Source organism: Epinephelus lanceolatus, chromosome 19, assembly GCF_041903045.1.
Source record: "Epinephelus lanceolatus isolate andai-2023 chromosome 19, ASM4190304v1, whole genome shotgun sequence".
Lineage (NCBI taxonomy): Eukaryota > Metazoa > Chordata > Actinopteri > Perciformes > Serranidae > Epinephelus > Epinephelus lanceolatus.
The window spans coordinates 8,825,074-8,969,252 of NC_135752.1; the positions used below are offsets into that span (position 1 = coordinate 8,825,074).

The 144,179-nt window shown below is 40.2% G+C and overlaps 3 protein-coding genes across 8 annotated transcripts; 2 read left to right on the forward strand and 1 right to left on the reverse strand.

The window, feature by feature from the left end:
* Positions 1-7,530: 7,530 nt before the first annotated feature.
* Positions 7,531-38,306, forward strand: zer1 (zyg-11 related, cell cycle regulator). Its single transcript, XM_033647699.2, has 16 exons — positions 7,531-7,665; positions 10,125-10,342; positions 10,461-10,611; positions 15,735-16,189; positions 20,191-20,364; positions 21,313-21,427; positions 21,645-21,791; positions 21,923-22,096; positions 25,129-25,344; positions 27,615-27,656; positions 27,828-27,947; positions 28,861-28,976; positions 30,263-30,451; positions 31,050-31,147; positions 31,490-31,592; positions 38,080-38,306. Exons 2-16 carry the CDS (start codon positions 10,176-10,178, stop codon positions 38,165-38,167), a joined length of 2,355 nt encoding a protein of 784 aa, XP_033503590.1. The 5' UTR covers positions 7,531-7,665; positions 10,125-10,175; the 3' UTR covers positions 38,168-38,306.
* A 13,955-nt stretch (positions 38,307-52,261) lies between these two features.
* LOC117269682 (endophilin-B2-like) lies at positions 52,262-90,839 on the forward strand. Of its 6 annotated transcripts, none has more exons than XM_078162394.1 (11): positions 52,262-52,534; positions 54,405-54,546; positions 56,434-56,562; positions 59,453-59,586; positions 61,611-61,703; positions 66,247-66,309; positions 77,774-77,797; positions 77,915-78,004; positions 79,744-79,844; positions 81,734-81,971; positions 90,255-90,839. In XM_078162394.1, the coding sequence occupies exons 1-11, from the start codon at positions 52,397-52,399 to the stop codon at positions 90,360-90,362; spliced, it is 1,260 nt and encodes a 419-aa protein (XP_078018520.1). In that variant the 5' UTR covers positions 52,262-52,396; the 3' UTR covers positions 90,363-90,839. The 6 variants fall into 6 exon arrangements, with proteins under 6 accessions (XP_078018520.1, XP_078018521.1, XP_033502796.1 ...); XM_033646904.2 differs by having other exon boundaries at positions 52,283-52,481; XM_078162395.1 differs by lacking the exon at positions 66,247-66,309.
* Positions 90,840-126,977: 36,138 nt separating this feature from the next.
* On the reverse strand, positions 126,978-133,901 carry LOC117269478 (uncharacterized). The gene is made up of 4 exons (XM_033646495.2): positions 130,683-133,901; positions 129,969-130,023; positions 129,645-129,686; positions 126,978-128,004 (listed from the first exon to the last, which is right to left on the reverse strand). Exons 1-4 carry the CDS (start codon positions 131,163-131,165, stop codon positions 127,595-127,597), a joined length of 990 nt encoding a protein of 329 aa, XP_033502386.2. The 5' UTR covers positions 131,166-133,901; the 3' UTR covers positions 126,978-127,594.
* Positions 133,902-144,179: the final 10,278 nt, after the last annotated feature.

Sequence of the window (144,179 nt, forward strand, 5' to 3'; positions counted from 1 at the left end):
TTACACACAGTGATTTGCAAAACTCTACACGCGTTATCACACTTTAGACACATAAGGATTGTGAGGTTACTTCCTTCTCATTACAAAGCCCCTGCTTGCCAACGACCACACTAATGAACGAATTGGATAATCACATCCACCTGGTGTGGAAGCACACAGGTGCTTACTGTAAACCAAGTGGACCACATGCAGTACATTGTCGTTTGGGACAATGTATCTTTCCATCGATCTGCTCTGGTCCACAATTGGTTCCATGAGCACCCTGAATTTGCAGTCTTATACCTTCCACCATACTCCCCATTCCTAAACCCAATAGAGGAATTTTTATTTGTCAACACTTTACAGTAGTAAGAAAAACTACTATTTTGTTCTGATTTTCATTGTTGATCTGTTACTGTAACTGTGTATGGTAAGAAATAAATATTTTCAGTCTGCAGCAGTCTGCAATCAGTGTTGTGTTTGTTTGTTGTATTTGTGTACTTTCTCTGTATACCTCAAAGTAATCATGAAGAATTTTGTGGGTTTGACAATATCTTTTTGTCATCTAAATTATCCCTTACATAAAAATGTCTGGCAAAAAAAGTCTAGCACTAGACCAGCTATTTCCTAAAATAGGGGTTTTTACAAATGTATTTTGTATTGATCACTGTAGTGTGTAACTGACTGCAATAGTGTCTGATCATTTGAAGACTGTGTTAGTGAGATGAAAACACAACAGCATTTTTATAAATATGTGTATATGTTTTGACTGAAGTGTGTCATTTTGCAAACAATCTAGGAGTTATGCAAACTGAGTGTGGTGTTTGGATAATTGTGTGAATATTTTGAAAAAAAGGAGCCCTGTTTTCAAAATTGCATGTAAACAGTTGAGAAAAACTGTAAATGTTGTCGATACAGGTAGAATCTTAATAAATGTGCAGGTATAGATAGGCCATATTCGATCAACTAAATGTTAATTAACTAATTGTGTGTTATTGTCACAGCTGCTACACTGCTGGACAGCATTACTGTTAGTGGATCCTCTGTGTGTTGGCCGTAGGTAGAAAGTGACATACCTCCTGACTACCACTAGGGGGCAGACAGGCTTTTAGTATTTAAATGAGGAGATTGTACAAGTAAGTACAGTTCAAGTCAAAAGTATTAGCTCCCTTTATGAAATCAAACAAAACCCTAACTTTCCTATGGAAATGACCATAACCAAAAGTGGTTATAGCTTAATTGCTTCCAAAAGAACAAAGACAAATCTCCACGAAGCTTGAATAAGGTATTTTACTGATGTGCTGAACTGAAATAAGAAAAACAAAAATGACAAGGCCAAAATTAGCAAAATCTAGTCACAAATGTCATAGGTATGATCAGTGTTGGGCAAGTTACTCTCAAAATGTGATATTTTACATATTACTAGTTACTATCATTTGAAAGTAATAAGTCACTTTACAATATTACTCTCTGTATAGAGTAATAAGTTTCCTATTACACCAAAATTACTGTCACCAAAATAAGCTCAGAAGAGCTAATGTTCATTTTAAATAGATGAGGGTCATGTTGTTTCACAGCAGGTAATCAAAGCACAGAAGCTCCAGTTTATTACAGGTCATTTCAAATGCAGTGCTGCACAGATCTGACCCATTCATGTGTTCACATACAGTGGTTACCACTTTGTATTAAAATCAACTGCTTATGTTAATGATAGCATAATGATATAGAACCATTAAATAGTCTAGACCTTTTAAAATAAATGAATAGCCTTGGACACAGGGAGGGTCAGGCAGAGGATCAAAGTCTGATAAATTATGAGATATGGATAAATATTTGTAGGCCTATGAAACACAATAAACAAATGTTAAGGGTTAGCACAACAAACAGAATAGTGTGCAAGTCAGTCTCTATGATAAGCGCAAATTGAAACACTAGAGTTAGAAGAACCACCTGCCGGTTCCTGGCATGCCAGTCAGCTACAGCAGCGCCGGAGAGAGAGTTACGCATAATAACAGGACTGTGTGCTCTCCAGTTGTATGTGATGTGAATGGAAACATATCCAAGATATACTTACATCACCCAGATGCACCAATCATGGGGGCAAGAAAAAAACAAACTGGAGGCCACCTCCTTATCTCTTATATGCTGTCAGGCAGCCTTAGGACATAAAAGCAAAGCGAGATATGTTGTTGGTATATTAATGGAAACACACTGATCATGATAATGCACATGATCATTGGCACCCTTCTGTAATGTAGCATATGATTACATGACAAGACACAGTAACCTTCAGGGGACATCTTTTCTGGTGGTGCACTGGTGGAAGTGGAGTGGTGTGGATCAGTGTGGATAAATGAAAAATAGAAATAATAAACAGTTTATTTCGGGTGCGTTACGTGATATTGTAAATGTTATAATATTACTCAAATCCTGTTGGTAACACGTTATATTACTTACTTTGTTACTGCAAAAAAGTAATGTATTACTGTAACACGTTACTCTTGTAACTGTGACATATTACTTTTGTTACTTTTGTAACGCATTACCCCAGCACTATGTGGTTGAGTGCACATTGAAAGCAGAGTTTGAAGATGACGAGGGGAAAAGAAGGGGGCAGGAGATACAGAAGGGATCATTGGTCCCCCGCGTTTTACACCCCTGGCCCACATTCGTTTTAAGTCACAGGATCACTGTATCCCAGTTTCAGTGGATCATTATTGTCTACTGATACAGGTCATATTAAATAAATCTGGCAGAGTTTAACTGTTCAGCCAAACTTACTTCACTCATATCATGTGTTCCATTGCACCACACACAGCTTTGGTGTCATGGCTGGTGTGATCCCATCACAAGATGGTCTCTAGTTAGTTGACTGATCCTAATTAAGTTGTGTTGTGTCTGAGGATCCTCAAGGCTTGTGGGTGTAGAGGAACTACACCCTGTTATTATTTTTTTCCCTGTTCACATAATCACATTGATTCTCAATGGCATAGGATGGTTACACTACGCATACTGTGTTTTTCCTGCTCAGAATATTTTAATAATATATAATAAAAATAATAATAAAAAATAATGAATAATTTTCTCACCCTGCCCTCCCTGAGCATGATGTAATATGTAACATATGTAAGATAAAAGGACACACAATATGTATGTGATATCAAACAGCTTGGAAGAATGTTGTCACGTACATATACTGTCATACATTAATATATACTTACAGTACTACATACTACTACACAAAGTACTGTGCTGCATCTCTCTCTCTCTCGCTCTCTCTCTTTTTCTCTCTCTTTATGTCTCATTTTGTCATATGGATTACTGCAAATTTATTATGTTGATCTGTTCTGTACGACATCTATTGCTCATCTGTCCGTTCTGGAAGAGGGATCCTTCCTCAGTTGCTCTTCCTGAGGTTTCTACCATTTTTTTTCCCTGTTAAAGGTTTTTTGGCGGAGTTTTCCGTGATTTGTGATATTGAGTTTTATAAATAAAACTGAATTGAATTAGAATCGAATTGAATAGGTCCTGTGATTTAACAGATGCTCCATATCGAGCCTTGGTTTGTTCTCTTGAGTTCCACCCACACTCCACAGACACGACTGGATTAACCTGCTATGGGGCCTGTGGCAAAAATGAGCTGCTGGGCCCCTATTAACCTAGCCTGACTTTGCCAAACCAAATCGCAAATGCAAATTACTGTCAGAGCTAATAAAACATGAGCTCGCCTCAGATTCATCTACGTCCCAGGCAACTATTAACCCTTTGTCCCTCCTAATCTCTGTGCAGGGTGTTGGCACAGGGACTCTATGATAAACAATGTACTGATAATTTACTGTTGAAATTTCTAATTTGTCCTGTGGTGGAGGGGCTAGAGGTGAGGTTGAGGATCAAGAGAGAGTTTATCACTTTTAGAACAGTCGGTTTCATTGCAATCTCTCAATTTATTTTGTGTACAAGTGGAAATTTCAGCAGGATGGCAGTGCCAGATCAAAGGCCAGCAGGTTACAGAGAATGTGTAACATTCATCTTTGTGGATCATGAATATTGCTACCAGATCTCAAGGAAATCTGGACAGTAGTTGTTGAGATATTATGCAGTGGACCAAGTGTCAGTCACTCTCTTCCCCCCCTCGACAGCTGCAGTGCATACCATGCTGCCTGAAGCACATAGTGATGAATACACATACCCTATGTATGATATGACTGCCTGATGATTCTCTCATTGCAGTGCAGTGAGTAAGAAATCTAATACCATGTGTGCATGCACAGCCATGAACAGTAGTTGGTTCTATGCCTCTCCACCAAAGACACCAAATAAGTGTTTGTTTGAAGGTTAAAGGCATCTAACTAACTAAATAAATAAATAAATGTTTGAAACAACTTTTTGTGTTTATTCCTGTGTAAACAGTGTGAAAGGAAAGCTCTGCAGAGGACAATGAAATGGTTGGATTAGGGAGGTGCTATGAGGCAAATGTGCTGCTGGGCCCATCCTGACATGGCCCAAAACAGGGCTGCAAGATCAGGACCTGCCTCAGTTGATATATAGCCTAATTTAGTGGAGAACATGTTTCTAACAAATTCAGAATTAACCCAATTTATACACTCTCCTGGGGTCCTGGGGGAGTTTTCCACCTGGAGCCTGAGACAGTAATTTTCATAATTTCAGAGATAAGTAGAGATCGAAAGAAGTGTAACAGAAAATAAATCATGTTGGAACAGTTTGGCACGCAATATATTTGCATAAAAGGGTAAACAGTAAGGAAGGTGGAGAACAACTAACCCACTTAAGTTTCTTCTGAATGTTTTTGGCACAGTGTTGCAGTGGTTAGCATTGTTGCCTTACAGCAAGAGGGTTCGAACCAGGGGTGGGGGATTCCATCTGTACGGTGTTTGCATGTTCTCCACATGTTAGCGTGGGTGTTCTACGGGTACTCCGGCTTCCTCCCACAGTCCAAAGACATGCAGGCTAGATTAATTGGTGTCTCTACATTGGCCGTAGGTGTAAACATGAGCAAGAATGGGTTTTTTTAATCTCTACAGTATTTGTCAGTTCTGTGACAGTCTGGTGATCTGTCCAGGGTGTAGCCCGCCCCTTTGTCAGCTGGGACAGGATCCAGCCCCCCCGTAACCCCTGACAGGATAACTGGTTACTGAAAATGAATCAATGAATGAATAAATATATTTTAATTAAGGTTACGCAAACAGATTTTTTTTTCAAAGGAACTAACTTTTTGTGTAGATGGATTTTGAAAAAACAAAACAAAACAATAACATCCATTTACTCAATACTGCCGTTAAGGGAACAGCCATTTTCTTTCTTTTTTTCCCCATAAAGGACAGAAATCAACAATCTTGTGGAGTGGTGCACAGAGAGCGTCCTTCTGCTCAGTGTCAGCAGAACCAAGAGGCTGATTGTTGATTTTAGAGTGAAACAAGGAGCACCATGCGAAATTTTAGGCATCCCAAGACATTTGAGCTCTCAGACTACTTTTACCAGGGTCTCAGACCTTAATTAGCTTGTTAGGGCTATAGCTTAATCACAGCCATTGTTAGGAAAGGCCATGTAATACAAATTTCAAAGCTTTATACATTTTCTGACTCCATTAATCAGCAGCCATGGGCTCCTATAAACAGCTGCCTAGCACTCTGAAAACTAAAATAACTGATGCCCACAAAGCAGGAGAAGACTGTAGGAAGATAGCAACGTCTTTTCAGGTAGCTGTTTCCTCAGTTTGTAATGTAATTAATAAATGGCAGTTAACAGGAACTGTGGAGGTCAAGTTGAGGTCTGGATGATCAAGAAAACTTTCTCAGAGAGTTGCTTGTAGGAGTGCTAGAAAGGCAGATCAAAACCTCCGTTTGACTGCAAAGACCTGCAGGAAGATCCAGCAGACTCTGGAGTGGTGGTGCACTGTTCTGCTGTGTAGCAATACTATGACCTTCATGAAAGAGTCATCAGAAGAAAACCTTTCCTTTGCCCTTATGGAAAAAAAAAATCAACGTCAGAAGTTTGCCAAGGAAAATCTAAACAAGCCTGATGCTTTTTGGAAACAAGTCCTGTGGACTGCTGAAGTTAAAACTGAACTTTTTGAATGCAATGAGCAAAGGTATGTTTGAAGAAAAAAGGGTGCAGAATCACATGAAAAGAACACCTGTCCAACGGATAAACACGGGGTGGATTGATCATGCTTTGGGCTTGTGTTGCAGCCAGTGGCACGGGAAACATTTCACAGGTAGAGGGAAGAATGGATTCAGTTAAATTCCAGCACATTCTGGAGGCAAATATCACACCATCTGTAAAAAAAGATGAAGAGGCTGGGTTCTGCAACAGGACAATAATTCAAAACACACCTCCAAATCCACAATGGACTACCTCAAGAGGTACAAGCTGAAGATTTTGCCATGGCCCTCATACTACCCTGACCTAAACATCATTAAAAATCTGTGGATAGACTTCAAAAGAGCAGTGCATGCAAGATGGCCAAAGAATCTCCAGAGCTAAAAGCCTTTTGCAGGAAGAATGGGTGAAAATTCCCCAAACAAGAACTGAAAGACTCTAAGCTGGTAACGAAAAGTATTTAAAAGCTGTGATACTTGTTAAAGGGGGCCACTTCTACGTAATGACCATGCAGGGTGGCTTAACTTTTGCTTTCAGCCCCTTACATTTTTTGTTATTTTGATATTGTAAAAGGTTGAAATTAAAAAGTAATCTTGCTTAAAATATTGAAGAAATGTGTCATCTTTAACTTCATCTACTAATTACTCAACTATTCACAGTAAACAAAAGTTTGACCGGAGTGGCCAGACTTCTGCATGCCACTATACGTATGATTTTAAAGGAAATTTTCTTTATTTTATTAGTAAAGATGTATTTGTATGAAGATTTCAAACATTTTTCCAATTCAGTTTATCAACAAATCTAGACTAATAGGGTACAGCAGCAGGGGTACTAATAACATCTTTTTAAAATAATGAACATATATTACTGTAATTATTTCTTTAGGTAGCCTAGTAGTCAGACAGATTTTACCTACTGCAGTTGCCTACTGGTCAAGTGTGGGTTAACAAGCTGATCACTCTGCTTCTTATAGGAGAATTCAAACTCCTTTAGGGTAACAGGAATGCCAAAAGTAATGAGGAATTCAAAGTAGCTCAATAACAGCCCAATAACACTTACTAATTTGCTTAATTATACTATTGTCCGTTTCTTTCCTCATGGTGTGGGTCCTCAATTCCACCTCATCACTCCACTATAAAAATGTTATGTTTTTGCTGTGATTTCTTATCTTTATACAAACATATGCTGTAAAATGACCATAACTTCACCATGAAGCTCATACAGTGCTTATTAATACAGCGATTACGACTAGTAATTACATCTACCAATAATTATATAGCCTACACATGCATCAAGTTAATAAAACAGGAATAAAAGATATTTACTGGTGACACAAAGACCAAAATAATAATTGGATGGACAAGTAATGGGATAAGAAGAAGAAGAGGAGGAGGAGGAACAGGAAGAGGAGATGGGGGAAAACGGGGAGGAGGAGAAGAAGTAGAAGGAGGAGGAGCTATCCGTTTGTTGACATCGGGTAAAAACGACTATCAGATGAGTGAAGACTGATGATAATAACTCAATTTCTCGCCGTCATCAAGACATACAGCCTTGGCGAAAGCTAAGGTAAACCAGTGCCTGGTGAGCCATCTGCTCACACACCGCTGACCGTTTGTAGCTTGCATTTCCACATAAAGCTGTAAGCTAGCGCTAGCCCCACTAGCGTTGTTAGCTTGCATCATAGCAGAGAAAGTCATCGTTAGACACAAGCTAATTGAGAGGTTAAATGCACTGGTGACACCGTATCGGCAAGTTTAGGCTTAACTTAGAATAACAAGTGTTGCTCTTTGGTGTTTTGGGATGTTGTGAGTGAAAAGGCTTATAGTTGTTTTCTGTGTGTTAGCAGCTACCTAGCGTTAGTGTTAAAGTAAAGAATTGTACAGTGTAGCTAGCTGGAAAGCTAGCTAACTTAGTATCAATCTACTGTGTCTGCCAGGATTCATTGCTATTACTAACTAGCACCGACAAAAAGACAGGGCAAGCTAGGTTACTAGCTTCAGCTTATCAGCAGGAGTCATTCAGCTTATTGTAGATAATATTAGATAATTTTGTTACTAACCGTAAGGTAAAAACAAGTTGTTACAAAGTAGCCAACATTAGTTGCTAACAATAGCCAGCCATGGGCATGACGATTAACTTTGCTAAGCATGAAAAGGTCCACAACGCCTGCAAAGAGATGGTCTAAAAATAAAAATGCGGGCTCAGGTTGTTGGGGAGCTAAGGCATTTTGACAGTAATATGTCAACCAGTTCATTTAGTACACACAGAAAATACTGTAAGAGTGTATAGAACATGAGATAATTGTAATGCCTTGGCAGTGTCTTTGATGTTTTGCCATTATTTTGGATTGAATGTCATTTACTTTGATTGCTAACTATGTCTGCAGTCAGTTTGTATTTTGTTTGTCACATGGTCCAAGGTAAAAGGGCACCACACTGAACATTTTATTTAAGAAAATGTATAGGAATCCAAAACAGTAATGTTCAGCTGCAATAAATGCCAAAAACAGTGGAAAAATGGAGGTCATAGTAGCTTATTTTTGCACTTAAAATCACAGTGACTTAGGACACAACTTTACTTTCTGGGTTTTGTATTCTCTAAAATATATTTTAAAATATAAAAGTCTTGACACGTAAACTTTGTAAAGGGCCAACCTTTCTGGAATAGCATACAAAATGAATGTCAGAGGTAAGCTCTGACAGAGTTGACAAAAAGCCATGTATTTATTAATTTCAAAGCTGTTGTAGTGAGGAGCCATTTTATGTTTCAAAGATGCTAAGAGCTCTCTTAATCAAAATACTAATTTTTAAACCATAATTCTTATTTAGTTTGGATTTAAAAGAACTACGGCATCAACCTGTTATGGTTGAGACACACCCTATGAACTCATCAAGAAATAGAAAGCTTACCAGTACTTGAGCAGCATTCCCACCTTTTTGGAAACCAGGAAGTGAGACAGAGTCCTTGTGATATGGCTAACTCCTTTTTTAAATCACGTACAATGCTCTAATGATCTGGCACCAGAGTACATAACTGAGCTTCTCACACTGTACCGTCCAAACAGGCCCCTCAGGTCTGCCGGTCTGGGTCTTCTAACTGTTCCAGAGTCCAGGTTAAAAACAAAGGGTGATTGAGCCTTTTCAGTTCTTGCCCCTTGGCTTTGGAGCAGCCTCCCACTGAGTATCAGATCAGCTGACTCTGTTCACGTCTTTAAATCTTGTTGCAGAACTTACATTTACAGATTGGCCCTTCCTGACAGTTGATAGACTGTGCGTGTGTATGTATTTGCAGCCACGTATATATATTTGCAGGCTTACAGTGATATATGTGATTATATGTTTATGTAGGTGTATGCATATGGTTATATTTTATTAATATCACTCTTGTTTTGTATTTTCTTCAACTTGGAAGTTTGAAAAGTGCTCTACAAAATTACAAAGTCTACAAGTTATTATTATTAATATTAATATTTTATACCTGATTAAATTATGTTTTTGTAGTTTTGTATCTGAAGGAGTTGACAAAAATGTACGACACATCTTTCAAGGGTCAACAGTTTTACAAAAAACATTTTAAAACAATGGTGATTATAACAGTACATTTTTACATCAATGTTATCAATTTGTAAAGTTAGTTTTACATTTTGAAGGCTTCTAACACCTTTTTGATGTGTTGGAAGTTGGAAATTCTCATTTGGGACAAGACTGTTTCTGGCAGAGGCCAAGTTTAATGTTTAAATAAACAAAACAAAAGCATATCAAAATATTTTAGAAATCACATATTTTAGTACATTTAAAAAGAATGGAAATTAGTGCATTGGTAAGTATTAATTTTAGGATTTTTTTTTTTTTTTTTGGCCCAGTTCTCAAGAATGGGAGGTTCACATTTGCGTCCATCACATTGGAAATATGAATTATCCAAGTCAGAATGTCAAGTGTAACTCTTTTGCTGTGTCCTGCTAGAAGCAGCCTCCTGCGAAAAGAAATTTCTCCAAATCCTTTTACTACTGTTCATTGTCTCCTAAGGTCCCCTGTACTGCCCTGTCTTTGATCTGAGCCAGAGAAAAAGAGGCTAACATGGCAGCCAAAGCAGGAGACAACCCAGACAGCCTCATGACTCTGGCAACGATCTTCTGCCTGAGGAACCTTAGGAAGACCATGTGCTACCAGGGATTCAGGAACAAGCTCTGTCTGCGCTCGGACATCTTCCTCCCCAGTGAAATCTGCGACAAGCTGGTCAACACGTAAGTAAATTTCTTAATTTTCATTCTGGCAAGATGCCCCATGTCTGTCAGAGTATTAGCAATACCATGCCTGAAAGGGGCTTTAGATTCAGTGTTGTATTATTTTTTTGTTTAACAGATACATGGAGTTGGTCCACACAGACAGTAACTTTGAACCAGAGGAGAGCTTCTTCCAACTATTCTCAGACCCTCGCAGCACCAGACTGACCAGAGTACAGCTTAGAGAGGACTTCATAGGTGACAGAGATCTGGAGGCCATAAAAAAACAGGTGGGATGTCAGAAATTAGACAGAGACCAGTTTTTCAGAGTAAGTCTGTGGAAAATGTCAACTAGGAAACTAAAATTAAAAGGACTATTGTTGTTTTTTTACAGTTTCAATCTTTTTGTAGTTTTCTCTCCCATCAGTGTATGATAACATTCTACTCATTTCCCACTGTAACTCTAGAGACAGTTACCAGTTGACAGTGTGTATGAAACAGCGTAGCACAAGCAACTTTATTATCTAAACCTTTTTATTTAAAAATGAGAACTAAGGAGAACCTTAAAGTTATTAACTTAAGTTATTAACTTAACTATCAGTTTTAAATGTAAATGTTAGATTTTGGAAAACCACTAACTTCCTCACTCAGTGTTGATCTACCTGACTTACTGTTGGTATGCACCATTTTAGAAAACAATTAATGGTTATAATGGACAGTTTAGGTTTGTCTTTGTGGCAGTAATTAAAGGGTCACTGAGGTATTTTTCAACCTGTACCCTATTTCCCCAGGTTTTTATGTCTATGACTTATGGAAACATCACTTTTTGAAACTGGTCCATTATTGAATAAGAGCACTGCAGCCAGTAGCTGTGAAACAGGCTGCAGTGTAACCAAGTGGGGTATTTGCACCACCGCCAGTGTATGTCCACTTTAAGTGTTTTTGCCACTGACAGGCTCAGACTGTTATTCTAAGTGGTTGAAAACATCATGGAAAGGATCCCTAAAGAGTGTATAGAGTCAGCATATTTTCACAAATAACTGGTGAATTAAGGGTTTTATTTTGACCAAACTAGAGTTGCTGATTGTTGAAAAAATGGAAAAACAAAACAAGATGGCTTTTGTAAAGGTACTGACACACCAAGCCGACGGTCGATTCTCGGTCAATGTTTGGGCGTTGGTGAGTGTGTGCCGCCCTCATTGGCCACTGGTCATTTTTAGCAGAAACATTTCCAAATGGTTATGTTATTGTTCACTGGCGCACAGTAAATATGCTCTGTTCTTTCAACATTGGATTGGGTTGTTAATGAGCTAACTGGCTCACTAACCTCAAGAGGGCCTTCTGATTCATTTTTTGAATGACGATTACAGACTGCTGCCATTTGCTGTTATTGTGAGGTATGTCCTCTCATGCAGGTGCAGAACATACCTGTTCATGTGTAAAATGTTCAACCAGATCTGGTTTTTGTGTTTTTAAATGATTATCCATGTTCACAAAACAGACCATTGAGTTCCTTGAGCAAGTTTTATTTAGCAGTTAGAATGACCCTGGTCACTGTTGTGAAAGAGGTATTACTTTTTGTAAATGCAGCATTCAATCTTGGCCCCTCCCCCCTGCACTGATCATATGTATACTGTTAGTTAGAGCACTGATGTAGGAATGCTACATGGAGTACCCCAGAAATAAGTCCTAAAACCTGGAAGTAAGTTAGCATTTATGCCTTCCCGGTTCCCTCGTCTCAAAGTCAAGTTTTTTTTTTAAAATGGGTTTTCGATTAGATGCCTGAATTAGGGTCTTTGGTTAACACAAGCTTAAGAGACTTTCATGTTTTGTTCTATGACATAAAATACGTCAGTAAAAACCCCGCTCAAGACCTTTGAAGCTTCTATGTGTCTTAAAAAAGTCGGTTGCTAAGAAGTGGCTAAATGAGACCACAGAATGTCTTTATGCCAAGCTGCGCTAAAAACAACTTTAGTCTTGTTATGGTGGTGATGTTATGTCATGGGACCGAAGCTTAATTTGTTCGTAGCCTAATGTTAGCTTTTTAATTCTGGCAATTGCATTTAGGCTTTCAAGTTTGTAGGTTTATTTTGGACGATGATCTAAAAGCCAATGGAAAAAGCCCATAGGCTTTTTGACGAGGGAACCAAAGCGATGCTAACTTCCTCATCAGCTTACAGAAAAACATCTGGGGCCTCATGTACAAAGGGTGCGTACGCACAAAAACGTGGCGTACGTCCTTTTCCACGGCAAAGTTCAGATGTATCAAGAGTGAAATGACCGTGGAAATGTGCGGTGCCTCACGCCAACTTCATGGCTGACGTACGCACGTTTCTACAGCTGTTGATCCTTTGGCGACACTTAGAGGTGATGCTGGGAAACTGTTATAATAAATAAATGTGAAAACAATTAGTCCTCAAGAGTGATGTGCACATCAGAGACACATGAACAATTAACACTGATGAACAATTAACACACCCACGTGTTTGCTATTAGATTAGTGGATATAAAAGCATGCGCAAAGTGGTGCCAAAAATACCGTTAACAACGTTTTAGCAGTATTTGCCGCATTGGTTCCCAAGGGCAATCCTCCTGGAACTGTGCGCAGAGCTGCGGCCGACCTTAGACCGTGATACAGCGAGGAGCCATGCGCTGCCTGTATCCATACAGGTGCTGACCACACCGGGACTCCTAGCAACACAGGCATTCCGGAGGGAGCTGGCCGACCGATCGGGACTGTGCCAGTCGACCCTGAGCCGAGTCATGCCAGCTGTGTGGGACGGAATTATCCGCATGTCAGCCAGGTATATCAAATTCCCATATGCAGCTGAACAGGCCAACATTAAAACGCAATTTGCAGCGAGAGCCGGTTTTCCTAATGTTACCGGAGCTTTCGACTGTACACACATTATAAAAGCGCCATCGCAGGATGAATTTGTTTTTGTCAACAGGAAGCATTTTCATTCGATCAATGTACAGATCATATGTGATGCACAAATGCAATTAACCAACATTGTGGCGAGGTGGCCTGGTTCAGTGCATGATTCATACATTCTGAGTAACAGCATGGTTGGGAACAGACTACAAGCTGGCACTGTGCGCGATGGGTGGCTTCTTGGTGAGTAAATAATTTATTCCTTTAGTTGTCCTAATATCAATCCCCATGATGCACACTGAATATGTGCGCCCCCAAATATTATCCTGCCTTCACAGCATCAGTACTAGTCAGTGGTTAAAGTTAGTGACTTGTTGTTTTTTAAACTACAGCTTCAGAGCTTTCGAACAAGCCCCTGATTGTCTCTGTGTGTAAAGTACTCATGTCAATAAACCGTGCGTAAAGTGCGACATTTCCTAATGAGCCTCCCCTTTTCCCCGGCGCACTTCTGCATTCATTTACAACAATAGACAATAGTGTGTGATTCGTCTAAGTGGTGTATAAAATTAACAAATATAAACTGCAAATCCAGTTCACATAATTAATTGTCTGCTTTCAACTGACCCCAGGCGACTCTCTGTTCAGACGGGTGAGCTCCTCCTCTCCTGTCCCCCCGCCTGTTTTGGCCACACTTTGGCGGTGGGCAGCCCTCCTCTGCTTCACGTCCACCTTAATGTCGGACCACTTCATTTTTAATTCTGCGTGTGTACGCTTTTCTGACCCCACTGCATTGACAGCCTCACACACACTCTCCCACTCACTCCTCTTGTGTTTTGTATTGATGCCGGAGGACAGCGTGCCAAAAAGTACATCTTTGCGCGTCTCCACTTAAATGAGTAGCGTTTCCAATTCGCATTCTGTGAAGATTTTCCTTTTTCCCCGTCTTATTCATTCTTTTGTTTTAGTTTTCTGATCGTGCAGAGAGGGGAATCTCAGGTGCAGGGTTCATTTAAATATGATTTGCATATTTAAATGGGGGCGTGGACAGGGAGGGGTCGGGTACTCCAACATGGGCGCTCAATTCCACGTTGATTGGGATGTACAAAGGAAATGTGCTTGGATTCATGTGTACGCACAGATTCATACATCTGGATATTTTTGTACGTACGACGTTTTCTGGATTCAAGCGTACACCATGTTTCAGTAGGAAATCCACGCAGGTCTTTGTACATGAGGCCCCAGCCCTGGAGCACTGTATTTGTTGTAATGGGAAAGCCGGTACTTAAGCAAACTAAGTAAGCTAACTAAGCTAACAGGCTAGCAGGCAAAATTTGTCTCCTGGGCCGTTTGCTTTGCATTTCTTGCATTTGTCAGCGCTACATCCACCATTTTTGTAGCCTCCTCTTAGATGCGTGCTGCTACTACCTGGTGGTTACTTTTCTATAAAGTCCTGACCTCACCTGTTGTTCCTGGCCAAGGGCTACAAACCGCTGAAAATAGAAAAAGAGTTTGTCTCACCACCTAGCGTTGAAAATCTAACATATGGGACACTATAAAAGTAAACTCTGGGCTTGACGATGTCACGTACAACATAACATAACTTTCATTAAACATCTCTGTAACGCTGCATGCAAGAGAAAGACTTACTGTTTTTAGCCCAGAAGCTAACTTAAGCCATTCTCGCTGCCCCTCGTCTCTGGAACTCCCTACCACCTCCCTCTGCCACCTCAGAGCCCGACAGATAGTGGATGCCTTTAAGAGAGGCTTAAAGGCTTTTCTTTTTTAAAGAAACTTTTGACTTGGCCTAGGACTTTTTGAATTTGTTTTTATAATGTTTTAATTGATCTACCTTTTTTACTGTGTGCTGTAGCACTTTGAGATTTTTTTTATAAATGAAAAGTGCTTTATAAATTAAGTTTATTATTATTATTGTGCCATTCTAACACAGGCACAGGTGTGATCGTATCTCTTTCAGAAGCTTTAGAATCCAGCCTTGAACTGCAGATTCTCTTCGAAGGCCAGATAAAATAAATCCATGGTGATAAAATCCAACACTGAGTGTCTTTTGTGATTATTTATCCGTTTTTCCGATTAAAAATGAAAGTTGGGAAATGTTTAACTTTGGGTAAAATGGTCACCAACCGTCCAATCACAGTGCAGAAGGGGCAGGACAAATACCACAAAGACCAGCAGTCAGAGAGGACAAGTGCTGAACAACAACAACTGCTGTTTCCAGCTGGAAAAAGAAACGCTTTGGTGGGCACACAGCCTTATTAAAATAACACCAAGGATTGTCTGACCAATGAGAATTTAGTTGGACAAGAGCATATAGACCATCCAATTGACCAACCAACCAGAAGTTTACAGCCCTAGTAATGTATCATAATAGTAATTTATTGTAAATTAACCTGTGGCTCCTACTCCTACAGTGTGTACAGCAATTTAGAGATGATAATCCAGTCATTAATGATTGTAGCATACATAGTGTGATTGAAATTTTGAAAAATTCACTAATAATTACTTTGTGTGTTCTTCCAGGACCTGATTGAGCTCCACCTCACTTACTGCAACAGTCTGACATCCCGGAGCTTGAAAACACTGACCTGCTTCCGTGAGACCTTGGTGTCTCTTTGTCTCTTCGGCTGCAGCCACATCTTCCACAGGAAGCGTGGCGCTCCTCTCGCCTGCAATGAAGACACCGAGGACGAGGAGGAGGAGAGCCCTGCTTCTAGGCAAGCATTAGAGACAGATTTTAACTTTCAGGGGTTCAACCGCCTCAGGTTGCTCAACTTAGGTGGCCTGCCTGACGGGTTGGATGCTGAGACCCTGCTCAAACCCCTGAAGTCACTCACCTCACTAGATCTGTCTAACGTACAATTGCTGGGAACAACTTTTCTCACGCAGTGGAAACACAGACTGGCATCTCTTGTTCTCTACAATGTGGACCTGTCAGAGGAGTTGGTCAATACAGTGGTGGAGATCGTTAATCTCAGGTAAGGTGGGCTTTTATGTACCAGTAGTCACTGTGCTCTTTTACGTCATTATCAGAAAGAATTCTGAAATTTGTCGTGTGTCCCAGGACATCAACTGTTTAATATCCCTAAATACAAAAATACAAAACATTTAACCAAACAACAAAACCATTTAACAAATGCTACAAATATTCCAACAAATGCTACAAACAGACATTAAAAAAAGGGAATGCAGTGCAACAAATTATTGATTACCTATTACATTCAGTGTTCAACCCAGGCTACTTAGAAGCCATACTCTTGATTAATAGGTTGACAGATTGAGGGACAAATGAGTACATCAGCCCGTTCAGTAGAGCCACTTAACATACATTGTAATTACATTTCTTGTGTGTATTGCCAGTTGATTGTGCCTGCTTCATACATGCTAGTGGCAGACCATGGCACACATTTTACCAACATGTAGGTTGTGGTAGAAATTTGCATGTGAAGTCAAGTTCTGTGTATCTTCACCTCATTCAACCAAGTTAAAATACAATTATCCACTGGACTAAAGTTGTAGAGATAAAAATGTTTATGGACTCATTAGAGATGCCTCGATGAGGATCTGCTATCCTTTTTAGGTGCTTTTAGGTGTTACAGCTCGACAAGGCCATTTAATTGGCCTTCTGTCCTTGCCCCAGTATACAAGCATGGGAGGGAAATCAATTTATTGACTGAAGTATGTCCGACTTTGCTGCGATAGGTGGAGATATGCCCCCTATCATCTTGTTATTATTGGACCTTTTTCCCCTTTGACCTATTACTTCACAGACCAAACAATCGACAAACAAGTTAGCTATGGTTAGCTGGCGGCAAACTGGTACTGCGGTGGACAACTTAAGAGCTCTGCACATTTTGTACGTGCTGTATGCTTTACTTTTTGTGCATGTTGTTACCAGCTTCTTCTTCTGTTACCCATTTAATGGTATTTGACTTGTGGGTCAAAGCCTGGGGGGGGGGGACTGTAAAGCATGTGCAGAGTGCCTGTTTGGGTCCATGTAGGAGTAATTTGATTCCCATTTACATTATCTGGGTGTGTTAGTCCGACTTTGAGAAATATGATTTAGTTCAGCTTTTTCTAATGTCATGTAAACGTATTGAGTGAAACTGCATTTGCCCTCATATGCTGAAGGACCACATTGAGGTTTAGCAGTGGACGAATAGAAGAAAAGCTGCAATGCTTAAAACTGTTGGTCATGCAATATGTATTTTATGGCATTCCAGTTCAGATATGCAAAATATGGAAGGATGGAATGGAAATTTATACATGTATTTGCTGCACCTAATGTGTCGCAGATAAAAAGAAAATGCTGAGTTACTTTCCTGGAGCTCTCCACCCAGCACCACAACATTAGCTGTTATATTATTATTTATCTGTTAATAGACATGATTAGGTCAAAGGAGTTGAAAAGTTTACAAAAATGTCATACAGTCTCTCTTTCAGTATGAATGTTCAGTTGTAGTTCCACAAATGTTTTTTTCTTCAACTTCAGCAGTAGAAGAAAAGTCAAAGCAGCCCAGCATCAGATCTTATTGAATGGCACTTAAGGCAAATCAGATGGTCAAAAGCTAGGTTCATTTGAATTTATTTATTTTATGGGGACATTGTAATTTAACATTCTTCCAGTACAGAGAATTAAAGTGATGTGCTGTACAGAAAGTTTTTAGCTTTTGCTAATTTTCAACTCTTGTCCCATGTTGGGCCGGCCCTTCTACTTTCTTTCCAGGGTTTTTTAAATGGAAACACCCACTCAGCTCTCAGCAAAAAGCAATGGTGTAGGTTAGAGTGGTGAGTGCTGATGAAAATAATAACTGAAAAGGTTAGTTTGGGTTTTTTGAAGTGGGGTTGTATGAGATACCTATCCATAGTCATTGTACTATTTTTACTTCTTTATCTTGCTGTCACACAGCCCTAGGAAACTGAAACCATTATATCGCTCTCCTCAAAGCCACCAGACTCGTTTGACAAAAACAGTAGTTTTACTGCACAGAACACACAATAACAGTGTTTGTTGTTATTGTGCGACTTTTGGATCCAAACTAATGTGGCGTCCACAGCAGTACGTTGCTTACCTTATGTGCCAATTAGGATCTAATTTTGAAGATCAATAACACACAATTTTCAAAGGAGGCTTGGCTCAGTCACAAAGAGGAACATCAAGTGGGCTGGGGGGGATTTTTATGTAGCAACATCATCATACAGAAACCTAAGTCACGTGGGGAAATGTGCCAAGAGGGGCTTGGGAAAATAGCATTTTGACACCAAAACATACATACTTTGACCAAAATTTGAATGTTTGGATTTGAGTATATAAGTACAAGAAAAGTACAGAAAAAGTCATCATATTACGAGAATAAAGTCGTAATTTAATGAGAAAAAAGTCATAATATTACGAGAATAAAGTCGTAGTTTTTAAGGAAATAATCAACAACAAACAGAATGAACCTGCTTGTGGCAGCTGCTCTTCGTCTCAGGTGTGTTGCCTCGACACACATTTGGAGGCAGGGCCGGAGTGGGACTCATTTTCAGCCCTGGAGTTTCATGCCTCAGACCGGCCCACTTTAGATCACGACCTATTTTAACCTTACATGTTAAGTCTACAATAGCGCACTGTTCTCTAAAGCCTTGTAATTTACTGTATTTTTCTAAAATATTTCCAATTCAGTGCAAGTAAGGGTTGCTTCACAATAGAAAATAGATTTATTTCAACATGAGTGCACATCTCCAACATTATTCTTAACAACACAACATCCTTTTCAACAATATCAGAATCTATATTCTGTTCAAATAAGTAGTGCCCACTCTGGACTTGTGGGCTCATGGCTGGTGCTTGGTGCTGGATCTTGCTTCTGAGGGGCTACAAGACAAAGTTTCCCAGTTATGTGGCGTCGCATCATAGAAGACAGGAGACAGCGCCAGTAGCTCAGTCTGTAGGGACTTGGGTTGGGAACTCGCCTGTTCGAGTCCCCGTCCGGACCAAATATGGAGCGTAGACTGGTAGCTGGAGAGGTGCCAGTTCACCTTCTGGGCACTGCCGAGGTGCCCTTGAGCAAGGCACTGAACCCCCAAAACTAGCATAAATCAGGAATAATGAATTTTTTTTCCACTGCATTGTGGTGTCAGTCTCATAGAATTTGACAACTGAAAAAAAACAACAAAGTGCTAAAAAGTGCATATAGTGTTCCCTTAGTGCCACTGTAACACATTATAGGCTGACTTAGAGTTGTGGTGGCATTCACTTGTTCTCCAAGATGAGATCAGAATGATGCAAATTGGATGGCGTTGTGCTGCCCGTGTACTTTACGTTTATGAGACAGTTATTACATATCACGTAGTCTTTATTGATTTTGTTTGTCCAGCTGTGTTGCAAAAGCCCAGACTTTTGACTTGGTTTTGTCAAACTCAAATTGGCATGGGAAACCATTTAGAGCACCTGTTTTAAAAAAAAAATTGATATTTGGCACCGGTGTATCAGTAACGAATCACAAGAGTAAGTAATAAGATATATTGTAGTGTCAATATTTTGTCCAACCACTAGCCATAATTGATATTTTTCCAATAATGTATGACATAAAAATGTGAAACAGGATACAAATATAATTCATGTCTCATGTCAGTTTTGTCAAAAAAAAAAAAGAAATCAGTTATTGCAGGTTTAATGAACATGCAATATCTAATGTAACCTAATTACATCATCCTTAACTAATGGACTAATGGGGATATTTTGCAGGCATGGGATGATTTTATTAGAAATGTAAAATTTCACTTTTGTTTTTATTGATTTACATCTTTTAATGATAGTGGATTAAAAGATTGGGTGTTTTCCAGTCTGTCCTAATATATTTGCTCCCATTGCAAAGACAATATCAGTTTTTATAACATTTGTAAAGGTATTCATTTTCCTGCCCCAATACAAAAGTTCCACTAATTATTTGAAAAGAATGTGTCAGTGTCATTGACGAAACTCTGCATTCCTCAGGCATCTTGACATCTCGCGGGAGAGCAGACGGACCTCTAAATCTAAGATGACTAGGAAAATCCTGACGGCCATCGTACAGCGTCTGGTCAACCTGGTGTCGCTGGACATCTCAGGCCACATTATGCAAGACAACTGCACAGTTCCACACTTTGAAGAAGCCATGGGACGGCCAAGGTGGTTAACCGACTCCAGAGTGTACCTAGGATGTAAAAAATGTCTGATTCAGAGTTTTTATGCCTCCGCGCTGGCAATAGTTGTGGCCGAAAGAATTATGTTTTCAGGTTGTTTGTCCATTCGTCCCATTCTTGTGAATGCAGTATTTCAAGAACACCTGGGGGGAATATATTCAAATTTTGCATAACTGTCCACATGGTCTCAGTGATGAACTGATTAGATTTTGGTGGTCAAAGGTCGGTCACTGTGAACACCTTTAGGGAATTTCTTCAACTATGGCAAAAACGCTTGGACTCAACGATGAATTGATAAGACTTTGGTGATCAGGGTCACTGTAACCTCGTCTGTCTTATGCTCATAAACGATATCTCAAGAACGCATTGAGAGAATTTCCTCAAATTTAGCACAAACTTGACATAGACTCAAGCAATGAACTGATTAAATTTTGGTGGTCAAAAGATAAAAGATCAAAGTCACTGTGATCTCATAATTCATGTTTTTGGCCAAAACTCAAGAATTCATATACTAATTATGACAAAATTTAACGAAAATGTCTAATGGGATGAAAGTATGAAGTGATGACAATATATATCCAAAAAGTCAAAGGTCAACATCACTGTGACATCATAACGTTCTGCAAATGTTCTGCAAAAACCATTATTTAACCAAAGGTCATTATTTAATGTCATATCTCAAGAACAGAGGGGGAGACATTTGGTCAGATGCTGAATTGGTAACACTAATCTTGTCCACCTTGAAACTGTGCTGATTATATAGACCTTCAGTGCTGTCGGGGTGTGAAGCATTCATGTTTTCACAGACATCGATGTAAACTGTGACTACAACTTCACTACATACAACTGCAAGGCAGTAATTCTAGTACTGTATGTTATCTAACCCCAGATGAGCAGTGAACTTCTGAACAAACCAGGTTTTTCTCTCTTTTAGCATTGAGCCATGCAAGAGCAGCATCTATCCTTTCCAGGAGTTGAAGAGGCCCCTGCAGTTCCTGGGCTTGTATGACACCACCCTCTGTAATGTGACACACATCCCTGCTTATAAGGTACCGGATATTGAAAGGGTCGGACACACATATCTATTTATGGTTGATAATAATTGGTTACAACTAAAGCGACAGTCCATTCTGACAAACTAGTTAAAGCATTCTGTGATTGAAATGAAAAAATTGTTTTTCAAAAAACAGTCACGTGTGAATATGAACAGGTTATTAACAGGTTTTGTTCTGTGATTTAATTCTGTGTGGTGCCGGCCTTTTTCAGGTGACGGGATCAAAGAACGAAGACCAGGTCCTGAATGCCATTGAGGCTTACACAGAGTTCCGCCCTGAGCTGGCCCACAGAGCCATCAATCAGCTGTTTGACATTGCAAGGATACAACACTGCAGCCAATTGCTACGAGCTTTGCAAGTATGATCAGTTTAAGTTGTTCTTATAGGAGGTGACACTAGTGACTTCCAATTAAATCTTGATGCCACAATTCCACATTTTATTCCTGTGCCACTCTCACATACCTCTCCTTTAAATGTCTGTCCTTTCAGCTTGTGATTGCAGCATTGAAGTGCCATAAATATGAAAAGAGCGTCCAGGTGACGGGCAGTGCCGCTCTCTTCTACCTGACCAACACAGAGTACCGCAGTGACCAGAGTGTGCGGTTGCGCAGAGAGGTCATTCAGGTGGTGCTAAATGGAATGGAGCAGTACCAGGAGGTCACTGTAAGTCTACTCTGTGGCCTAACCCCCATCTCTGATAAGCCAGGCTCTACTTGAAATTCATACCAATACCAAAGCCAATACAGACAGAATACTTATGCATTCAGTTATTTTGTGTTGAATGTATAGAAAAATTAGATCAATCTGTAGAATTTTTGTTTTTAAACTATTTCTGTTGAGCAGTATCAAACTATCTTAATTACATCCACAATTATTAAATGTCGTTCAAAAAGTGACAAAGTATAAACTCAGCCAAATAAAGACTCATAGGCCTTTTTTCATCTACATTATGTTAATAATAATAATGATAATAACATTAATAATACATTTTATTTGTATAGCGGTTTTCAAAACACTCAAAGACACTTTACAAAAAAACAAAATAAAAACAACACAGTTAAGAGCAAGAATGGGGATTGAATGCAAGCCTGAACAGGTGGGTTTTAAGCAAAGATTTGAAGGAGTTTAAGTCTGTACAGTTATGGATGTGTTGGGGGAGAGAGTTCCAGAGGGAGGGGACAGCAGTGGAGAAGGCTTTGTCCCCCCAGGTTTTGTGCTTGATCCTGGGGGGACAAAGCCTTCTCCACCATGCAGCAGTGGAGAAGGCTTTGTCCCCCCAGGTTTTGTGCTTGATCCTGTATGGTGGAGAGAAGAGATTTGCATCAGAGGAGCGGAGACTGTGGGAGGGGGTATGATGGTGCAACAAGTCAGTGAGGTAAGATGGGGCCTGGTTATGGAGGGCTTTGAAGTTGAGGAGAAGGACTTTGAACTGAATGCGTTGAGGAATTGGGAGCCAGTGGAGGTTCTGAAGGACGGGCCTGATATGGTCCTGGGAGCGGGACTGGGTGAAGAGACGGGCAGCAGAGTTCTGGATGTACTGCAGTTTATTGAGGACTTTAGAAGATGAACCATACAGAATGCTATTGCAGTAGTCGAGTCTGGATGTGATGAATACGTGAATCAGAGTTTCTGCAGTTAAGAAGGTGAGTGAGGGGCGGAGCCGAGCTATGTTTTTAGATGGAAGAAAGCGGTTTTGGTGATATGATTAACGTGTGGTTGAAATGAAAGGTTGCTGTTGAAAGTGACTCCGAGGTTGTGTAGAACATTAAGACTGAATATATGGATGGTTTTAGTAAGGGAACTGGGGTCGATTATGATCACGTCTGATTTGTCACAATTGAGTTGTAGAAAGTTAGTTCACATCCAGGATTTTATTACAGTGAGGCAAATGTCAAGTGTGGAGCAGATTGCTGTAGTGATGGATTTTGTGGCGATGTAGATCTGGACGTCGCATAGCAGTGGAAGTGGAGGCCGTATTGGTGGATGATGTTACCAAGCAGGAGGATGTGAAGGATGAAAAGGAGAGGACCAAGCACAGAACCCTGGGGGATGCCTTGATACAGAGGAGTGGTGGAGGAGGTGCAGTTATTGATATGGATGAATTGCTGTCTGTTGGAGAGATATGATCTGAACCAGGAGATAGCCGTGCCAGTGATGTTGTAACAGGTTAAGACGGGAGAGTAGGGTGGAGTGGTTGATTGTGTCAAACGCAGCAGTGACATCAAGCATGATGAGGATGTTGAGGTGTCCAGAGTCGGCGGAGAGGAGGAGGTCGTTGGTGACTTTGAGAAAAGCTGTTTCAGTGCTGTGTTGTGGCCGGAATCCGGATTGAAACGTCTCAAATAGGTCATTGGAGGTGAGGTGGGTTTTGAGGTGAGTGGCAACAACATGCTCCAGGATTTTTGATAGAAAGGGGAGCTTGGAGATAGGCCGGAAGTTGGTCATGATGTCGGGACTGAGTCCGGGTTTTTTGAAGATAGGGGTGACAGCGACGAGTTTCAGAGGATCTGGGACTAAGCCGGAGCTGAGGGAGGCATTGATGATTCTGGAGATGAGTGGGGAGATAGAAGGGAGACAGGACTTAACAAGTGAGGAAGGGATTGGGTCGTGAACTGATGTAGAGTTACTCATACCTGTATTGGCTTTTGTGAGGTCCAGAGGGGTCAGAGGGGTGAAGTGTGACAATGGCGGAACAGAGGTGGGGGGGAAGAACAGGTGGAGGGGTCGGGAAGGGAGGGGAGGTGGTCAGGTTGCTGTACATGGTGTTAATTTTGTTTGGAAGAATGACAAGAATGAATTGCACTTGTCAACTGTGAAGGATGTGGAGGTGTTGTTGATGGGTTTCAGAAGTTTGTTTATTGTGGAGAAAAGAGTTTTGGGGTTGTTGGAGCCAGAGTGGATGAGATGAGAGTAGTAGTTGGACTGGGCTGTGTTCAGGGTGTTCTTGTAGTGTAGCAGGTGGTCTGTGTAGACTTGAAGGTGAACTGGTGGCTAGTCTTCTTGTAGAGTCTTTCCAGCTGATGCTTTCGGGATTTCATGGCATGGAGCTCAGGGGTGTACCAGGGGGCGGAGTGAGTGAAGGAGACAGTTTTAGTTTTGATGGGGGCCAACTGAGTTAGGAAGGAGGAGAGGGTGGTGTTATAATAGAAGAGGGTGGTGTTATAATAGGACGAGGCTTTTGTTGTTCAGAGATTGTGTGTTGAATAGAGCCAGTTTCAGATGACGTTGCTTTAGGACGGTCTTAGAGGACTGAGGAATAATAATGGGTTGTAAATTCTGGGCATGTCTGTGAGCAAAGTGAGGCTTGATTGAGTAGGGTCATTCAGTGATGATAACAGGAATGTTTGTGGGAGGCAGAACATAATTGGTGGAAACATATTGTGAAGGCCTGGGAACTGTAGGATGTTTGGGATTTGACCTGGAGCTGGCTGATGAGGTTAGTGGCAGTTGCAGTTGGAGTCTGTAGGGGGAGAGGTTGTGGGAGCCAGTACTCGCAGAATGATCTGTAGAGGAAGAAGAGGAATGCACTGAGCAGGGGGTGGGGCATGTAAACAGTCACGGACGTGTGTTTTTTACGTGGTGTGTACAGTGTGCGCTATGTTGGCTGCTAGCATGTCGCTACCTAATTTGCTCGGGTGCAGTCTGTCATGCCTTTCTGTGTCTCCCTCTGTGTCCCCGTCCCTGCCCCACACCAGGTCCAGAGGAACTGCTGCTTGACTCTGTGTAACTTCAGTATTCCAGAGGAGCTGGAGTTCCAGTACAGTCGGGTCAACCAGCTGCTGCTGAAAATCCTGGAACCAGCCAGGCAGGATGAGTCTATCCAGAGAATTGCTGTGCACCTCTGCAATGCTTTGGTCTGTCAGGTGGACAACCATCACAAGGAAGCAGTGGGAAAGATGGGATTTGTCAAGGTAACATCAAGATGATCTTTACTCTCACTGAGTATTCCTGTAATTGTCCAATAAAAATGGGGCAGTTACAATAATTCTTGAGTACAAATTATCTTTCCACTGTTGTTATGAGCTATGATTTTCTGCTAAATGAGGTAAGATTTTATTTGTGCTACTGACATTGCCTTATACCTTTGGGGGAAAAAAAAAAACATGCCAAGTTCCACTTAATTTATTAAGCTTTTTAAATCTTTGTGAGGAAATTCATCCTCTGTATATGAGTTATACTAAGAGCTGTGGGCAGCCACAGAATAATTATTCTAAGTAATTTCACTTTGTTAGAGATCTTTTAGGCAGACAAAGGCAAGCCTCTAATAGTATACTAAGTTCACGGAGGTGGTGCAGTGGGCAGTGTATGTGTGTTTGGCTGTAGAGGACTTAAAAAAGACAAGAGGATACAGAATAAACTTACAATGCACTGTGTTGATCAGTCAACTCAATGCAAGCATACATACCAGTCATAATGCTATATATGATTGTACAAATTTACTGTTCACTTCAGAGACATCACAGTAGAGGATGCAACAGAGAATGCAACAGTGTAGACCCGTCACGAAAATTATGTTAGTGCCTTAATGTACGCTACATTGATGTAACCTTTAGGATACATCAATGTCATCAGGATATGTTTAGGATACATGTATGTTTGTTGACGTAATGCCAGGTTCAGACTACACGATATCAGCCTGATCAGAGCCCGACGCAGCTATTGTATGGTGCAGCTCGGATCGTGAAGGACAATCAATATCGTTTGCTTTAATCCATTGTTTTATTCGTGTAGTGTGTCACAGTAGACGACAACCGCTGCCAGGCTTTGATTGTGAAACATGCAGAAACTTGTTGTGGAGGATTCAGTGACTTGCATAGTTTGCATGCAGCACTTCAAATGTAGCTCCTGCCATCTGGTGGCACTTTTTTATGTTACTATAATGACAGTTCGGCTGGAACACGAAGGACCATAGTGACTGAAATAATTGTAATAATAATAAAAATAGGACAAGAATAATCTGATGACATCACAAACGTCGTGAAAGACGACCAGGGATGATTGGTCGTGGACCAATGTGTGGTCTGTCCTGTCTGTCGCCCAAGTCACGGCAAGATTTTATCACTCCACAACGGCCTGATCTGACATAGTGACTGTCACAAAGGACAAAAATGTCATGTAGTCTGAACGTGGCATAAGAATGTCCCTTTTTCACCCCGCTTACTTGCATGAGTCACAAGAAAAATAAAACAACTCTTCAAAGACAGCACAGCGTAGCTTACTGGAAGCATGCAGCTGCACTTTTGGAGTAGAAGAGACGCAGTCCTAATTGATAGTGTTAGCTTGCTAACCCCTGGCAAGAAGTCAAAAAGTTTGTCGTTTGTAGTTTTACCCTCCAACAACTTCATCCTCCACTCCATAATCCCACCAGCAAACTGTCCGGCTCCCAGGCCGTCTGTCCCCAGGAGCCAACTGCAGCACACTGGCTGGTTAAAAGTGGTAACTGCAGTGTTTCCAGAGCTTCACTAACCTTGTCTATTAGTCACAAGATGCATCACTTGCATCACTTTGTTTTTCATTGGCCAAATTTTGTCTTTTGTCTTTTTTGGCTACCCCTATAAAAGTACGATTGTATATATACTTTCTAATATATATTACTTAAAAAAATACATGTTAAATGTGTGTTTCATATTCAAATTCCAATGTTTGAGTATTCTTAAGAATTAAAAGTTTATTGCTCTTTGAAAGGCTGTACTTGCTTTATTATGCAACTGTATAGTTATTATATCAGTGGCATAAAATAGTTTCAAAACGACAATAGCCTCATTTATCAAAGTTATTTCTGTGACAATACAGCGTCCAGCAAAAGTAGTTATGGTGACAGGCCTACTACTGTTGTAACTTTCCTAAGTTGAACACACCTTTTATAGTCAAGTACAAACTAATGTGCAGTGCCTTTCAACTGGACTCATGATTTGTATTTCATCTTTTATTTTTTGATTACATATGGTCAAAACAACTACATACTTATATAAGCTTTCAAATCTCTTTTTTATCCATCACCTTCTTCTTTCTTGGTACTGTGTGGTGATTTTGGAAAATCTATTATCCTATAGCAACACACCCACACAGACACAGCCCATAATATTGTTTTGCCCTAGTGGCACCATTGGTGTGAAATTATCCTGACAGCTGTCAGCGGATTATATTTTTGTTTTCTTTGATTTTATTTCCTCCTCCACAGACAATGTTGAATTTAATACAGAAGAAGCTGCAGGACAGAATGGTGAGTCTCAGTTTTATTCCTTCTGAGTCTTTTGAGCTTGAAATGTTATAGACACACCTGACCCAGTAGAGTATTGTAACCAATATTCTTGCCTGCATCACACATATTTGTGTGTAACAATCAAATGTAGGGGATTCATGCCATAAAGATTGTGTGTTTGTTTCCCCTCAGTGTGACCAGGTGATGGAGTTTTCCTGGAGCGCTCTGTGGAACATTACTGATGAGACGCCCGACAATTGTCAGATGTTCCTCAACTGTCGGGGCATGAGTCTGTTTCTGGAGTGTCTACAGGTGAGTCAACACCCTCCAACACTGCATCTGTTGTGCCTTTTCTGAAACCATAAGAACCCACTAAAACCTCCTGCAGACAGTGAGATTTTAGCAATCTTATAAGTTTAATGCAAGCTACACTGTACGACATGGATCTAATAAGCCTGGGTACGACGTTAAGTTTGAGACTGCAGACTGTACAATTACAACACCTACTGAATCACAGGCTAAGACGTACGTCCATCAGTGTCAATACGCAAGAACAAAACATCATCAGCATGTGTCATCCATCTACGCTGCGTGATTCATGTTTGTTTTAATTTTTCTAAAACAAACATGAATCGCGCTCTTGCTATAGCGGCATTTCTGTGTAGAAAAAAGTCTTGAGAAGAATGTGGACAAAGTTGTGGCTGGGGAAAAGAGGCAAACTTGGCATGCAAATTTTACTACAAGAGCTCGAAATAAGTATTATTAGTGTCTACTAGCATTGAGCGTTGTTGCGCCAATCTGTGTGTCATTTCATGCTGCGTTTATGTTGGTTGGTTAGTATATGTAGGTTGTAACACTGAGATGGTCTCAAATTTCTGACACTGTCAGAATTTCATTCCAGGCTGTCTTTGATTGCAAGACCGTGATAATGACCATCCTTGAACCTCTCTCACTGTACGACACACTGTGTGTGTAGACGTTTAAGAGCCACGACCAAAGATATTGCCACGTTTCTTTCATGTTGGTCATCATTCGTCTGGGACAGCCCAAAATCGCATAGCGTACACTAGGCTTAAGCTGACTTAAGGATTTGTTGCTTACATCTTAGAAATATATACAAGTGTGTACCTTAGTTATCATGCTTTTGAACTATAGGGCAGTAGTCTCCTGATATTTCCAGTGTGTCTTGATATACCTCTCCTTTCATGATATGATCTTACTTCAGGAGTTTCCAGACAAGCAGGAGCTTCACCGCAACATGTTGGGACTTTTGGGAAATGTTGCTGAGGTCAAAGCACTGAGGCCACAGCTGCTCACCCCGCAGTTCATCACTGTATTCAGGTAAGAGAGCTGTTAAAAATCAGTAGAAAGTAAATGAATTACAAAATGCTTCTGGTCAACCTCTCCAGTTCATTAATTAAACAGCAACAACCTATTAGAAGTGTGCTTGCCAAGGTGTCAGAAATACAAGATATTCTAACTCAACATTGTGGTTGCCCTAATGCTGTTTTCATACAAAGAGAGATAAAGCTACAGCGTGACCAGCTACATTGTCCCTGGGTCAGCATTGGAGTGTTGCGCAGGCAGTTCATTTATGTCACCACGGGCTTGTGTGTAATTTGCAACAAAGAACCTCAACTGAGCGTCATCTAAAGTTTGTATATGGTCAAAAATGTATCTATGCTTTTGATCAAAATCTGATCCCCATTTGAACATAACATTTTGCCACTCCATCGCATCCCCTACTGCACCACAATACATAGAAAGCTAGCATAGCGTCAGCTAACTCAGCTAAATAACACAGCACCACAGCTAGAAACAAAAACGTATGATTGGTTGATGCTTCGCCGCATCATTGGAGCACAAAAAAACGTTAAGGCCAGCTCAGGTTTGCCTTGTACCATGTCATGCATGTCTGCAGTGCATGGCATCAGTTTGTAGCTTCATGTCACCGGCCTTCATTGAAAATTACTTGTAGCCTGTTGCTGTATCGCTTGTAGTGTGAACGCAACATTAGTGTAATATACAGTCACTGCTCAAACAAATGAAAGCTAGGGCAAAATATTTTAAAAGATATGTATTTTATTACTTTGCATGGAGACTTGAATGTACACAGTGAGACAAACTACTGTACATACCTGTAACTACTAATGCTGATGGTCCGATGTCCTGGGTTTGAAACAAAAGTCAGTTGAAGTTAGTAAACCCACAATGAAGATGAAAGATGAAATACCAAAGGATACACAGCATTACAATACTGTGCCATAGCAATAACACTATGACAACAGGCTGAAGAGTTTACATATGTAATAATTACATTTCACTGAAATTGTATTTTATATAATTTAATGTGACAAATTTATTGATTAATTGCACCGTGTCCTATCATTGGAGCACCCACACAGCCACACCATAGCCTCACCCACACACATAATAAGGTCTTACTACACTGAATGAGCCAAGACAAGGTACAGATAAACAACTAAAATTTTTGAACAACACAACTGAATAAAGGGTTTGTAGACAAAATTGAAATTTGTGTCTGAGGGTTATTATTTTCATACAGACTGCTCATCAGATACTTGCTGTTTTTCTCTGTTCCCCCCTCACTGTTGATGCTTTGACAGTAACCTGCTGGACAGTAAGGCAGATGGGATCGAGGTGTCGTACAATGCATGTGGCGTGCTCTCACACATCATGTTTGATGGGCCGGAGGTTTGGTTGATGGAAGAGCCGCGAAGAGACACGGTGATGGACAAGATGTGGGATGCTATCCAGAGCTGGGACGTCAGCTCACACCGCAACATTAACTACAGGTGATTATTACCTGTGTACTCTTTCCTTTATTAATGCCATATCAGCCATCTTTTCAGTTATTTAATGTATGTAAATCATATTTTATTATGTAATGTTAAAGAAAGAATGTCAGTATCATAAATGGATTGTTAAAAAAAAGTAGTTAAAACCAGGGGGAATATTTCAGACAGTGAACATTAAACATGTCATGAAATGCTGGTGTAAAGGAATTACAGAATAATGTAATGACATCACATCTGTATATTGACCAGTAATTATAACCTCTGCTAACCAACCTGTGGCTACTGTTGACAATACATCATGTTACACATACAGCAGTTAGTGCTTTATCAGCTGTTGTAATGTTTGTATGAATGCTGTGGAACCTCTGAAAATCATTGTTGGTCAGTAAAAAAAGACAGATGTCACAATGATGTCAGTATAGTTTGTAGACAAATAGATAACTTTATTTAGATTTAAAAATATAGACATGTATGTTAAATGTGCAACTGAGTAACAACATGTCATTGTATACAGAGTTGAAGCTGTGGTCTAGCAGCACTGCTGTCAGTGGGGTTTTTTCCTGTTTGAATTTTTAAATGGATTTTGGTGTCTCAGGTCATTTGAGCCCATCCTGCGCCTGCTGCCACAGAGCATCTCCCCTGTCAGTCAGCACTGGGCCACATGGGCTCTCTACAACCTGGTGACAGTTTACCGTGAGTATCTGCTCTGCTGCTACCATTTTAAATCAGCAGCAACATTTAGTGTTAACATCGTCAGAGATGCTCACCTAGACCAGAACAGTATACCTGTACATATTTCTGCACTGAATAAACTGTGATTTTGTAAATGCAATTTGGCATATTTAAAATATTACTTACTTTTCCTCTCTGTTCTAACATAAATATTAATAGGAATATTAAATATTCCTTTCACCAGGCTGCTTGTTCTTTTATTTAAGTACACACACTGCTGATCTATCTAAATTGTGCTGTATACAATAATGCACAGCAATAATTTTCACAAACTGTCTGTTTGCATTCATTCTCATTCTGCAGCAAGCAAGTATTGTCCCCTGCTGATAAAGGAAGGAGGGCTAAGTCTTTTAGAGAAAGTTCTGGAACTGGAAAGTTCACAGCCAGAAACCAAGGACATGGCCAGGTAGGACATTTGAAAGAATGTTTTTTAAGCTGATCTTAATGTGCTCATTAGTACTCTGTAGCTTGTCAGAAGGTTCTGTTTGTGAATGATTACAAGTCTTTGGCCCTAATAATTTTGTTGCCAATGACTGTGAGTCATTTACTGCAGCAATCTAGAAACACATATGGTCACCTTCCTGTGTTTCAGATCATTTAGTCTACACCAGGGAGAAAGGTTAAATCTGTTTTTTTTAGTACTGGTTAGGGGTGGGAATTGCCAGAGGACCCAACAAAAGCCTTTGTCTTCAGCAACACTGTATAGATGCAGATCTTTGCACATGAAGTAGGTGATGGACGGTGTTATTTTCTTAGCTCTCTCAGAGTTGGATGGTAGGTTTTTCAAGCTAAAGTGGGATTTATAGTTGTGCACAGACGCTACGCGCCCAGATGTTACGTGCATAGCCCACGCATGTCCCCTGCGCCGTTGTGAGCATTTTTACTTGTGCAGTGGTGTGTCTGTGTCACTCTGCAGTTACACCTCCAAAACGCTACTTGGCAGCGGAGGTTTCTGTGAAGTGCTGTAAAGTTTAGTTGATTCAGAACAAACCCAAAACACACATTAAATATGGCTTAATAGAGACAGTTTCAAACACAAGTACACAAATTGGCTTCACTATATTGCTTGTGTTAATCCGATCACATTTTCCCCACAAATGCAATATGCTAACTTTATTAGCACAAGTTTATGGCATTTTACATTGTATAAACTAGCCTAGCAGCTGGCGATCTTTTCCTCTTCTCATATAAAACCAGGGACAACAGCAACATTTATCAAAGGTATCGGCACACAATTTGGCTCCATTACAACTCCCAAGATTAACTGACAAAACAACTGTCATATTAAACACATTTTCCAAACAAACACAAAATGCTAATGTTATTAGCTCCAGCCTATAGCATTTTACATAAATTAGCCTAGTGACGAGCGGAGATTTCCTCTTATATAAAATCTGGATAAATCCTGAAGTATAAATCCCTGAAGGATGAATAACACACAAGGCTTAAAATGCTATTTTAGTGGAGGCTTTACTGTCTTCACAATTTATTGTTTCTTATCTGTGAAATAAAAGTAAATAAAAGCTTTGTTTCCACTGAGGGAAATGGTTTCAGCTTAAAGAAACAGACAGGACATCTGCGTCACCGCGACATATAGGTACATTTCTGGGGAGGTGCACGTCAGGCTGCGGCGTAGGTAACGGCGTAGGCCCTACATCGACATGGAGCCTATGCTGTAGCTACAGCGTCCATTCAATGCAGAAGTATAAATTCCCTATAAGTGTGTCTAGTGTTGGTCGATTTTTCGGCTGAGTGGGTTTAGTGTTAGCTTAGTCATGAGTGGCTAACACTGTCTCTGGATGGTGGTGTGTGAGGCGAGCCCTCATGTTCGTAGTATTCCCAGAGTATTTTATTCTTATATGACACTGCTTACAAATCGCATGAGTCATATCCAAGTCCTCCTTTCCTTCCATGTTAAAAAATCCAAAATAAGTCCAGAGTCTTATCCAGAGATAATTCCGACGGCATATCTCTGATTTCTTTGTCTGCTGCCTCCATCTTTGTTATGATGAACTTCCTGCCAAATGCTGCAGACTAAGACCTCTGCTGACCTCACCAGGATAAAAAGTATCAGCACCATCTAGTGGGCCAAAAAAGCAATTGATTTTATTATTGTAGTGCCAAAAGTATTTGCAAACATTAATAATGTATATGACAAAAAATCAATACTTAGTGTCTGTGTATCGATACAATGTCACCACGCAAAATATTGTGATACTATGCTGTATTGATTTTTTCCGTTACCCTTAGTTCTGGTGCTGTTTGTGCTCACACCAACTTCTAACAAACTAGCCAAGCCATTTAATCCTGAAGTCACGTTGACTGACATTTAACTCTTTCATTGGTCAGCTTTGTCGATGTCAGCACTACTTAGACCCGTGGAGAGTCCTACTGCACTTTACTAAACATGACGTGTTTATTTATCTTCTCTGGTGTCTACAAAGAATCCACCAGTAAAAGAGCTGATTATGAGAAATAATACTTAAAACTTGAACTGAACCTCATTGTTCATGAATAATGGTGGACCGTTAGAAATGGAATGAAAGAGAGGTATCTTGTGTAATATGACAGAGGGGCTACTTAAAATGGCATCATCTTTCAGTCATATATAAATAATTAAATACACAGAGCAGGACACCAACACCACACTGGCATGTTTCAACTAATTTTGTATTGTCAGAGAATATGTATATTCTCATTTGCTGACATGTAACCATGGTTACCAAATGATCATTAAAGCAACACAATGGAGTTTTTGAGCCCTCAAAATACATATCCACGATCCTTGTGATGGTACATCAGCTGACAATAGGTTGGATGACACCTCTATCATTGCTTAAGAGCGTCTGTTTCGCTTGCACTGGCACTGGTCATATCCCCCTCCTCTCTTTATAGTGTAGCCGAACCGAGGTGAACGAAGTTAGACATGGTTGTCATTAGGGCTGCAATGATTAGTTGACTAATCGATGACCAACTGACTATTAAAATAATCAGTGACTATTTTAGTAGTTGACTAATTGGTTTGAGTCATTTTTCATAGAAAAGTACTATAAAAGTACCCCAAAATACGCTTATTGCAGCTTCTTACGTTCAGATATTGGCAGCTTTACACACTCTCCCATGACGATGAATGAAAACCCTTTGGCGTGAGTATGAAAGAAGACATTAAATGACATAATTTTGAGGTTTGTGAGAGGCAGATCGCCTCTTGCATTTTTGAAAAGGACACGCCCTCCCGGAAATGTGCGCTCCCCCTTTTCTCATCTGCAAGGAAACAAACACACAGAGAGCTTGAAAATGGATGCCGAGAGATTTAACTCCGTTTTATCAAACGTGTGCTCAGTCCACAAGATTGTGGAAATGAAGGACTTACAGCGACTTGAGCCATTTTGTACCACTGCACGTGTTTCTAGTCGGACTGTGTTTACGAGCACAAGAGTTCAGCGAGCCACCAAAGGACCGCCCTGCGGATTTACTATTGGTTCTGCAACGTAGGGAGTTTTTTTTAACTCTGAAATTGTATCCGCCCATCTAAACACAAAATCAGGAAGAAAGTCATCAGTCTTTAGTTAAGCAAAGTGTCTAAAGACTGACTTGTGAGTCTAGCCTACATACAGACAGCTTTCATTTTAGTTTGTCTTTAACACTTTGCTGTTAGCACCACGAGCGCAATGTGCTTGTGTCGACCGCGATCGTAAATCATAATAGCGGTGAATGAGAGACTGCGGACAGAGCAGATTGAAATATGGCTTTCTACATGCTGATCACATCTATTGATAAAGTATTGGCTTGGCTGGCAGAGGTTTTATCGCACTTAGGCCTACTTACAGTAACAAGCGTAGTTGTCCTCAGCTAGAGTGATCTTGAAGTTATATTCGCTTCATCTGCACCGCGGCCTCTCTGCTGTTGTCTGACTTCACTCTGTTGAGTGTGTGTGTGTGTGTGTGCGTGCACGCTGTGAGGAGGTGGTCAGCCCTGACATGCAGAGAGCAACTCATTTCTGAGTGTCGAAAATGAATAAATAAATAAAGCAATCAGCCTACTCATGTATGTAGAAAATGCTATAAGGCTACTTTACCTGTTCTGAAGACATGATGATCACGCATTACATGGCCAGCTTCAGGAAGTTCACCAGTATCATTGGCTTGTCAACAAATGCATGTGCAGAAAGATTTTTGCGACAGTTCTAATGGACAATACCGTTTTTGGTCTGTAGGGGGACCCCGTGAGGTAAAAAACACCATCCTCCATTGTGTTGCTTTAATAATATACTGTATCTTGGAGGGGTGAGCGGAAAAAGTCGACACAGTACAGTATAACAGTATTTTGTGTGGCAATATTTTATCAATACACAAATGCCAAGTATCAATATTTTATTACAGAAATTATAAATGCTGCAAATACAAATTAAACTTTTGGTAGCCTACTAGAGTAATAAAATAAATAGCTTTTTCTGTTCACTAGATAAATGTTGCTGCAATTAAAATGATTAAAGTGAGATGAACAGAGACAAAAAGAGTTTTTCCTTTGCAGTTGAAAAAGGCTAATTGTAATTTATCACAAAGTGATTCAGATTCAGAATACTTTATTAATCCCTGGGGGGAATTAATAAAGTGTCTGTCTTGACAGTTCACAGTCAGTCTCGCATCTGTACGTATGCACAGATCTGCATTTATTTTGATAGGCTGTGTTGTACAGAGGTTATATCGCACATTCAGGCATATTAAGCTTCATGCAGCCTTCCTTTATGACAGGCTCATGACAGAATGACCTGACAACAGTGATTCCTGCATGCACACAGCGAGAGAGGAGAGGGAGAGAGAAACACTGTGTTGTTGCAAGAGGTGCCGCTGACTGAGTTTACTCTGAACAGGAAGTCACTAAAAGAATCTTAAAAGTCTGAGGCGATTCATAAAACATTCAGCGCACGTAGGCCTAACGACCCCACTGATTTCACACTACTGAAGTCGCCGTCTACACGATGGAGCTGGTAGCAATTTCACTTTAGCCATACTTGTTGTTGCTGTGCCTAACGATAATACATCTTTACATCAGCAGGTAGGAATATTGCTGTTAACATGATATTATTATTATTATTATTATTTTATGATATTAAAAATTATACTGTTGCAATTGTATTTTCTTGAAATATTTAAATATTGTCCAGTATTTTGTCCTACCATGAAGAATAATTGCTGCTAAAGTACCTTGAAATATCATGATATTGTTATAGGGCCATATCTCCTATACCAACCACAGATTAAAACTCACCTACTCAAGTGGTCTTGTGCCTGGGCCACACTGCCTGAGTGAGCAGTCCTAAACGGCTACTTCACTAAACTGCAGTGGCGCTGCTGCAGAGCTGCCTGCTGCTATGACCACTGTATTTCCACAGTTAAAATATGGTACTCCACTAATTTATAAAACTGTGCAAGCCACTACATTTTCAACAACAGGTTCCTATAAATATTTCACAATAAAGAAAGACTTATGTTAATATATGAAGGGACTCTGTTCACAGAAACATTGTAAGAGGCATTTTATATTGACATGGAGACAGAAAGTGTTGAGTTAGAAATAAATATTTATGTTGTTTCATGTTTGTTACAAATTAGACATCAAAACTGTAGTGAAAGGTGGTATGATGTTAATATTATTATAAAAAGACCAGTTTCACTGTCTGTTTTCACTGAAAGCGTGCACGTCATGGAAAAAATAAATGAGACTCCAAATCTCTAGGTGTTCTGTATATCGTTCACAATAATACCTGTACAATTTTTCATATGATATGAAAAATTCATTCAGTGATACTCTCAATATTACGACTTGCTGATATATTGACGTCATACTGTTAAATACAGCAACAGCAAGCATGGCTAAAATCGAAATTATTACAGACTCTGGTGGTTCCAAAAAGAGGAGCAGCTACAGTAGTGTGGAATAAATTGTGGCGTCCTAAATGTTTTAAGAACAGCCCCAGACTTCTCAGACTCTTTTAACAACTTACAGCTAAGAGGAAACTCATTCAGCAGCTCCTCTGGCAGCAGCACAATGTCTCTCCCTCTCCTCTCTCGCCGTGCGCATATGGTCGTCAGTCTCGTCAAGTGATTTTGTCATAAACCTTTGGTAACGTAAACCTTTGTGACGCTTGCAGCTCGACAAAAAAGTACATATATGTGAATGTGCGATAGTTATGGTAGCACAACAGCCTGTCACAGGTTACAGCGTAATGATTAGAGGAAAGTGAGAGCACAAAGGTGCAAAAAAAATCAACTCAGTCATTTAGGATTTTGCTAAAAGAAGGAAATCACCTGTTGATTTATATAAATCCCAGGGTACTTATTTTGTATTACATGTGTAATTTGTGGTAGATTTTCTTTTGTTGAACTATTAATATTGTATACAGAATCTGAATCTCACTCTGGTTTACTGTTGTTTACAAACTAAAGAAATGAGAGATCATTTTTGTTCGGTTTTTACTGAATATTTAAAGGCAAATTGTTATGTTGACAAGTAAAACTTTATCACTAATTTTGTTACAATTCTATGATGTTAAATTAATAATAACGTTTTTTTTACTACTTTGTCATATCGTCAAGAATATCATTATCACAAAAATACCCTTAAATAACTGATAATATTTTAGGGCCATATTACCCACCCCTACTTCTCATGCAGGCAGTGTGGCCCGCTTTCACTTCAGCATAAGCAAACTAAAACCGTTACAAACAGGTTAGGTGTGGAAGCACCCTAAACGGCATCTGTAGCTAAAAATTCCCATGTGGACTGCATCATCTAACTGTGAAATCATTTTAGTACAGATTTTACTGTCTAAGAAGCTCTAGAACAGCTTCTAACGTTTAGTTAACTTCTGAAATATTTTAATTTTTCAGCAAAGTAATGGAGCAGTGTGAAAACTTCAAAGAAGACCCCATGGAAACAAATCATGGACCGGAGGTAAACTATGGACAGAGAGGTTGACACCACAGGAGCCATGATTCTCAGCAAACATCAAACAAACCAACCTAAGGCCCCTCTTACTGTCATCACCACAAGGGTCACTTGTGTGCATTATTCCTATCATACTTATTATTTTGTAGAGCAGAAATGTGTCTCTGACCCTTTTCACAGCAGTTTGGACAAAACCTTAATATATGACACATAGGACTTAAGATGTGGTGCATGGTGTTTTGTTGTGAGGGTGCTTACCTTTGCTACACATAAGCATCTCTTCTGTTGGGTTGGGTTTATGGGGGTGGGTGACTGTTATCTCTCACTGTGTTTGTGTGCGTGTGTGTGTCAAAGATTTAACGAATGAACAAAACAGTTGGAGTGATGCTGAGTGGAAGGAAACAAAAGCCCTCCCCAGCTCACTATCAGTAACTGTGTAACATTGAACAAAAGGCTAAAGGCCGGGTAGTGTCCTGCACCGCCATCAAAGGTCTCAGCTCTCACACTGCTCTCACACAATCCCTCGTGCTTGTGGAGGCCACTGAGCTGTCGGCACAGTGAATATTAGCCATTAGGTGTGTAGGCTGCAGAGAAGCATCACAATGATGTTGACAGGAGGGAAGTCTTCCCACGATTTGTGGCACAATGATAGACTTCTTTGTTATATATGTAAATATTCTCTGTTTGTCTCATTCTTTTACTGTGTGTTTGTTTTATAATATAACTGTAAACACTCATGACTTTACTCTATATTTAAATTCCTTTAGTTTTGACTGACATAAGGTCAGTGCCAAGAAATTATATACAGAATACCCAATCATTCAAATGTAGTCTGTCAATCCTGGATTCTCTCTGCTTTAAAAGGATTATTTAGAGCCAGTTCAACCTCACTTCTGTTTTTAATGATCTGGCATTTTAACCTGATTCTGTTAAGTCTTCTTACTGGAAGCACTAGTGAGCTTCAACCATGAGGGAGGTCAAAACACCCAAAGTAAAAACGCTAAATGGCTCTACACTGTGGACATAACAGGCATCATGCACAAGAAATGTTCTTCCCAGTTTGGTGTAGAAAAACTGGACTAGCCTGTACAGAGCCCTGACCTCAACCCCACACAGCACCTTTGGGATGAACTGGAAGGATGAACCGAAAGATTTCGGTTTCTAGAAGTAGCTGCACAGCGGGGGTAAAATCATTACACTACATCAAGTCATCCCGTCCACTAGGTGAAGATGTCTGCGATGAGTACAGGCAGCGGCAAACCCAGGGTGAGCCTGAATGAGATGGAGGCAGCTGCCTGGAGGAAGAGAGGCTTTGCCTCTTCAGATACCAAGATAACTTTACCTTCTGCCGTCTGCTTACAACTGGTGAATTTACAGCTCACAGCAACTTAATACGATACAGTCTCTGGCTTTTGTTTGATACTTTGGGTTTGCAAAAATGTTACTCCATGTTTCCAGTTAGTCGTTAGCGTAGTTAGCACCATGGATGTATTAAGAGACCTGTATACAGTGATGAATGCAGGGCCCCATTAATTCCTATTAGAGTTGCTGGGACATGCATGAAGCCAGAATGGTTCAACTGCGGCATATAAAATTACCAGGAAGATCCGGGGATTATTGGCAGTACTTCCGCACTTTGCGGCCCATAAAGCAGGTACACCAGAGACTTAATGCAGCCAAGCACGACAGAGTGTGGCCGGGCAGTGTTCTGTTTACTTGAATGGGAATAAGAACTTTCAATCTTGCAGCTCTTATGGACTTTTCAAGGCTAGACTTGTTATTGAAGTAAATTAATCATTATCATCATCATCGTCATCTCCCGGGGCTGTGATGCTCAAAAATGTGTCCACAGATAAACAGACATCTCTTTCACCATGTAAGTCAATAGTACAAAGTCTTTTTGGGCTGCAGGGCATCACATGACGGACCCTGGAAATTGCAGTACCATCCAGAGGCTAATGCGTGCGTACCAAGGCTAATGTGCGTGTGCATAACTTGGCTTGTTTACTATATTACATGAATCTCGCCATCAGCCTGAACTTCCCATGGTTCCCTGTACAAAACTGTGGCATTTCAGTAAACTGTTGCTTGATAGTTTATGGGTGCCTTTGGAAATACTCACTCCTAGTGCCTTCCCGCACTCTGGCACAAACTAGACCATTCGTAAAGTCGGAGCACTGTCAGAATGTACTCTGTTCAGTATCACAACACTCTTGGAGCAGCAGAGCATAATCTGGGCACTCTGTTTTGGGAGACGGTGCAGCAGAGCACCTAGTAAAGGTGAACGCTTGATTAACTGAATCGTTAGTTAATTAGTGTAGAAATAGAGCATCCTGATTTTTCGAACAAAAGCATTTCAGTGTAGTGTGTCAGATTGGATTTACAAAAACACCGTATATATATATGTGTGTATGTGTATATATATATATATATATATATATATATATATATATATATATACACACATTGAAATTGAAAACAAACTGGAGGAGTTAGGAAGAAATAAGCCTCCCAGACTGGCGCCAGGTTTTAATAAGAGAGAAGTACTCTTTGAACATGACATCCACATGTGATAGTGTAGAACAGGTCAAAAACATGGTCACTGCTACTCAAACAACTTCCACCCTTCTGATTTCAGGCTTTCTGTCAGACATTATATATATATATATATATATGTGTGTGTGTATGTATATATATATATATGTGTGTATATATATATATATATATATATGTATGTATATATATATATATATATATATATATATATATATATATATATATATGTATGTATGTATATATATACATACATACATACATACATATATATATACATACATATATATATACAGTACAGGCCAAAAGTTTGGACACACCTTCTCATTCAATGTGTTTTCTTTATTTTCATGACTATTTACATTGTAGATTCTCACTGAAGGCATCAAAACTATGAATGAACACATGTGGAGTTATGTACTTAACAAAAAAAGGTGAAATAACTGAAAACATGTTTTATATTCTAGTTTCTTCAAAATAGCCACCCTTTGCTCTGATTACTGCTTTGCACACTCTTGGCATTCTCTCGATGAGCTTCAAGAGGTAGTCACCTGAAATGGTTTCCACTTCACAGGTGTGCCTTGTCAGGGTTAATTAGTGGAATTTCTTGCTTTATCAATGGGGTTGGGACCATCAGTTGTGTTGTGCAGAAGTCAGGTTAATACACAGCCGACAGCCCCATTGGACAACTGTTAAAATTCATATTATGGCAAGAACCAATCAGCTAACTAAAGAAAAACGAGTGTCCATCATTACTTTAAGAAATGAAGGTCAGTCAATCCGGAAAATTGCAAAAACTTTAAATGTGTCCCCAAGTGGAGTCGCAAAAACCATCAAGCGCTACAACGAAACTGGCACACATGAGGACCGACCCAGGAAAGGAAGACCAAGAGTCACCTCTGCTTCTGAGGATAAGTTCATCCGAGTCACCAGCCTCAGAAATCGCAAGTTAACAGCAGCTCAGATCAGAGACCAGATGAATGCCACACAGATTTCTAGCAGCAGACCCATCTCTAGAACAACTGTTAAGAGGAGACTGCGCGAATCAGGCCTTCATGGTCAAATAGCTGCTAGGAAACCACTGCTAAGGAGAGGCAACAAGCAGAAGAGATTTGTTTGGGCCAAGAAACACAAGGAATGGACATTAGACCAGTGGAAATCTGTGCTTTGGTCTGATGAGTCCAAATTTGAGATCTTTGGTTCCAACCGCCGTGTCTTTGTGAGACGCAGAAAAGGTGAACGGATGGATTCCACATGCCTGGTTCCCACTGTGAAGCATGGAGGAGGAGGTGTGATGGTGTGGGGGTGTTTTGCTGGTGACACTGTTGGGGATTTATTCAAAATTGAAGGCACACTGAACCAGCATGGTTACCACAGCATCCTGCAGCTAAATGCCATCCCATCCGGTTTGCGTTTAGTTGGACGATCATTTATTTTTCAACAGGACAATGACCCAAAACACACCTCCAGGCTGTGTAAGGGCTATTTGACCAAGAAGGAGAGTGATGGAGTGCTGCGGCAGATGACCTGGCCTCCACAGTCACCGGACCTGAACCCAATCGAGATGGTTTGGGGTGAGCTGGACCGCAGAGTGAAGGCAAAGGGGCCAACAAGTGCTAAACACCTCTGGGAACTCCTTCAAGACTATTGGAAAACCATTTCAGGTGACTACCTCTTGAAGCTCATCGAGAGAATGCCAAGAGTGTGCAAAACAGTAATCAGAGCAAAGGGTGGCTATTTTGAAGAAACTAGAATATAAAACATGTTTTCAGTTATTTCACCTTTTTTTGTTAAGTACATAACTCCACATGTGTTCATTCATAGTTTTGATGCCTTCAGTGAGAATCTACAATGTAAATAGTCATGAAAATAAAGAAAACGCATTGAATGAGAAGGTGTGTCCAAACTTTTGGCCTGTACTGTATATATATATGTATATCTATATATATATGTATATATGTATGTATGTATGTAAGTATATGTACATATATGTATATATATATATGTATATATATATATATATATATATATATATATATATATATATATTTATATATATATATATATACACATATATATATACATACATACACACACACACACATATATATATATATATATATATATATATATATATATATATATATATATACGTATATATATATATATATATATATATATATATATATATATATGTATATATATATATATATATATATATATATATATATATATATATATATATACATATATATATATACACACACATATATATATATAACGTCTGACAGAAAGCCTGAAATCAGAAGGGTGGAAGTTGTTTGAGTAGCAGTGACCATGTTTTTGACCTGTTCTACACTATCACATGTGGATGTCACGTTCAAAGAGTACTTCTCTCTTATTAAAACCTGGCGCCAGTCTGGGAGGCTTATTTCTTCCTAACTCCTCCAGTTTGTTTTCAATTTCAATTTGATGTTGACTCAAGTAACATCACGTAAGAACATTTGTCAGACTTAAGACAGAAAAGGCATTATACAACTTTTACATATTCAGTAGTACTCCCCAAGATCTGTAAGCACACTTTGATGTTTAAAGTCATTTGAGATTTCCCTCGCAGGTGTCCACAGGCCCAAAATACACACCTGCACAAACAGGACCTGTACATGCACTAAATGGAGAGATGGCAGAGTGAGGGGGGTGCCCATGAGTGGTTTGGGGGGGGGGGGTTGGTGCCTTGCTCAGGGGCACCTCTGCAGTGTCCAGGAGGTGAACTGTCACCTCTCCAGCTACCAGTCCACGCTCCATATTTGGTCTGGACGGGGACTTGAAATGGTGATCCCCCGATTCCCAACCCAAGTCCCTATGGACTGAGCTACTGCTGCCCAGAATTGTGATGAAGTAGACTTTTAAATGTTGTGGACATGTAACAGTATAGAGGTAGGGGTTAGGGTCCCCTAACCCTGGATTCTTGAAGCTGTTTCCAGTACTTTGGCCTCAAGCTCAACAGTGCTTCCAGTGGTCAAATATGATGCCAGATGATTAAAAAGGGTATTTAAAAGACGAGGCTGCAGGAAGCAATTATCATTTAACATCACCTGATGGCCCATCATTTTTACTAGTTGGTCAACATGCTGCTAAATAACTGCTTCACTTAAATCAATGCTTCTTCTAGTTTGAGCAGTCCTATGGTACTCTACTGGCATTAAACAGCAGACGAAGCAATAACTGATGGGAGAAAAATAACAGTGCATTGATGTGTATGTTCAGCGTTGAAACTGGGAGGATCTGTTCAGGCTCTGGCTCTCAGAAATCAGGAAGAATCACATAGAAAGAGGGTGATGGACCGCTTCACTGCTTTGACTGTGAACCCAGCAGAATCAAGTTTGATGCCCACCTCTATGGAACATTGAGGTTAAATTTCTACTGGAGCTATTACAGCTCTCACCATCACATTAATGACTGCACCTTTTTCTAAGCCCAAATCAAAGTGTGACTTTATTCACTTTATTTGCTGTTGGGACCTTAAAGGTATCCTGTGGAGTTTTACATTTATGTTTGCATTTGATGTTTCTCACCAAAACATATTGTGTCTATGCTTGAAGATTAACATGAATGCATTTTCTCATAGATATTTCAAAAGCAGATTAAAAAAAAGATATATTTTGCAACCTGCAAATGTGTGCTAGCTCAACTTGTTTGCCTTTTCTGGCAGTTTTCCTTGTTTCATGCCAACTGTCGATTGGTGGAATAGCATGAAACTATCTGCACTAAAATATATATAACTCTGCCCTTGTGCTGTTGTATGTGGGTCCCTTTATGTGAATTCAAACAAAACAGGGACCTGCTTATCAAAACGTTGCTCCACAGCATTGCTAGTGGTTTAAACTCCCCAGGATACATTTAGGATGAGCCTAACAAACAGGTTTCTTCACTGGCATTTCTTACAACATGGTAGAGGGTGACATGGGAGTGGATTTTCAGTCCCGTCCCATCCCACTCCCACAAAAATAATCCCATCCCGTCCTAATCCCATGAAAAAGGAAAAGAAATATCCTGTCCCAATCCCACAAGAATGACGCCCGTCATGTGGTCAGACAACACGTCATAAGAACCAGTTCTGAGAGGGAAAAATGTAGTTAAAGTATTGCAGTAGAAGTAGTGTTTGGTTCCTCTGACTGATATTATTATATATGGCATCATTAGATTATTAATACTGAAGCATCAGTGTTAGAGCAGCATGTTACTGTTGTAGCAGGTGTGCAGTTAAGTTGGTCATATTCGCTCTTTTTGTTGAGATGGTTTTAGAACAAACCCGGCACACTGGCTCGTCCAAATTACTGGGCTGCCCTCTGTCATTTGGTTTAAATCCAAAACACTCTCAGACTTCCATGTCTTTCTCTTACGCTCAACTCTGTTTTCTTCTCCGCCTCGTCTCCCCCTCACGAAGATCGCACTCTGTCTGTGTAGCCCATAGCCCCGCCTCCCCCACAGAGACAAAGACACTCGATGACAAGAGCTTTCCCTCCATTCATTATGTTAATGAACCAACTCACCTGGCTGCCAGACGATGCACGGAAGCGAACGCTCTTGTCGTCCAGTCTCTTTGGTGGAGAGAGACGAGGAAAACAAACATGCATGAATGTGGCAATTAATCCCTTTTAATTTACCGTGCAATTAACCGACTTAACGCATATCGCAACAGGCCTAATTATGATTCCCAGTCCCGCCCGCTCCCGTTGACTTTTTTTTCCCATCTCGTTCCAATCACATGAAGAATAGTGAAACTGATTCCCGTCCCGTGGGAATCTCGCAGGAATCGCGTGACCTGTGGGACTCCCGAAAAAATGTCAGCCTCTACAACATGGCACTGAAATCATTTAAATTAGAACGTTCTTCTGCAAACAGCATTCACAGTAAATGTACCACTTCAGGACATGTATTCTTGGCTGTCGAGGGCAGTGTCTTTAATTCAGAACTTAAAAAAAAAAAAAGTCTCAGCAGTAGCTCTCTGAACTGGGAGCAGTTGCTTTAAACTTTGAAAGGAGGTTATTTGTCATACATCTTCATTTTCATACCAGTCAAGCATAGCAAATACACAGAATTTTACTCAACTTAATATGTTATTTTAAAACTTTGACCATAAACTGGGCATTTTAGTTTATTTCAGAGGTAAAATAGTAAAATGTGTTCCATTGTTTACCAGATGTAATGCAACAAAGACTGCTGCTGTATGCTGTTAGTTGCTTTTATATCCTCAACAAGAGTTTTGTCATTTAGGGGACAGTTAAGTTCCCATAAATAGATTCACAATGAGATGCATCATAAAAGGCAGAGTTCTTAATTAAGACTCCTTACCTTATAGTATTGAATGGAAAAGTGAAATCATCATCATTCATCTACATATTACATACCATTTAAATTGAAAAATGGTAAATGATTTAATTATTTCAAAAGTAATTATTCAGTTTTTTAAAAAAAGCAGAAATTTAAAATGCACCCTCTACTTGAAGCTCACCCCTCTCTGCCCTAAGCCCCTCCCACCAGATGACCACAGGCATATGCACACGCTTCACAAAGTAACCCATTTCCCATACATTGATTTATTTCATCTTATTTCATTGTAGGGTTTTACACACTGCATCCACTCAGCCCCTATTTACGCCATTCTCTCTATATTTATCAGACCATGAAACAAGAATTAGCTGCGACCCCACACTCCCTCTGCCTTGCTCCCACCTGCTGTGGACTGCTTCCCTGGGAGGAGTGCAGGCAGCAGCTCGGGAGATGGAACTTTGGCCGGAGGCTGTAGCCATTCCAATTTGGCCAGCCGCCACCCCACCCCCAAAGGGGTCTGGTAGCCAGAGGCAGCATGGTGCCTAACCTGTGTAAAGGCAGCAACAGAAAGTTTGCTGATCCAGCGGGGAGTCTGGGCTGTGCATACTCCTAGACCTGGGGTTTGTGCTTGCTGGATTTGGATTTCTTCAGCTGCTGACAGGAGGTCTGTCTTCAGAGCTGCTGCCTGTGACGTACTGACATATGCAGTATACTTCAATTCAAGGTTGTAGCTAATTACAGCTAGCTAGCTACATAACAGGACTTTACACAGAGATCACGCTCTAGGGCCGCTACTAAGTCCTTTCTTTATGCCTCATTTGAATTTTTACGTAAAACCAGATGATGGTAGCATCATTCCACTCCTTTGTGTGATTTTTAAATAGCATGCCAGCACCACAGAACCAAAAGAGGCAGAACGGGCGCGACAAGTAATGCAGCAGCGTTGGCTCGCTGCATTGGCAGTGCTTTCTTAACAGTAACAGTGGTAACTAGAGCACTCGGAGAGCGCAGACCTCTGCCAAGCAGCTCAGATTTCCCGCCATTTTATGATTTTATCCACTTCGCTTCAACTGATCACCACCAAAATTTTATTATCTGTTCCTTGTCCCAGTATCAACCTTTCTTGAAAATTTCATCAAAATCCATCCAGAACTTTTCAAGTTATTTTGCAGACAAACGCCAGCGAAAACATAACCTCCTTGGCGGAGGTAATTACAATCATTTACCGTCTGTGATATGGTGGCTTATCTCGCCCTCTGCTCAGAGGGTAAGGAGCTCCTGGACCTCATTGTTGTCCCAGTTTACGGACATTTACAGCTGATATTGTTCTTCTTTCAATTAGCTGCTAACTGCTAACAGCTGCTTTTTTGACACACCTGTCCTGCCCATGGTCTGGTCCTGCTGGCTGTCCTGTTTACACAGGCACTGTTCCGGCACTGTCACTACCTCCTGTGGTGGCTTAACTAAAGGTGAGACAACTCTGTCCCCCATAGCGCAATTGTACCTTTCATACAGAGCGACGAGCCAGCATAACTGCAATATTCCCGCCTTGAACAGGCAGTGTAAAAGGGGCTATTCTTTCACCAAAAAGACATACATGCACATCTGCATGTAGAACTGCCAGTAGGAACACCCTCTCTCTGAAATGACCTGTTATTTCCCAAAGTCTCCCAGCACAGTCTAGATTTTCTGAAAACAGAGCCAAGAGAAGGTACAGAAGTCAAGTGTTCTTTCTGTCAACTTGAATAACAATATGTTTAAAGTTTAGTATAAGATTTTTACCCAGTGACACCAAATGAAATGGCCTATACCACCTTTAATTACCATTATTTTTGCAGAATTATGTTTCTGTTTTTAAAATTTGAACACCTATTTAATTGTTTAATTAGTGTTTTAGGTCTGTGCTACAGTATATTTCCACCTTGATTTGATTCTTCAAATATTGTTGCCATTTTAATTTAGTTTCACTTTAATAAATGACCTGAATCAGTTTGAATGATCAGTTTGAGAAGGGATTAAAGACTCAAGTCACCTTTGTGAACATAGTGCTAATGCTGACAATAGGATTTGACAGGTGGGTTGGAGCGTGAAGCTTTCATTTAACTGAATTTCATGAACTAGACTACTAAACCAGGGGTTGCCAGAAACAGAACATTCATGCCTGTGAAGGAACCGCATCACCACTCATATTGCATACCCAATGTGAAATGTTTTGGTATGGATGAACAAGGCCAGGCATATTGCAGAGTGGATTCTATTACAGTATGTAGCACACTGGCACCTCAGTGTGTTTTGCTCGAGCTGGTTGCCAGTATCAGCCTCTGTACAGTGTGTCATTCATAGATACAGTTAAGGACTATGTTCATGAGTGATGCCTAACTAATGTTTTTGTAAGCTATTTCATATCACTTGTGCTGGGTTTACCCAGTGACTTGGTTTCTTGGTTCTCATGTACAGTTTTTCTTTGTGTGATTTATGGGAATCTGATTGGTACAGCTCTATTTCTATCACTATTTCACAGTCATGGTGGAAATTAATGTTCAAGTAGGCAGTGGTGTGAGATGAAAAGCTTTATTTGAAACTTTCTTAATGTTTCTGTTTGGAATACACGTGTGGGTATGAAGAGAACTTAACATGCTTTCACACATGATCAGAACAAAATCTGTTGTGATTTTTTTAGTTCTTAAGAGGCTGTGTTTGATTAAATATCATAGTAGAGGTGTGATATTTGCTCTAGAGAAAGTAGATGATCAGTTGGACAACTTTAATTCTCACGCCTGGAGCTGAAAAAACCCATGGATGTCAGTGATGGCAGGTAGCTACTGTTGGGGGTTGACTGTTATTTATGAAGATGTATATGCTGAAAAAAAAAAAAAAAAAGTTAAAGTGAAATACTGCTTCAGGGGAACTGCTGTGTCACAAACTGTTTCAAATTCCATCTACTAATTTCGTATGTTTCTGAAGTCTGTCGACACCCTTCTTGATTTCTTTTGTAACTGCTGATAAGTGTAATCTAAAATGGAGTGAAGAATATTTGATCCAAACAGGATGGAATTCCAGTTTTTTCCTGCTCTGAATAGTACCAGACCATTAGTGTAAAGATATGAATAAGCAATAAAGATGGAGTGGTAAAACATGGGAATCCTGTCTTGTTTTTCTTTCTCTTTTCTTTACAAGTTATTAAATCATTATAACTAATGAGTGAGGCAGTGGTGAGCCTGGAATTCTCCACTATGATTAAAACAGTTCTCTGAGCACAAGAGAGTCATTTCCACAGGGAAAGAGAACATGTTAATGGAACTTTTTAAAGGCTCTTACATTTCAAGGTCTTGCACCGTATCCACTTTAGTAAGGCAAGACTTGCAGAGATCTACCTAAGTGTTGACGGGCTATGATTGCTGCAGTAACACCCCTGCAGACCTTGCTCACATGCTCTGTCTTTGTCCCAAACAAAAGAGCTTCTGGGCCCACGTTTTTGGAACCTTGTCTGAAATTTTAAAAAAGGATTTGCAGCCCTACACTTTTATAGCCCCATTTGGGATTCCACAGGACCTTACTACTCTGACTGCTGGACAATCCAATATAGTGGCATATGCCTCTCTATTAGCCTGTCGCATAGTTTTGCTTGAATGGAAGTACCCTAACCCTCCATCATCCTCTGTCTGGCTTAAAGACCCAGGGTTTCCTTTATGAAATACTGCACAGGATCCATACTAAAAATGTACGTACGGACAAAAAAATGGTGTCTGCCAAAAAATATTCAACAATTTCTACAATCAGGCTTTCACCTTGCCATCTGCGTAGACAATTTCCCGTCTGTTTCCAGTCTGTTTTTATGGATCACAACTTTTGCATGGGGAGTGGTGTACGCCTCTTTCAGGCCTCGATTTGTGCATACGTAATGTTTATAAATGAGACCCCTGGTATTTTTTCTCAAACTTGAGAAGACCAAATTCACTCTCAGAAGCTCTGAAGACCGTTTCTATAAAGACAGCAATCCTTGATAGTTCATTTTAACACTCCTTCCTGAATAGGAGAGGAGTATCATGTAATTGTACAATATTCCTATTTACTCCCACGCAGTCTTGTTTAAAAGACCCTCTCCCCCTTTTTCCCTTACTTTCTTTTATTTACTTATTCCCCTTTTTTCTGGTGTGCTTTATTTTTTATATGGAATCAATATTGTGTGTTGAACCTGTAGCTTCATGGTCTTTCAAGGTAGGGATGGGAGAAGATCAGTGGGAGGTGGACAGGATGTTTGTTAAAGAAAGAAAAACAGAGGGAGAAGTATTCTTTCAGTTATAATTCTGTATGATTTGCAGTTTTCCTTCAATAAAATACATCATTAAAAAAATCCCCTCTGCTGGGTTCCAGCTTCTTTTATTTGCTTGGTAAAGCATTAGGTGAGAAGCCAAAAATACCATTATTGTTTTGGTAGCAGGATAAAATTTGAGACCTATTGATAATCATACCACTACTGCTACTACAACTAAAAATGTATTAAATTATATAACACAAAACAACATGAAATGCAGACATTAAGCTAAAAAAACGAGAGCAAGCTGCAACCTTCACAGCTAACAAATAAAGTGCCAAAACTGCAGTTCCTCTAATGGCCACCTGAAGCTGACTCCAAAAGTGAGTCAATACCCATAGAGAGCCCTGGGAATGAATCCTACAACTCAGATATGAGTTAGAATATTATGACTCCTTCATCTCGAGGTCAGTGTTTTTTTTTTGTTTTTTTTTTGTTTTTGTTAATGGGTTTTTGGTTAGATGCCTGTAATAAGGTCTGTGGTTAACACAAACTTAAGAAACTTAATTTTTTTCTATGACATAAAATACGTCAGTGAATATCCCACTTGTGAACTTAAAAGCTTCTACGTGTCTGAAAAAAGGTGGTTGCTAATAACTGGCTATACGAGACTACAGAACGTCCTCACACTGAACCAAACACAAACTTAGTTTTGTTATGGTGATGATGCTGGTCATGCAACCGTATTGTTGTTTGTTTATAGCCTAACGTTAGCTTTTACTTCTGGCGATTCCATATAGGCTTCAAAAATCATAAAAGTGGCGTTCATTTGTAAAGATTTCCTTGTTGAACAATAGAGTAAGCTCCATAAACGTTTTATTTGCCACAGAGGAAAAATCCCATTGGGTTTTTGACAAGGGAACCGTAGTGACGCTAACTTCTGCGTCGGCCTTCAGACACAGAGAGACAGCGCGTCACGTTATACTCTGAAAACCACAAGATCAGTTCATCTTCTACTTCCTAGACTACTCACAGTAAAGGAAATTTTGACCAGGGGTGCCAAACTTTGCATGCAACTGTATCTGTCTGTGACAATGTGAAAAAGTCTGCAAGATTTCAAAATAAGACTTCTCCCTAAGCAAGACTTGTACACAAAACAGAACAGAATGAGCTACAGGTAGGGGAAAAGGCTTTCTCTCTCTGTAGGGTCCTTTCCATTATTTGTAAGACATATCATTTACCTTGTTACAATGCAATGTGGATGTCACTTAACCCACTCCATCTACCCATACACTATTGCAGACGAAGTAAAGCCCTCATGTTAACAGCACTCCCCGATGGCCAAGTACAGATATGGATACTGATAATTTAGTTGGTTGAACAGATACAGATACAGATAGTGGTGTACTCGTGCATCTCTACGCGACAGGTCAGAGCCAAGTCTGATACAAGGGGGCTTGGGGGTACCTGAGGTACAGGCATGTCCCACAGATACTCAGATTGGGATCTGGGGAATTTTGTGGCCAGGTCGACACCTTGAGTTCTTTGTCATATAGCTGAACAGTTTTTGTGGTGGGTCATGGTGCATCATCCTGCTGAGGGGGCCACTGCCATCAGGGAATCCCATTGCCATTACTCATATGACACTCGTACTTGTTAAAAGTACATTATCTGTACAAATCCTCCTAAAAAAATATTAAATTGATATTAATTAAATTAATAAACACTTAATCTGTGGTTATGTATGGGGGGTGTCTATATCTGCTTTGAATGGGATCAATAAACTGAAAGTAAAGTGCATCTGGATGATCCACCAACCTCAAAGTTTTCATTGGAACTACTTCACACGATGAGTACTGAGTTGAAATTGTTTTTACTTTGTGTGGACGTGTAACCTGAGGTCACGGTGGGGGTGCAGCAGCCTACATGCTGCAGGGTGACAACAGAGGGAGTCGTGACTTGCAGCCCGGTGCAGTGGTCTCTTTAAGCGCAGGGCGGAGAGCAGATTTCCGATCGTCAACGAAGCGGATTATAGCTTCAGTCCTGCGTCTGCTGCTACATCATCTCAGCTGATCCGGAGAATTCCCTCTGCAGGGAGACAAACAAGCCCTGCCTGTATGCTCAGCACAACACGGCACCATGGATTTCAACGTCAAAAAACTGGCTTCTGGTGCAGGAGTCTTCTTCACTCGGGCTGTGCAGGTAAACTGCAAATCATTTCCTGGACATTCGTGCAGCAGAGCGAGCAGCCTCCGGTAAAATGTAGATTGATTTACCATCAAACTGTTACTGCATCCTGCATGGATAAAAAATAGCTGTGGGCCGTTGTGCGCGATTTATTCAACACTCACAGATCAGATTATGGTGTTTTAAATGACAATGGTAAAGATGAACATCGACATACTGTGTATTCTGATGATCACGGCCAACGGTGTAAGCCGATAAAGGTTTGTCAAGCCTCGAGATCCATTATTGATGGCTGTGATCGAGTCACCCATGTGACATCAGCAGACTCCCTGCTCCCCTCCAAGACACCAACAGGAGTGAGCTTTATGGAACACGCAGCAGAGACGAGACATGAGCTCTTGATGTATAGTAATTATGTTATTCATGTATACCTGTTCCAATTGCTGCCAAATATTATGTATTTGATAAAACTTGACACCGAATCCCAGTCAAATAATTGGAAATCTAACCATTCCCTTTGTATTAAGAACTTCGCATAACCAGTAGAATCAAACCTACCTCCGCTCACAAATCAGTTGGGTTCACAAAAAAATTCGGCATCCACGTGATACACCAAGAAGAATCTCTATGAATTAATTATTAGTTTTTTGTCATTAGTTTCCCTTGGGCTCAAGACAGCACGTCCTTTCAAAATACATCGCCTGAGGTGGGAGTAAACGGTGTAATCGCATATAAACCCTAAAATTTCCCTTAAAGTATGTTATTTTTGTGGACAATTTGTATGCCGAATGCACCTAAACAACCCAACGACCAGTAAACGGCCTTTAATAGTGTTGTATCAAAAATGTATCTCTGCTGATATTCAAGAAAGCTTTAAATTTGGATATTTTAAAAGGGAATTCTTGGCATGGCGCATCTGTCAGCTTCCTTTGAGTAAACGTGGTACTGTTTTGACAGTTTTAAATTCATTGGACAGATCTGGCTGTTGATTTCCTCCCACTCTCTGCATTTGCTTATATAGCCTATATATCTTGTTGCCTTTAGAGAGCAACTTAACAGCAGTTAAATATCTTGGTTCTGCAGACCTCCACTAGTTTGACTTCTTAACTTGCTGCAGTGATAAAAGTGTACTCCAGGGTATGGCGTCAGTCCCAAGGATGTATAAAGAGAACTGGATACAGTGTCAGGGTTGGGGTCCAGTTTATTCCAATGAAAGTTGCCAAAGCCAAAAAAAGCCTGGGGTGTCTTCCAAATTGCATACTGTTTCTTTTTACTTTTAGTAGGTACCGCAGCTGTCCTGGCATGGAGTATGCACACAATTGGGGCATGCTTCATAACGCTATGCCCTGAACTCGATAGTAACATTACATGGGCTATACATTTCTCTGTCATTGTCATTTAATACATATGCCCTTTTGTTGTTGGATATATTTATGATTATTTTGTTTAATTAAACAGTTAATATTACTGTTATTACTAATCGACTGGTCATCAGTCACCTGAATGGGCTGTCATCCATCATTGCGACTTCTGACAGTTGATGTGAGGTATCTTTTGTTGAGCAGAGGATTGTGGGTCAGAATAGCCAGAACAGCATGCTGGCTTGCATACTGCAAAATCCAACTGGACGTAGAACATCCTGGTAACATATATATATATATATATATATATATATATGTGTGTGTGTGTGTGTGTATATGTGCATATGTATGTATATATATATATATATATATATATATATATATAATATATATATATATATATATATATATATAAATTGCTGCATGTTGCCAAAACATTAGCACAAATAAAGCTTATACATATCAACTAATACACTTAGATGCTTGAAGCTCAAGAATTAGTCTCTTCACTTGTTATTGTGTGTACATTCCTTGAAGTGATGTGATACACACTCAGCACCCTGATTTTGTCTCCCAGTTCACAGAGGAGAAGCTGGGCCAGGCTGAGAAGACAGAGCTGGATCCACACTTAGAGAACCTGATCACTCGGGCCGACTGCACCAAGAACTGGACTGAAAAGATCTTGAGACAAACTGAGGTGCTTCTACAGCCCAACCCAAGTGAGAGACGAGAAAAAGACATGTGACCTCCCAACTACATGTTACATCTCCTCATATGGAGTCCCAAAAGAAACAAATACCATTTATGGCTTTCTGATTAGTAAAAAGTGTAATTGAATAAGAAAAATAAAAAAATTGTAAAACACATTTTTTTTTTTAATTTAAATCGATTGTAAAAAAAAAAGAAAAAGAAAAAAAAGCATTTTCCATTTTCATTCAGGGACTCCATAAATATTGTTTGAAACATATGTTTCAAACAAGCAGGAGGCAAACCGTTTTGTCATTTTGAAATCTGTTGGAGAAATATCTGTATAACTTGTTTAAAGGCTGCCCTCTTTGAGCAGATTGAAATAACTTAGATGTCACAGTGTAATTGTGCAATTTTAGCTCAGCAACTCAATTTTTTCACTAAGCGATTTTTTATATCACACTTATAGATTTTCATACTCCTACATTAACCTGTAATAGACTTAGAGAGGATAGAATAGTAGAATGGACTTTGGTAGTAATGTCTAACTCTGTGTATTTTTTTAACCCTCCATGCTCCAGTTGACCACACTGGTAAGTCATTTCCCAGGGTACTGTGTAAGGAAAGATTGTGTGAACTCATTGCACTTGAGCCTCATCAACATGAAACAGTACAGATGATATACAGTGTAGCACATACAGACCTACAGTATGGCTACACGCTGTCATTTCTGTCTGAACATGATAGATTGTGTCACTTCACATGTTGAAATGAGAGTGAATACTGTTATGCACTAAGAGGAGAGCTAGTCTGCTGTACAGTGAATGGACCCACTATGTGTGGATATAAACAAGTGTTTAATTACTAATGACTTCCCAAGCAGAGGGACACCTGCAAGCACTTCTGATGGCGTGATAATTGTTAGAATGGCAGAGGTTTAAGTAATTGCTGTCAGCATGAACAAGATGTTTTTCCATGTTTACAACTTTTTTTTATGTTATAATAACAAGATTTTTTTTGTTAAAAACATAATGAACATCTTGTTTTAACAAGAAACTTGTCATTTATTTGCCTGATACTGATTTTTTTTTTTTTTTTTTTTTTTTTTTTGGTATGCCTCCTCACTGACGATAGCCGTTGCCAGGGTAGAAGACCTAGCATAGCCGTTTTTATAGCTTGCTTAAAAAAAAAATGTTATCACACCAATAAAATCTCCAGGTAGCTATTCCTAGCTATTTTACTTGTTCATCTAAGATGTAGGCAATAGAACATTTTCAATAAATTATAAACATATACATTTTTTTAAATAAAGTAATAATTCATGTTAATTCCAGAGGTCAATGGCAAGAAAAGAAAGGCAACAATAAATATCTTAATTGTGTTGTATTTCCATTATATGGTTATTTGAAGACGCTTAATAAAATGTTGAAATTAGTAATGTAACAGTAGGCCTATGCATTGTTCTCTAATTTTAGCTTGGTATTTTTCATCAAATTGTTTTGAGAGCCCTTCTGAGAGAGAAGGGCAAGAAAAAATAATGTTGAGATGCTAAATACTTTTTGTTTCATGTAAGAATCTCAGATGTGTTGTTGTATTTTCATTATGGTTATATTTAAAGACATCACTTATCTTATTTAATTTCTCTGTTTTTATATCAAAATATAATGGAGTCATCAATTCTGTGCTTGATGTTTCTTTACTTTTTCTTCTGTATATTGTAGTCAGGGGGGTTAATGTTTATAGAATTGTAATAAAAACTTAAGCATTGGGATGATTCAGTAAATTGTTCCAGGATGAAAATTTTCAGAAAGTGTCCCACTTTAACAATTCTCACCCTACTCTGAATCAAACAGGCACAACCATGTTTTCCACATTGTGTGTACACTTTCACAGTTGTCTCTTTATGACCTGTTATCCAGGTGCTCGAATAGAGGAGTTCATCTATGACAAGCTGGATAAGAAGCTCCCTTCCAGGACGACTAATGCAGAGCTGCTGGGACAGTACATGCTGGAAGCTGCCAATGAGTTTGGTTCAGGGACGCCATATGGTTAGTGGTGCTGTTACTGAAACTGATAATGTTACATCAGACAGTTTTGATCTCATGAAGTACTTTAGGGCTTGGGATGCTTTCCTGAAGCAGCTTTCTTTCTATTAGCAACAGTCATGAACTAGTTGATAGATCGGTCTGTGACCTAAAACTCACATACCAAAAAGCAGCTATGAACTGCAGGGTGAACATCAGTCTGTACATTAAAGTTCAGTGTTGCAGGACTGAATTCTTTAAAGGTAGAATCATAAAGATTTTTATTACACTGAACAAAAATATAAACGCAACACTTTTGTTTTTGCTCCCATTTTTCATGAGCTGAACTCAAAGATCTAAAACATTTTCTATATACACAAAAGACCATTTCTCACAAATATTGTTCACAAATCTGTCTAAATCTGTGTTAGTGAGCACTTCTCCTTTGGCGAGATAATCCATCCCACCTCACAGGTGTGGCATATCAAGATGCTGATTAGACAGCATGAATATTGCACAGGTGTGCCTTAGGCTGGCCACAATAAAAGGCCACTCTGAAATGTTCAGTTTTATCACACAGCACAATGCCACAGATGTCGCAAGTTTTGAGGGAGCGTGCAATTGGCATGCTGACTGCAGGAATGTCCACCAGAGCTGTTGCCCGTAAATTGAATGTTCATTTCTCTACCATAAGCCGTCTCCAAAGGCGTTTCAGACAGTTTGACAGTACATCCAACCGGCCTCACAACCGCAGACCACGTGTAACCACACCAGCCCAGGACCTCCACATCCAGCATGTTCACCTCCAAGATCGTCTGAGACCAGCCACCCAGACAGCTGCTGCAACAATCGGTTTGCATAACCAAAGAATTTCTGCACAAACTGTAAGAAACCATCTCAGGGAAGCTCATCTGCATGCTCGTCGTCCTCATCGGGGTCTCGACCTGACTGCAGTTCGTCGTCGTAGCCGATTTGAGTGGGCAAATGCTTACATCCGATGGCATCTGGCACATTGGAGAGGTGTTCTCTTCACAGATGAATCCCGGTTTTCACTGTCCAGGGCAGCGGTTTGCTGCTGTCAACGTTGTGGATTGAGTGGCCCATGGTGGCGGTGGGGTTATGGTATGTGCAGGCGTTTGTTATGGACAACGAACACAGGTGCATTTTATTGATAGCATTTTGAATGCACAGAGATACCGTGACGAGATCCTCAGGCCCATTGTTGTGCCATTCATCCACGACCATCACCTCATGTTGCAGCATGATAATGCACGGCCCCATGTTGCAAGGATCTGTACACAATTCCTGGAAGCTGAAAACATCCCAGTTCTTGCATGGCCAGCATACTCACCGGACATGTCACCCACTGAGCATGTTTGGGATGCTCTGGATCGGCGTATACGACAACGTGTTCCAGTTCCTGCCAATATCCAGCAACTTCGCACAGCCATTGAAGAGGAGTGGACCAGCATTCCACAGGCCACAATCAACAACTTGATCAACTCTATGCAAAGGAGATGTGTTGCACTGCGTGAGGCCAATGGTGGTCACACCAGATATTGACTGGTTTTCTGACCCCCCCAGACCCCACCAGTAAAGCAAAACTGCACATTTCAGAGTAGCCTTTTATTGTGGCCAGCCTAAGGCACACCTGTGCAATATTCATGCTGTTTAATCAGCATCTTGATATGCCACACCTGTGAGGTGGGATGGATTATCTTGCCAAAGGAGAAGTGCTCACTAACACAGATTTAGACAGATTTGTGAACAATATTTGTGAGAAATGGTCGTTGGTGTATATAGAAAATGTTTTAGATCTTTGAGTTCAGCTCATGAAAAATGGGAGCAAAAACAAAAGTGTTGTGTTTATATTTTTGTTCAGTGTATTTCATACCCCATTTTGATGCAGGGAAAACAATGGCGGTCGAGTTACTGAGCTCAAATACACCCCCACCCCCTCACACAAACACACACATACTCACATCTAGGTCTAAATGCTCACACACTGCTGCATAACTCATTGCACAAGGTCTAGTCTCCATGTTTTCCTGACACAGAAAATATCCAGGACTATGGAGTCCAAATAGGGACAAAAGATATGGAGCTGTATATGACTGTATCTGAATGTGTAAAGACATTTTGATCAAATAAATTCAAATGTTTATATATGTAGAAAAAAATGGAACAAATAGATTACATTTTGGCATCCGTAAAGATATCTGTAGCTGTGTGTGACATTTTGTGAACAGATAAAAAAGCTTTGCAATGCATAAACAAGATTTGCACAGAGGTTTAAGGCCATTGCACACATTTTTTGAGTTTTATTGCATCCGACAAAAACCTTTACAGAGATGTTATACAAAGACGCAGTGAAGAAAATATGGTATAACCTGCAGGACTCTGGACAAACTTTGGTCAACAAATTGATTCCCCTCCCGTGCTTGTGTACTGGGACTAGGACAGTAGTCCCATTTAATGGTCCAGTGGAGCTATAACCTTAGCTTGACTTAACTATGCATGTAAGCGTACTGACAGATATGCTGTTAGGTTTGTCTTAAAAAATGCTCAGCTTCCAGAATAGCATAAATGTGATTTTTTTTTTTTTTTTTTTTTTACTTTTCAAGCATGATGTCTGAATGTCTATAAAGCATGCTTGCAGTTGTCCAGCATATGAGTCCCCAATTTATCTGTAGCATTAGCCTTCTTAAGCATTAGTCTACAGTTAGCATTAGCAGTCCACTGACCCTCCCTCCTCCTCAGTTACACCATTTTTACCATAGCTTCACTTGTAATCTGAAGTTTCAGCTGTTACCAGTAGCCAGCTATTTCAGTTATTCTGGACAATCAAACTAGTCAATTTTTCAGTCCAATTTTACATATTATGTTATAAATGTGTGCATGTGTGTATTTTTAGGCAGTACCCTTATCACAGTGGGAGAGTACCAGAAAAGATTGGGGGGAGCTGAGCGCGAGCTCCTCCAAACCTCAGCTGCCACCTTCCTCACTCCGCTACGCAACTTCCTGGAAGGAGACTGGAGGACTATATCAGTAAGACTAACTGACTGACAGTTTTATTCTCTTAAGGGTTGTACACATGATGCATTTTTTGCATCCTCAACTTCATAGGTTTCAATGTGGACGTGCGGCAGGTATGCTCAAACACCAGGCTCACACGTTCCCAAGCGTCTGTTTTTCAGGACGCAACAGCGGCACCCTGATAAACAGAGTTCATCTTTTGGGGGCCATACAAATGCTGCGTCTTTAACTGCTGGAAAAATGAAAAATGGGGCGCCGTGCGCAACTATTGTGCCTACTTTGTGCCAGCTTTCAGGATGCAGAGACAGGTTGCGTCTTAAATTGCTAAGCAACCATAACAAGCAGAGCACAGTATCCTAGCCTATTTAACAGAAATCCTTAGTGCAGAGCTGATCTTCTTCAAGACACTGTTTTGGGCCTAAGATATTGTCCGTCACACAGTATGTATGTAGACATGTAGCCCTGCACTAAAATGATCAACTTCTTTATATTTACCACAGACTGGTATTTACGCAGAGCCCTTGAATAGATGTTCTATTCTATGGCTCTGTATTTCCGGACGAGGGGAAAGATATTTCTGGGCCGTGATTGGTTGTTTCCCATCACATGACATACAGTGCATGCTGCTGCATTTCAAAAGCTGAATGCTGTTTATCGCAGGACGCAGCTATTGTGCACTGAAAATAGGTGCTCGGGAACGCATGCGTGTTGCAACGGCATCACTCTGGCATTTGAGTGCACCTGCAATGCATCTACACTGAAAACAATGGATTTGAGGGTACAAAAAAGGCAGCATGTGCACAGCCCCTTGGAACACTTCTACTCACTACTACACTGGAAGTCCTCAGTGCTTAAACACATTCTGTTTGTATGAATACCCCCAAGTTGTAGGAGTAGTATATTGCCATGGACACATAGATGGACGTAACCACCATTGTGAAGCCTCATATTCAGCTTTCTTTTGTCGTCGCCATCTTGGATTTTTGGTGCCAGAAGTGATTAAAATTGAACAAAATGGTGGGGATAACGCTAACTGCTATCTTGGTTAGCATGGTGCATTTGCAGCTATGGTTAACTGTGATAATGCTAATTTTTGCTAGTAAAAACTAACAGGCTTAAAACTGTTAAAACAAAATGTACTTTCAAGAGAAACTGAACATCAGACTCATCAGAGGGTCTCTTAGTATGACCAAACACTGAACAAGACTTTTTTTAGATGACCAAAATGTTGCAAATAACTTGAATGAACTGAAAACACAATGAAATAGTGACAGCTACAGCTACACCTATACTCTTTTAATCTGGGGTTACCCCAGATAACCTCCGGCTGTGGCTCAGAGGTAGAGCGGGTAGTCCACCAATCGGAAGATCATTGGTTTGATCCCCAGCTCCTCCAGTCTGCATGCCAAAGCATCCTTGAGCAAGATACTGAAGCCTAAATTGCTCCTGATGGCTGTTCCATCGGTGTGTGAGTGACTTAAAAAAAAAACTGAGTAGCAGTTGTATGGTAGTCTCGGCCACCAGTGTATGAATGTGTGTGTGAATGGGTGAATGTGACTCGTTATGTAAAAAGCGCTTTTACCATTTACCGTGGTTACACTACCCAACTAATGTTTGTTAATTATGCATAAGTATAGGCCTTCATAACATGTACACATATTAGTTAAACCCCCTGCATACAATTGTCATAAATGTTGAAACCAAAACTGTTTTTTTGTACAAGGCTGTAAACGTTCATTTCATTTTAACATGGGGTTTATGGACATTGACTGAATCCAAGAGCATGGAATCAGAGGAACTGCAGTTTTTGGCAATTTTGCACTGGTTTTATTTTTCAGCCCCAGAGGTTGCCGCTTTATAGGCACTCATCAACACTTGTGCACTAAAACTGATTTTGCCAATTTCTATAGAATTTCTTCTTAAACAGAGCTGGTTGCTTCACTGTACTGTTAGCTGAATAAAAAACCTAGTGTTGCAGGGTTTGTTCTCTGCAGCAGATGCCTGGTTTCTGATTTGATGACTCCTGTCCTCTGCAGAAAGAGAGACGACTTCTGGAGAATCGACGGCTGGATCTTGACATCTGCAAAGCCCGCCTGAAAAAAGCCAAGCAGGCAGAAGCCAAAGCAGCGGTGAGTTCAAAACTTCACACTGTTACTGTTGTTTTTTGGCTGCTGTTCTTCTTCCTTTTCCTGTCTTCTGTAATATCACTTGAATCACAGTAAACATGAGACCCACAGCAACCAAACTGCAGAGAGTCAAAACTCTTTAGGCAACAGTGATCCCACTGAATCTGCAGGTGGTGGTACTATAACATCCACTTTTACTATTTAATCTATAACTTCTTAAAGTAGTAGTAATTTCTTTTGGCATCTAAGGGGCAGCGGGAAAAGCTGTGAACACAACACTGACATTTTATCTCCCAGCCCAGAAGAAAATATTAGCAGTGAATGTTTCTGCAAACACGTTACATTAGTGTGTTTCATATGTGTCATATCAACACTTATGCAGTTACATAATATATAAGCTGACTTTGTCATCTTAAGGTTCGAGGGGATGGTGGACGGTGTGTCACATAGGCAAGATGCCTGTCAAGCTGCAGACCACTGTTCAAGACCAACAAACAAAACAACTTGTGTTTGAACAAGTCATCGCTGTATTTCCAGCGGCATTTTAGCCACCATATGTGGGTGTTTAGCAGCAACCCATAGCTGTTTTTCGAATGGGGATTGTGCTCCACAAGCAGGTATTTTAAAACAAAACATGATTTTTTTCAAAACTATAATCAAGTGGGTTTGTGCGTAAACCAAACCACATGCATTGTTGAAAATTATAGTGTCAATACATCAGCTACATAATAACATGAAAATATAATGCATAGTGGCCAAAAAAGGATGAATCCAGCTTTAAAGATGACAAAGGATGATTGCAGTGAGACAAGCGGGCCTCACAGCTTGTACATTTTATGTTAAATAATTAACACAGTTGGTGTGTTGCATCTTGGGCCAGCTGTTCTCTACCATATCTGTACATAATAAGACTAAAAAAGTTCAAAGAAGGGCAGAACAGCAATATCACATATGATATGGAATAGCAAGAAGCAAACAACTCTGACATAGCTACTAACAGATGGATTTTTATGTCAGGTGATAAGGTCTTGGTTTCTTTAACTTTTGCAGTCATTTTGTTCCTCTTGTGTTACACTGAGTTGGTTGCTCCTTCAGATGGCATGGCTGCACTGACTACCTGCCCCTTAACATTTAATTTAAAAGCTTCTCAGATGCTCTGCTGGCTGCCATACATCAGTGATTCTACCTGCCGTGCCTCTTGCATCTATCTCCACCTCAGTAAGATAAGCTTTTTAATGCTGACTACAAGATGCTTTGTGTGAAGCCATCACAACTTGTTGCCACAGAAAAGTCATAGCAACACTCATTCATTAAAGTTTCATTGAAAGGCTGGTAGCATACTCTGCTGAAATTCCATTGGTCACAATGACACAATCAGCAAACATAAAAAAAAATCAAGCATGATTAAAACAAAAGAGACCAGGGGCCTTCATCAAGAAACTGGCTCTCTTTTGGTTAACTGGCTTCACTTAGCCAAACACTGTTGGTCCTGGATAACTGGTATCATGAAGCTGATAATCACCCGACTCTGGGGTTTCCACCTTTGTGTCTGAAAGAGGCAGAGTTGTTACATGACCACAACCATGACTGGAGTATCTAATATGACACACTGGGCAGTGATATCAGCAGGGATATTAGGTTACTGTAGCACACATAACATTCAGCAATGCAAAAGTTTATACAATATAATAAGAATAGGAAGATGAAGTATGGAATAAGTAGTATGGACTTTTTAAATTGGGTCTGCATTGTTTGACATCATGTTCATGGGTCAAAAATCAGTGTGAATCATATTACCCATAGAAGAAGAAAAGTCAGCATATTCTTGGCAAAACACCAAAGTTAAACAACATCTTTACTTACTGAAATACTAAGAGTTTGACCTTCAAAAACTCAACTATTGTGCCTCATCAATCTCTATCTATCTGTAATATGAATTCCTGGATATTAAATGTTTATCTGCAGTCTTCTGTAGTGGTCCCAGTAATATTTGTTCTTTGAAGCCCCTTTCCCACTTGACAAAAAAAACACACTAACATCCACTAACATCTTGTTTTGTCTTTAGTGGGAAAGGTTATAATCAGCATCTACTCCCGGGACAAATGACTCTGGGGTGGTCAAGAGTATTTTATCAACTCCAGCTCCAATATAAAAAAAAGAAGTAACCACTGCAACATTTTCACTGACTGCCATGCTGCTGTCCATGTTATGTGTAACCACCTTTTCCGGCATGTTCGTAACATTGAATATGACACATCAGTAAAACAACAGAAAAGCATACCTGCCAACACGACTCAGACAAAATAAGGCTTTCATCCAGGAGACCGCATCCAAAAGACACTTTTGGAAACCAAAAGTCAGTACTGTTTTAACTTAATGTTGTGTAAGGCACGTCCGTGCAACGTGTGAATCACTCACATGATGTATTTACTCCATGTTATGTGCTTATTTTAACCAAAAAACATGCTCCTTTTTATAAGTCTAACCAAATAGTTTTACTGCCTAAACCTAACTGCGACCGTTTGACAACCTTAACCACGTTTTACAAGTTTCACTCAGGAGACAGCCATGTGTCACATACAGCCATCAGAGGGTGCCTACAGCATCGGTAGCACACACTGAAGGTGCAAGAAAGTGTCGATATTTGACAACCTGGGATGAGAACCTGTTGAAAAACACTATAAGTGTACTGACATAGTATATCACAAGATATGGTTCAGCTACTGTATGTTTGAAATAAATAATTAAGGATTATCTGCGTCTCATAAAGCCTGCTGAGGACACATTGTTTCCTGTGGACATTCTTTTAAAGCTTAAAAACTCACCATTTGAAGTACAGTGCAACCAAGGCTTACACTTTGGTGCAGTATTTCAAGCCAGTCTGAGTCACACCCAGACTTCCTGTGTTTAAAAGTTTTTTGGATCCTTCTTTCATCTCATCTTTCTCTCTTACATCAATGCAGTGGTGTAAATTCATCACTCACTCACTAAGTCAAGGACAGATTTTTTTTTTACAGGGCTGGCCATGTCCAGCCAAAAATGAATACCAAAATTTGTCATCACTGACATATTTTGATCTAATCTTGTATACTTAACATGTTATGGAGCATTTGCATTTAGGTTAAAAGTGAGCCAGTTTGGGGCGACCTCTAGCTCACCTGGTAGAGTGTGCACCCCATATATGCTGAGTCTTCTGCAGTGGATGGATTTGATTTCCTTTCCTGTCTACCTTAGCAGCCCTATCAATAAAGGCAAAAAATGGCCAAAAATACTCCTAAAGCCAGCTTTGTATAATCACACAGTCTGAGCAAAGCCTAAAGATAGCTGAATAACATTACAATCAGGCTTGTGCTCAATGCAAGGTTGGGACGTTCAGAGCCAGCAGGAGGCGACAACTGGACAGTACTGAGCCTGGTTCACATTGATCACATGAGCCTGTGAGCTGTGTTCAGGAAAAAAAATAAATTGATAAAAAAATCTATATAAAAATCTCCCTCACCCCTACTTGGTGGGGGTGGTGTGTGTCTTCCTCAAGCTCGGGTCCTCTACCAGAGGCCTGGGAATTTAAGGGTTCTGTGCAGCATCTGTACATATATACACGTATATACACTGAACAAAAATATAAACACAACACTTTTGTTTTTGTTCCCATTTTTCAAAGATCTAAAACATTTTCTATACACACAAAATACTATTTCTCACAAATATTGTGTTAGTGAGCACTTCTCCTTTGTCGAGATAATCCATCCCACCTCACAGGTGTGGCATATCAAGATGCTGATTAGACAGCATGGATATTGTACAGGTGTGCCTTAGGCTGGCCACAATAAAAGGCCACTCTGAAATGTGTGCAGTTTTGCTTTATTGGGGGGATCTGGGGGGTCAGAAAACCAGTCAGTATCTGGTGTGACCACCATTTGCCTCACGCAGTGCAACACATCTCCTTCGCATAGAGTTGATCAGGTTGTTGATTGTGGCCTGTGGAATGTTGGTCAGATTTAGACAGATTTGTGAACAATATTGGTGAGAAATGGTGTTGTTTTGTTGTTTTAGATCTTTGAGTTTAGCTCATGAAAAATGGGAGCAAAAACAAAAGTGTTGCATTTATATATATATATATATACATATATATATATATATATATATATATATATGTGACCAAAATATAGAGAACCCTAAACAAGCTAATAAAAACTTAATCTAATGGTTACAACACCACAACAAAAGAGGGAGCAGATCCATCAACATAAGAATGTAATTTGACTCCCAACTATTTTTAGCTGTAACAGCAATCAATGAATTATTTACAGTCATAAATAATTTCAAGCACTCTGATATCACACACCACCACCACCACCACCAGCTATCTGCACTACACTTACTTCTGCTTTGGACTTGTTGTTAATGATCTGCACCTGTGCTGCTTCTGATCTGTTGTGCTTTCTGCTGGTATAATCCTGGCTAACTTTTATTGTTTTTCTGCTAATCAATTGTAACTGCATGACTGTGCCAATATGTGTTTCCTCCTCCCTGCTCTTGTTTTTAGGCTGCACCTGATTTTCAGGAGACAAGGCCTCGAAATTATGTTCTTTCTGCCAGTGCATCAGCGGTAAGAGTCCCGAGTAAAAGGAGTGGCACACATGCAGGGTCTATTTCACTGAGCAGGGGCTAGGCTAACACGTTAATAGTCATAGAGCACTGGGACACTTGGTGGAGCCTTAGCACAGACACCAATAGACCAACAAAATGTTAATGCCAGACTACATAGCTGTTCGGAAAAAAATAACAGAGAAATGAAAAGTTGGGTTTATGAGCAAAAAAAAATAAATGAATTAAAAGCTGCAAAACTCGGCACACTTTGCTGCTTCAGCCTCACTTGGTTTGAAGATTAGTTTTAATGTCAAATACATTTGTGGAAATATATTGTTAAATGTTTTAACATTTACAACTACAATACCAATACCGTAAACCTAGAAACCATTTACAGCAATACACCAGTTGCACTGTTAATGTTGCCCACCTCTGTTTTCTGTATAATTAAGCAATATGGTATGGCAGCTATTAAACAACACTGCAAGATGGACACATTATAAATTTTGAATGATTCATTGTTTGAAAGTAAATGCAAGTAAAGGGCTGCATTTCTAACACTTGAATGAGTTAGGCATGTCAGACTGTTGCATGACCTTTGCAACATAAATATGATACCTCTGATGAAAGCATGTTTGTGCATGTTTAACTTCTGTTATTGTTGTTTAAACCCCCTGAATGTTCTTACTTTCTTCTTTATTTGATATACAAACGCTGTGAGAAATGCTTTGTCTTTTCAATGTACGAGCTACATGTAAGAGCTACATATAGCACAAGAGCTCCACACTGGTATATAATGATGTGTCTCTGATAAACTCTGACAAGTTTACAGTTGCCCTGGTTATAAGAGAGCACAACCCCTGTTCCAAAAAAGATAAGACACTGTGTAAAATGTAAATAAAAGCAGAGTGCAATGATTTGCAATTCCTGTTCAAAGGATAACTTCAACATTTTTCAACATGGACCCTATTTTCCCACAAATTGGTCAAAAAGACTGGTGAACAGCAATTTTTTTTTAATTGGTCCAGTAGTGAGCGTGTTGGCAGCGGCCGGCGGCCATGCAACAGGCTATAACGGAAGCACGTGGGGCAACTAAACACTGTCACTGTATGTCCATTAAAAGTGGTTATTTTCACCACAGACAGGCTCAGATTGATATTATAAGTGTCTGAGGTGTCTCTTTACCTTTCACGTGATGCATTCTGTTTGTTATTGCCTCTTTAAGCAGAAGTCTCTTTCTGAAACATCACCAGATGTCACTTGTTGCAGGAACACAACAGTGGAAACATAAGTGAGATTTGGAGAGAGTATAATAACTCAAGTAGTTTTTGGAATTTGAATTGTCAATATTATGGATGATTATTATTTGAGGTTGAAAAATGCCAAAGTCATCCTTTAACCTATATTCAGTTGTATTGAATTAGATGCCTGCAATTGTTTAAAAACAGTTGGGGCAGGAGCAACAAATGACTGGAAAATAAAGAACACTTGTGATTGGCTGCAAGCAAAACTGTTCAAATAGTCTTTTTCTCTAGATTAGGGTGCAAAAAGGATCACATACAAGGATCATTTGACTGGAGATGTTTCAATACCACTTGGTACTGAGTTACTTTGGTCAATTCCTGAAAGATATTGAATATGGATACCCTATCTTAAGGTTTAAGTGGAATTTGAATGCTGTAGCTGAATAAGATTTTAGTTTAGTTTATTGACAAGAATTCAAATACAACAGTAGAAAAATACAGGCATATATGAGATTGTCAGGGATGACATGATAATGTGGTCCCTGATGTTCCAGACCTTCACTACACAGCAAGATGGAGACAGATAGATGGTGTGGCTGTTTGGTCATTTAATCTATAACAGTTTATCATATTTTATAAATTGGTCGTATTTTTATATGTTAAGACTTTATCTGAAGAGTATCTAGTGGCCAACTAGAAATGAAGTAGAAGTATAAAGTAGCAGAAAATGGGAATACCTTACTTGAATGAGGAATCATTAAACTGCTATAAAATGACCTGTAGTTGCATTTTTGGTGATTTGTAAAGGAAAAGGTAACCAGGTTCAGACTGAACCACAGTCTAATTGGAATTTAAATGGTATGATGATCACATTTGCCCTCCTGTATGTCAGACAGAGTTAAAATGTTTGAGGCTTGTTGACTTTCAGTGCGTGTTTCTTTGTGTTGGCTCTGTACCTGGACCAGCTGCAGAGTGGCTGGGAGAGCTGGGATGTGGCAACGGATCCCAGTGAATCAGAGCAGAGGAAGGTTGTGCACATTTACATTTGTTAGCAACAGGATAGGATTAGATTAGGGTTAGAACTTTGTTATTTTGTGCTGTCTGTTCATGCTCATTGTCAGTGGTCAGTCTCCAGTGATTTAGTTTGTGTTTTGTGGTAAAGACCCCTCCCCCACCCCCCCATAATTCTACCCGATTCATTTCACAGTTGCTTTGCCAATTTTCAAGTATGCAGGAAGGAAAAGGGTGATGAGGACAGACAGCATCATTAGTTGTTTTAAACCCTTTAATATCCAGCCAGTTTGACTAAAAAGTCCTGTTTATAAAAAGTTCATCGGCCAGTTTCTAACTTATTTAGGGGATAGTTCAGATTTTTTCAAGTGGGGTTGTCTGAGGTACTTATCCATTGTCAATCTATGACCTGCAGTAGATGTCAGTCGGCATGTCCCCAGTTTGAAAATGTGGGCTGGAGTCTGACCCAGAAGCTAAGCAATGTACTGATGTGGAGGGTCAGCAATAAAACACATTTTAAATACCTAAGAAAGTCCTACCTACAACAATCACTATCAATTTAAGTGTATGTTATATTAGTAGTATTTTTTTTTTTTTTTTAAAGATATGTTTTTGGGCATTTTCCCTTTAATGGATAGGACAGCCAAGTGTGTGTGTGTGTGTGGGGGGGGGGGGGGGGGGGGGGTGACATGCAGCAAAGGGCCACAGGCTGGACTTGAACCTGGGCCGCTGCAGCAACAGCCTTGTACATGGGGCGCCTGCTCTATCCACTAAGCCACCGACGCCCCATATTGATAGTATTGTTAACCACCTTACCTTTCTGTCAGACAGTGATTTCTGATGGGGCGCTGAAACTATTAAAGGGCCAGTGTGTAATATTTGGCATGGTTTATTGTCAATCTGAATCTGAATCTGAATATTCTCCCCATTAATATGTTTATACAAGTGTATGATCACTATAAAATAAAATTCGTTTGGTTTTCGTAGCCTTATAATTATGCTTTTACATATATATATATATATATATATATGTATATATATATATATATATATATCAAGGGCCTTGCTTTAGAGAGGTTGCCATCTTGGGCCACCATGTATGTACGGCAGACCGAGTGGACAGTCCAGCCAGCCAGAGAATAATAAATGAACCAACGAAGACAGTGGAAGGAAGGAAGAAGGAGGAGGAAACAGCAGAGAGTGTTAGTAGTTCGTCGATAGAGAGTAGTGAAAAGTTTTTTTAGTTATAAAGTTTGCGAATGGACCACACTTACCACGCAACAGGAGAGAATGAACCCGAACCGTCATCTGCGAGGAAAAGAAGACGCAACTTCACCCCTTGTGATGCACTCTCTGCAGCGCTTTTCCTCCTGATGATATATCTCCCAACGATGGTAGCACCGAATCCCATTCTGTGCATTCAGCCTCTTTTCTCACCCGCTCAGCATCAAACACATGGAGTTCCTCATCTGTATGCTCCGGCTCAAACAGGTATGGCTCTGGGTCGTGTCCGCTACAAGAAACTCTTCAAAATCGCGTTCAAAGTCGTCCATTGCAGCTACTATAGTCCGGAGATATTGCTAGGCTAAATAAACAGCTGAGCTCTGTTTACCGGCTACGCTGTCAGTCAGTGTGCGGGCTGGAGATTGGTGGAGCAGAGAGGGGAGGGGGGTCCCCACTCGGTATGGCAAACGAGTATGTGTGTAAAGTTATGAAGTGTGTCTGTTACGCTAGAAGAGTCAGAGTTTGGGATGGAGTGGAGTGTTACCGGAGTTTCTGGAGTGCTCAAATAAACTGGCCTTTTTCCCGAACACTCCTCTGGTCTCCTGCTCGTGAGGGATTCATTACAATATCGTAACATGGCTTAGATTTCTAAATAAACATTCACCTCATTACCCGACGGGAGGGGTGAGCGAGTGAGCCCTGCAATCTAGAATTTGACCACTGATGTCACTGTTTTCAAACCATTTTACACACTGGGCCTTTAATTCACTTTAATCAAAGCCAGACACCATTAAGAAAAACAGTGATTTAACATTGCTGAACATAGGAGCTGCCGGTCTATCACTGCCTCAAGCAGTTATTTTTTTGTGTTACTGTGTGACTTTGGTATTTAAAGTGGTTAGTTCAAATTCACCAAAGTCACACAATAACGTTAAACTAACTAACTGATCGAGGCAGCGGTAGACCAGCAGCTCCTGTGTCCAGTGAGCCAAAATGACTGTTTCTGTCAGTGGAGTCTGGTGACTCCTAAGAGAGCATAGATGTGAAACTGAAGCCGTTATCAGCTTTCCTGTTTGAATGGGCTGTCTGACGGAAAGATAAAACTGAAGCTGTGAAAATACTCTAAATATAGGAAACACTTTGGCTCCGATCACACAGAAAGCATTTGCGAAATGCAAGGCGCACTGCATTACCTCTTTTTTTAAAAAAAGTGAATGCCACTAGTAAAACAAAATACTTGCCGTGCATTTTTATTGTTGTTAGGCAACCAGCCCATCACCTCCTTACCCTAACCTTCCTGTATAATCAATCTACCGTTTATTTATTTCACAGTAATCAGTATCGAGTTCCTAAAATGGACAGGCAGAGGGTACTTGCTGTAGCTGTGGTTGAGGGCGAGAGGCTGTCAGCAAATAGTTTGTTGGGCACAGGGAAATGCTGATCTGTATGGGTACATCAGACCCTAAAAAAGAAGGTGGATCAGAGGGAGCACCACCAGTTGGTCCAGGAGCTTCACCTCCATGATGACTGTTTCAAGTACTGCACTTGTGTGCTTACTTGCTTGCTGTTTTCTATTGAGATCAGGATAATTGTGGTTTGTAAAGTCATATAGTTCTGGGTATTCAGCAGCCGCTACCACCAGTTTCTCCTCCATTGTTTACCAACTGCAAACTTGTTGTCGTGACCACCGCAGAAAGCCTGCCTCTAGAATCATCCGATTGGACAATAGGAAAAAATGTAGAGGAAGTGGGGCACTTTTCCGCTCTGACTTAAAGTTTTTTCAGCTTGAGGAGTTCAGAGCTCTTATGCAAAACCGTCAGGCACCCAGAGTGCAGAATCATGAGGCACGAAGCAATGAAAAAACAGCAAGCAAAAAGCTTAATTCTCATTAAAAACAATTACAAAAAAAAGTCATCTCCAGCTGTTAAATGCTTTCTGTGGGATCAGACCTTAATTAATGGAACTTTTTATAGGTGGCTAAAATATGTTTTATTGCTGACCCCTGCACAGCGGTACATCGCTTAGCTTCCATGTTGAACTCCAGCCTGCTTCTCCAAACTGGAGCCGTGACGACCGATATCTGCCATAGGTTATGCATTGACTATGGATAAATACCTCATACAACCACACTTCAAAAAATCCAAACTATCTGTTTAACATGTTGGAATATAACACACATCTGTACAATGTGTACCTGTTTTACATACAGCAGTTAGTATCATGATCAACTATCCCACTTTCCTACTGAATTCTTATGAGACCCACAGTATATGTAACCCAAATGATTCCAACCAAAACACACAGAAAGGAAAGAAATAAAGAAAAAAAAGCATACTAGGAAGAGATTAAAACAACATATAAAAAAGTTTATCTTATTTTTCACATGCAGTTTCTAAAATGCAAAGACTAATATTCTTGTGCATTTAATAAAATGGGGGTAATTACTCATGTTTAACACATGGGGGTGCAGTACACCAACCATTCCTCAGTCTGAAGGATGTAGCCCTCAGGCCGAGTGGAGTTGAGGGTGGGAGCCAACAGCAGCAGCTATCCGAGACAGACACGTCACTCAAGTATTTACAGTAGGCTCAAAATCAAATCAGGTTCTGTCTTCATTTGGCAGCTCTAATCACACACATTCTCTTTTGTGAAAGCACGATGATTTTATTTCAACAAAATTACAATGAACCAAATTTACCATTGTAGGCTAACCACTGTGGGCCTGGCTGAAGCCTGGTTTAAACATTCAGTGCATCCCTGACCTCAGGTGGCTGATCACATTCATTCAAAATGAAGAAGTCAATGGCAAGCTGTTTTAACTTTTAATGGAGCCACACTTCTGTCTGTCATTACATTTTAGATATCCATGAAAGCATAATCCCAGACGGATTATTAATATACTGTATATTAGGATATTGGATTGATTGTGTAATTTTTTTCCACATAAGAACCATATGGAGCCCCCAGAGGTCAGGAGAGTAACTACTGTCAGTACTGTAGCGTAATTACCAAGTGTTGTATTTCAGTTAAGGTTTGTACTGTAATTCTACAAAAAATAATAATTATTGTATTTAGACTGAACTTCTGCAAGCTTTTAACATTACTTTATGTATTTAAACATTAAACGCAATGCTGCAAGTTAAAGTTTGAGATGATTTTAATTTGTTTTATACAGTATTTTTGAGACTTTATTTTGTCTTCCAGTAGTAAGTAAAGTAAAACTATTTTATTATTTATTATTTTACAATCTTGAGCACGTTAACACTTAAGTGAAGCTGTTGGATTGTAATATTTCAGGAAAAATCTGTAAAATTACAGTGCCAGTCTTAGTGCCATCACTTTATTGAAGGTGTTTGATTGTTATAATTTAGTAAAAAAAAAAATAATAAAAATGTCTTTTTCAGCAAAACCTTTACTTTGATTTTATGCTGTTTGGCAGCTGCCGCTGCCAGTGATTTGACTAGTTTTTGAATGATTTTTTTTAGTTTATTCTCACTATTCAAAATAGTCATTAGAGATATCCAAATCACATTCTTATAAGTAGAAATTATATTTCACCCACAACTATGATTGTACTTGTCAAAACTACATTTAAGATGTCTTTCAATTTTTAAAAAGAGTAGGTGTTTTTTTTTAACATTGAATCGCTAGACTGACTATATTTTGCAGATATTCGTAATTCAATTCTTCCTGGTCAAAAATAACATTTAGGACATCCACAATAACATTCTCCCTTGGACAAATTGTGTCGCTTTTGCCATTCATGTATTGGACTTTCAATTTCAGGCATCCACAACGTCATTTTAGATATCCAGAATGAACTTTCTGAGTATCTGCAATAGAATTCTTAGATTATAATCTAAGATTATTTTTTGGGCTTTTTTGCCTTTAATGACAGGACAGTTAGAAGCATGAAAGGAGAGCAGGAGGGGACGACATGCTGCACCCCGCGGCCGCTGCAGCAAGGACATTTGCCTTTGTACACAGGGCTGTACCCACTGAACTACTGGGCACCCCTTCAACAGATTCCTTACTCAGAAAAACTCCCATTTCAGATATCTACAATCCAGTTGTCATTGTGGATATCTGAGATGTTTTTGTTTTTTGTATTTTTGTTGAGGAAGAACTGAATTACAGATATCTTAAGTATCCAGTCCAGTGATGCAATGTAAAACGGCTTGCCATTTTAGAAGACAGAGAAGTAGAGCTATAGCTGTGACTGTCACAGCCACAGCAGCACACACTGTAGCAATTACACTGCCACAGCGGCAAAAACCTCAAGTTTAGTGGTATGAGAAGGCATGATTCTGAATAAGTGGAATACATGTCCAACAGGGTTGTAATACTCAAGTGGCTTACTCAGTTTTGTTTTTGCACTGAAGCGCTTTGTGGTTGATTGCTAATGCCCAGCACTGCATTTCAGTGTGAAATATACCCTCTGCCCATGCTGCACTGCACATAAGATGCCGAGAGGAGTTAGACACATCACAAATTGAAACTGCTGTCTGAAGCTTATTTTGTGACCCTCCATTGTGGTAAAACACTGATCGCTGACTGGGCTACTTTATAATTCTGTTAGTGTAATGTACGCAGAGCTGCTTTGAGTTTAGTGGGGGTTTTTGAATTTCAGTGATAGAGTGCTGCCTTTGGTTGAAAAGTTCAGGAGTTTGTTTATGTTGACACTTCACTTCATTCTTCAGAGATTTATTATGCAAATCCAACTGAACATTTCACATAATATTATAGCATACCAGAGTGAAAGAAGGGTTGGTATGCAGATTAAATTTTAAGTGAAGTCAAACCTAATTTAATTGCTTTAGTAATTTTAATGTGGGCATATTGTGTCAGGATATCTGTAAGTAAAAGTCTGATAATGATTATACCTGCATATCTGTACAGAGATGACTAAAACTGAGATGTGGAGGTGTCAAGCCTGGATTATGTTAGAATTATACAAATATATGAAAAACCGTCCAGCCTGAGGCACCAAAATGGCCAGAGACAGCCCTGTTTCACCAGATACAATCAATTGAACTAGGAATTCTTAACTAGCAAAAGTGAAGTTGGACATGCCCTTAAAAAGCACTTGCTATTGATCATTTAAATAGCGCCCTATTTTTCTCTTACTGGGACAATTACTACCCAGAATCTAACCATCAGGCACAAACTTTGGATTAAAAAGTTGTTTAATGTAATTAATTCATATTCGGTGTATATTAATTTGGCAAGAGATAAACGGCGCATAATCTGGGTACAAAGTAAGGCACAAGGGGCAAAGGGGTTGTATTCAGTCCCTTAATTAATCATAGGTGTGTTTTGGGTGTAATATGAATTCAGCCAATCAGAGTGTCATCTCCCACTTCCTTAAAATGCCAGGTATGCCTGCACCTGTGATGTCACTGCAGCAAATATTGTTGGATATTTAAGCAGCAAAACAAAAAACTGTAGTTATGAATTTGACGGAGGAAACACAACTTAACTTTTAGCATGCTTTCACACCTGTAGTTGGGTTTATTTGGTCCACACCAGTGAGAAGACATGGTTCATTGTTGCATCTTAGTTTTGGTTCGGTTCCTGTTCACACTGACTTTTTGCAAAGGAACCATGAGGAGTAAACATGAAGTTCTACCAACTGACAGGTAACTGATTGGACAGTTTTGGCATTTGTCATCCTGCATCATCAGGACCCACATAAGAAAATCAAATTTTATTGACTGACAGAGGTTTATGCAGCAGCGATGTAATGCTTCTAATGCGTTTATATATATATATATATATATGTATATATACGTACAATCTTTGGTTTCACAAAGCGAAAAACAACCGATTGTAAGTATTATTAGGAGGCTATTATTAGACTGCAAATTCATCACGTTATGAACAATGACTAACACAGAGACATACTGAAAAGAAGGCATATTGTACTGTACTGATTTGGGCCTTGATACTATGGGATCACTGTCACACAATTTTTAATGGACTTAATGAACAGACAAAGTACACTGAGGGCCGAATTCACAAAAGGATTGCGTGGCTTTTGCGGCCGCTTAACCGGTAAAAATGGAGCCAACAGATACCGTCTATTCACAAAGCACGCGCAGAGGGTGAAATGCTCCACTAACTGCGCTGCCAAACAGATTGCGTCTCGGTGCTCCGGTGTTATTTGCACGTATTGAAATGAGGTAATATGCATATATTTGGCGCAAAAATTGCTAATTTCTATGCAAATGAGCCTCATTGATAAACAACGTCTAATTCACTAACACCAGCGCTAATAGCCACACGCAGTTTGAGTGAAGTAAATAACGTCTTTAGAAAGCTGGTGCAAACTGGGCGCTCCTCTGTGGAAGCCTCTCGCCCAGACTTTCCAGTGATCGTGGCAGCAGTGATCGTCTGTTAAATCAGTCTGTAAATAATATTTTGACATTATTATTATAGGTCATTATTACTTTAATGGCATCCGAATATATTGATGCGTTGAACAGGTGACAGTCTGCGGGCGTTCTCAAAACGCACTTCTGTCACGCACTTCAAAAGTAATTTTCAATCATTTATTTTACGAAACGGGGGAAACAAACGTGAACAAAAACGGTTCCATAATTCATATTAAATTCAAAAGATAACGAAAAAACAGCTACAAGTGAGAGGGAATAGTGATAAAGTGGTCAAACTTGGTCAAATCCACAGCCTCAACCCATCCGACACTGTTAGACTGACTCACCAGCAGACATCACTACATGAGGGTATACAGTATTCAGTACTTTGCCAAACAAAGTCTGCCATTGTTCTGCCACAGTGTTCTTGGCGCAAAGCCAGCATTTATACTTTGCCATGTGGCTAATTGCAATCAGGGGCAAATCAGGGGCAAACTGCACTCAGCTGCCAAACTTTGTGGGCGTGTTTGCGCTGGTATATCATTAGCGCGATATCCTCTGTGAATAGGACGTTAAGACGGAGCAAACTGTGGGTGCAAGTGAAGTGCAATTCAAGGTGCTATCAGCGGCCGCAGTTCATTCTTTGTGAATTCGGCCCTGAGTCGGATACAATGATAGCAGTTTTAACGGCTTTTTAATCAGGGAAAATACCAACACTAACGTGCATATGTGTTACCAGGGTTACATGTATGCATTAGCATAAATAGGTTATGGAATATGCGTGGCCTTTATCAGGATCAGTTATGAGTTCATGGACAAATTTCATGATCAGCAGATGGATTCATTATTGGTTAAGCTGTTTCTAAATTCACATATCTGCTGCCATAACATCCTGTGGTTGGTTTGTTTTCTGTCATACCACAAACGAATCACACCAGAGTCGGTTAGGAACCAGACAGAGACCTGCCTTTTTGAGCAGTTTTGGTTAGGTTGTTTGGTCCACACCAGGGTTCGATTGACGGCCACTAGCCCAAATGAACTGTACCAACTGCGCAAATAGACCTGAGTTCATTTTAACTGAACCAAATAAGCAGTGTAATAAGCAGAGTCTACTTGTGTTGTGAACCCACCCATGTCGGCCCATCATACTATCTGAATAATGAAGCCTTTATACAGTAGGAAAGTACTGCACCATTCTGACTTAAGACCAGGTTTTTGTTGGTCAGTGGTGCAGTCACTTTTTGCTGCTTAACAATAGCCCAACAATGCGCTTGACCACACTTTATTTTACGACCTACATGCCCATGAGTGCACAGATGGGTACAAGTACTTTGAAAATAAAAACGGTGTAGGTCTGAAACTAATAATGACAGTTGTGTTGCAGTGTGCACAGCTTTGCATTAGGTGTAAGATAGGGCCCTAGACCAACTAAACCCAGTTTCTGCAGAATATTCTGATTTACAGTAGATTCAACATCTGTTTACCCTGCTGGCTCCCTAATTGGTTTTAGATTGACTAGACTGAAGCTCAGACATAGCTCATAGATGTTTATACTGTCTACATCATTTGATATTTGAGTCAGTGAATGGTTCATGACTGCTTTTTTCTGTTTTCCTGCTGCTTCTCTCAGCTGCTGAGTGAGGAGGTGGACAAAGTAAGTACCTTCACTGGCAGATAAAGTGTGTGGTAATTTGTTCTTGTCTGCTTAATGTAGATGTGTTTGTACAGCCATTTTAATACTTCCTTCCTGTCCTTTCATTTCCACCTACAGGCAGAGCACGAGCTTCGTGTGGCTCAGACAGAGTTTGACCGACAGGCTGAGGTCACAAGGCTGCTGCTGGAAGGCATCAGCAGCACACATGTGAGTACATGATGTTGGCCACAGGGCTCCTTCTGGGAACCAGCAGTGATTAAACTCTGTTAGTCATCCTGTCTAGAGTAGCCAAGTAGAGGAAGCAACATAAATTGTGGTTTTGTGTTAATATTGCTCAGATTTCCAGGTGGTTCCATGGTGCACATTTCTTTCCGTCATATTTAACTTCTGACCATTACCATACGAGTAGCCGCCATGCTGGCCTTAGAGGATAGGGGCGAGATAAAGAGCTACTGTAGCTTTGCACTCCTGTGTCAGAGCATATACTGCGCAACAGAAGAGGAACAAGGACAAATACATCTTTTGAATGAACTGTGTCAACTTGTTAAGACCGTTTGCAGGCTGAAACAGTGGACAGTCCTAAGATCAAACTGCAAGGGGGAGTATATAAAACAGTGTAGAGAAAACAGAAAGCTGTTTGGAGAGCTGTTGTGGACAGGGTTGTGGATGACACAAGCATGTTCCTGGCTTGCTGGAGTGTTAGGATGTTAACTCAGCAGCTACAGTAGTTCATGAACTACACGTTAGTCATTAAGTCACCAAGGCTCTAAAACCACATATTTTGTGAAAAATGCTATGAATAAGATGCTACTTGGTAGGTATAGTATAGGCCAATTCCACTATTTTCAGACCATTTTGTTTTTCAATTTTGACAACTTTGAATCAGCATTTATACCATGTTGGCTTACAGATAACATCATTATACTGTTAGTAATAAAATATATAGGCTAGTATTATAATATAAGGCTGTAGTAATGAAAAATATTGTAGTATACACCTGCTAAGTCTACACCTGCTAAGACCTTTACATGTCAGTCTTTTACAGATTAAACAAACAGGATATAGCATGTTAGTTAATGAGCTTACTGTATCACCTGATCACAGGTAGATTGTTTACCTTTGGACAGAGCCACGCTAGTTGTTCCCCATTTCCAGTCTTGGCAATCCTGATCCTGACTTGCTGCACCCTGACCCCAGGAAAAATAATTAGAGGCCAACATCACCTTTGCATGCTCATTTTTTTTAAGCTAGAGCAAACCCAGCAAGCATTTTTTGGTTTAAAAAACGTCTAATAGCCGTTTACATGAAGACCTGACGTCTAGGCTAAATCACGGCTGAATTTGGGCTGTCAGTGAAAATTTGGTAGACATCTAACCATAGCCAAAGTGTAGACGTCATCAATTATACGGCTATGTAGAGACCATGTCCAAAAAATGGAGATAAACATATTTTAATTACTGTTGACTCTCCATATGTGATTGAATATCATACCGCACACCATCTGCAATGGCGAAAATTACATTTAATCAATTTCAAAATTAAATTGGCTAGATTTGGGTTACATGTAGCTAGACTAAATCGGAGCTAAATATAGCCAATACGTTTAAATCACGACTATTGCTTGCTGGGAAGGTTGTGGTATTTTGTGAATAGCTTGTTGGGAACGGGGCTAAATAGCACTTCAAAGTTAAGCTAAATTTTAGCAAGGGAACAACTGGCATGGTCATTTTGAGAGGGGTCCCATGAACTCTCACCTCAAGATTGAAAGAATGAATGAGAATGAAAATAGGCTATATTGGTACCCACAGTTCTCCCCTAAACTTGAGAGGGCTTGCTCCCAGTAAATGTTTTGTGCTGCACCCCTTTAAATTGAGCTGTATATATGTATATATGTTCTGCCAGGGGTTCCTCTCATATTATTTTCATCTTTTCCTTTCTCCCCTCAGCTCAACCACCTGCGTTGTTTGCAGGATTTTGCAGAGGCTCAGGCCACTTACTACGCCCAGTGTCATCACTACATGCAGGACCTTCAGAGGGAGCTCAACAAGTGAGGATTCACACTGTTGGTAGATTCATCTGTAAGGCAAAGATATATTAGATTAGGTTAACACTTTTGTAGCTCAGTCACTCAAAAAGTTTCAGTGTTTCCAGTTATTTTGCTAAGGTTACATTTTTCAACACTTGTCTTGCAGTGTTTAGTTTTATGGGAGGAGCTCAGAATTATTGTAGGGTGAGTAGAAGACAACACGCGCATCACTTGCTTTGTCTCCATGTGGTGCAGAGAGTCAATTTAAAAAAATCAATTAGTTCAATGCAGTGTTGATAAGTGTGTGAGGGGATTGACTTTTTTCTTTGAAATAATAGCTCAGAATTAACCACAAACTAAATGCAGTCTAGACAGTGTTGGCTTTGGCTCTCCTCCACCTAACACAGCAAGAAGTGCGTAATTCACTTGCATCATTTATACTTACTGAAATGCAAGAATGTTGTGAGCTACACCATGTGCTGCCTTGTTGTGTCAGATGAACTCACATACTGCAGATAGAAATACAAGGGCCCTATTTCCCAAAAACATCTTAAATCCAAGATGATCACAACACCTGTCATATTTAGTTTCCAACAGACACAAGAGATGTTCTAACATATCATAGTTTGACTACAGCTTTGGGTAAAAAAACTGCGATGTAACACATGAGTTACATCACACTGCTTCTAGTTATACAACCCATATTCAACAATTGAAGTGGTGACATTTTATTTCCAAAAGGTGAAAGGTCGACTTCACTGTTACATCTTAATGTTCTGCATAAAACACTTTTCTGGCCATTATTCAACGTCATATCTCAGGAACAGAAGGGGAGACATTTGGTCAGATGCTGAATTGTTGACACTAATCTTGGGTATATATAGATATTTTGTGCTATCGGGGGGAGATGGGTGTGAAACATCCATCTACGACAAGCTAAGGGCTGTCGTGTTTCCTTGCACTACTTCTTCTTGTCTTCCTCATTATAATAGTCTGTCAAGCAGGCTGCACCCCTCGGTGCTTGTGACCAGCAGTCCATGGCGATTTGATGTGCAGATGATGATCACCACTCTACACTGCATGTTCTTAATATGTCTCCCACTGTTGGAGGAGCAGAGGCAAACACTGCTAATCAAGTCGCCTTGCAGCTCCTCTCTCTCTCTCTCTCTCTTTCTCTTGTCCCCCCCCCCCCCCCCCCCCAATCTTTCTCCAGCTGTCCCTCTTGATTCAGTCCATTGAAGTCCATTTAAACTCCTGCCCTTTAAGCATGAGAACTGCCAGTTTCAAAAAGGTTGAATTGGGCCCAATCGTACTCAGGCAGATAATCAGAATTTCTAGGCTAGACGTAGGGTAGTAGGAGGCAGGAAAGGGGCCATTACCCCCTCCCACGTTATGCCTCTGGCCCACATTCATTTTAAGTCATGGAGTGCTGTGTTGCAGCTTGAGTGATTGCAAGATGGTCTCTAGTTCATCCTTAAATATTATAAATTGTAAGAAGCTGAAGTTCTGAAATAAGGAGCTGATGCAAAAAATGGTTGAATTGCTAACAAAGGAGAAGGTTACTTTTATAGTACCCATTATACCAACACATTTTCATTTATGTTTTTATAGTATGAGCAAATGATTACTCTAATAAACACCACAGAGTCAGGCTTCCAAATCTGTTTTCTTTTGTCCAGGGGGAAGCTGTTCAGAAAGCAGAACCACTTCAGCACCACCACCACCACCACCACCACCACAGCCAAATACAATCCTTTTCCCATTCTTTTGATGTGGAACACCATCAGTAAACGCATCTGGTTTTGACCAGTCTGTTTTTTTACAGGATAAGCGTAACAGCCTGAAATAAACAAGCTGGAAATCCACTTCATGAGCTTCACTCCTTTATTTGTCTTCCAATGTTTACGCAGATGTGCTAATGCCGTCAGCGCCCTGCACACGACTGCTGTCTGCCCCGACCCCGTCTCCTCTGCTTTCCTGTCTGGACCATCATCTCCTGGGGCTACAGTGTCCTCTTCGTCTAGCCAAAAGCCCAGCACGCTGGCTATGGAGCAGACACAGCTTCCTGTCACGGGCACCAGAAAGGCCAAGGTCCTGTATGACTATGATGCCCATGATGCCAGCGAGCTTTCCCTCTTGGCTGATGAGGTACAGTGGAATAGTCTTTGTCATCCCTCCAACATCTCTGTTACACAATATCTGACCTACTCATCAATAGGACACAGTTAGAAGACTTTTAGCTGTGAGATTTGTACAGTTATATTGGATGTTAAAAGTCTACATACACTTTGAACTTTACGCTCCTTACTGCCTTTAGGCTGAACAACACAGTCGCCAGAATAAAGTGCCTGCAATTGTGCATTTCTGCAAACCATGAAACATATTACATTTGCACATTTCATAAATCTTATATCAATGTGACGCAGTCGGGCTGGGCGATATGACATAAAAACGATAGAGCAAAATATGAAACGATAGACATTTTTCTTTCGTCACACGATACATATTGTCATATTGCACAGCCCTATGTCGAGCTGCAGACTGTAATTAGAGACCAACAAACAACAACATCTGTTCTCTCTGTTCATCATCCCGTAGCCTTTTAGTCAATAAATTTGGGTGATTTTTAGGGACCCATTGCTGTTTTTCCAGCAGGGATAATACCAGGAAAAGGAATTGTTTTTAACCGAGACAAAGCTGCTTTTTCAGCCAGGATTGTGTCCCCAAACTGGGTATTTTAAGCCAAAACATGATCTTTTCCAAACAATAACCAAGTGGTTTTTGTGCCTAAACATCCACTCTTTAACCACAGCATCGTTAATATGTAACATAGGTAACGTGCAAATGAAATGTATCAGTGGTTTGCAGAAATGCCATTATCAACATTTTTTTCTGCCAGTTGGGTTGAAAATAAAAACCTCCATCCATTTTCTACACCTGCTTTTCTTTGCAGGGTCACAGGCAGCTGGGATTTTTCCCAGCATGCACTCATTCAAGGTCCAGTGTGTAGAATTTATAAGGACATATTGGCAAAAACAAAATATAATCTAATAAGTATGTTTTCTTCAGTGTAAAAAATCACCTGAAAGTAAGAATTATTGTGTTTACCTGATGATGAACCATTTGCCACTACTTTCTGTGGCAGGCTCAACTGCTACTTATATCTCACAGCAGCTGCAGCTGTTTGGGGCAGCTGCTACTGACCTGCCACTGTTTGGGGGGTACTGTATGAACATAAAGGCTTCAGAAAACCATTAAGGAAAGATATTAGGAAGTTAGGTGGCGTAGTATGAAGAGTGACAAGGTCCAAAATGTGTTTACACTGTAAGTGGGTTTCGCCTGTCAGGTATAGCAGTATAATTTGGTTGGTGTTGGTTTTACAGTTAACTAACTCATATGCCAAACTTTATTGTTATTTTCTTCTTCTGTTGCCCAAGTAGTGGCTTTGCCCAAATAGGTGCATCCCTATAGAGCACAAGTACAACTACAAATAATTTCTGCACACTTACAAACTGTCATTTCTCCAGCAGTTTTTGACAGGTTTAAGGGGGGGGGGTTACAAGCACACACTTCCTGACCATCATTTGAAAAGCTCAGCATCTCTCTATTAATGCTCTCAAAAACATTGACACTAAAAGATAACTTATCTAGGATTTGTACACAGGTTCTTTGTAAACTCTGACTTATTGATCTCACTGTTAAGAAGCAGAAAAATAACTGAATTAAATGCTTTCTTTTATGCAACATCTTAGTCTGGAGGTTTAAACTTGTGTCCTCTCTTAGAGCTGGTGATTAAAACTAAGCAGTCACCTATCAGAGAAAACCGATCTGAGTTCAGACTGTTAACTTACAGCACAGCAAAACTAACAGATAACTGAGCCTCCTACCTGACTGTCAAACCACAATCAATTCAGAAACTGGCCCAAGACAGTCTGGATCTGAATGGAGTCCTACGGAGATCAGCTGTTTAGTCTGGCAGCCGGTGGCTGCTTGTTCCACTGCCATTCAGCGGCTAGCAAGCAGAGCTAACTGCTAACAGCCGCTGCTGCAACTGGACCAGGCGTTAGTGCGACCTCCCATAGGTCTGACTACCCATAACTCTGACTACCCACTAATCCAACCATGCAGGTCTACGGCGAGTTTTATCGTTTTAGTCCCATAATGTTGACCGCCCATTAATCCGACCATTTTAATGCCATTATTCCGACCATTGGATTTCATACCCAGTAGTCCGACCGCCCGTTAGTCCGACCACAGCACTTCCAACACGAAGCAGTTTGTGCATTTCTCCCTCACTGCGCCGGACTGTGAGGAAAGTTTATCTCATCGACGGGAAATCACATCCATTTGCTATATGTGACGTACATGCCCTGGTATTCCCCACACATAAAGACTTCTGTTTTCTGCTGATGTTGTTTTGTTATCTATGTACTGTGGTGGCAAAACTACTATTTAATGAACAGTTTAAAGAAAAAGCCGTCACACGTCGGCTGTCTTTCTTGATTTTTAATAAGCATTCATGAATGGAGACACTCACACATACAACCGCATGAACAGTCAGTCAGTGAATGCCTAGCAAGTCCTCTCGCCCTGCTATCTTTATAGCTCCCATAACACATGCACATCAACAGTCAAAATATGTGGCGCCTTGACATTCCTAAAACACAACATCTCTTCAGACTAACAAGGACAGTTGTTGTCCTCCCTGGCTCATAATCTTGGTGTCTGAGCCTCCGTGGCTTGTGACCTTGGTGTCTCTTGCTGCTGTCACAGTAGGGGTTAAATGAGCAACACATATCATTCGGCTAGAAGTTCAGTTTCATCAAAACGAGTAACACATTATAGGTTAAATATGTTTAAATACCCAAATTTTCCATCACAGTACACTGTCTTGGTTCGTCATGTCAGAGGTAGTGAGTTTTGGAGTATAGACATTTGTTTGTTTTTGCATCTTCAGCACCAAGGACAGCGCTCAAACTATGGTAGTTCTTGTCTGCTTTTGTCATGTGGTGAATTCTACTGTTGGCCTCCTTATGGGAAAAAATGTAATAGAATTTGCATTTGTTAGAACTTCTTAATGTTTTATTTGTGTGTAGCTTATAGCAGCCAGTCAGTAGCCTAGTGAGTGGCGATGTGCAATGCGCTATACAGCAGGAAAAAAAATACAATTATGTCACTCATTCATTCATTCAGTTGGCAGCCCCCGCTACTTAAAACATCTTCCCGTGTGTGGGGAATACCAGGATGTGTTATCCAAATAAGGGCATGTACATCATATATAGCAGATGATGTGATTCCCCGTCGATGAGATAAATGCAACTGTCCTCACAGTCCGCGCATAGAGACATTGCAGCTGTTTAGTGGTACCACTGCTCTGCATTTACTGAAAGGGGAAAGTTGCCTGGTCCCCCCTGAAATGTAACTTTACTGCGGTCGGATTTTTGGGAGGTCGGACTAATGGGATTCAAATACTATGTCGGACCTTTGGGTAGTTGGACGAATGGGTAGTTGACCCATTGGGTGGTCGGATTGACTCCACCCACCTGCTGCAACTAACAAACTCCACAAATCCATTCAGCAGCTTGACCTCTCCACTGATGGCAGGCCTGATTACAAGCATGGCCGGTGTTGGATAGTCCACCACTTTAGTCACGCCTCATCAACGAAAATGAATCACAGATTTCGTCTTGGTTTTTAATATTAAGATCTATTTTAAGCTCATTATCCTCTCATGTTCATCATGGAAATAAGATCGTTGACAAAAAAATTTTGTTATAGTTTTTGTCAACAAAATTAACACCGGGAGACACTTTTGCCATTTTGCTCTTTTGCATCAAAATAGGATTTTTTCAGAGTTTTCTTCTGGTGGCGGACTTGCTGCACCGTGTAAACACAGCCTTCCTCTTTTGTTCCTTTAGCCACCTTCTTGAAAAGGTCCACATTGTGATATTTGGGCATCTCCAAAAACCTGTAGATATCTAAGTCTAAGTCTTGGGCTTTTCTTTTGAGCATGCATCTCCACCCCAGCCTCCAAACTGTTTGTGAGTTGGTTTGTGTACAACATCTCTATGACAATGCACAGAGCTGACCATAAACAGGCAAGAGGCCGTGTTTTACAAACTGCTATAACAACCCCAGTTGAAATGCATATTACAAATGCGCTGTATACCTGTTCAAAGAATGCTATTAAAACTTGAATGATACCGGAAAATACTTAAAATTTGTAATATTTCGCTGGTTTGCCTCTGTCAGAAGCTTCTCTTTATAATGGCATTTGTTCATCATGCTTACTTATACTTTCTGAAGATGAACGATTGACAAATGATTAGACCCCCAGCTATGGATGCCTATCCTTCCAAGATGGCAGCATTTTTCCCAGAATGTAATTCCCATCTCCTTATTTATTCAGGTACCTGGCAAATAATACAAGAGGCACAGTAGGAGGGAAGCTGCATGGTTGGCAGTGAAGGGATGGACAATAAGTGGAGTTAATGACAATGAAATGTTAGAATTATCAGCTTTTGGAATGCTGCCTCCTGCAGGTACGCTCAAAAACTGTAGACATGAGAAACTGTGACCCTCAGGGTTCCTACGCAAATACGGAAAGTATGGAAAAGTATGGAAATAAATTTGATCAATTTCCAGGTATTAAAAAGTATGGAAAATGAAAAATAAAATATGGAAAAATATTTATGTTTCCAGACTATTACCACTGTTCTAAAATACTGTTTTCTAAAATAGAAAATTAGGTATTTCCAAAAATAATTTAATCAATCCGGATCATGTTTTATGCCGGGCCAGGCACAGTTTGTGTGAGAGCAAACTTCTCAGAAAACATACCGCCCCTTTTACCTGACTGACAAGTGGTATGTCCAGACCGCTACATGCTGCACTATGTAGAGGAGAAGAGAGAGCTCTGTCTTACCTCTTTATAAACTAAAGTCATATTATTTTGCGCGACGGACGCTTCATATAATATCGTAACAATATACTATTTATGGTGTTATGTCATCATGGCCTTTCTGTCTCTACATGGTCACGCGTTTACAGTTCTCCTCTGCTCTCTGTGTCGCGCGCGGCGGAGTTCCGCCACACACACAGGTGAGCACGCTTGAGCAGCTTGGGCCACATTTTCCTGACCAAACCTGACCCCGAGCCCGGTGCAGTTTGTCAGCTGACAAAGTTATTGTTATGGACACTGTGTAGATAACCATCAACAGGCTGCTGTTACGCACAGACAAACACGCTGCTTGCACAGCAGCACAGCACAGCACTCTTGGTGCTGAGCTTGTGTTGCATTCAGGCGTTGTCACGTAAATAACAACTTCCAGCACTTAAATAGGTCATAGCACAAAACAGCAGCATGTCAAGTGACTTTTTACTGTTATTATATTCAATACAATTTTATTTTCCTAAATCTTGAGACACCTCATATGTAAGCTAGACAGACGTTTCACCTGCTCATTACTGTGCACACATGTACTGTCTGTACTTAGTCCTAAAGAGCCCTTCTGGTGCCAGTAGATACACAGAAACATCCCAGCAGGCTGTGCTTTGCAAGCATACAAAAAAGTTTCACGCATGTGAAAATTATTTTTCATGCGTGTGCTTCACCTCCGCTGCTACAACTCCATCCTAGGGGAAACATTGCTGTGTGCGTTTTGTGCAACAGGTGGATGTGGTAGTCTACTGGTAGAGTAGAGAGAGAGCTAAATAGCATTGAAGTAGAGTAGAGCAGGGCAGAGAGATGGAAGCAAAATATATCAAACCTGGTGTTAATACAGCAGAACTGGAGAGAGGGGTGAAAAATAAATAGAGGTGGGCATGGCTCAAGTAGGGCGCAAAATTATAGACGGAGGATTGACAAAGATTGCCACTGCCCCCCCCCCCCCCCCCCCCCCCAGGTTTCAGGTTTCAGGCTCAGGAAAATTTTTCACTTTAAGCCCTGACACTGTCATTTTTGTGTAGGAATTAAGCTACAATACATGACGTATGTTGTTTTACTTAATAAATACAGTGTGAATAAAGATTACATAACATAAAAATAGCTGCAGTCTTTGTTATTTGATAGCCGCTTAAATTAAACAATTTTTATAGGGCAAGTAAAAACTGACTTCGGGCAAGTAGATCTTTGACCAACTTGAAGTGCAAGTGAAAAAAAAAAAAAAAAGTGTTGAACCCTACATCGCCAACATGGGGGAGAAGGCGATTCTGAGCCACATGAAAGGAAAAAACACCTACGTCTCATTACTGCATTGCGTGCACCCAGAGTCCCAACCTTTTTGCCTCAGCTCAGACATTGAACTTACCTGAGTTTTTATTTGCATGCCATTATGGTACTTGGCTACAATCGCCTATTAAAAATAATTAAATATGATGTGAAATATGATACACTGATATATTTACTAGATGTTGCATATTCTCTGAAAAAAAAAAACAAACGCCGAGAAGTCTGGAAATTAGGGTATGGAAAAGTATGGAATTTTGAAATTCCAAATGTGTAGGAACCCTGGACCCTTGTGGTAGAAAGATGAAAAGGAAGAAATGTGAATTTGATATCATTGTGTAAAATGAAGACAGGTATGACCTCTCCCATTTCATATATGAAGAGCGTACTTGTAAAAACGGATAAACATGAATAAACGAACAAATATGTCATTGACTGATAGTCCCTGGTGTGCACACATGAAGAACACGAGTTATCAGAATCAGAATCAGAATCAGCTTTATTTGCCAAGTACGTGTGTACATACAAGGAGTTTGACTCTGGTAGACTTGCTCTCAATGTACCAGAAATGACATAAGTACACACATTTAGGCAAGAACATACAGAATATACAATATACAAAAAATATACAACTATACATTAAATATAAAAAATATAAAAATATTTTTAAAAAATCATATTTTTAAAAATATATATTTAAAATATACAAGGATGCAGTGTTGTTTGACCTGCCACTCTGTGACCGTTTAGGAGTTCATCAGAGCGACAGCCTGGGGGAAGAAACTGTCTCAGGAGACTATGTACAAGCAGATGTCTTTGTTTTAAAAGAACTCCTCAGGTATATTCTATGATCATTAGATAATCTGATGAACTTTAGTCTGTGAAATAATGAACAGTTGGACAAATTAATTGTATGCTGCTGCCGTTTGAAATGCCCCAGTCGGGCAGAGTGCAGAGTGTCACTGTTATCCTATATGTTCCAATATATTATGTTTTATAATGTGTTTGTTTCATGGCTTTTAATTCTTTTTATCGCTGTGTGTTAAATGTGTTGTATGTCGTTGAAAAGTGCTGTGTCACAGAGTGTAAACAAATAACGTTTATAATCATTATTATTAATATTTATCTCATGTGTTCGTTGGCCAAAATTGCCCCTCAGTTACAATCAGGGAATCCCTTTTTTACATGTGATCAATCAGTTGATGGGTGGGTATAAAAAGCAGTGATCATAGTGCGTATAGACGCACAATGGCTTATTTGGCACTGCTAGAGGATGTGGTGGATGGGAGCGGATCTTCAGGGACCACCAAGATCTACTGGTCAACGATGATGAGTGGCTTATGAGCCAGTTCCAACTGCTGCGTGCAGTGCTGCTGGATCTCTGTGCTGCATTGGGCCCGGCGTTACCAAGAAGCACCCGCAGGATCCAAGCTGTGCCAGTGCTGGTCTACACAATGTGGCATAGCTGAAAAACGTGCCACTACCACTTGACATGGTTGCTGGCCCCGACCTCTATCCCCAGGCATTTGAGCCAAATGCTGCTGCTGCTGCTGCTGCACCAGCGTCTGGATGTGATGCATCATTATGAAACAAGACGTATTTTAAGAAATCATTTGAGTCAAGTCAATCAGATTGCTTGTCAAACAGTTATGGCAACTGTGTCCCTCATTTAGGGTGTTTATTTCAGACAGTCACTGAAACAGACAGATCCAAACATCCCTCGGTTTTCTGTCTAAATAAATCAGCGTAAATAGCCTTAACACCTTAATATTGGACGACTTCTTGAGTCACCAGACAACACTGTCTTTCTGTTATCTACCTCCCTCGCTCACCTGCGTCACATTTCAAGTTAATTGTGATTTATAAAGGGAAACAGGCGTGGGACATGCATGCGCACTATGTTATAAATCAGGATATTTTTGTGCCTAAGCACTTTCTGTGCTTTGTTCGTACGTCACCTGAAGTCACCTGTCCTGCGCACAGTTTTATAAATGAGGCCCCAGGTTTGTTTGCTTTGAAGATGAAGAGACCTCTGTGGATAATTTGTCTCTGATGAATTCTGACGGAATTCAGCTGGTTGCAACCTGCAATCGTCACCACTAGTTGCCAGTAAACCCCCCCTTAATCCTACACACTGGCACCCTAAATAGCATCATTTTGGTATATGTCTGAAAATGTTCTCCTTTGTTTGTTTGTTTCTCCAGCTCATTACAGTATACACCGTACCAGGAATGGACCCTGACTGGTTGATTGGAGAACGGGGCAATGAAAAGGGCAAAGTCCCTGTCACCTACCTTGAACTGCTGAGCTAATGGACCAAACAACAGGACACACACACACACACACACACACACACACGCACACACACGTATTTTCTACACTTACTGTATGTGTGGCTATAAACACTTATGCAAACCTGGTGTTATGCAAGTCTGTTGGAAAAGTTTTCATAAGTACAGATGAGTTATTGGAGGAAATTGCAACAAAAGCTTGTTATGTGGCCACTTGGGTCATTACAGACTTCCTCTTATTCCAGTGATGTGTACGTGTATGCGAGTGTAATGAGACCACAGTTAAAGCTACATTCCCTGTTTTTGTTAGTTTAGGTGTCTTCGTGTTAAATCTGTGTTTTTACCACAAAGCATTCGCAAGGCATTCAAGACTAAGATAGGTTTGCAACTAATGATTCTTTTCACTGTCAATTAATCTGCAAATTATTTTCTGAATTAATCAATTACTAAGATACAAAGTAAGTTACAAAGTGTGACAAATGTCGATCACTGTTTTCCAAAGCCCAAAGATGACATCCACAAATATTTTGTTTTGCCCACAACCCAAAGATATTTAGTTTACTGTCATAGGAGAGAGAAAAAACACAGAAAAAAACACATTTAAAAAGCTGGAATCAGATAATTTTGACTTTTTTTCCTCAAAAATATTACTTTAACTGATCAATCAATTATCAAATTAGTTGGCAATTAATTCAGTAGTTGCAACTAATCGTATCATTGTCGCAGTGCTCGACCTTGCATGATGCATTTAAGGATGATTCTGATTTACTACAACTTGGGTCTTTTTTTCTGTAGTTTAGGTTTAGTTTAGTTTAGGCCATCATTTGTATCAGGATCATGTTGTACCCACAAAAGTATCTGCTGGGAATTGGAACACGATGATATGGCTACAGCAGAGTTTGACGGGCCAGGAAACAGAAGCTGTCAGAAAAATAGACGATTATAAACTAGCCAAATTAGGCCAGATGATTTAAGCCTCTTTCTAGAGAGCTGAAGTAAAACTGAAACTCAATTAAAGTCATTAATTGTCATAAAGTTGCTGCCTTGACACACAAGTCCACTTTCAGCTCCACAACCCCCAAAGCTGTGTTAATGCTCTGACCTTGTTTTCTGTTTTTTTCTTTTTTTTTCTTTAGAAATGTTCTCACAAATTCCTGTGAGGTGTTACACCCTAAACACATGAAAATTCCATCAATGATTAAAACATGTGTGCAAAGGTTGTTCATGAAATATGATACCGGTTGGCCCCATGGGGGCGCTATAAGTAAGGCTAAAAAAAAAAAAAAAATTTTTAAGGGAAACACCCCTCACACTGTAAGTGTGACTGACCTGAAATCTGACACACAATTGTAGCTCAATGTGCTGTACGAAAAACACACAAGAACCATGATGGGACCATCGGTAACATTTTCTGCCATTTTTAATTATTTAAAAAAAAAAAAAATTGCATCTTGTCCTAAACCATAGATCCTATTCATACCAATCTTTCTGTGGCTCATCATTGGACCAAGCTTATCAAAAGTTATCAAAAGCTTGTTGATATCTCATTGTGTTTTGATGATATTGACCAATGAACCTTAGAGGGGTCATGGCTCAGTACATAACTCATCAATGTTTCAGCCAGTCATCACAAAACTTGCAAGCAATGTCTTAGGAGGTACCAGGAACATATCCTGAAGGTTTCATTTAAATTGACTACTAAGGGGCACAACAAATGCAAAAAATGGGTGTGGGATTACACAAATCAGAATAAATCATAAATTGATAGTCCAGTCAGCTTGCAGGGTATGTTAAAGCTTTCAACTAAAAGGAATGGATTTGAGGGTTTTACTTTGTACTGTCAACCTCATTGAGCTGAAACATACATGGTAAAATTTACAACAACAACCAATGTTTGCTGATATATTTGCTGATATGATGGCTCAATGTTCCGTCTTTTCCTGCTACCGTGGCCAGCTGAGCACCATTTCACACATTCTTTGAAGGCCGACCATTTCATTGGCCAACTAAAATGAAAAAAATTGCCCGCAAAAGACAACCTGGGGTGTACACATCGAATATATATTTTCGTCCAGTCATCCAACTCTAAAACGTACGGATTGTAAATCTTGGAAGTTTCTTGTTTGAATTTTCAGATTCAGAGTCCTAACCTCACCATTTTCCCACTATCACAACACTTGCTGTTAGTTTGTGAAATAACAACAGTATACAGTGTTTGTGAGTGATCATGCTGAGTCATGCTGAGTTTTTTTCAAGGAGAACTTGATAAATAGTCTGGTGCGATACTAACTGTTTGGTTTCAAGTTTAAATGAGGATTTCTAAAATGTTTGTGGAGAAACATGATAGAAATGTACATCCTGTATGAGGAACTACACTGCTACTCAATTTATTATCAAGTAAAACCACTAAGTGGTTTAAAAGAATGCTTACAAAGTGACATGTGCCTAAAGAAGTCATGCAGCAACACTAAAAATAGATCACAGAGGGGCAGTGCAGACGGAGGCCATATGACACCTTGTGAAACTTCCTTGCAGTAAATGTTGCAAGAAAGTTTAAAATAATTTGAAACAGAACAGTGTGTGGTAACTTTGTGGAGGAAATGAAAATCGTGAATCACTTACTCTTACCATCCAACACAAACATTAAATTATTACCATGGAGAAGTTCTCCAGATGTGTCGGTCTTGTTTACTCATTTTTATCTTTGTGATCATGTCATGTGCTTAGTTTGAAGCTCCGACACACTCATTTGACTTGCAGCCAGCCAGCTTCCTGACAGAGGAGATCCTCTCCACTCACAAAGTATGCAGGGTGAAATCAGGCAGAGTGGGTTATGAGGCCAAAAGGGCAAAGTAAAGTCAGCCCATCCACCGGTTTCTGAAAAGAATTTCCACTAAAGTAGACCCAGTCATCATGTAATTTGTGTAACTTCCTTGCAATAATTGTGGCAACAGTGAGTGCAAAACATTTGGAAATAGAGTGATCCAGTTTGTTGTGACCTGTGATGAGCTAATAGAGCTGATGATATTCAGGAAAAAAGGTCACATCCATCAGACAAAGTAATGACTCATCACTTTGTGAGAAAGTGGAGTGTTGTATGACTAATGTTTCATTATGTGTAATTAACTAGTGATGATGTAAAGTCTGGATGATTTATCTCACCAGTGACAGTGTAGTAAGTGTGAGTCATAACTGCAAGTAATGTTGTAGGGCGTCCAAAGGGAATCCTAAGTGTGATTTCACATCCTGACATGCTAATAGTAGAAGCTTGAGTATACAGTAGTTAAGTGTATCTGGCATGGATATCCCTGTTACCAGGGGATAATGCTGAATGTTTTTGTGACCCACCCAGACCTTTCTTCGAGAGGCATCTGTACCTCTTATCATTTTAAATAGAACTGTCAGAATGCTATTAAATTTGCTACATTGATGCTTCTCTCTAGGGCCACCCTCAGGACAAAATTTTTACTTTCAGCTTTACGACTGATTAGGCTGTAACAACGGAAAAATTGTCAATATGTTGTTTGCTCTATTTGTAATTATGTGTGATGAAAATTTCAGCAGTGCTTAAGACATTTGGTTTTGTTTATATAGCCCAGTTGCCAGAAGGAGATGTTGGCATAGTAGGTTTCTGCAAACCCTTAATACTTTAGATTTGTATGTTTCATACATATCATGTCAATGTTTCGGAAGTTACATTATTTATAAATATATTCAGGCTGTAAATTGATTAATATATTTAATCGCAATTAATCGCATGAGTGTCAAGTGTATCGCACATTTTTTTTCTGTTCAAAATGTACCATGAAAGGATATTTTTCAAGTTTTTCATACTCTTATCAACATGGGAGTGGACAAATATGCTTGCTTTATGCACATGTACATTTCTTATTATTGCAACAATCCAAAACAATGATAAATACTCTTCAGAATATTCTCCAGGATAACTTACTGGTACTGCATGCTCAAAAAATATGCTGAAAGCATATTATGGCAAACTCAAGCCCAACAAACAACAACAGATGGACATATTGACCTGAATGTAGCATTACTCAGTAATACTAACACAATATAGTGTCCAACTTTACACTTGTAAAGTTTAACCAAATATCCCATTTTTGACGCAGTTCGATGTAATCTGGTGGGAACTCAGGTCACACCGACAGTAAATGCAAATAAGTTTGGTATTGTTATAGAACCATCTGGCAGGGCTTTACAGTTGAACTTGCCATTCAAAAGACCCCTTGCTTTATCCATTTCTCCTCATGGAGGTTTGTTTCTGCTCGCCATCCACAATGTTACTGCTGCATTGCTTCTTGAGTTCCCAAACTACAGGGTGGGCCAAGGGTCATTATAACAGAATGTGTTGATCGCGCATCAAAAACATTTGTGGGATTAAAAGGAATTTGTGTTAACTTGTTATTAACACATTGACTTTGCCCTTTGACAGCCAGTGAACTGATCAGATTTTGGTGGTCATAGCCTAGGTCAAGGTTACTGTGATCTTGAATCTATATATCTCAAGAATACCTTGAGGGAATTTCTTTAAATTTGGCAAAAACGTCCACTTGGATTCAACAATGAACTGATTACATTTTGATGGTCATAGGTAAAATGTCAAGGCCGGTTTGACCTTGGTCTCAAGGCCACTTTCTGAAGGTCTTAGACTCGTCTGCATATTTACTCAATATTGTCTCATCTCAGATAAACTTTGGAGTTTATTTCAAAACCAGTCAAGACCACAGCTGCGGGCCCTGTGCCATAAAGGATTGTGAATAAAGATGGTGAAGTTGATAAAGCTTCTTAACCTTGCTAACTCTGCGAGGATGCCAACCCTCTCGCTCCCTCCTCTGTTAAATGGTATCTCCCAGGTGCACTACATCATCAAACCATGCCATTTTTAGTATTGCTGGATTCAGGAAGGTCTCGACTTTTAAAAAATAACCTTGTTTTTCTTTTATTTCTTATGTATTTCGCACAAGACCAGCCTTAACACACATAGTCCAAAATCGCAGTGACAAGTCGTGTCATGCTGTTTTTCAATGGGAAAAGTTACAGGATTACACGCAACCTTATGAGTGGCTGTTAGCATTGACTTAGCTCTTTTATAAAAGATAAGAGTCTCACTCCTACCGCTATTTTTGGCTGAGATACGACATCTAGAAAGTAGGATCATAACTTTGTTCATTGATAGTTTGCCTACAGTCCCATACTGTCATTTACCTCCACAGATGAAGCCACTGACAGTTATTTATCCAGATTTTTTTTAAATTTTTTTTTAGGCGGACCAAAATCTTCAATTTTTTTTACTTACTCTGTCTCGTTATCACCTAGAGTGTGTCTGACACTTTCACAAGAAACTTAAGGGAGTTTTCTTACTGACAAGACCTTATGCATGCATGTAGTCAGAGCAGTTCAAAAGCTACAATCATTTTAATTTGGGTATGTCATTTCAGGCGTTTTTGCTACAAAATAGGGGTGGAGTGCAAGAGGTTGCCTCTTACAGACTGTGAGATTTTAGCAATCATATAAGTTAAGTGCAGCTACACTGTGCAACATGGATCCAATAAACTTGGGTACAACATCAAGTTTGATGTATGCAGACTATACGATGACAGTGCCTACTGAATGGCAAGCTACGACGTACGATGCAATAGCTTCCCATGCTGAGTGCAAGGATGCTGCAGGAGTTATTACTTCTCCAGCTGTGAAGCACAACATAGAGGGTCATATTATCAAATAACCTAAAGGTTTGTGGACGCTATATACCGCGGTGTCTGTGTGTGTGTTCGCTAGCTGCAAGGTTGCTCACCTGGCAGCTGTAACTCTGCCGCTATTTTCCTCCATGCATTCTCCTTTACGTGATCATAGTAAGAGCTGGAGGACACATCATACAGACAAGGCTTCTGCTGCCACAACTCTGCAAGGTTTTCCTCTTTGCTGGAATCCCACACATTTATTTTAGCGCGTTTTTGCCCTCACGGCAAGCTGCAATCAGTCTGTTTGTTTGGGTTTATCACCAGTATGTCATTTCATGCTGCATTTCTTTTGGTTGGTCAGTAGATGTAGGTGGTAACAGCAGTCACACAGTGAGATGGTCATCCCAAATTTCTGACACTGTCAGAATTTTATCCCAGGCTTTCTTTGATTACAAGACCGTGACAGGGACCATCCTTGAACCATTTCTTGCCACGATCAAAGATATCGCCATGTTTCTTTTACGATGGTCATCTTTCATCTGGGACAGCCCAAAAATCACACAGTGTATACCGGGATTTAGTTTTTGTATTTGTTTGCTCATAGTAAACAGAGGAAAATTGCCGCACATAAAATTCATCTCTTTAATGTGTTTTGCTTATTTTATCATGCCATTTCTCTTGGTACACTAATATATACACACATATATAGAGTATGGCGATAAAAGAGGTAAATAAAGAGGAATCTTCATTTATTTTCTGTAGGTGATTTTATGATCTTTCACATCAGTTTGAGGAATGCATATTGTTTGAATGTTCCATTATATCGTAAATCTGTCATGCAGTGTGGGACCTCAACAGGTCTGGTCTTGGTCTTGTCTCGGTCTCAATGCACTCTGGTTTTGGTTATGGTTGTGTCTTGTCATTCTTTAATTCATTCTTTCATTTATTTTGCATTACCGCTTATCCTGTTAGGGGTCATGGGGGGGCTGGAGCCTATCCCAGATGACATTGAGCGAGAGGCGGGGTACACCCTGAACAGGTCACCACATTATCACAGGGCTGACACATAGAGACAGACAACCAGTCAAGCTCACATTCACACCTACATCTAATTTAGAGTCACAAATTAACCTAACCTGCATGTCTTTGGACTGTGGGATGAAGCTGGAGTACCCTGAGACAACCTCCACTGAACGTGCAAACTCCGCACAGAAGGGGTCCTACAGCCTGGGTTCGAACCAGCAACCCAACAATGCTAACCACTGCAACATCGTGCTGCCACATTAACCATTGCATTGTTGAAATGTGAAGTTTCAATGCATCTGCTACACATTAATGTACAAGTGAAATGCTGCCATGGTTTGCAGAAATGTACAATGTTAACATTTTTATTCTGGGGATTATGTTGGTTTATAATTTATTGGATGTTTGAGAGTTTTTCTTGACCTTGTTTATACATCTTACTTCATGGCCTAATATCAGTCTCTTCCCAGAGCTTTTTACTGAATTTCACAGTTTTCATCAGCTGATAGTTTTCAAACAGAACTGAGCAAAATCCATCTACTTATGTAGAGGGCAGTTTAAGGCTCCAGAAAAAGCTTGTCAGTGGGCTTAAGAGTGACTGCACAATTGAATATTCTCACAAGGCTACCTAACCAGGACTGAAGAACACATTGTTTGAAGCATGCAAAATGTCAGAAGTGTATATGTGTGTGTGTGTGTGTGTGTGTAATTGAATTCAGGATTTTTAACCACAGTTGTATTTATCCGCTACGTTTCCTGTTGCTTTTACGGTTCTTAATTTAGGTTGTTGTTACATTCCTGGGGGGAGTTATAAAATGTTCAGACATCTTATTGTCGTCACATTTTTGTTATTCTCCAACCAACAGCCAGTGGTTTGATGTGCAATAAACATGCATGTGTGTTACAGTAATATGGTTGTCTGGTTCTTGAATATCCACAAACACAGCACAGATGAGTGTTTGATCGACGTTGAAGAAGTGGTTGGGAGGAAATTGGATAGTGTCTAGTTTCATGAATGACATATTATGCCATCATAGAGTCATAAATTCTTGCTGTGACTTGGCAGAGAGATAAAGCAGGCAACACATTGAACCCAGCCAGTCGCAGTTTGCATTTTCATATCTTCTGTGATGTTAACTCACAGAACACTCAAATGTTTATGTATATAATCAGGGGTTTTTTTATGAAAGAAGTGAAGCTGAAGCTATTCATTGTCTGTCTACAGTTAAGTGAGGCTTTTTCTTCCCCAGACAGTAGAGAGAGAGTGGTTGTGTGGGTAAGTATATAAACTGCATGTGTGCAGAGGCTGAAGCCATACCCACTCACGTGATTAATTTGGTATAAGTGTTTCCAACCCAAAGGTGAGAGTCAGATGGTTACAGGTTCACCAGAATCATTTCTCTTTTCCTTTGCCATACTGACCTTGACCTCAATTTGACCCAAGCAAAAACCTCCAGAAAATGATTGTTGTGTTTAGATTGTTACCCAAGTTTATGTGCCAGGTGCAATATATCTTTTTGTTGACAACCTAAATACTCCTTTTAAGGGACACTTCAAGTCTTTCCAACTGTCCCCATAAACCTGCCTCCCCTCTAGGTTTGTCATCTCAAGTATATCCTTTTTGATTGATGGTGTTATGAAGACCTCAAATACTGGTTTTATGTGTTGGCCATAGCTGACAGCTTATCTGGTTGGACATAGAACCTGTCATTCAAGGGGGTAGAGGGGCCACAATAATGTTTCCAGGTGTCCAGGTTGAGAGGTTCAGAGAGAACAGAATCTGCTGGTGGGTGTGAGACAACAGCAGGGTCAGGAAATTCTGGAACCCTGCCTGTGAGTTTTTGGTGACGTGTGCGCACTCTCCGCCAGTCAGCCAAACTGCCACTACACTGGCTGCGCGCCGCCTGTGTTGACAGTAGACCTGGTTTCAGCTGGCGAGCTTTTAGTGCACCTTCGGCGAAGCCTTTTGGCACAAAACTGTCACTGCGCCAAGCTGGATCTGTCAACACCTCCCCCTGCTGCGCCGCCACACCCATCTCTGCACACCTCAGTCTGCCAAACTACCAAACTGAGTGTGCCTCAGGTTGCGCTGCTCGAAACTAGCTCTGTGCGGGGATCACCACCCTGCGCGAAACTAGAGGTCTCTGTGTCACAGCTAAAGCTTCTAACATTAATGTTACTTAGCAAGAACTTAACTTTTTCTTAAACTTTAACTCACAGTGGGCTGCTTGGTCATCGCTAAAATAATAATAAAAAACTGTCATTCACTCACCTCGTCTGTCAGCTAGCAGTATTGTCGTCTTCCTATGAACTGAATTCAAGTTTTCCGTGTTCTGCCGATACATCAGATAACTTCCTGCGTGTCGTTTCAAAATGAAAGCTGTCCGGTGTGTTAATATGTTTACCATGCTGTCTGGGGCTTCTTCTATTTTTTTCTCTTTGAAATTTTTACCGAGGTCCGGACCTCGGTGACCTTCTTCTATTTTTTTCTCTTTGAAATTTTTACCGAGGTCCGGACCTCGGTGACCTTCTTCTATTTTTTTCTCTTTGAAATTTTTACCGAGGTCCGGACCTCGGTGACCTCGATGTGTGCATGTCTGTCTGTCTGTCTGTCTGTCTGTCCAGGGAGAGTGGTCCCTCTTGTTGCTCTTCCTGAGGTTTCATCCATTTTTACTCACTGTTAAAGGGTTTTGGGGGATTTTTTCCTTCTCTGAATTGAGGTTCTAAGTCCAGATGGTGTCATATGCTGTAGAGATTGTAAAGTCACAAGAGGCAAATTTGTGGTTTGTGACATTGGGCTGTATCATGCTGTCACAGATTCTCACATGGTTGCCTGTGCTGTTTTGTCTCACACACAAAAAAACATGCACATAGCCTCCAGGAAGTGGGTATTCTGTTTGTTGCTATCCTGGCAGATATAATACCCCGAATTTGGCTGAAATAGGAACCTCTGAAACCATAGTGCCCTTGATGTGGGAAGAAAAAGGGGAAGGTGCAAGAACGCAGCAATCACACAAATTGCTAATGCAGCAACATGGATGATCCATCACCAGCTTACCATTCTTGTGGTGGAGCAGACAGCTGAGCTGGAGGCACCAGAGCTTAGCCTTAACCCAGTTTTCTGCAGTGACAGGAGAGTGGCTTGCTCCCGTACCAATATTGTGCCCCTTAGCCCAAGTTGGTTTGTCTGTGTGAACACGAACTGGACCAGATCTAAAAGGCAACCTTTTTTAATATTGCTTTTGAGTCCGGTGGCCTCAAGAGCTCAACACACTGCAAATTAAGGAAATACATGGAGAGAGACACAAAAGAAAAATGCACTTTTTCCAAGGGATACTAAAAATTGATACACATAGCTGGAACATGTTGACTATGCATTCCAGTATCCATGCTACCATACTACCATAATGCCAGAGAAAGACTTGGTATGTTCTAATACATTGATACATTTCTATGTATCCTATGTCAAATGCAATATGCCAGAAATACCAGGATGCCCTACAACATCCAGCCTCATTCACTTTGCAAGCCAGCATGCTTTTCTGGCTATTCTGACCAACAATCCTCTGGGCAGCAGAAGATACATCACATCGACTGAACCGCAGACATCTGACAGCTCAATGACAGCTGATAGAAGCCACAATAATGGATGATAGTTACATCATCATCATCAAGTGACTGATGACCATTCATATAAATGATAGGAATAATAGGAATTTAAGCTAACAAAATACTCATCAAGATAACCAACAACCAAAAGGACATAATGACAATAACACTGACCTCTAGCAAGCTTGGCAAATGGCGTTTCGTTTTATCTCCAAGGCAACATTAGGTGATAACATTAAGATGTGCTGCATTCCAAATAGCATACTTTTTCTTTTTACTTTGAATTTCGTGCTATGGACTGCAACAGGTATATGAGCAAGAGGGGTAAGGTTCAAGGCACAGTGTTATGATATGTCCCAATTGTATGCATACTCCATGCAACAGGATATACTAAGTAAGGGCAGCTGCAATACATACTGAAAGTACATGCAGGGTTGTTGCTGCCATGGTTTATGGTTTATGAAATCATTGAAGTCAGCTATCCATCATTGGTGTTTGAAATCATCTATAGCGTAAGGTTTTTTGGCTCATTTTAACATTATGATCACATGATTCAGATATTATTGCTGATATATGCTGTGGTCCTACTGTTAGCTTTTGCTTATTGCTATGTATCACTTTTTAGTGTCTCCTGGAAACAGTTTCCGTTAAGCTTCTTCTTATTTTCAACAGTTTTTGAATGTTGTGCATGTGTTGTCAAATTGGTGAGGATGTTTATCATTTGCTTGTGTTGTGTTTATTTGTATGAGTTTTCTCAATTTGCAGTGCATTGAGCTCTCACTACTGTGAAAGCGTGTCACTATATATATATATATATAATAATATATACTTTCAACATATTGTACCAATATAGCCTGTAATATTAATTACATTATTACTTTAATTACTGCTGTTGTAAGCTACTGTCATTACCATCTGTCCTGCATCTCTCTCTGTCTCTGTCTCTCTCTCTGTCCCCCTTTCTATCTCATTGTGTAATATGGATTACTGTTAATTTATTATGTTGATCTGTTCTGTATGACATCTATTGCACGTCTGTCCGTCCTGGAAGAGGGATCCCTCCTCAGTTGCTCTTCCTGAGGTTTCTACCATTTTTTCCCCCGTTAAAGGTTTTTTTGGGGAGTTTTTCCTTATCCGCTGCGAGGGTCCTAAGGACAGAGGGATGTCATATGCTGTAAAGCCCTGTGAGGCAAATTGGGATTTGTGATATTGGGCTTTATAAATAAAACTGATTGATTAATTGATTGATTGATTGATTGATTGATTGATTGATTGATCACTATATCAGCACAATGCTTGCACATTTTCTCTATGGCAATAAGGCTTTGCCAGTCATGGATACTAGTCAAGTCTCTCTCCAAAGTTGTTGAATACTGGTGCTTGGTCAGTGACTCCCGGTGTCAGACACCAACAAAAAAAAAGCTGTCCTTTCACGTTGGTATGAAACATGGTCAGTCGCTGTTATTGTTTAATGGCACCTGGTTGTGTCTGGGGATATGTGGTGGGACAACAATGAAAGTTAAGGCGGCAGAAGTCCAAGTAGGGTGGGACAGAGGGGTGGTGGATGGATCCAACAACCACCAACTTTCACCCGGGAGGCCAGTGTTTGCTTCCTGTATGATTGTAAAGCCAAACCCTTAACCAGCCATGTGTGTCTGTTGCTTAAACCCAGCCACATGTGTGTAACGCAAAATATAACCATGTGCCTTTGTTGTTAAAGGAAAAAAGTTTCAATTCACAGTGTTGTACCAGCGTAGCGCGTTTATTTTGAAAGAGGCTGTATGCATACTGAACATTTCCTGTGAAACATAAATATATTTGAAAACAGGCAATGCATGTAACAGGGTGGAGTTGATGCCGCATCCCAGAGTATCAACAACCAATGCACCCAGGGTACCTTGCACGTCATATCTTGACGTGGAAAGTCCATGACCAAACGTCGGTATGTGATGAGGCTGAAGTGAGAATGTGTTGGGCAGCAGCACCAAGAAAGTAACAAGTGGAAAGGGAATGCAGGAGAGTTCAAAGGAAAGTGCGTGCAATCGATTTGCCAAGGGCCGGTCCCAAACTACCATTTCCACTCTGTTTCCACGCTCATGTGGAGGGTCTGCTGCAGTCAGCGGTGTCTCAAACCAACTAGTGAAAGTGAGTTATAAAACCATCCAACAGCGAGCCTGCATCGATGTCGACTTGACCATGTGCAACGCCGTATTGTGTTTGTCTTGGAAGACGCTCTGTACAATTAAAATTCTGTACTACTACTTAGACAGGGGTGCCCTGATATTACTTGACGATACTGGAAATAAGGGGTGTCCCTCAGTGTAATTTCAAGTTAAAATAAAGCCTGAATTAATGAATATCTGCCCTACACCTCAAAGCAATATGAAGTTCAAAATATGTATAAAACTACAGCCTAGAGGCTTTTCAAATACAAAGTTGTCATAGACAGAAATTTCACAGATACCTTTTTAAAGTTATTTTTATAGAATAGAATATAATAATATAAAAACAATAAATATTGTGCAAGCAATAAAGCAAAATGTGTAAAGTGAACAGTAAATTCCTTCTGTTAATATATAACAATGAATGCAAAAATAAATGTTTTAATAAAACTCAATCTCTTATGTCTTAGTACAGCACCCCCTTCAGTTAATATATAACAAAGCATGAAAAAATTAAACTTTTAAAATAAAAATTCAAAGTTCAAGTAGTTTTCTATAATGGTATTACTTTTCAGTTCATTGTGCTCCTTCTAGTTTTCTGGTGTTATTTTTCAGTTCATTGTGCTCTTGTTTGCTATTGTTACTATTCAGCAGTGTTGGGAATGTTACTTCAAAAAAGTAATTATAGTTACTCGTTACTTTCCCCAAAAAGTAACTGAGTTAGTAACTGGGTTACTGCACTATAAAAGTAATGAATTACTTGGAAAAGTAACTATAGCGTTATTTTTTTGTAAAATGCTCAAATATGTCAAATTGCTTGGATTACCCCCCCCCCCCCTCAATGGAACTGTATCTAATGAAACTCAACATTGAATATGTTAAATGAATTAAACTGACACTTGATGGAATAACTAATTATTATGAAACACTGTAGCCTACACTAATCTATTCTACACTGCATTGTTGTGTGGGACAACGTAACAGACACAGGCAAATTCAGTATTATACAGTGGAACACCAGAACACAATAGATGGTTTAGAACTTGTGACATTTATTGCACAGGCCACAACTGGCCAAAAATGTCTAAAATAAAGCTATACTTCTCAAGCAATGTACAAATAAAAATAATAATAATAATAATAGGCTAATAATAATAATAATCTTTGAAGTGCAAATTAAAAATATCAAACTGTCGCTCAACTTCACAAAAGGTAGACATACTGTAGCCTACTTCAAGTACTTTCTTCATCACAAAAGTAAACAGTTTAACCATATGACTTGCTCTCAATAAACCAATGAAAAATGTAATGCATAAATAAATAAATAGCCTGATGAAAATATACAGTCCTGCATTAATTTAAATTTGAAAAGTCTGACTAACTGACTGTCACCTGTGTGTATGTGTAGAAGGTGAGGGGCGGAGGGAGCGGAGCGGTGGAAACATCCTGCAGTCATACCATCATGCATTTAAATAACTTATTAGACAGATATATAGAGAAAGGCAATGTTTAGAGAACAAGCCCAAATAAGCAACCCCCCGTTAGAAACAAGACAAAAAAAACGCAACCCACGACTACCAATATTTGTAAGCGACTTTACAAAAAAAAAAACAAGCCCACAGTCGAGGCTAATAAGACAACAACCTGACAACCCTGCTTGTGTGCTTGTGAATACCCACCCTACTCTGCCTCTGATTGGTTTATGATGAAATTTTACTCTCCCTAAACCAATCATCATCACTTATGCAGTTGTCTCTCCCTCCCTTCCCTCTCCCCTGCCCTCACCAAAGAAAAAAAAAACTTTAGAGCTCCGCTGAGAAGGAGCTTGCTTGGATGAAAGCTGCTGCAGTGAACTCAAGTAAAGCCGAGTAACGGCGCATTTTATTGTGAGTAACGGTAACGGTGTTATAACGGGAGAGACAGTGAATTTTTGGTTACTCATTACTGAAAAAAGTAGCGCTGTTAGTAACGCTGTTTATTTATAACGTCGTTATTTCCATCAGTTCACTGTGCTCCTTGTATCTTTCTATTGTTACTTTTCAGTTCACTGTGCTCCTTGTATCTTTCTCATCATGCCCACACAGGCCTCAGTTTGAGTGGCCGTTTTCCGTCTGGTCGTAGTGCTCGACATGTCTTAGTTTATTAGCGCGTAACATTGTTTTTAGACGGTAAAAAGTGCAGGGGACCAACCTGCCTCCTGAAAAAGTGCAGGGGACATGTCCCCTGTGCCCCCTCCCCCAAATTACGTCCATGGCTGTGAGGGTCCAAAGACAGAGGGATGTCGTAGCCCTCTGAGGCAAATTGTGATTTGTGGGATTGGGCTTTATAAATAAAACTGAAACTTGGAAACTGAATTCAAAACAATACTGTAGCAGAGTCGTAATTTATATACTGTACTAACATACATATAAAAAAAACAATGTTAATTCTGTTCTTATTTTGTTTCATTTTTTCTTAAAAAACACCCCCAAAGAATTAATTAGAGTACTTTTAAAGTACAGGATCAATAAGCAGTATCGGTAAGAGTAGTAGTATTGTTAAAATCTTAACAATACCCATCTCTCTTCCGCCTGTGTGGATATTAGAGTGTTTAGTTGTGCTGAGATGAAATATAAAGCACCTTCTGGTTCAGAATTCATCTCTTTGCCTTATCCTAGCAATGGAGACATCTATGCTCTCTACAATGTATTTTTATAGTTCAGTGATATTAAAAAAGTAAAATGTGTACCCAATGATTTTATGTTCATATGACAGAATTAAATGCTCAAACCACAACAACATAAAAGTGATGTTAAACTGAAAATTTCTGCCAGGCAAGGCTGATGTGACACATTTATTTTGTGTCTGGTGTACTAAAAACTTTTACGTTACTGTATTATACTAAAAAAGTTTTGAGTGCAAGCTGTTCCAAAAAAACATGGTAAGCTGAGTGAACGAATTGGGGTTTACAGCAGGGGCGATTGCTCTGAGACAACAAGGGAGGCTGAACTTTTCACAGAAGAGATGGTCAAATATGCACTATTGAATTTACATTAAAATAAGAATTTACATTGCATTAAAGGGATAGTGCACCCAAAAATAAAAATTCAGCCATTATCTACTCACCCATATGCCGACGGAGGCCCTGGTGAAGTTTTAGAGTCCTCACATCCCTTGCGGAGATCGGCAGGGTTGAGCAGCTAGCACATCTAATGGCTGACAGCGCCCCAGACTAACGTCCAAGAACACAAAATTGAAACCACAAAATATCTCCAACATGCTCATCCGTAGTGATCCAATTGTCCTGAAAAAGTTGTTTCAAAAAACGTCATTTTAACTCTGTTTTTAGCCTCACTGTAGCCTGTAGCTCTGACTGCTTCTCTGTGCTCCGCGCTCACGTGTGCGCGCTCAGGATGATCAGTGATGCACGGTCTCTGAGGAGCAGCAGTCTCATCAGTACTGATGTCCAGATTCTCAAGTGCAGGCATCGCCAATTCCCAGTCTGAGCAGCAAAGACTTTCCTCATCCGTTGGCATTGCTTTGCATTTGAAACAACTACACCACCAGGTTTCCAGTGCTTGACTCCGGTATTCTGCGGCTGGCTGAGGCTCATGAGCTGCAGCGGCTGCTTCGTCCAGTAGCTTGAGTTCCGCGTCTGCATACAGTATTCTGGAAAACTGAAAAACTCCCAGTTTAGGGGTATCAGTCTATGGATCTAGTTATCATGCATGCTAGCTCCCTGCATGGCCTACTGGTGCTCTGAGCAGAGGTAATTATGACAAAAAGCAGTAATAAATACGCTGAGTCTAACGAAGGCACAGTGGCGTCTGTTTGCACTATTAAAGACTGTACAGTATCAATCAATCAATCAATTTTATTTATAAAGCCCAATATCACAAATCACAATTTGCCTCACAGGGCTTTACAGCATACGTCATCCCTCTGTCCTTAGGACCCTCGCAGCAGATAAGGAAAAGGAAAAAAACCCTTTAACGGGGAAAAAAATGGTAGAAACCTCAGGAAGAGCAAGTGAGGAGGGATTCCTCTTCCAGGACGGACAGACGTGCAATAGATGTCGTACAGAACAGATCAGCATAATAAATTAACAGTAATCCATATGACACAATGAGACAGAAAGAGTGCCAGAGAGAGAGAGAGATGCAGGACAGACGGTAATGACAGTAGCCTACAACAACATTAATGAAAGTAATGATATTATAGTTATAATTCTGGCTGTTGTGGAACAATATGTTGAAAGTATATATTAATATCTGATAGTATACAAATGTGACAATAATCATATGTGTATAATAACAGTAGAAGTATGACTAATGATAACAGCAGCAGCAGGAGGCATCAGACAGGACCATGGCAGCAGCACAACCACACATGTCACACTATCCAGGCACCGCTGCGATATGAGTTAACCTGCGAGACAGTGGTTAGTGACATGCAGTAACAGGACATGAGAGAGAGGGAGAGAGAGAGAGAGAGAGAGAGAGAGAGAGAGAGAGAGAGAGAGAAGGAGAGAAGGTGCCCGGTGTATTATCGGAGGTCCCCCGGCAGACTAGGCCTAAGTCAGCTTAACTAGGGGCTGGTACAAGGCAAGCCTGAGCCAGTCCTAACTATAAGCTTTATCAAAAAAGTAAGTCTTAAGTCTAGTCTTAAATGTGGAGATGGTGTTTGCCTCCCAGACCGCAACAGGAAGATGATTCCACAAGAGAGGAGCCTGATAGCTGAAGGCTCTGGCTCCTGATTTACTTTTGGAGACTTTAGGGACCACGAGTAACCCTGCATTCCCAGAGCGCAGTGTTCTGGTGGGATAGTCTGGCACTATGAGCTCTCTAAGATATGATGGAGCCTGACCATTTAAAGCTTTGTACGTTAGATTTTAAATTCAATTCTGGATTTTACAGGGAGCCAGTGCAGAGTAGCTAAAACAGGAGAAATGTGATCTCGTTTCTTAGTTCCTGTTAGTACATGTGCCGCTGTGTTCTGAATCAGCTGGAGAGTTTTTAAAGACTTATTAGAGCTACCTGATAATAGGGAATTACATTTATCCAGCCTAGAGGTAACAAAAGCGTGGACCAATTTTTCTGCCTCTTTTTGGGACAGGATAGGCCTAATTTTCGCAATATTACGCAGATGAAAAAACGCAGTCCGTGATGTTTGTTTTAAATGGGAGTTAAAAGACAAATCTTGGTCAAGTATTACTCTGAGGTTTTTTATGGTAGTGCTAAAAGCTAGAGCAATGCCATCCACAGAAACTATGTCATCAGATAAAGAGTCTCTGAGGTGTTTGGGGCCAAGAACAATGACTTCAGTTTTGTCTGAATTTAACATGAGGAAATTGGTGCTCATCCAGGTTTTATGTCTTTAAGGTATTTTTTAAGTTTAGTTAATAGATCAGTTTCTTCTGGCTTTATCGATAAATACAATGTTGTATCATCCGCATAGCAATGGAAATTTACAGAGTGATTTTATAATGATGTTACCTAAGGGAAGCATATATAAAGTGAACAGAATTGGTCCGAGCACAGAACCTTGTGGAACTCCAAAACAAACTTTAGTACGTAGAGATGATTCATCATTAACATGAACAAACTGAAAACAATCAGATAAATAAGATTTGAACCAGCTTAGTGCAGAACCTTTTAGGCCAATTAAATGCAGCACCAGATGTCCTCATCATCCACTGTGGCGGCAGTGACATGGGGAAGGTCAGCAGTATCAAGCTGGTCAGCATGATGAAGGAGGACCTGCACCAGCTTCACTTCCAGCATCCTGGCATTAAGATAATATTTTCTTCATTGGCCCAAGGGTGCAGGTGGGAGGCTGGTGGCAATCCAGCAAAGATTGATAAGGCCAGGATATTTGTTAACAGTGTTATGGCTACATTTGTTCATAGTTTAAATGGTGCCATAATTGAGCACTCTCACATCAGACATGACAGTCCTGGGCTATTTTTGAAAGATGGAGTTAATTTCACACCTAGGGGAAATTACATATATTTTTAAGTGAATTAGTTAATTATCTTAAAGACCACCTCCAAACGCAGTGAACTGCTTACAGTTGTCAGTGTCACTGCTTTTGAATTTGGCCTTTAGGACACATTTTGTTAGGCCTGAACATAGCCCAGGCTGTCATGGCTAATGTTGAGTTTTTTATATTCATCTATAACTTGTTTCTATTTATATTTGCACTCCTGTCTTTATTACTGACTGAATGTTGTATTTCACAATCAAATCTGACTGTCAATTGAAAGGACAAACAAATCATACACTACAGATAAAACACAAAGCATTAATGTTTCTTCTATTACAGAAGAAATAATGTCAGCTGGGGGCCAGCAGGGGGAACTACTAAGCAGGGCACATAACTCCTTGAGATCAGGTGGAGAGATCCACTTCCTGTCAGGAGAAATCCAGGAAGAGGAAGTATTTAAGTGTGGGAGTGGCCTATTGGAATCCATTTTGTTTGAGGCCATGCGGCAAGGTGAGTGTGCTTGCTGATCCTGTAAGTCCAGTTAGCTCCTTTAACTTTAGCTTATATTGTAGTTATGCTATGTAGTGTGTGAAATAGAGTATGGTGAATGTGACAGGAAAGCTAGTATCAGCATTGCTTCTGCCTGGAGCTCGCATGTATGGAGCCTGGGTTTGGTTGAAGATGGCAGTGCTGTTTGGGCTGAGAAAGCCATGTGTAAGTAAGAAGGAAATCCAGGAAGAGGAAGGTTATTTAAGTGTGGGAGTGGCCTATTTGAATCCATTTTGTTTGAGACCATGCTGCAAAGTGAGTGTGTTTGCTGATCCTGTGAGTTCATTTATCTCCTTTAACTTTAGCTTACATTGTAGTTATGCTATGTAGCGTGTGAAATAGAGTATGGTGAATGTGCTAGTAAAGGTAGTATCAGCATTGCTTCTGCCTGGAGCTCGCATAAACGGAGCCTGGGCTTGGTTGAAGTTGGCAGTGCTGTTTGGGCTGAGATCACTGTCCAGCCTCCTGGAGGTGTCATTGTTGTGAGGGCTCGTCCTGGGGAGGTAGACTGTACAGCCTAACCCGGCGGGGGAGTGTGATAGCCTAACAAGGCTTCCTTCCCTGGGTCTACCTCCTCTGTGGTAGTATAGGTAAGGTAAAGGAGGTTGTTCGGTTAGTGTGGGGAGCAGTGAGACCTGGCATTAGGGGAGTGTCTCTGGGACGCCAGAGATCACTGTCTAGCCTCCTGGAGGTGTCGTGGGACTAACTAGACGAAACACCGGTGAAAGGAGGTTCCCACCCGATGACCCCAAAGACATGTTAGTTATCACTGCTCACGGGTCTGTATAGTTAAGCCTTGCCATAATAGCTTATCGTAGGGCTTAGGAGGATTATTCACTGAGTGCTGATCCCTTTTTTTTTTTTTATTAGAGGACAAACTTCTTGTGTTTGTTTGAATTAACATTGTCACTGACAAATAATTAAGCAGTCCATTTCTGTGTGGGCCTAATTATTTTAACTTTGTACTTCAAGATAACTAAGCACCTTACACCAGCAGCAGAGCCTGAGAAGATTTTGGAGAGTACCCTTTGTTTGCTGCTCTGTTAGAAGTCTAGTTTTAACACAGAATAATGTGACTGGATAAAAGGGCTCAAAGTGAAAAACAAAGAATTAGCTGGACACAATAGTTCTGAAGCCCCAAAGGAGGTATCACCAACTCTGAGAGGGTCTTCCTCAGGCAAAGGTATTGTGATGTTTTTATAGTGAGGCAAATAGAAACATAATCAGCCAATTGTGTGTTACGTTTTTTTTTAGCCTCACTATATAAGCCTCAATACCGAGCAATACCCACAAACCTTCTCATATGTCACAACGTCACATATAAATAATACCTCCTACGGGGCTTAAAACTATTCAGTGTGCAGATAATTCCTTGTTTTTCACAAAAGGAGTATAGATTCTCAGTGAATTTTCTTCAATTGTCTTAAAGAAATGTCCAAACAAAACCAGCACATGACATCAGCTTTTCATTTATTTACATTCTGCTAAGATAAATGCAAACTTGGGTAAATGTTAAGACATAAATGAAAACATTAAAATGCCATTAATAACTATTTTGTTAAAGGTTTAAAACACCACTATATTTCCAATCATCACAGGAAACTGATGAATGACAGCTTTCAAAAAATTTGCTTTAACTCTAAAGTAAATTTTGTCTGATCCATTTTATATAACAAAAATTATAACCATTACAATAACAGTTTAACAAAATAAAGTCAAATCTTGCATTCATGAAAACATCCATATATTAAAAGGTTACAAAAAGTACACATGAAATAAATGAAAAGATTTGTAACAGTAATTCTAAAACCTATGGATTAGGGCCCAGTGTCATAATTTGCAAAATCTTAATTTCTTGTGAAACAGTCTCTTTACTGTGGAGTAAATATTACATTGGCCTAGGCGTTTAACTAACTTTCCTCAAGTATCCTACATGAGAGAAAGATGACAGGTTAAAAACACAGGTAGAAAACATTTACTACAGCCTGTCTTGGTTAAAAGCCCACTCACCACCAAAATGATCTTATTGCTGAGTGGCTGTCATTCATAAAATAGTTTTTTATTTAGGTTCTGTAGATATTCGACTTTATATTTGAGTGTGATTTTAAATTTAACAGTGTACTACCAAGATAACTGGAATATGAATGTACAGTATGCAATTCATCCACATTAAAATAATTGTTGCTATCAAAAGGAAACTGAACTGTTATCAAAGTTCACTGCCACTGTGTAATCATGCTATGTTTGGCTGTCTCATTTTGAGAATATTTTTTCCTTTGGTTCTTCACAGACTGTATGTGGGGAAAAAAAGTAGTAATTCTTACTATGATAAAGGGTCTTTGCATAAAATGCACTAAAATGTTAAAGTCGGTAAATACGTCATGTTCCTTGAGTGATAAAATCTTCATTTGGCCTTTTGCATCAGGGGAACACTAATCTGCACTGGTGTGTCAGTAATTTCACCTTATCAGTAATAGTACAGAGCAAGCTGTGCCCTAATCGAGTACTTAGTAATGTATGACAATTAGTAATTTATGTAATGAATTTAAATGTATTATGGTTAATAATTCATAATTTTAAACTAATAAGTTTCGTGACTCTTTGTGAGGTACTGTATGAAAAAAGGTGTCTTTATCCTGGAATCAGTGCTGAAGTGATGACTCTCAAAGTGTTCACTGCACAGACGGGAAGTCTTGTTTGGAGTCCAGTTCTGTCTCCTCGTGTTGAGTGTCCAGTGGTCCAGTCTGTCTGGGTCACCTAGACGAAAACTTTACACAGACAAATAGATATTAAAAGTAATATAGTCAGGTCCATAATTATTTGGACAATGATACAGTTGTCATCATTTTGGCTCTGTACACCACCACAATGGGTTTTTAATGAAACAATGAATACCTGCTTAAAGTGCAGACTCTCAGCTTTCATTTAAGACTTTTTTCAAAAATGTAGTATGAACCGTGAAGGAATTACAACCATTTCTTCACACAGTCCCCCAACTTTAAGGGCTCATAAGTATTTGGACAAATTAACATAATCATCAATTAATACTTGGTTGCAAATCCTTTGCAGTCAATGACTGCCTGAAGTGTTGGACACATAGGCATCACCAGATGCTGGGCTTCTTCCCTGGTGATGCTCTGCTAGCCCTTTACTGCAGCCGTCTGCACTTCCTGCTTGTGTTTTGGGTGTTTTGCCCTCAGTTTTGGCTTCAGCAAGAGAAACGCATGCTCAATTGGATTCAGATCAGATGATATAACTTGACCATCACAGAACATTCCTTTTCTTTGTCTTAAAAATGTTTTTGGTTGCTTTTGCAATATGCTTCAGGTCATTGTCCAACTGCACTGTGAAGCATCTTCTAATGAGTTTTGAAGCATTTGGTTGAATCTGAGCAGATAATGGTGCCCCAAACACTTCAGCTTTCATCCTGCTGCTCTTGTCAGCAAGAGAAGACTTCACTAGAATAAATACAGAGGGTTTATCACAAGATGCAAACCATTGGTTAGCCTTGAAAATGGAAGGCCATATTAGAGTTTGTCAAAAACCATCTAAAAAGCCTGTACAGTTGTGGAACAGCATATTATGGACAGATAAAACAAAGATCAACTACCAGAATGATGGGAAGAGAAGAGAAGGAAGAAGGGAAGGAACTGCTCATGATCCAAAGCACACCACCTCATCAGTGAAGCATGGTGGAGGTACTGTTATGTCATGGCCATGTATGGCTGCCAGTGGAACTGGTTCTCTTGTATTTATTGATGATGTGACTGCTGACAAGAGCAGCAGGATGAAAGCTGAAGTGTTTGGGGCTACATTTTCTGCTCAGATTCAACCAAATGCTTCAAAACTCATTGGATGATGCTTCACAGTGCAGTTGGATATTGACCTGAAGCATACTGCAAAAGCAACCAAAGACATTTTTAAGACAAAGAAAAGGAATGTTCTGCGATGGTCAAGTCATATCATCTGACCTGAATCCAATTGAGCATGCGTTTCTCTTGCTGAAGCCAAAACTGAGGGCAAAACACCCAAAACACAAGCAGGAAGTGCAGATGGCTACAGTAAAGGGCTGGCAGAGCATCACCAGGGAAGAAGCCCAGCATCTGGTGATGTCTATGTGTCCAACACTTCAGGCAGTCATTGACTGCAAAGGATTTGCAACCAAGTATTAAAACTGACTGTTTAATTGATGATTATGTTAATTTGTCCAAATACTTATGAGCCCTTAAAGTTGGGGGACTGTGTGAAGAAATGGTTTTAATTCCTACACGGTTCATAATACATTTTTGAAAAAAGCCTTAAATGAAAGTTGAGAGTCTGCACTTTAAGCAGGTATTCATTGTTTCATTTAAAACCCACTGTGGTGGTGTACAGAGCCAAAATGATGACAACTGTATCATTGTCCAAATAATTATGGACCTGACTGTATATGTGTTAGGTTACCTACTTCACAGACTCCTTTACATGTCAACAATACAACTTAAATTACTTCAATGTTCAACAGATCATAATCAATTTATTTGAGCAAAAAAAGGTGGTGGCCATCACAGATCGCATTATCTATTGTTGTGTAGCTACAGGCCTATATCCTACACTTATTTTCTTAATATTTTTCATGTGACAGTCAAATGTCACATTAGTTTTTTTTAAATTACATTACACACCTTATTGTAATTTCACACAGTTCACCACTTTTTAATTTACCTACACAAGTATAGCCTTAATGTTACATTAACGTTACACTGCTCATATGACAAATTTAACGTTAACATTGCATAACGTCATCTAACTAACGTGGTGGACCTTTATTTTCAAACCTCACACAGACACATTTGTTCAAAATATTATCTCCCTAAATGCCTAAATCCTAACACTTCTCTTTTAGGTTCTGACTTCAATGCATCCCGGATTGGCATCTTGCTCGAAGGCTAACCGTTAGCTGGCTAGTTAGCTAGTTAATGAGCTAAGCTTGGGTTTTTATTGTATTGTCTGTTGCTCTGTAACTTGATGTGGATGTTGCTGCTGTGATACAGGTCGCAATTAAAAATGAGACCTCTGGTCTCAACGTGATTTTACATGTCCTAAATAAAGGCTTAATAATAATAACAATAAGCTGACAAGCTAGGTGTCGACCGCAGACACCGATACCTGCTAATTAGTGCTAAAATATAAACATAAATAAAATAATACTAGAAATTCCAAATTTCACTTACCGAAAAACCTGGAGCACAGACTTCTTGGACAGTCTGTTGGTACAATTAATCGAACTGCAAGCCATATTACTCCAATATTTGCCTGAAAAAAGGCAAAAACACGGCTGAGAGGACAGGTTCAATGGCCTGAACATGGACGCGAATTAGCTGAGATGACGGCAAGCAGATGGCCGAGTCTGAGCTCAGCTCCGCACAGCGGAGCCAGCAGCTAGTGAGCCACCCGTGATGGTGCCACCTGTCACTCAAAGTGGCCATGCCCTTAATTATGCGCAATTTTAAACCTTAATAACATTTAAACAGAGGAGATTTAAACAAAAAAAAAAAATGTGTACAATGGATTCATCCACCTCATCTGCTTCCACTTCACTGGCAACATCACCGAAACCACCCTGCTGCACCGCTACCGAGGTAAATGACATGTTCATATCCACAGACAATAAACTTACCGGTCTGGACGCCAGAGTGGCTTGGATCAAAGTGCTTCACAAAGAGTTTCAACACCTCCTCCACAGTCTGGAATACAACAACAAATTGGCACACTCACACAAGAAATAAACTCCATCACTCCGTTTCAACCATGTCCGCCCAGCTTTCCTCTGTCACTACCCAATTTGCCTCTGTCACTGCCAAAAACCAAAACATGAAAGAAACCATTCTGGATTTACAGTCATGCAGCATAAGAGACAACTTGATCTTCACCGGCATCCACGAACCACCGACAGACGAGTCAAGAACTTCATGATCAAACAGCTAAAACTTCCCACTGAAACTGTCAACAACATTCCATTCCATTCCACCACATTCCATTCTTGTAAAAAAACACACCAACCCGACCCCGGCCCATCATCGTCAAATTCGAATACTACAAACATAAAGAACTGGTCTAGTGACAAGGCAGACAACTGAAAGGAACGGACTATGGACTCAATGATCAGTACCCACCAGAAATCAACCACAGACGCAAACAGCTCTTCCTCCATCCGCAAGCAAATGATGAAAGAAGGTAAGAGAGCAGTCATATCAGCGGACAAACTATACATTGATGGACAACTTCTTCTCCTACATTTCAAACGTCTCCGATTGCCCAGTTCTAATAGGTGGCGATTTTAATACAATTCTCTACCCATCACTCGACCGATCTACTAAGACAAGCAATAAACGTAACTGGCAATCTACTGAAACAATAAAACAGTTCATGAGAGATTTTGGTCTTGGCGATAGTTGGCAGTTACAACATCCAGCCACCAGAAAATATACCTTTTTCTCACCAGTTCATCATTCTTACTCCCGTATTGATTTTTTTCTGACCAGTAACTCAATCATATCAGACATTTCTAATTCCAAAATTCACCCCATAATCGTCTGTGATCATGCTCCAGTTACAATCACATGGAATCCTAATAATCAACATAAACACGTTCCTAGATGGTGCTTTAACACATCTCTTCAGACCTAGATTTTGACAGTTACTCAAAAGGGAGTGGGCATCCTTCTTAGAAATAAATGATGAAGTCATCACATACACTTATTTGGGAAACAGGTAAAGCAGTTTTAAGAGGCAAAATCATTTCATTCTCCATTCATAAAAAGAAGAAAGGAACAAGAGATCAGAATCAAAAAATCAAGGAACTAGAAACTATGGCCTCTACTTTCCCGGCGCGGCGCAGGGTGGCAAACCCCGTGCAGAGCTACTTTTGAGCAGCGCAACCCGAGGCGCACTCAATTTGGTAGTTTGGCAAACCGAGGTGCGCTGAGATGGGTGTGGCGGCGCAGCAGGGGGAGGTGTTGACAGATCCAGCTTGGCGCAGTGACAGTTTCGTGCCAAAAGGCTTCACCAAAGGTGCGCTAAAAGTTCGCCAGCTGAAACCACGTCTACTGTCAGCGCAGGCAGAGGGCAGCCGGTGTAAGTGTAAGTTTGGCTGACCGGTGGACAGTGCGCACACGTCACCAAAACCTGACAGGCAGGTTTCCAGAATATCAGGCACATTAACGATGCAATAAATACCCAAAACACTATTCAATGCAACTATCTGCAATCAGCACATAAATGCATCTCTATATCGACTGTCCCGTCACATCTGATGTCAGATCAAACGGGATTGGCATCGTTTGGCACGTTTGGCACGTGTAATGGAAATCCAACCTGATTTGATTAACACAGCTGCAAACTGACGAGTTCACATCCCTCTCAGCCAACCACAAACAGCCACAGCATCAGATAGGGAGTATATATTCAGCATCTCTCATCTTAGAAAAGTCAAAAGAAAAGAAACAGAGTGAGACTGCGAAATAGAAAGAGAGAGCGTGCGCGCACGAGAGAAACGCAACATTGATTTACAATTGTGGTGACCTACTCCCAGGCTACCTTTGCATCATCAGCCCGTGGAGGTCTGCTCGCAGTTCTGTATATTTGGACACTGCGAGCTTGGACCTCCCGGACCAAAACATCAATTTCCTCCTGGGAGAAGTTTGGCCGTCTGACGCTGCTGCTCTCTTCTGCCATGGCGAATTGAGTAAACTCTCATTATGCCTTCGCGCGGCGCGTTTAAGGGCGAGGAGAGGGGCTCATTTGATTGGTGTGATGTGTGTAAAACCCACTCCACGCCTTCTCTCCTCCCTCTTTCCGACTTGTGCAGGTAGGAGGGACGGAGGTGGGAAAGAGGAGTAGCTGCACCAGCGCGCATGGTGTGCAAAATCTGCCTGGCCACACCCAGTTGGCGAAGCGCAGGTGTGCAGCGCCTCCGCCTCGCCCGGTCGGCGAAACTAGAGGCCATTGAATGCAAATAATCCAACAGAAGAAATTCAAAATGAATTAAGAAAACATCAACTACAACTAAATGAAATCATTAACAAAAGAACTCAATTCTTAATTCATAGACTTAGACAAGAACATTTTCATCATAACAACAAATCTGGTAAATATTTGGCAAATCAAATCAAATGAAATACAGAAAAAACAACAATTCCCACCATTAAGGACTTAGCAGGGAAGCTCACCAACTCACTGCAGGAAATAAATAATATATTCTGGATTTTTTATGCTTAATTGCACTCATCTGAAAAGATCCAAGACAGGAAGACATTGATTCATTTTTTCAGAACATTAACCTTCCAAAACCCAATACAGAAGAAGTCAAGATGCTCAACTCACCAATTACAGAAAAAGAACTCTCCACCGCCCTCAATCTCATGACAAACAACAAAGCGCCAGGCCCTGATGACTTCCCTGCTGAGTTCTACAAACACTTCTGGACCATTCTAGCCCCATTATTCATCAGAGCGATAACTGAAATAAAACAAAACTCAAATTTTCCAGTACACATGAACACAGCCTTAATCTCACTCCTACCAAAACCAAACAAAGATCATACCTTGCCATCAAATTACCGCCCCATCTCTTTAATCGATGTGGATATAAAAATCATTAGTAAAGCTTTCGTTCATAGAATAGAAAAAGTCGCACCATATAATTCACCCAGATCAGATCCTTCATTAAAGGTAGGCAGGCATCCAATAAAACACGTTGATTGTTCAATTTAATTCATTACTCATCATTACAACAGGAAGACACCATCATAGCCACCTTAGATGCAGAAAAAGCTTTTGACAGGGTAAATTGGAAATTATATTCAATATATCACATAAATTTGGCTTTGGGGAATCATTTATTCACTGGATTAAGATTCTGTACACTTCACCTTCAGCCACCATCATCACTAATGGTCTAATATCACAAAGCTTCACACTACACAGGGGGACTAGGCAAGGATGCCCACTCTCTCCCTCTTTTTTACCCTTTTCATTGAGCTCCTAGCAATAGCCATTCATCAGAATCCCCATATTCATGGAATTAAAACACCCAAAGCAAAGCATAAGATTAGTTTCTATGCGGATGATATTTTACGCTTTTTTCAATCTCCTAAATCATCTCTGCAAGAAACAGTAAACCTCATTGAATCATTCTCCAAGGTCTCTGACTACTCAATAATAATAAAATAAAATATTAACCCATAATCATCCATCCTTCCATTACACAGCACCAGATGGGATGCGGCAGCCCATACATCACTAATTCCTCTATGCACAGGTCACATCACATATTTAGGCATCAACATTTCCTCCAGGTTGTCAGAGCTGATTGGACTCAATTTCACTCCACTACTCAAAACAATAGATGACGACATCCACCCCTGGATGAATCTACCATTATCCATTCTGGGCAGAATAGGAATCATTAAAATGACAATACTTCCCAAAATAAATTATCTATTTTCAATGAACCCAATGCATCCCACTCTCGCCTGATTTAACTCTCTAGACACAATAATCACTTAATTTTATTGAAAAAATAAAACATCAAGGATTAAATTGACCACACTCCAAAAACCCAAATACAGGGCAGATTAGATGCACCACACTTCTACGTTTACTCTCTGGCAAATCAGCTGCAGTGCAGATACAAATGGACTCACCCCAATCACTCTGATCACACCTGGCTAGACATAGAACAGATAATCTGTAAAGACATCCAGATTTCAGACACTCCATTTCTCAGTCAATCAATCAAACGCCATCCAAGTTTCAATGCATTAACAATAGCTTCAGCTCTGACAGCCTGGTGGAAATTTCATAAAATCACAAACTCCACTCTCTCACCATCCAACTTCACCCCCATTTGGAATAACCCGGATCTCATAAGCAATAACAAAACCACTCAACTTCCGCACTTGGGCAGAAAAGGGCATCACACATCTTAAGCACATATTTCATAACAGCACCCTGGTGTCATTCCCCCACTCAGTCCAGGAGTACGGCATCGGGAGTAACCATTTTCTGGAATACTTACAACTCAAATCATCTGTTCAATCGAAAATCATCATCAGAACCACACACCTTTTCCTTCACCCTGCAACTTCACAATTAATTAATACCCCCCCCCCCAAAAAAAAACCTCATATCATATAAAATAATATCAAAATCTGACAAAACCCTATTCTTACTGTCAAAAAAGTGGAGACAAGACCTCTCCATTACTCCTGATGCACACTTCTGGACCCAAATTTGTATGAATGTTTATTACATGACTAAAAATGCCAACCTACAACTCATACAATATAAGATACTCCACATAACTCACTACACCAGACAAAAAATGTTGAAAATGGGATTCACATCTGAAATATGTCCACACTGCACTCAAAACTGTCCTGACAATTACATTCACGCCACTTGGCACTGCATTCCCATCAAACACTTTTGTAAAGAAGTCATTGGGTCACTATCTCACTTTATGGGCTGCTGCATCGAACTATCCCCCTCACTCTGCCATCTAGGAGACTTATCAACATTCGCAACAGATAAAACTAACCACAGACTTCCTCGTGGCCCTAACTATCGCCAAGAAAACTATCCTCATGAACTGGAAATCAAGAAACACCATACATCTAGCTCACTGGAAGAACTTACTCATTGACTACAGCTCCATGGAATATAAATCCTCCCCTTTCAGTAGTACAACAGAACCCCAATCCTCCTGGTCCAATCTCACTGATTTCGTAACATCTTAAGTTCCATCCGACCGATTTCTCTTGTCTGAGAGCCAGTCAACCATATCCGTGCATAATCCACCCATCATCATGATGATCATCAATATTCTTGGAATATCTTCTTCATAGAAAACACACGCTCACACACACACAGTTATTTTTCAGTTTTTTTTCTGTTATTATTATTATTAGATAATCATTAGGGAATGGGAAGAGAGAGGATGAGGGATAACAAAAATACAGGTTGTTATTATTATTATTATTATTATTATTATTATTATTATTATCATTGTGATTATTATTATTATTATTATTATTATACACAAGCTCTGCCTGATGGGCAGGGTTGGACAGACCGCGGGCCTGTGGTCCCCCCTTACCCTCGTGGCCTCTCCTCTCCCCCGACTCTCTGCTGTGGGTAGTTGGGTAGTTGCTGTGTATATATAGGGCCAGGAGGTGTGCCACATGCAATCTGGAGTGGCTGTGGGTGGGGGAGATGGCCGGGGGTGGTTCTGGGTGTAGGCAATCACGGGCTGATGCCCTGCTGATCGGTGGGAACCTGAGGCATCTTGTTAATTTGACATCTTACAAATTGGCGCAACTTTATTCATTAATCCCCTCTCATCATCATCATTATTATTATTATTATTGTTATTGTTGTTAACTAATATCACCATTCTGGTCACTATTATTATTATTGTTGTTATTGTTATTGTTGTTATCACTAATACCACCACTGTTGTCACGATTATTATTATTATTATTATTATTATTATTATCTCCATTATTATTGTAATAATGCGATTACTTCCTGCACTCTTAAATAACACACACACACACACACAGTCACAGTCACAAATTTTTACACCTTGTATGTATACTGTTGTATGTCCACTATATGTTGTTTGTCTTGTCATATTTCACAATAAATTAAAAAAATTAAAATAAAATAAATGAGTAAAAGAACTTTAAAATCAATTCTAAAAGAAACAGGCAACCAGTGCAATGATGCAAGCTGAGGACTAATGTGATCTCTTTTTTTTGTATTTGTTAAAATCCTGGCTGCAGCGTTCTGAATAACTTGTAGTTTCTTCAAAGACTTTAGGGAGACCAGTAAGAAGGAAGCTGCAGTAGTCCAAACGGCTAGTGATAAAAGCATGTATAAGCATTTCAGCATTCAGCGTTCTGAGTTAAATAAGGTCTCATTTTGGCAAGGTGAAAAAATTATGTTTTTGCAACTCTGTTAAAATGGCTAATAGAATTAAGATCAGACTCTAAAATAAAAAAAAAAAATGTTGCAGAGCGGATAATTTCTTTTTTGAATGGTGATGGTCTTTTTCAGAAATTTCAGTCAGGTTTTAGGGCAGGTCACAGCACAGAAACCGCTCTCCTTAGGGTTTTAAATGATCTTCTCTTAGCAGCTGACTGTGGTCAACACACTGTTTTACTCCTGTTGGATCTATCTGCGGCTTTTGACATTGTCAATCATAGTGTTTTTATTGAACGTCTCAAAAATTGGGTGGCATCTCAGGTTTGGTTTTAGGTTAGTTCTTATCTTTCAGGAAGGTCATTCTGTGTGAAAATCTGAAATGATCAATCAGCTTCAGTACCACTACAACATGGAGTTAGACAGGGATTCGTTCTTGGGTCTTTGCTATTTTCCATTTACATGTTAGCATTTGGTCACATCATTAAAAAACACAGTATCAGTTATCAATTCTATGCCAATGATATACATTTATATCTTTTCTTTGAAAACAAAATACCAATCAGTTAAACAACCTCCACATGTGCATTGCAGATATCACCAACTGGATGGTGTCAAACTCTCTACAATTAAACTCAGAAAAATTCAAGGCTATTAAAATTGGTCAAGACTCATCATGAAATCATATTTCTTTCCCTCTTATCTAACATTACTAACTCTTGCAGAAACCTTGGCAGAGTCCTGCACCGGGTTGGGTACCCACCGTATAACCTGCGGAAAGCTGTGTAGTGTATAAAAATATGTGTAGAAATATATAAATTCACAGTCACAGGCACACGTAAAAATTAACTACACATGAGCGAGCAGCGGGTATTTTCAGAATAAAATAAATGAAAAGATGTGCAGTATATATGTAATGTTTTGACATCTAAATCACTGTTAATTGGTGGTTGTTGGACCCAACCATCACCCCTCCCACCCACCCCACATGAACTTCTGCCGCCTTAACTTCCGTTGTTGCCCAGCTGTGTTTCCCCCTGATGCAGCCAGGCGCCATTAAACAATAATGGCGAACAGCTGCATGTCATGCCAACATAAAATGACGGCTTTTTTCATCGGTGTCTGATGCTAGAAGTCACTGCCCAAGCAATGGATTTTGACAACTTCAGAGTGAGACTGGGTTGATCTCAAACCTCAACTTTGACCAGCATATTGATTCTATTGTCCAATCTTGATTTTTTTCTGATAAGATTTTTTTAAAAATCAGGTCATTGTTATCTGTCTACAAACAGTAATTCATGCATTCATCTCATCTTGGTTAGATTACTGCAATGCACTCTGCTCATACCTCACTCAACAAAACATGAATAAACTTAAGCTGATTAAAAATGCCGCAATCGGACTATTAACCAGGTCCAACAGGAGAGAACACATCACACCACTTTTAAAATGACTTCACTGGCTTCCTGACCTCCTACAAGCCTGAATGCAACCTGCAATCCTCTGGTAGGTCATTCCCAGCCATTCTGTGATCACACCTTAAAAACAAAAGGTGACAAGGCCTTCTCCTTTCAGGTCCCTTAATTTTTGACTGAGTTGCTGTCATGCTCACATTCATACCACACAGTGCAAAGTGTCTCGTACCTCAGCAGCATTTAAAATCCGACATGGTTGCTGAAGATTGATTAAAGGCTTCAAAAGACTCTTAATGCACACAATATTTTTTGGGGACAATGTTCAAATACTTAACAACAATAAACTGTGCTAAATTTTGACTGTTTTCTGTATACATGCTGTAGTGTTTTCCAGAAAAATAAAAGCAGGTCTATATTATATACTCAAGTTTATTTGTAGGCTATGGTCCAATATGACATTAATTATCTTTGGGCTTTACAGACTGACAGCAGTAAAATTGTTACCAATCAAACCTAAGCTCTCCAAGAAGACAAGGAAAAATGACCCCCAAAAAAGAGGTAATCACAATTAAAAAATAAGTATAAAGTTGATACAGTTCATACAAATACACAATACAATGATGACATTGTAATTCAGCAGTCAAATCCAATGTACCAGGACCAATAAAAATCCTCCAATGAGTCCAGTAACGTTAAAAATCCTAAAAGAAATATAATGTCTGTATACATTCGGTATACTGAAACTAATACATTAACCATAAATTATTTTTGTAATTCTTAATTTCACTTAGTGCTTCATTATTCATTGGGACAAGGCAGCTACGTTTCGGTCATTACACCCTTTCGTCAGGCGAAGGTTGTAATGACCGAAATGTAGCTGCCTTGTCCCATTAAATATTTTGCAAGTTTGGCAACAGTGTGGTAATCTTTTTTCTTTCTTGACCTGCTGAAGTTTTTTCCTATGCACCTGTTCAGACTCTTCAAAGGTGTGTATGAGCCAGTTTTTTTTTTTTTTTTACTTTTTTTGCTTCATTATTCATAAAGGATTCCCTGAGTACACAAATATGTGGAAACCTCTCTTATACTGTGTGAAACCCATATTTTTATAATTCACCTCTGCGCTTTGCTTGTATTGTTGACATGTTTTTTGTTGACTAATCTTGAAGTGCTGGCTCAAACCCTCCCTGTAATGTTAGCATGTTTTTGTACATGACTTTGAATTGATGCTAAAAGTGATCTGTTTTTTCATGTGTGTATACATGTTGTTAAACTTGTAGATGTGATTTGACAAATGAGCAGTTTTACTAGAATTTATTAAGATTTTAGTGAAAAGCTAATGCTAGGCTAACAGTAGCTAAAGTCACTCTGAGCTAACATTAAGGTAACACAGTGCTACTAAATTTAAAACTGTACAATTTACCTCAATACACTGGGGGTAAATGTGATTTATTTATTTATTTATTTATTTATTTTTTGCTTTAAGTTATTAAAAAAAATGATGTTTGAACAAGTCAAACAGTATGTGTTTCCCAAAGCAATGCCCCAGGTAGGGGTTACCACAGTATGATAACCATCTCAGAAATTATTGCAGTTTCATGGAATTGAGGTGTTACAGAATTTATATTAATATAAATCAGTATTCCTTAAAGAAATAAAAATGAAAGGATTATTGTTGGTTGAACAAATGTTTTAATACTATGATTGAAACTTAATGGAAGTATGTGTAAAGAGCCTCCCATTTGAAAAGAACTCCAGTTGCATTTTCTTTTTCAATATCTTAAATAAGCAAATGTACACCGTATGATAACTGTCAATATTTATGTCACGGTATACTTTGAAAACAGTATATTGCTGCAACCCTAGTCCCAGTGCACTGACAGAGAATGGTTTCCGCTGAAAACTATTGACAGAGGTATGTGTATTGAGTAACTGTGTTTAGAATTTTAACAATTTAACTTTCTGTGACAGCAAACTAAATTCAGTTCACCTCTGTTGTACTGGGGTGGCAGCAGTATTTAGTATTTAGAGAAAACAAACAAACAATTATAATCACAAATCTCTAACACTTTGCAGAGACCCACTGTAAGTGGGTAAATATGGTTTTGTAATTTGGAAAAACCAGCGGATTCTCATTCAAAAGTTATCAAATACCTTCCCTTTGTCACTGATTTCGGCATCAGACACTGGACACCAAAAGTCACTTTTCACGGTGGTATAACATGCCACCGAGCGGTGTCAGTTTGTAATGTGGCCAGACAGAGCTTTTTTGCGGTGATATGAAACGCCTCTGGATGGTGACAATTTGAAATGCTGCTTGTGATAACATAATATGAAGCCCAGTTCAGACGAATGCTTTGTGATGTGATGGAATCGTATTAGAATGTGGCAGAGAAAAGTTGCAGCGGTGTGAACTGGCCAGTCTGAGATCGACTCAAGCCGACTGATGGTGTCACCTGCAACTCAGCTGGTCAAATTGCCGACGACTGGTTTTAAAATGTAAGCACATCACCTGTTTGATGACTGCAGACAGCATGTTTGCTTACTGCAGCAGATGCTCTGTCCCTGCTGAGCCCTCTGTTTCTGTCCTCACTGTGTGCCGGTGTTGGATGGTGGGACGCTGCTGTTCCTGTATGTGCCAATACCTTCCTTGGTCCCTTTAGGACAGGCAGGAGGGGAGGTGGATAGGTCCAACAAACCCCTAGCTGTCACACGGAGCCCAGTGTTCACTCCCCATATGAATAGAACCAAACCGTGATGCTTTATTCTAAACTTAACCACGTGTCTTTGTTGCCTAAACCTAGCCATGTGGTTTTGATGTCCCAGCATTAGTTGCAGCATCCCAGAACATCAACGGCATGTACATAAGGAGAACGTGTTGGGTGAACCTACCATTGCAACTGACAGTTCTCTTTGTTAGATTATTGTTCAAAACAATATTTTTGTAGATTCTCAAATGGATTGTTTATCTCAGAAAAACAAAACAACAGCTTTAATCTCGTCTTAGCAACAGCGCATTTTTCATTCCAAACGTACTTAGAAAGCTTTCACAGTTGTAAACTGAGAGCAGCCATGGCTCAAACAAGGAAATTTGTGTTTGGTAGATTATTTCCTTGTTGTAAGACTGCTTCTTGGCAATAAATCTTTTACCGCTGGAAAGCCTGTTTATTTCCCTTTTAATTGGTGCCACATTAGTAAGGAACATGCATTTGTGGGATGAGCAGCAGAGCTGAGTATGTGGGTTGCGCCCATGAAAAATTTGCCAAATCTTCTCTGCCAATGCTGTTGCTATTGACTCTTGTTTTGAGCTTCTGGTACCCCCAGGTGCTGGCAATCAGGTGCCTGACTGTCAGCGAAGTGGCTGTCCCAAGAAGACGGCACCCCAAGAAGACTGTTTCCTCATCCTGTCAGCACTTAGGAACCGTAGGTAGTCTTCTACAGATTTGCAGTCAAGGTTTGCAGGATGATATGGCTGCCGGCTCTCGGCCCATTTGCGCTGGTGTCGGCAACACGTGCACTGGAACCTGAACATATGGAGGAACATTATGTTCAGCGATGAGTCCAGATTCTGCCTACGGCAGTTGGATCGTAGGGTTAAAGTGTGGAGAAAACGCAAAGAATGCTTTGCTGATTGCTGCACTGATAGAGTAACATATTTTGGTGGAGGCAGTGTCATGGTGTGGGCCAGCATCTCCCTTACTGGAAAAACAAGGCTTGTCATTATTGAAGGCAATCTCAATGCAGAGAGATATCGAGACAAATTCTGCAACTAGTGGCAATCCCATATCTCCATAGTCTCGGACCGAACTCTATCCTCCAAGATGACAATGCTCGCCCCCACAGAGCGGGGTTTATCAGAGACTACCTCCAGCATTTGGGAGTGGAGAGGATGGAATGGCCTGCCAGCAGTCCTGACCTCAACCCCACTGAACACTTGTGGGATCAGCTTAGGCGTGCTGTTCGTGCCAGAGTGACCAACACAACCATGTTGGCTAACTTGCGACAAATGCTGGTTGAAGAATGGGATGCCATCCCAAAGCAGTGCGTGACCAGGTTGGTGACCAGCATGAAGAGGAGGTGCCAGGCTGTTGTGGCTGTGTATGGTTCTTCCACACGCTATTGAGGCTCCTCATGGGCGCAACCCACATACTCAGCTCTGCTGCTCATCCCACAAATGCATGTTCCTTCCAAATGTGGCATCATTTAAAAGGGAAATAAACAGTCTTTCCAACAGTATAAGATTTATTGCCAAGAACCATTGTTACAAAAAGGAAATAATCTACCAAACACAAATTTTCTTACTTTTTGTGCTTAGTTCATATACACATATATATATACTTTACATATTCAGAACAGTGACAAATTAAAGGAGAGAGGTGAATGAATGCGTAAAGATGTTTCACCATCTGTTTACTCTTGCTGTTGAAACCGATGTGAGTTATATGAAATAGCCTTTGCAGTCTCCAGATCTCATGCCCATGGGAGATTTTGCAGAGACCACCATAATCAAAACAGATGACTGCAAATCTTTAGGAAGAATGGTGTTCATCCCTCAAGTAGACTCTATGCCAGGAGCTTTGGAGCTGTTCTGGAGAACAGCACAGTGGCGCAACCTCTTGCCAAGATGCTTCCTGTAATTTATCACCCATCTGTATAAACTGTTTATCTTTCAAACCTGAACACTCAGTTATTTTAAACCTAAATAGGACATACTAACAAACATAGCTTGGAAATGAGTGATGACAAATAGACAAAAATTGGCTTTTTAACAAAAGAAAAATTACTACATTATTGAGATTGAGACAATGAACACACACACACACACACACACACACACACAAAAGGCATACTTTCATCAAGGCGTGTTCTCTATGTGAGATATGCACCAAATGATGACTTTGTAATCAGTTTGTAGCCCTCCTCAACGCACACTCTCAAATGATCTCCTTTCAACAAGTGAAAAAGTTGCCCCATAAACACGCTCCTGAACTGCTGTGAGGTACACGCGATACCATCACGGGCATCCATCAGGTGTAAAGACTGGTTGTAAGCTATATTCCAGCTGTACAGCTCCGCATAGAACCTCCTTAAGTTTGCAGATCCATCATCATCGTGGCAGCCTAAAGCAATCCTCACATAGACAAAATAGTAGCCTTCCTTGGGAATCACAATGGCACTGTTATCTTTGAGGTATTCTTCACCAAGGCTGGCACTCCATTTGATGCCATGAATCTTGTTGCATCCAGTCCCAGTGTTGTTATATGCAGGCCCTGAAGACCCTGTAGGAAGAGGAACATATGCCAAATGTTTTGTGTAGACAAATAAATCTTGCCCTCTATTTTGTCAGATCATAATTTATGAAATTCTCACTGTGTTGAAACAGCTTTTAAAGAGTCAAATCTCTAAAGTTTGAAACTTAAGAGAATCATTATTGAAACTCAGAACTCCCAATCAAACCAGAGGAGTTCTGATGAAATACAATCGTTAAGCCTGCGTGTATTCCATGTGATGCCATGAGACTTATCTGGCCTTCGTTTGTGCTCCAAAAATTCCAGCTGAGCGTGCTGGATTCCATTACACAAACACAGATAGGTGCACATGTAGCGTCAGTCTCTTTTACTAGCCCAACGTGGTTACACATTTTGGGGAAAAGAAGGCCTGTCTCAGTCAGATGCCTGGTCTGATTGCCAAGTTCTTCATCATTACAGAAGTTCTTTGGATCTGTAAAACCAGATTTTTAAAAACCCACTTGAACTAATGTTAGTTAGCTGTTTAGATCGCACATACATATAAGTCATAAATAAGTGTAAGAGGGGCCTCCACAATGCCAGAGCAAACTATTACTCAGCTTCAATAGAAGAAAATAAGAACAACCCCAGGTTTCTTTTCAGCACTGTGGCCAAGCTGACTGAGAGTCACACCTCTACTGAGCCTTGTATGCCTTTAGCCCTTAGCAGTAATGATTTTATGAGCTTTTTTAATGACAAAATTCTAACTATTAGAGGCAAAATTCATGACCTCCTGCCCTCAAACAGAACCAATCTGCCCTCAAACACAGCTGTAAGACCTAATATATATTTAAATTAAAATATCTGGGGGGGGGGGGGCTTCATGGACTTTTTGAAACAAAATGTTTATAATGATCAATAAAACCGAAAACTGGAGTGGGGGTGGGGCAACTGTAATAAGATGTTAAATTGTAGTAGCCCATGTTTACTTCAAGACTACTGTACATTGTATTTACTGTAATATCTGTTAAGTCACCTCTGTTTCAGTTCTTCTGTTTTTTATTTGCTTGCCTTGCCATTTGATGGTTTACGACAAGGGTCAGCAACTTTTGCTACTAAAAGCCAAGCTATTTTTTTTTTGTAATTTGTCTAGAGTTGCAATACGTATTTGTGCTTTATAATGAAGGAACACAGCCATTGAGGTCTAAATTAGCCTATATTATATTAGCCTATCAATATTAGTAATAGCTCTAAATGAGCATACATTTAGGCTACATGTTTTTGCACGAGGTGGCTATTCAGTTATGACTATTTTGTTAAACAGTGCTGTGTTGGCAGTTATAGCAAAGAAATCTTTCCACTTGCTATTAAGCTTTCTGTTTTCCTCTGAGACATTTTTCTTTTTTGGAGTTTGGATCAATAGCTAGCCTAGAGAGGGAGATTCCACTGCTATTTAGGTTTACCAAAACAGGAGAGGGGCTAAAGAGCCAAGAGACTATTTTATTCATATGTAATATCTGTTATAACAGGAAAAAGCCCAATAAAATCACAGTTAAAAAAATGTGTCACTTTTACACATGGAATTTACTACAAATGAATAAAATACATAAACATAATGTGTTTCAGTGTGTCGTCCCCCCCCCCCCCCCCCCCAAAAAAAAAAAAAAAAAAAAGTCACGAAAAACACTTACTGAGATCAATGCGCAGTCTTTGGAAGTCTTTTTCAGGATTATCTGTGGATTGAGAAAGAGAGGGGGGAGAGGTTCAAAACACTGCTGCTTGTTTGCTCACAGTATTTCCGGTAAAACCCTGATCTGTGTCAAGCAACTCAAGCATGAGAACGTTGCCTTAAGTACAAAATAGGACACAAAATCAGATCCATCTGTTTATGGAGCTTTTAGGAGTAGAGAGAGGTTAAGATTACCAAAACTTGTAAACTATAACTTGTAAATAAAATCCTCCCACGTCCATAGACAATCCATTTCATTAAATGTGGAGTTCATGACACAGCATACCTGCAGGGCACTCTCTGACTTGCTTGGAATAGGCTGGACTTTGCTCAGCTGCACTCTAGGAGTCAAGGACACATTTTTAGTTTCATTATGACATTATGACTGCAAGACTCTCTTAAATCGTAGCCATTATATGGAATATGAATGCTTATTGAGAGCATAAAGTGAGTCCACACATAATGTCCTTACAGTGATATCTGCAGGAAACTGCAAGTAAAAAACTGAGATGTGGAGGCAACAGGTTGTATGGGAGAAAACTGTGTCATCATAATCAGTGAGTAAATATGTGTGATTCCTCTGTTTCTACTGAGATATATTCTGTTCTGTGTAAGTGACTGGAAGATTTGTTGTCTCTGATGATGATATTAGGATGCAGTTAATTAAGTAGTTCTCATAAAAAATGTGTTAATCTTATACATTTTCATAGACATATTATCATCCCTTAAAAGATCTTATGGCACAAGTACTCAAGTTCATACATCTTACTCTATAGCACCCCCTCTCTTATCACTGTTATTTAATACTGATGCAGTATACTAAAGATCGTGCCAACTTTCAATCAACCAAAAAAGTTGATCATGGAGTAGTATATCCTAATATTACATATTAGCTGACAATGAGGTTTACATGCTTACATCATCAACATGCAAACAGAACCAAAGCTCTCTAAGAAGACATGTAAAACTTAGCACATAAAGTAAAACTTCTGGAAGTTACCTCTTGTGCACCAGATCCAGAGTTTTCACGTTTCCCCAAATCAGTACAGAGGGTAAAAATGTACAGTGCTGTACAGCTGAGGAGCAGGAGCAGAGTGGTAAGTCTGAGCCGCATTTCCTGTTGCTTCATGTCCCGACAGTGGTTGATGAGAATGAGCACACACTCGTCCTGGCCAATATCTGTCACTGCATCCCCACAGGCAGCTTGAGCTTGCACAGTGTGCCCAACCAGGCTCTGTCCCATGGCCGCCAGTCTGATCTCTGTCATAGTGTCTGTGAACTGGCTGCTCATAAAAGCTGTGTACCGATAGCACATGCTGAGTCTTATATTTGCTGTTGAGCAGTGGGGCTGTAGCCAACCGCCTACACCAAAATCCTCATTTGGGAATGATGTCATCTGTCCATTCATACTGATGGGAAGGGAGAGGAGAAAGAGGAGGAGCACAAGGCCAGAAGGCAAATCCAAGTGCAGTGTCCAAAACATGTGAATAGGTTTTATCTTAGTTACACCTCAGTCATAGAGCAAAGCATCAGTTTTTCTCAAAGATAAATCCTTGGTGATCTCCTAAAGAAATAAATCATATAAAAATGCTTCATCTCCTTAGCCCTCAAAGACTCGTCAGAAACTGCCTGTCTGCTGCTCAGTATGAAATGCTTTCTCCCATGTTGTGAATAGCTTTTACTCATTTAGCATGATAAATATACCTGAAAATTAAACTTTTTAATTTTGTTTGGAGGTTGATCACATGGGCTACCATCTTTGTTTGGTTTGAAAAAGAGAGAGTAGATAAATGTTTTACTTTGTGCTGCAGACAGAATACCAGTATCAGTTGTTACAGCAGAGAGAGAGTTGAGAGATGTGGGATTAACCAGTCTTAAAGCAGCTAAATGTTGTGTAAAAACAATTATCTGTAAACATTTTCTGTGGGTTAGTCACTACAAGAAACAACTCTCAAGAGTTATTTGACCTGTTGTTAAAATTAACTTTGATTTTGAGACCACAGCCATGTTAATTAATGTTTGTATTTGGCTTATATTTATGTTGTGTAGCTGATACATTAATGTGTATATAATTCACAATTCCTTTTGTTTTAAAAACCCCCAAATAAGTCCAGATGCTTCATTTTAATGCCAGCGGTGCATTTCTGATTTCTTTCTGTGGTGCCTCCATCTTTGATTTGATGAACTTCCTGCCAAATGCCACTGACTGAGAACTCATCAGCCTCATCTAGTGGACCAAAAAAGCAATTGATCTTATTTTTCTATAACCAAAAGTTCTGTTAAAATGTATATTTGCAAAAATGAATAATGTATATAATGACAGATCGATCTTTGGCAAATACTGCAATACTATGTGGTATCAATTTTTTCCCCCTCCCCTAATATATAAAGAAATAAAATAAAATAAAAATTTGTCGATGAACACAATGTCTGGTTGGTTAGCCATCACTAGTTTGTCAGTCTGGATCTGGATAGTCTCGCCATCAGACAATCAGAGATTTCCAGCTTCTGATAGTCTGGGGACACTCCTTTCTAAAGTATGTTTAACACACCGGCGAAAAAGGCCGGCAACAAAGCAACACCTCTTGCATTTTTGAAAGAACACGCCCTCCCGGAAATGTGCGTTCCCCCTTTTCTCGTCCGCAAGGAAACAAACACACAGAGAGCTTGAAAATGGATGCTGAGAGATTTAACTCCGTTTTATCAAACGTGTACTCAGTCCACAAGACTGTGGAAATGAAGGACTTACAGCAACTTGAGCCATTTTGTACCGCTACACGTGTTTCTAGTCGGACTATGTTTACGAGCACAAAAGTTCAGCGAGCCACCGAAGGACCGCCCTGCGGATTTACTATTGGTTCTGCAACATAGGGAGTTTTTTTAAACAATTTTAATTTTAAACAATTTTTTGAAATTGTATCCGCCCATCTAAACACAAAATCAGGGAGAAAGACATCAGTCTTTAGTTAAGCAAAGCGTCTAAAGACTGACTTGTGAGTCTAGGATCTGGAAGTCCCACAGGATCTAAGCTCGATCATTCTCAACCAACTTAGGAGGTGTCTTCCATTCTGACTTCCAGCCCATACACAGTGCAGAAACATCCTGACTGAGAATCTTCACAGACATCCTCCTGTTCTTTATTCTCAGGTTTCTGCTGCTTGAAGTATTCACTTAGCAGCTCATCTTTGGGGGCCATCTTCCTGATGTATTCCTGGATCTTGGTCCTTTCGTCCTGGACAGTCGCTACTCTTATTGTACAGTCTCAAGGTGCTGGACTAGGAGATGAAACCAAAATCCAGCACCCTGAAACTGTACACTAAAGCCCCGGTTCAGTTTGGTACGCTTTTTTTCTGTTTCCACTGTGAAAAGTTGTGGATGGTACCAATGGATCCATTCTTAACTGTTTCCATTATTGGTACCCCTTCTGTTGGGGTACCTAGCACACAGATCTGGTACCAAAAGGTGGAGCTGTGAACACTGCAGTCTGTTGATTGGTCAGTAGCGGACAGTCATTCCACTCCAGCCACCAGCCACAACTCAGGGGCTGAGTTGTGGCTGGTTTCGAGGCAGAAGCCACTGTTCATATCGTGGAGAGTTGAATTAGTAGAATGTAACTATAAAATTTAAGGATGTTTTGCTGCCTCTTGCAGCAGCCGGAGTTAAAGAAGAAATAACTTAATTCACCGAGCCGATTGCCGAGATTTTTAAGGTGGAACATTAACTCGCAATGTTACTCAATGCAGGAGCTGACGACGTGACTCAATCAACACACCTAAATATTCTATATTACAACTTTGACCATTACTTAAGCTTTTATATGACATACACTTTTAGTAATGACTGGATCTTCAAGCGTTTATGTATTAATTTCGGCCGGGTTATGTAAACTGCATATATTCTAATCCTCACTTGGAGAAAAGGAAAGGGTCATGTAGCATCGGGCCAACGCAACACTAAACCCCAGAATTTGTCTGAGAAGTACTAAATGCACAAACTTGCTATTTTTAAATATCCCATGGAAAGAGAGTCTCTCTGCAGCCTGTTTTGTTTTTAGCTATTTTGTTCTGAAAATGTTGGCGTGCAGTCTTGTTCTGTGGACGAGAAACGGGATGCAGACTTTCCTCTGTGTCACCAACATGGCCGTAGCCAGCTATGCGGTCACCGAGGTCCGGACCTCGGTAAAAATTTCAAAGAGAAAAAAAATAGAAGAAGCCCCAAACAGCATGGGAAACATATTACCACACCGGACAGCTTTTATTTTGAAACGATACACAGGAAGTTATCTGATGTATTGGCGGAACGCAGAAAACTTGAATTCAGTTGACAGGAAGACAATACTGGTAGCTGACAGACGAGGTGAGTGAATGATAGTTTTTTATTATTATTTTAGCAACGACCAAGCAGCCCACTGTGAGTTAAAGTTTAAGAAAAGTTAAGTTCTTGCTAAGTAACGTTAATGTTAGAAGCTTTAGCTGTGACACAATGGGTTGAAAACTACTGGCTAATCATGTATTATGTGAGCTCATTAAGTCAGTGCCATGCTCCCGAAGGTAACGTTATTTAACGTTATGCAGGTAGCTGTATCATTCATGACCCAATAAATTTACAAGAGGTTAGGTGGTGTAGAAACTATATATACATTTATATGACAAAAAATATTGAACGTATTATGATATTCTAAATTATAGTGATGCACCTGTATGTTGTACACTAGATTTGATTGAGGTGGTTATTTGATATATAATGGACTGGGCAATAAGAGCATCCCTCTATCTATCTGACCACTATTCAGTGGCTTGAAGCCTTAAACCACATCAAATAATGTTGGTACATTATACAGCACTTTATTCACTTATTTGAAGAGAACATGACCTCACATTTGTGTCATCTACTATTTATTTGTTGTTGCTGCATTACTCTTGCTAGCCTAGAATTTGATAATAATTACATGCAACAATTCAAACCCTTCATTCCAAATTAGATTCAAGCATTATAATGTAATGTTATCAATAAGGTCTAATCAACCTCCTTGACACACAATGAGGAAATACAGCGAGTGCTGGACGGAGCAGTGAGTGACAATAACCCCACCCACATTTAAAGGTACGGTTTGTAGTGGAAACAATAGGTTATAGGTACCATGTCTGAAGGGTACTTTCAGTACCAAAGGTACCATAACGCAAATGTTTCGTGGAAACGGGGCTTAAGGGTGCTGGACTTGACATGAAACCCTCCATACTGTACATTGTGAGAAGCTTCCTTGTCTTGATATCAGTGGCCTCTACCTCCTTTGGCCATCTTACTATACCAGCGAGGTGTCTGATGACTGGCAGCGCGCACGAACTTGTTCTTTCCATTCAGCTGATTTTTCAGGATATGCCTTACTCTGTGTATGTATTTGGCTGAGGCTGACTTCCTTGGAGCTTCCTCATGGTTCCTATTTGCCTGCGAGACCCCAAGGTATTTGTAGCTGTCCTGAACATTGGCAACGCTGCCTTCTGGTAGTTCAGCCCCCTCGGTTCTGATCATCTTCCCTGTCTTTGACACCATCTGATAGCGCTTATCTAGTCGGAATGACATTGCAATGTCACTGCTGTAGATCCTGGTGAGGTGGATCAGTGTGTCGATGTCTTGCTCGCTCCTGGCATACAGCTTGATGTCATTCATGTAGAGGAGATGACTGATGGTTGCTCCACTTTGGAACTGGTATCCGTAGCCACTCTTTGTGATGAGTTGGCTGAGGGGGTTCAGACCTATGCAAAACAGCAAGGGGTAAGTGCATCACCTTGGTATATGCCGCACTTGATGGTAACTTGTGCAACTGGCTTTGAGTTGGCCTCCAGAGGTGTTTTCCACAGCACCACTGAGATCTCGATGAAGGCTCTTAGTGTCCTGTTTATCTTGTACATTTCCAAGCGAAATACCGAACACCAACTAGGCGCCTATTCATTCCAATGGAGTTGCTAACCTGATGCATAAGCCAGAAAAAAGTTTCTTGCTTCCAGGTTTACTTCCGTGGTATGTAGCACCCACTGAATACGTACAGTAGTTTAAATCGTTTTTCTCAGCTCCAGGAAAGTTTTACAAATAAAAAAACCCTCAATAGATCAAAAGTTCATAATACAGTCATAACTGACCTTGTTTACAGTTTGAGGTGTCCTGTCAGCAGTTTTACAGATGTCTCTAATGTAATGGTGCCCTAGGAAAAGGATTTTGGGGATTTTTTCACTGCAATACCGTGAATGGCCACTGGGAGAAACTGTAGGCAAGGCCGAGCAGCATTCCTAGGGGCCTGGTCTAATTATGATGTGTAATGTACCCTCCTGTCTCATTTTGGATGTTCAGGGATGGCGTGTTAATTTTTGTTTGTTACATGCATTGTGTCTTTTCAAAATACACTTCTGTTTTCACAGGAAATGAACAGTTCTTGCTCATTACATGCCTAAGTCTTTTTCAAAATAAACCTACAACATACTGTAGGTGTACACTTTTTTAGGTTTATTTCCTTAGGTTTGGCAGGGGAAGTCCATGGTTAGGTTTAGAATAAAAAGAAAAGAAAACATGGGTGTTTGCGCTCTCATTACAAGTCCAAAGAAAAACTCACATCAGGTGCGTGGGCAAAAAATTGTCAAGAAGAAAGCAGGAAAAGCTCGCACACTGATCAGAAAAATGGATTGTCCACTCCAGAGGTTGATGGATGTTAAGGTAGCATGTTTTTTTTTTTTTTCAAGATTTTTTGCCTTTATTTGACAGGACAGTTAAGTGTGAAAGGGGGAGAGAGAGAGAGAGAGAGAGGGGATGACATGCAGCAAAGGGCCACAGGCTGGACTCGAACCCGGGCCGCTGCGGCAACAGCCTTGTACATGGGGTGTCTGCTCTGCCACTAAGCCAGAGACGCCCCTAAGGTAGCATGTTTAATGGTCCATCAAAAATATATACAAAAATATATAACAAGTGCTACCATAGTGTGAAAAACAAGAAGAAACAAAAGAAAACTGACCAGAAACGTTTCGGCTACACAGCCATCCTCAGTCTGCCTAAAGGGGCAAATCACACACCTGTGCTCTATTTGTAGACTGGGGGCAGAGTCAATCAGTGTATGGATCCATACATGTTCCAGGGCCACAAGTACAGATCCTCAAGGGATGATATCTAAAGCTATTATAGCATATTAAAGCATCATCAGATTACTAAGAGAAGAGGCCTGATTTTAGATCAACACTAACAGTTTCAAAACTAGCAATTACAAAATATATAGAAGGATAGAAAGACACATTTCTCATCCCTGATCATGGCAGACAACAAACACACAGGCATCTGGTAAGGATGCCTCCCGGATACCTCCCTTGGGAGGTGTTTTGGGCATGTCCAACCGGGAGGAGACCTTGGGGCCGCCCCAGGACACGCTAACAAAAGTGGCTGGGGAGAGGACTAGAGGGCTTCTTTGCTAAGGCTGCTGCCTGGATAAGCGGAGGACGACGAGTACGAGTACGAATTGAAATTAGTTTATCATGTTAAATGTCCACAATTGTATGAAATTGCTCCAATGCGTTAACCAATCTTTGTGCATAATCACACAGCCTGATATGCCTTGCAAACACAGTGGGACTATTTTCTGAAAGCACAGAGTAAAGAATGTCTTTTTTTTCTCCCCCGGTCTGCTGTCAGCAGGAGCGGGGATTTCAGCACCACGGACAGCGCGCGTACAAAGACCTGACAGGCGTCTCCTTTTAAATGTGTTTGCTGCTAGAGAAATTATACATAGCCTAATAAATGAAGACAGTGACATATTTTGACCTGTCTGAGCTTTCAGCGTGGGAAATAATTGTATGTCGAGCGCACATTTTAGTATCTTGTGCGCTCGATTTAGCTTATCTTGTGGGCTCGATTTAGCTTATCTTGTGCGCAAGAGATAAGCTAAATCCAGCGCACGTTTTAGTATCTTGTGTGCTCGAGTTAGCTTATCTTGTGCACTCGAGTTAGTATCTCGTGCGCACGAGATAGTATCTTGTGCGCACGAGATAGTTTTTTTTTTCTTTTTTGGGGACTTTAGGGGCTCCGTAGTATTGGTTTAGTACAGGTTTAGTACAGTACAGTACAGGTTTAGTGAAAACTCTGAGTCTGTTAAACCTGAAATGAGGGAAACTCTGGGTTTTCCGTTTCAGAAAGGGAGGTAACTCAAACCAGAGAAAGAGGAGTAACTCCAGCTTGTTTCAGAAAGAGAGGTAACTTAAAGAGTTAACTAAACCCTAAAACCATTTTTTTGTAAGCTGATAATCATTGTTTCTGGTAGTGAAGTAGTGTTACTGACTGATCCTGCTCAAAATCTTGACAGTTTAGTGCAAACTGTTGAAAATCTACATTTATTTTAAAAATGTGGTGTGGAGTGCCCTCTACAGCTTGAAACCTGGTTACTACATTTGAATTTACATTACATTACACTGGAGGCGAATGATTCTTTTTCGAGGCGGATGACGTCACTAACCGTCCACGCTAAAACCTGCCCTCCTCCCTTTACTCCTCCTTACTATAAAACCAGTTATCAAACTGATAGCGAGTAGGTTGGATCAAAGCAGAGAGAGTAGTAGAGCAGAGAGAATAGCTAGTAATTTGTTGAATTGTATTGTTAGCATAGTGTATTTTAGTGTAGGTTTACAGTTAGTAGTGTGTTTATAGTATTTAGGTTAGTTGGTCAAGGAGAGGCGCCGAGGCTCGGGAGTATATTGTAGCATCCGCCAGGACATGTAGAATGATGACATGGCTATTCGGCAACCCACCGTTTATTGCTTCACAGTACAGGTTACTGTTGGCCGTAACCACACCAAAAAAAAAACAATGAGACAAGAACTTAGCCGTAACGTTAGCTCACAAAACATGTACTCCTGCTCTCTCCTCCAGCTCGCACACACACACACAAGCACGCGCACTCACACAGCCCTCATTCCCATCCCACTCGCACCCCGCCCCCCTACCCATACTCATTCAATCCAAAACATGCCATTAACTCGCAGAACATTAACAGTACAACAGAACATTCACTGCAGGGTCGCTACACTATGTGCGGGGCGGCGAGGGAGGGATGTGGAGGGCTGCTGCGCCGTGACAGAGAGCCGAGTGTCGGGGGTATATGTGCGGGGCAGCGAGGGAGGGAAGTGGAGGGCTGCTGCGCCGTGACAGAGAGCCGAGTGTCGGGGGTATATGTGCGGGGCGCGAGGGAGGGGTGGATGGATGCGGTGGGCTGCTGGGCGGTGAGCCCAGGCTCCCAAGCCACCATCGGAACAATGAAAGCCCTCTCTTCTCTCCCCGCATCGAGGGACAATCTTCACTCCGCCCCCTTCCTTAGCCACTCTGCACTGAAATGTTTACTGCACATAATGTATAGGCCTAATTATTTTAATTTTAAAAATCGGTATGAAGCTTTAGACACGTACAGGGTGTCCGCGGGGTCTTAAAAAGTATTAAAAGTTGATAAATCAAATGTCGGAAAATTAAGGCCCTTAAAAAGTATTAAAAAGTCTTAATCGCGATTTTATGAAGTTTTCTTGGCATTCAAGCTGTTCTGAAACTGGTAACCCAGAGTTTCCCATCTCAGGGTAAATCAACTCAGAGTTCAGGGTTAGACTCAGAGTTTGTTGAACCTTCTTTCTGAAACGGGCCCCAGGTGAGATGAAAATAAAGCTCTTGAATCTTTTTAAGCCATCATTACTCACCCTTGAGAAGCAAAATTTGTCCCTTAAAAAAAATCATCCTACCAGCACACCCAGTATATTTTCAGCCCTGTAATGTTTGAAAGCTGGACTTATGAACTATCTAGCAGAGTAGGTTGGACTACCCAAATGTGTTTTTTATTTCACAATACCTCTACTTTACATGACCACCACTACCACCTCCTCGATAAGATGTACTCACGTAGGAATCGATTATTGGCCTGACCGATTATACCGATATCCGGCATTTTGCTGATTATCGGTATCGGCATTTCATTTTACCGATTACTGATAAAAATTGATTAATTAATAAGTGGAATTTTCTGAAGCTGTTTCTTGTAACATTAGAGATGAGGGAAATGTCTGTAATAGATATGACAAAAGAACTGTATCCAAGGACTTATTTTTTTAATATTAAAGTATTCTGAATTTTTTTTTGTCCGCTTGAATTGTATTTTAAAATCAACAGATTTTCATCTTTTGTATTGATGATTCAAGCAAGGTAGTTTCACGCGCCATCTGCCAAGTCATCGAGCAATACATGTGCAGAAAATGAAAGCAATTTTTATTTTTAGAACAAGATATATTCAAAATAACCACTTACACTACGCAGTGCTATACCTAAACTTCACATCCAATGTAAAGGGGCCTGTCAATGGGAACTGTCAATGATGAACTGTTTTACAAAGTTACAAAGTTAAAGGAATGTACTATCTGATTGATGATTGTAGCAACACTGTTAATGTAATTTGTTACAGTTTTACAATGATTGAAGACTGACCGACAGGAGAGGCTTTAGGCAGCATGGATTTATCTCACATGTTGGGTAGTAAGATGTATGACACATAATTGTATTAATGTGAATATTGAATGTAGTGCATATTGCCACGATGGAGATGCTATGAAATACTTCCTGTGATTGTTGAGTGGGCTATATTATAAAACTAATTCAGATGTTAATGTTTAAGAGTAAGAAAATGGAGGCAGTAGTATGTGTTGTCAAGTAATTCAAATAAATGTATTTACTTCCCTTGAATAAGTTGTTGACATTGCTAGCCTAATTTCTGTTTCAGTTCTTTTGTATTTCAGTTATTTTGGATTTAGAAAGAAAAAGTACAAGGACCGTAAGTACTGGCTGCATAAATATCTACAAAGTAATGAGCAAAAATGGTAATCCAGCAACACCATGCTGGTTCACCAGCATCAGACCAAAATCACACCAGCATAGACCAGCAAGGTCCAGCATCACACCAGCATCCGACCAAAATCACACCAGCATAGACCAGCAAGGTCCAGCATCACACCAGCATCAGACCAAAATCACACCAGCATAGACCAGCAAGGTCCAGCATCAGACCAGCATCAGACCAAAATCACACCAGCATAGACCAGCATCAGACCAGCATAGACCAGCATAAACCACGGGCTCACGGAGAAGAGTTGGAACGTTAACATGGCAGCCGACTAGTGCTAACGTCCCTACGCTTCTCCACCAGGCTCAGTGAACCGGAGCTGAGAAGCATCCACCCACTACTCTCAACTGATTCACTCTGGCTCTGAAAACCCAAAAGCACTTTTCTCCACTATCAACAAACTCCTCAACCCCCTGGACAGCAGTTCCCAGTCATTTACAATTCACAAATGCACCTCTTTCCTCTCATTTTTCCAAACTAAAATAGACAACATCTATAGCAACTTCTACACCACACAAGGAGGAAAAGGGCGAGTTTTCTAGTGTATATATACAGTGTTTCCCATACATTGACTAAGTTGCCCCGCCAGTCTGCTCCCTGGTACACCCCAGAACTCTGCTTATTTCTTCTGTCATTTACATTTAACGGGCTGCACGGTGGTGTGGTGGTTAGCACTGTCGCCTCGCAGCAAGAGGGTTGCCGGTTTGATCCCGGGTGTGGGAGCCCTCCTGTGCAGAGTTTGCATGTTCTCCCCATGTCAGCGTGGTTTTCTCCGGGCACTCCGGCTTCCTCCCACAGTCCAAAGACATGCAGATTGGGGACTAGGTTAATTGATAATTCTAAATTGTCCGTAGGTGTGAATGGTTGTTTGTCTCTATGTGTCAGCCCTGCGATAGTCTGGCGACCTCTCCAGGGTGTACCCTGCCTCTCGCCCGATGTCAGCTGGGATAGGCTCCAGCCCCCCCGTGACCCTCAAGAGGATGAAGCGGTTAGAAGATGAATGAATGAATTTACATTTAACATCTGCTCATCACTGGTTTTATTTCCTCGCCCCTGTAGTGAGTGAATCTGCCTGTAGTGAAACCGGGGCTAACCGGTGCTTCCTCTTCAGGCTCCACTTCACTCAGCTGCTCAACGGACCCGCTGCTTCTTCCCACTTTAACCTGAATAACAAACCGGGGCCAGCTGGGAGTGGCTAGTGGAGCGTTAGTTGCAGCATGACCGGAGGGAAGCACAGCCAGTTAGCCTCCGTCTCTGAGCAGGCCACAGCTCTCCGTTTGTATCATTATTACCCCGCCCACATCTCCAAGATGGCAGCATGTCTGATGTCTCTGTTCAGTGTTTGTCCTTACTAGTACTTTTGTTGGATTTTTACTGGTTTTTATTGCATTTTTGGGCTTTTTGGTGGTGTTTTGTTCTTTTGCCGACTTTTTGCTCTGAGGAGTGTGACCAGTTTCTCCTGTTTTTGGGAGCTGTGTGCTTGCTGTGGGCTGCTGCTTTATCTCTGTGCTTTCAGCTGTGGCTGGTTTGGTCATCCAGCTTCTTTGCAGTGGGGCTTGCCTTCAGCCCAGATCTGCTGCAGCATCCTGGAAACTGAACTGGATTTTTAGTGGCCTTGGCTTTCTTCATCTACCCGAGGTGTGTTTGCTCCGCATTGTTGTTCCCTGGGGCCTAGCCATCCAGCCCTGAGGCCTACTGCTGCACCCTGGGCCCTGTCCATCCAGCTCTGAGGCCTACTGTTGCTGCTGCACCCTGGGAGCCTAACCATCCAGCTCTGAGGCCTACTGTTGCTGCTGATCCTGGCGGTCTAGCCATCCAGCTTTGAGGCCTACTGCTGCTGCTGCACCCTGGGGGCCTAGCCATCCCGCCCTAAGGCCTACTACTGCTGCTGCTTCCTGGGGCCTAGCCATCCAGCCCAGGGGCCCACTGTTGCTGCTGAACACTGGGCCTGTTCTTCTCCACATAGAGAATTAGTTAATCAATTAATTCATTGATTGATTAAGTCCTGTTCTTTCGTCGTCCCTCTGCAAATTGTTTGCACAAGAGGTACTGTATTTGCCCCTCGCAATTGTTTACAATTGTCTCCCTTCCCATCATGGCTTCTCCAAATGGTCAGTGAGTTTTGGCTACACTGCTCCTGGTAATGAGTAGCTGTCCCACTCTTAACCCAACCTGCCTTGAATGTAGTCAGTTTAATAATTTTTTGCATTTGTCATGCACTGTGTCTCTCACTGAGTTGGAGGATAAACCTGTGAATTGTGGTCTTATGTATGGAAGATTACAAGTAAAATCGACTAATTTTACTATGTTACAAATGATCAGTGCCTCTCTTGATCCCTCCCATGCATACTCCCTGTCTGGTGTATTGAGGAATAAATCACGTGTGCTGGTTATTTTGCTTCTTTTGCTTTCAGGTAGCATTGAATCTAATCCTGGTCCCTTGACTTGCTCTAACCTGCTCAGTCCTGCTGACTTTAAATTCAGAAATGGTCTTGGTTTTATGCATATGAACGTCAGAAGTTTGGTACCTAAAATTGATTTAGTTCGTGCCTGGGTCTTAACTTCAGATTCTGATGTTCTGGTTTTATCTGAAACATAGCTAAAAAAATCAGTCTCTGACACTTCTGTGAGTATAGTCGATTACAATCTGTTTCGTGTTGATCATTCAAGTAAGGGAGGCAGAGTCGCGATTTATGTTAGATCCAAATTCAGTGTTAATGTGATTAAATCCTTCTCTAATCCTAAACTTTTTGAATTTCTGGCACTCTGTCTCTCCCTGTCTAATGACTGTAAAATCACAGTTATAGGTTCTTACAAAGCTCCTTCTGCTCCTAAAGATTCAGTGTCTTTTATCTCAAATGTGCTGGCTGAATTTAACGATTCTGAACTGGTATTGTTGGGGGATTTGAACTGGGATTGGCTCACCTCTGCCTCAGATGGTCTTAAAGGGATTTGTAGTGAGTTGAACATATCCCAGTTTGTAAATTTTCCTACCCGCTCCACCTCTAAACTTCCAAGTAAATCTACTCTCTTGGACTTAATTCTTACAAACAATCCTCATAAATTTTCTTCTGTTGGAGTTTTTGCAAATGATCTCAGTGACCACTGTGTGGTGGCTTGTGTTCAAGATACAAGGCTCCCTAAAACAAGCCCTTGAACGGTATTAAAAAGAAACTATAAAAGGTTTTCTGAACAGGCGTTTCTACATGATTTACATTGTGGTGACTTGGATCGAATTAGTCTGATCCCTAATGTGGATATGGCATGGAATTATTTTCATTCTGTCTTACTTTCCACCACAAATAAACATGCACATCAAATTCAGAATAAAAGGAAGAGATAACCCTTGGTTTTCCCCTGAGCTCGCTGAATTAATTCATGTTTGTAACCAAGCATGGGCCAAAGCCAGAGAATCAAACTCTTCTTCTCTCTGGTCCAGATTTCAGTGTCTCTGGAATAAATGTACTGCTTCCATCAGGAAATTCAAATCTGAATATTATTTCAACTTGACGTCTGAAAACTTAAACAACACTTCTAAATTCTGGAAAATGATTAAGTCGCTTAACCCTACTGCCCCTGCTTCGCTCCCCCAACAAA

Excerpts from the sequence above, each read along its gene's own strand:
- zer1 (XM_033647699.2), top strand. The coding sequence starts at position 10,176 with ATGGCAGCCAAAGCAGGAGACAACCCAGACAGCCTCATGACTCTGGCA. Across the intron at positions 16,190-20,190 it reads GTGGAGATCGTTAATCTCAG|GCATCTTGACATCTCGCGGG; the intron begins GTAAGGTGGGCT and ends TGCATTCCTCAG. Across the intron at positions 21,792-21,922 it reads AATTGCTACGAGCTTTGCAA|CTTGTGATTGCAGCATTGAA; the intron begins GTATGATCAGTT and ends CTGTCCTTTCAG.
- LOC117269478 (XM_033646495.2), bottom strand. The coding sequence starts at position 131,165 with ATGTTTTGGACACTGCACTTGGATTTGCCTTCTGGCCTTGTGCTCCTC. Across the intron at positions 129,687-129,968 it reads AGTCAGAGAGTGCCCTGCAG|ATAATCCTGAAAAAGACTTC; the intron begins GTATGCTGTGTC and ends CTCAATCCACAG. Across the intron at positions 128,005-129,644 it reads AAGACTGCGCATTGATCTCA|GGTCTTCAGGGCCTGCATAT; the intron begins GTAAGTGTTTTT and ends CTCTTCCTACAG.
- LOC117269682 (XM_078162394.1), top strand. The coding sequence starts at position 52,397 with ATGCTCAGCACAACACGGCACCATGGATTTCAACGTCAAAAAACTGGC. Across the intron at positions 61,704-66,246 it reads AGGCAGAAGCCAAAGCAGCG|GCTGCACCTGATTTTCAGGA; the intron begins GTGAGTTCAAAA and ends TCTTGTTTTTAG. Across the intron at positions 66,310-77,773 it reads TTTCTGCCAGTGCATCAGCG|CTGCTGAGTGAGGAGGTGGA; the intron begins GTAAGAGTCCCG and ends TGCTTCTCTCAG.